The following is a 105,612-nucleotide window of genomic DNA, read 5'->3' on the forward strand; positions in this document are numbered from 1 at the left end:
CACAGAAATAGTCCAATGGAACTGCATAATTGTGTATATATCATGCTAAAAATGTAATGTAATATTCATAAGCGCCATACAACATGGCGTATGATATTTCTCTTCTGTAACCCAGATAAAATAGCACACAACAGCTGACTAGTGTCGGGAAGAAGGACGATGGTCTGTCTTGTCTTCTCATCTTAGACAGAGAGTTAACCTGCAGATGGGACTTCAGGGACCATTGGAGATGCGTTGGTTGACAGTTCAACAGTGCTTAACAAATGTCATGCACTCACCATTATCCAACTTTTTTTGCAGCTATTGTAACCTGTGCCGTTTACCTCGTGCCGGTACTGCATTGTAACATCGGAAATATGCCGCTCAAAATTTCAGCTTGAATTTGGGTATGACCTGTGACTGCAAGATTAGGATACTAGTAATGAATACACACACACACTCGCACGCACGCACATACAAAAAATAAAAAATAAAATAAAAAAAGGAGAGCAATGATGATGACATGTCAAATCTGTAAAATTACCGAATGAACAATACTGAGCTCTCCAGAAAAAGAAAAAAAAAAAAAGATTAGGATAGTAGGACATTTCCTACTATTCTACTTTCCAAAAGCAGGAATTAGTTTCTGAATAACTTTCCGAAAGCAGGAAGTACCGGCAGTTCTAGTTCCAGTGTGACAAAAACACACTTGCTAGCGCTAAGATGCAAATGAAAATGAAAACACAAATGTGAAAATAAATAGGAATTTACCAGTTAAATTCCCCTTTAATGGGTTTATTGTATGAATTGCTATGTCGACTGTGTGACTGACATACACACGGCATAAAAACGAGACACCAGGAAAGGACCTGCATAATATCGGCACAAAACAATAGGTTGACGAAATCCATCGGGGCTCAGGACCCAAGGCTCAAAAATGGGAGTGACCCGCTCTGCCATTTCACTGCTGCCCATCAACTGCCTTTATGGTTAGTGATTTATTTGGCTCAAAATGCAGGTGAGAAGAGAATGTAATTATTGTACGTCATCAGTTTTGTTCCTTTTCATGATTTGTTTGACTTTAAATGCTTATACTTATAAATGAGTTTTTCACAAATAATAATAATACTGTGGTCCAGTATAATCAGTAGAACCTTAAGAATTGTGTTGGATGAAGCAAAGTGTGATGACTTGAAAGAAAGTCTAGATAGGACACCAGGAAAAACAAGCCACTCGCACATCGCCACACAATTAGTCAGACTTGTGACACCATTAGGAAGTAAACCTCGACAGATTGGCCAAATATGACAAGTGTTATGACACCATTCGATGTCAGCGCACGCAGCTCTGAGCAATTAGAGAAAAGGGGTTGTCCCAGACGGCCAGGTTTGTGTTTGGAAGTCCATGTTTTGTCCATTGTGCTTCAATCTTTCATCAGGAGATGTTGAGGATTTCTAGCTCTGCTTTTGAGAAGAAATTCTTTGTCACAAGAACTGCTCAGGCTTCTATTTCTGTTGGACTCAAGGGGATCTGGATTTTTTATTTTATTTCAGAACTTAACCAAATTTCTGCCTGGAGTCGCTGCTAGCCTAAACTCTGCAGTTTCCCTAGAATAAATTGCATATCAAAATCTGCATCTGGCTCTCATTAACATGCAAGGCCAGACAGGGAAGCAAAGGTATAAATCAAAATCGGCGCTTCAACCAGTCAGGATACATTTCCACAAAAATGACCGAGTAGAAAAAAGAAAAAAATGTTTTTTTTGACACATAAACATGATGGTGTTGTTAAACAATTATATTTATAAAGAAGCGCGATAGGAATCAACGTCAAAGCCACCATGTTTGCTAATTAAATGGTGATCATCCAAATGTCTTTGTCTGGAGATGAGGAAGTTGTTGCAATGTCACTCAGGTGTTCATTACGGACAGCTTAATTGAAATACAATCAATTTCCTTAACTAACAATGAAAAAGGTCTGTTGTTACAGAAGTACACGCAGCTTTATTGGCAATAAAATGTTATGTTTGCGATTCATTCCGCTGTGTCAAATTAGATCAAATTGCTAATAATGTTCTAGGCAGAGGTGAAGTTCATAAAGACAGGCGGTTTTGTAATTTCCATTGTGTGCCTAATGAAAAGCAACTAGCATTCCTATGAGTCAGTGACTGCCAATATTTTATCTTTATGACCATTTGGGGGTTTATCTTCATCCATCTATCCTCTAATGTTCCCGTAGCGAGAATGTACAGCAGCTGGCGGTTGGGAGGGAGGCACGGTCCGCTCTGAACATACTGACAACGGCGCTCGCGTTTTTATTCATCTTGCTCGAGTCAGCAGTAATCGCAAGACTCATTGTTTAGATGTCTGAATAATAGTTTCGCCCCAGAATAAACTCAACTTTGAACAAAACCCAGGACGCATGATTTGGATGGCTCATTTCTCGTTGCTATGTATTTACTTTCACACTCACAATCTCACATTGAGTTTATTAAATGTATTTTCTTCAAAGTAATTCCCTGAGCCAACAGTTTTTGCTTCAGCAGCGTAATTGCAGCATTTTTGGGTTGAATAGCCAAAGCGCAGCAATCTTGGAACCTAATCAAAGAACTGAATACTTTAACAGCACAACTGACTGAGAGGTGATATTAAACAAAATTATGCTTACAGATTTAATGATGTGAAATTGTCTAAAAAAAGAGTTTCAAGTTTTGTTTTTTAGACCACTTCATAGGAGTACATCACTGTACCTTGTTTGTTTCTCTGATGCAAACTGAAATGGCCACTGCTGCAATATAATTTCATAGACTAGTATTAGTTTTTATTGGGTTTCCCTTGGCAAGCGTAAGGAAATAAAAATGTTCTTCAATTTGAAACTATTATTTTTGTTTGAGTCTTTTTAATTCACAACATAAAAAACATCAAAATGTGTTTTCTGCAATGATCTATTCCCTCTTACTACTTTTTACAGACTTGATTCAAGCAGTCGAGGCAGAGGGTATAAAAACACCGACGGCCACATAGTGAGCAAAATCAGGCGGAGTCGTCATTCCACACACTCAAGCACAGAATGTATGTGAAAGTTAAAAACAGAGTATGCATCAGTAGTAGAAAGTGTGTTGTGATTGTGAGAAACGATTACGCAATTCATGGAGTTCATTTCACTGACGCTCAACTCGAGGAGCCATGTCGGCTTTACTCATGTTGTACAGCTTGAGGCTTCACAAAAGCAAAAAAAAAATATTAGCTTCAGAATCACGATTCTACTTGACATCTTTTTTTTCACAATGAGCTGGTTTTATCCATGATTTCGTCAGAAACAGGGGTTTTTAGCGTTCTACTATTAATCACTACTGGTTAAAGAAGCAATTCTTTCTTTATACAATATCATGTGGGTCTTGAAAGAGTGCTCTATAATGGCTAGAAACAAAAGGTGGCATTCTGTCAATATTGATGAACAATTGTCCGTTGGCTGTGCGAGGCAATATTCCCGGCAGTTCCGACTGTGCATATATTATATGTAGTGACATTAGTGAGGAAAAGAATACTAACATAAACAATGTCAAGTGGTAACAAAATGTAATTTTGCATGACAGAAGTGTGGTTAAATAATATTGACCGATTGACGGATTTGACGAATCGACTATGACAGAAGGGTGTCCCGGCGCTCAAAATGTTTTGCCACTCGCACGTCTGGCTGGCAATACGGGCAACTCTGCTTTCAGTGGATGGCAGTGGATGGGTTAATTTTCCAAATCAGTGCAGAACACGGATATGTAGGGGCCCTATGACTGCGTTTGCCTTGGGCTCCCTGCTTGTCATCTATAACAGCCACTTATAACAATATCAAAATCGGCCTCTAACTTTAATTGGTTCGCACTGTAAAATCCCCAACTACTTTGATGACTGAGCTTCTCTCTTTCCACAAGCTTAGCCTGCCTATTGAAAGCTTCATGAAAAGCTGTGCATTACGTGGTACGCTCACTGACATATGATAAAGAGCCTTTCTGGGGCTGCAGTGCGCATGTGAAAGGAAGAAGAAAGGTTTAAACATTCCCTGCTCTCAGATGAATCACCTGAGCGTTGCTTCATAATTAATGAGCCCATAAAGAGTCTGAACAAAAGAAAAGGCAGCGGCAAGAACTTATGAATCCACCAAGGTAATTACCATCCCGACTTCAACCTGTAAGATCACAGCTTTCTCCAAATAATTGCCTCTCACCCCCCGGAGGAGCCTGGTGATCCTGTGTTTGTCTGTTTATACACAGAAAGGTAAGTTGGAGTAAGCTATATTTAGACAAGGGCTTGATTTCAAAGACTCAAGTCTATGTAAGCATGTTGCGAAGAAAGGTGAACTAGTTCTTGGCAAAAAAGAAAAGAAAAGAAACAACACTCATCTAACAACGTCTTTGGCCTGTCAGTCTAATGATTAGACGCATCATTATAAGTGAGAACTCCCGGTTTTTATCATCTATGTTAGTTTATTCTTATGTGAACAAAAAAAGTTTGGTGTGTGAACGAACAAAGGATTTATTTTTCATTAGAGCGGATGGAACTATCAAGCTGCTTGAAACTTGCATTTGTCAGCAGTCCAGGCAGAAGTGTCAAAATGAAATAGTTGAATGCAAAATAGATGCATCCCTCATGGTTTGTTTAAAATAGCAGCACACATTACCACCTAGGATTGAGCCAAGCCAAGCAAGAATCAAGGGACTTGCAGCCTCCATTTCAAGTCACGTGGGCCGAGGCCACCAAAACATTTCAGATCTAAAAATATGAGCTCTGAGGGCAAATTGGATGTGGACATATTAAACATTGATCGCTCATTGAAAAATCCGTGCCAGTTATATTTAAAAAACGAATTCAAGTTTAATGGCACAGGGTGAGATTTCTTTTTTCCCCGTGAGAAACGTTACACAAAAAACAATAAAAGAAAGTGACAAAGTATAACTTTATTTTTATGCCTCATGAATATTAATAATGCAAAAAATCCCCGCGTAGAAGTGTCTGCACTTGAAAATACTTTGAAGTGAAAAAACAGTAAGTACTCTCAAAGAAAGGAAATCATGATTTTTAGACAGATACTTGTGGAAGCAAGTAGCATAATGTGTGTAGTTGCAAAAGTTACGATATCCTCATCCTGTTTAGCATGTAAAAAGAGGAGAACTATACCTCTCTCAGAAAGGGTTCGCATGTTAGCATTCAGACTGGAAACTGTTCCTCTAAAGCCTACTTGGGCGCTAATGGGACGAGACTTATGCAGGACTTAGCGTACACCGCATCATGGATTTGAACTGTACTTTTGTCATTAGCTCCTGGTGAAAGCTCCATCAGTCTTTGTGTGGCATTTTTCTCTTTATTAACCCCAAAAAGCTTAAATTGTGTTCTTAAAAATGTGCCAGGAGCTAATAATGTCTTGTTGCTAACAACTTGTCAGTTCGGTTTTCTTTCTTCCAGAGTCTTCGATTGTTGTTTGTATAGCGGCAGTTGCTGACTGATGTGCTGTACAATTTATCTGTAAAACTAAACATCCATCCATCTATCAAATCATCATAGTGGGAAGCTAGAGTGTATTCCCAGCTGACTTTGGGCGAGAGGTGGGGTTACAAGCTAGACCACAGGTCTCAAACTCACTACTGCATTTACAGGTTTCTCTCCTCATAAACATGAATCAAATGATCATTTCTGCAGAGCTTGATGATGATTTGATTATTTGAATCAGGTGTCTTTTCACTTGAAAAAAATATATATATTCAAGTGCAGAGGTTAGCCAGGAGTAACCTAGAGGGTTTCAAGGTTGTATTATGTCACCTTTCCTAAGCATTTTTTTTTTCCAAACAACTTTTCCTCCAATTGCTCCCAGGTCATCTGGCTCAGATAAAAAAAATAAAAAAAAGAATCCGAAGAGGGCCCTGGTGTTTGTGTTCATGATGCTGATGCTAATTTCCATGCCATTAGTCCAATAAAGTTGGAGGTCTTCAGAAAATCTGTATACTCACGTTACCTGACACACAGGACTAATTTCATGACCTGTATTCAAGAATGTATCCAAACATGGTTGGCAGTATGGCCATCAAAGACAAAAAAGGTCATTAAAAAAAAAGTTTTACTAAAACAACAAGCTTCAAGTAGGCCTGAGCTTCCTCACAATTATTCCATTCCAGTTCCATACATTCAACAGTGATAATCCTCGTTTGGTCTCTTGCGATCGCTTGCCACACTCGAGAGAGAAAAATGAAGGTCAACAGCCAGTAACCTCAGTCAGCTCAACCTGAAAGTGACCTCAAGGCAGCTTGTTTCACTTGAGGGACCCCGCCGTGGTGAGGGCAATTTTTCATGTTTGCAATGTGCTCGCCAATTACCCGGCTTCCATAAAGCATCATGTCTTATTGACTTTTCAGCAAAATCTCTATAGACCTCAAAAAATCCCAACTGATCCAAAGTGGCCAAATATACAACCAGTTACAAAAACAAAACAAAAAAAGCTGTAATTTCTCTGAGTGGAAACTCGCTATGTTCAGTTATATATTCGGACACTGATTGGCACACTTCAAAAGTCAAGCTTGGCCCCAAAAGTCCAGTTTTCTTTTTTTTTATAGTGTGACTTAAACTAAACGATTCACAAAACATTTGCCAGGAACAACATGACTGGAAACGGCACTTTGTCACAAGCAGACGCTCAAGTATGAGCACAAACCAACAGGCATAATCAAATAATCAAAGGCTTGAGGCCTGCCGCTAGTAATGAATGAGGAATGCCACCTTGCATACGTCAAGTAATCACAACAAGTCACCTGCAGTTACGAGTTTTGAGTAGAGGCAGAAATAATGTTGTTTTCTTCATCCAAATGCTGGGAGGCAGCAGCTATAGCCTCAATGACCCTCAGCAAAAACCTGCTCAAAAGGTCTGGAGCGATGTCATTAGATTTACTTTTGTAGGGTCGACGCTCTGGTGCAGCTCCTTTTTCTGAACTGGAAAAGACATTTTGCCTTTGGCTCCATTTTCATTTCCATCATGTGTGGGACACACAGACTTCAAAGTTTAGCTAAATTTTGATTTTTTTCATTTATTTTGGCATCTCTTCTTCTGAGTGGCCGATTTACAGGACTTACGAAAAAGAAACTTTGCCAAATGATAACGCTCCGTGAAGCAATGCATTATTTGGCCATTGAGGCGACAGTTAGAGACAGTGTAGCCCTGGAACCCTCGGGTGGTTACTTTCATTAACGCAGTTTAATTTTAATTGAGCATGTTTGGGCTACTGCAGCGGTTATCAACGCCATAAATCAGACATACAAGCAAATATTTTTCCAAAATCGACTTACTTTTTGCCCAATTCAGCGGAACACAGCAATGTGAACTACAGAGACCATGATATTTTGCACCGCTGAGGAAAAGGAGTACATAACAATGACATGATCAAGCCTATTTCTTTGTCACTGATTATGACATGACATTTTGTACTGACATTATCTACAAAAACTCATTATTGTACTTTTTTCAAAATGAGCTTTTTTTCCTTACACTATTGAGTATTTATACAGTATCGCTAACCTCCCCACAATATTGTGATATTATTGTATCGTGACGTATGGATATCGTTAAATCCATAAAAAAAATATATTGATGATGTCATCAACTCAATGTTGATCAAAATTGGTAGTCATGCAACCCCTAGTGTCATATTATATTCTTTCTTCCACAGCCTATCCATGCAAAAGAGTTCAAACTTCCAGAGTAAGACTTTCAAGACTTTAGTGGGTGCAATCAAACCACAGAAGCGTGAAGCAGAGGTGTGAACCACTATCTTGCGACCGTCACCTGAAAAAAAGGGGGGAAACAGGAGGGGACTTTGCACACCTGATTACACAAGGGATCATTTAACAAGGAAAAACTTTTCTCTTACTAAACCCAAGTTATTGAATATATTTCCTACCGATTTAGGGTTTTGCAACAGAAAACCAGGAAGTAACCTAATAATATCAAACTTCATTCTTCCAGTCCCTCAAATGCCACGTGTAGAGGCAATGAAGCATTCTTACTTGGTGCACATCAAATTGATGCAATACCGTCGCAATCGTCCCTCATTGTCATTCCGGCAGGTTTCCGTCTTAATCTCATTGGCTCTGACACTTGGAGCTGATTTCTGTGACAGATGAAATCATGCGACACTGATGATTCAATACCCTAACTAGAGGATTTCTGCACACGGACGCAATACGAATACATTAGTAAATATGAACTTCTCTCTTCCCATTTAGTCGCACTGTAAACACATTAATGGGTAAAACATTCTCTTTATGGACTTTTATAGCCACCAAATGTCATATCAGGAATTAAATGAGATCATTTCAATGATTTACTTTGTCATCTGTGCTGCCCATAGCAGAGAGAAAGGTTGTGTATGAGCATTGCTGACAAAACCACGCTTTCGCTAAACATCAAAAGACATGTTTGGTATTTAAAACAACGTTATCCTAAGAACGGCCTAATACAAACATATTAGGGCTGGGCGATATGGCCAAAAAAATGACATCTACATTTTTTCACTCATTCAGGACAATTACGATTTTAATCGATTTGAATTTAATAAACCCAACAAACGTTTATTTAAAGGTTTCATTTATTCAAAAATTATTCCTGTGCAATATGTTCTGACAACAGTAATGTATACTGATTCTAAATCAGAATGGAGAGGAAATAGCCCCGCACAGCACGGAAAAAGTGTCCACTTGTGCTTGTGGTGTCAGGAAACAAAAATTCTGGAAAATGTATTGACTTATAGCAACAACGCGTTGCGCCTAGGGCTTCTTCAGGCTCATGTGTCATGTATTACAAATGCAATTACGCCATCCAGCGACAGAAAATTGACCTCAACACAAATCAATATCACACTTGTTTTTACAGTACAGTACATCTTTTTAATTTTAACTCAATGTTATGAATTATTCTGAAATTACTGTATCAATTAATTCGGTTTATAGCCCCGCTCTAAAACATATGATACTTTCTGGTGTTTAGCTGTCAAAACTCTGGCCAATTCTTATTATTTTGAAAAGATGTAATATCGTACAATATAATCAGAGTAAGCGGTCGGCCCTTAATACAAGGTCCGGACAGTTATACAAATGGTGCATTTAAAAAAAGAACAGGAACCTAATTATGTCTGTCTGAGGGAGACTACAACAGACATCACAAAAGAAAGTACACTTCACTTGTCCAGTTTGATTAGAGGCGAGCCTGCAGGGGAGGCTTGCTGTCACTACGCCTCGCTGTGATGGAACCGCAGGGGGAGAGTAACCCTAAGGCTACAACGCCGCACTCAAGTCACCAAACACCAAATGTGCATCTGCAATGCGCAGACAATGTTGCGCTCTCTTGAAAAAGAAATGATACAAGTATGAGCATGCGGCAGACGTTGCACTGCTTCCAGCTCACACTGATTTCCTCTGAGGATACGCCATTCTTCCTCAACAAAAAGGTTGAGGAACATATTTAAACTCACTTTTGGAGATGTGGACAAACAGACCAAAACAACATTGGACTTCTTTGAAAAGCTGCACTTCTTATAATGAAGATACCCAAGAATAAGTAGGCACTTATAAGCAATTACAATCAATTTTATGAAGGAATCATGCTGTTAATTGTGGGGTTTTTTAACAAGGGAAAAAAATGTAAGTGGCCCAAAGTATTTAATCTAAGTGATGAACGCATAATGTAATCAACCTCTGGCCGATGAATGAAGTTCAATCAATGATGAGAATGAGGGATGGAGTGTTTATTAGGTTTACAAATTAAATGTGTATTTGTGCTCGGTTAAAGTCATCCAAAAATAATATAAAAATTGACTTTTGTGTTTTGGTTGAAATGTTCCTACCCCGTTTAAAATTAGGTAACAATTAACCCTATAAAGCATGAACCATGAAACATATGAAAGAAAATTCAGATTTATTGTTTTTATCAACTTCCACATATGACTTTTGATTTGAGTCATATTTGATACATCCAGTCACACTCCTTGAAAATTAAGTGGTGCAAAAGCAATGAATCAAAGGCAAAACTTCAAGCAAAAAAATCTCTTTACAATATGTTCTGTGCACCCCCCACCCTACCTGTCTGTATTCATCTTAGGGGCAGCCATTTTGCCGCTTACTGTCAATTCAAAATGTCACAGTTGTTTGGGCTCAGGTAACGACCAATCACGAATCAGCTTATGAACATCACATGACCTAACTTCGAAAACAGGCTAGCCATGATTGAACCTGAAACTGAGCGCATGTGATGTCATTTTGAGTGGACGGCAAGTGGCAAAATGGCTGCCCTCTGAGATTGAGCAAAACGGGTGGATTTTTGCTGTAATTCATATTCCACAAATGCAATATTAATCTGAATACAGTGTTTACACAAGACCCTCTAGATCCATTAGATGGCACGTCGTAGAAAAAATTGCCAATTACATGCAAATGCTCATTACTGCCACCTACCCGACTGGAGAGGATCGTTATTCCCCAGCATGTCACAATATTTTTTTTATCAAAAAAAGTAAAACAGACATGGTCAACCTTGCCTCTTTTTTTAAAATAAGCATAAACATTATTTTTAGTTGTCATCTAAAAACAAGGCGCGACATAACAGACCAACGCCAACCTGACTCCATTATTGACCGCCATTACTGACTGTCCAAACAGCATCAAACAGAATCAAGCAGCGTGAGTGTGGCTACAGACAGTCCGAGCAATCTCCCTCCACAGAATCCCTGCGGCGCCGTTCAATTCAGCCGCACTGCGGGCTATCCCGGAGTCCCAGTGATCTGACAAGCATGAAAGGTTGGCAAGGCAGGCATGAGGTATCTCTTTCAAGTCTGCCACATGAAGACAAACAGATTGATTGCTACGGCCACAACGGTGATTTACTGTCAAAGCGTTGAACCCATGTCTCCTGATAGGCCGCCATCTTACGCAAACAGCACCAGGTGTGTTTTGGGTCACTTGGGAGATTTAATGGGTGTAGGACAGCAGGACAATTTTACGAGATGGGGTTGGTGATATATGAAATGGTGAGATGAAGACATGAATGATATGAATTGTTTTTTTTTCTTGCGGATGACATCTCCCTTGTGCCCTGTTGCCAGTTTTTAATAATGTTGCTTTCTGGATGTGACCAAAATGAAATACAGTGGTACAGTGGAACGCTTCAGCTCACGAACTTTTCGCCTCACGAACATTAAATTCGCGAGCATTTTGTCACGGCTGACGAACTAGTTTTCGGCGGATGAACCAAATCTCCCGACACGAGAAATCACGAGAAGCTGACGCACGCTCACGGCGTCCCATTTCGTCGCCCCCTTTGTTTGAGTGCGGACGTGGTTTGTGTTCGGTAGACATTTTGGATCATTTTGGAGTACTTTTGGAGTGTACTTTTGCTACCATGGGACCGAAAAAGACCCCACAAAAGGCTAGTGTTAAGCCTAAGAAGACATCGAAGAAAATTACGGTCGAGCAGAAGAAGGAGATCATCGACAAACACGAACGAGGTGCGCGTTTGTCAGCATCAAGTGAGAGCATCAAGACCATGTTAGCAAAGTGGAGTGATGTGCAGGATTTTGTCGAACAGTACCATTCAGAAAAGACTGTGGCTATGAGAATCATCAACATGATGAATGATAATGTGATGCCTCAGTTTCGTAAGACCTTACAACTCAGAAAGCAACAGGTGTCAATTAAGAGGTTTTTAGTCAGCAACAAGGATAAAGAGTCTCCTAAGAAGCAAAGAAGAGAAGCCACACCGGAGGACTCTCCTTCCAAACAGTAACTCCCTCCCTCCCTCCTCCCACTCCATTCCATCAAGCCTTCAACTACTGTACCATCACAAAGGCAAGTTGCAAGTTTTGCAAATAAAAACACTTTATTATACAGTACAGTGTATTTCTTTAATTACAATACAATAGCACATTTATTATACATAAAATAAGGTATATTTTGTGTAGTCTTAAGGCTTTTTTAGTAGAAAATTGTGTTTTATGGGGACCTGGGAACGGATTATTCTCATTTCAATGGTTTCCTATGGGAAATACTTGTTTGGAAGACGAACTTTTCGGCTCCCATACTCTCTGTGGGAACCAATTAAGTTCGTGAGCCAAGGTACCACTGTATTTGTTAATAGTGCTGTCACTATTGAATGTTTTTAGAATTGATTAATCGATTAATCGACTAATCAGATTCATTTTAATTTTGCATTTATGTGTATTACAAAAAACTTCCCTTACAATTCGATTCGATTCCGATTTTTGGGTCTGCGATTCGATTCAGAATCGATTTTTGATTCAAAATGATTTCGATTGATAATGATTGAAGGACTCAAGAAATCTTCAATTACTGTTGATATGCTAAAATCAAATTTTTGGGACATCTTTAAATGAAAAAATGGCTCCAAACGTTTACTCAATTATTGAAACAGTTGCCGATTAATTTGATAAACAATTAATTAATTAATTTTGACAGCTCTACTCGTTAACAATAGACATTTCTTCATGAAACCACTTTGCATACGCTCAAAAAGTATATTTAAGACGTCCCTGCAAATGTTAGTGCTTTTGTATTTACATTTCTGTAGAGTTCATGAGATATTGTTTTCATGTTTGGGCACTCACGATGCAAGCATGAGGCGCATCTGTGGAGAATTTCTTGAACCGCGAGCTGATCTTCAAATCAGCACACTGCAGTTGATATTATTCTCCTATACAATTGTGCTCGGTCCTCGCCTGGTGTCTCTCTGCCCCTTTGAGTTGCTCATCTCCATCGTAATGACCTCCTCGGGGAGTCAGAAATGCCTTCTGCAGTGGCCCGGCAGTTTGGAGAAGGACTTTACCACTTCATGCGAAATAGCAGAGAAGGCGTAGGCGAGTGCGGTGCCGCCCGCTGCTCTATTGATAAGAACTATGGAAGAAGAAGAAAAGTGGCTAAAAAGCCTACACGCCAAGATGAAATGGCCGAGACCTCTCTCTGGGCAACGGCCAGATGCAGTCGGGGAGAAAAGTCCCTTTGATTGTGTTTCTCTTTGACAGTTAGTCCCGAAAATAAATTTCCTCTCAAAAGAAACATTGAGTATCAGAAGAAAGAAGACGACTGCAGGGGAAAGCTCCTTCAGTATTCCAAATGTCAACGGTTTTGAATCTCACGAGCCCGTTGCTGATTCTTGTGGCAACAGAAGAGCAATTAATTTCTAAAATGTTGGCTACATATCCAGAAAAAAAGAGAGTAATAATTTATGCGAGCAGTAAGATCCCGCTGTTTGGCAAACGACAAATATCATCTAATATGATCTTAGAAATGCTTTGTGAATATTAACAGCAAGCTTTTCAGATTTTGCCTTTCATTTTAAAATGATTTATGCACTGCAAAGTTTGCCATCAGAGAAGAATGCTAAAAAAAAGAACTTGTCATGAAGGAATTCATAAGAGCGCTTGAATGTAGAAAAATATATGAAAAGTTACTTCAAGCTCGATGCTACAGTTTTAGCTTTGCATCCAAGTCAACACCTTCAACTTTGCAAATGCGGCAGCTCTTGGAAAAACCAAACACATTTGTTACAGTTTCCTGATGCACTTGTCAGAAGAGAATCATTGAAATCAATTAGAATCACATTGAGGCTGTCGTCAAGTTGACATGTGGCAACACCCTCTGGATTCAGCTCCGCATCGACCAGTCTCTATTATGCTAATAAAAGTGTCTATTTTGGGAAAAAGGTTTTGACACCGGCTCCATTTGCAACCCTGGCATCAGGCTGTTAGATTAGCATTAATCAGTTTGGAAAACAGCAGTGGCTATGATAACGTTCACGGAGTATTGCTGTTGATAGATCTGGCCTGGCCTGTGAATCTTCTTGTGTTCGTCTTTAACATCTACAACAAATGTTACAACATGTGATAATTTCATCAATCCATATTTATATCAGGACGGAAACCATCAATCAGTACTGTATGTGCAAACAGGTTGTGGCCAATTTCATATTTTTTCATCAATATGTGTGTTCTGTCCAGATATCATCTGTTATTTGTAAACATTATAAACTAATTTAAAGTTTAAATATTTTTCAGAAAAAATTCATGAACTCTCTTCAATGCTTGGACTGTCTGAGAACTCTTGCCTTGCTCTGTAGGCGTCGAGCAGCCTTAAGATTGAAGGTATGGATGTGTTTTAAAGGATAACGTTAAGTTGTATACCGATTCATTTTCGCCTATTATACTGCTCAGTCTCCTCATCGCTTTATCTATTACATTGCTCATGGTTATAAGACCTTTGGAAAAGAGTTTGGGAAGATGAAGTAACTACAGTCGATTTTCTTTGTATGAAAGACTTGCCGTCTGATTGGACCTTGATGTGGACGGCAGTTCAATCAATGACAGTGACATTTTTTTTGTGTATTTAATTATTGACTAAACATTATTTTTGCGTGGTGTTGTGTTGATGTCCATGTGCAACGGCTTATGATTGCAAGCCTGAAAAGTCTTTGTTTTAAACCTGGAAGGATTCCGCCTAACAGCAACGATAAGTGACAGTGATTATCCTCATTTTGATGAACTGTATTAATCTTTTTCAATGTCGCTTATTGTATTTTGTCTCAAGGACAAGTTGGAATCCATCCCAGCTGACTCAAGATGAGAGGTGACGCACAGCGAGAGGCAACCATTTATACTCACGTTCACGCATGAGAAAATTTGACGGCATCCAAACACCGCACACAGAGCTGGGCTGCCACAGAGAACTTTTGTATTTATTTATTTATTTATTTTTAATACAAATGTGTGCACCACAAATCTGCCAGCCCTATATTGTGTTCTGAGGCACCAAACACAATTTGCTGTACTGTCTAATTTTTTTTATTGAACCATTTTAAATGTCCAACTTGGGGATAGACCGATTATCGGCTGGACCGATTATCGGCGCCAATATTCAGATATTTTGATGAATCATTTTTAAATAAATAAATAAATTTTAGATTTTTAAAACAAAGATGTCTATTGAGTAAGTTTTTTTTTTAACTCCAATATTTTACGAACCCTAAAAGTTAATCAATAAACATCTGCATTTTTTTTTATCAGAGCTGGAGTTTATATATTTTTTCAAATTTTGATGTCAATATTTTCCCTTTTAGTGAAAATAAATATTGGCTCCAAATATCGGTTATCGGCGTCCTTGACTACTAATAATCGATATCGGTATCAGCCCTGACAAAACCATAACGGTCTATCCCTAGTCCAACTTTTAATTTAATGTGTTTGCTGTTTTGAGTTTGCCCAACTTTTTTGTTTTTTACAGCGTAGATAAGAGATTAAGATTTTCATCATTGATGTGTTGCAGTTATTATTCTGCATTCCTTTCAAGATAAATTAAGATAATAAACCCGTACTTGCTTTCTAGCAGATTGTGTTCATTTCCAAAGACAATACAGCATTATTACTCGGCCAGGCGTGGAAAATACAACAGTCTTTGCCGACTTTGTAACAAATGCTAACGCTGTATTTACAAGAACAACGACAATTGTGTAAACAGATTATCAATTCAGAGCTTGCCAGGGGTGTGCAAACAGACACAAACTACACATGGATTTTCATAACTGTTCGGCGCCACACGCAGAGTGTGTTTGCACAAAGGCTGTGTTTGTGCCCCGGTGCAGACAGTGGCAGCTGGCTGTGCTGCAAAAGGCCCCCTTTTAATGCTCACTCAAAGCGGATGATGAGGAGTCGACGCAGTAAAATGACAATAACAAGCGGCACGGCCAAGATGAAATACGATCAGGGTGACAGCGAGTCCAAGTGAATGACAAATAATCATTTGGGAACACATACTGTGCATAAATAAGGTCGTAAAAATGAAATGTTTTCTTTGAGACTGTATATGACGCCGCTCGTGGCGGTCCGGGCACGGTTGCTCAGAATGGAACAAAGGTACGAGTGATGCAGGCGGAACGCTTTCCCCTCGTTGAACAAAAAACTGGGACAAGAAAACACTCTTTGCTTCTGGTTATTTGTTAAGTGTACAAAATGCTAATTAGCAGCACACAGTGATACCTATTAACAGAAACTGCTTTTCCTCCTATTTGCCTTTTTGAGGCTTCAACTCAAGGAAGAGCAGCGTCATACATTTTGTATGCCATGTGACAACTTTCAACGACGAGATGCCCGAAATAAAGTTGTATGAGATTCGATTAGCGCCTTAGGTTGTCTTTTTCTCCTGACAGACTACAACAGGCGAGGCAGAGGTAGAAAACATGTGGCATCAAATATTTAGCATCCACATCGCCCGTGGTGTGAAGAAAATCTCTGGGTGCTATTTTATTTGTATTTTTTGGACGTCATTTGATTTAATTGCAGTGGAGGGTCTTGCCTCACACCAGTTTTTTTTTAAAGGCAATTCGTCCAGTGGAAACCGAGACAACAATCTCAAGCTGACTTGATATGCAATATTCTTTGAAAATAACAAACAAAAAAACTTTAAAATATACTGTAGTTTTTATTTTAGATGGCATAAATACATCTTTACACCCAATTTAGATCTATCTTTTGGAATAATGACATTGTTGAGTTCCAAACAAATACACAACATTTCGGAATAACCAAAAAGCGGTGTCAAGTATATTTATAGTTAGCGCATACTTTTCATATTTATGTCAGGCAGGGTTATTATAGTTTTGGAATTTTCGTTTTAGTTCGTTTTGATCTCGTTTTGAGTTTAGTTTTTTTAAATGTAGTTAGTTTTAATTAGTTTTTAGGGTGGTTTTGTTAGTCTGTATATACAGACGCTCCCCACCTTATGAACGAGTTACGTTCCGGACGATCGTTCGTAAGGTGAATTTGTTCGTAAGTTGCTTCAGTGCTATATTTTGTATTATAATTTATGTTTAAAGCCTATATAAGTATATTGAAGGTTTATATAAGTATGTTTAAGGCTTGTACAAGTAACCTGCATTGGTTTGTACTGAAAAAAAAATAATAAAATGGAGAGAATACATACAGTACTGTACTGGACTACGTATGTTAGAGAGAGAGAGCGAGACACACACACAGTATGTACATGTACGTAATAAGATAAATAAAATGAAGTTTAACTTACTTTTGGAAGATGTACTCGGTGCTTAAGGAGATTAATGGAGGAGGAGGAAGAGGAGGATTTTATATCATGAGAGATTCTTCGTCGTCGCTGGAATCGGCTTCAAAAGTTATTTCCTGCTTCATGGGGACCAGCGTTTCTTCCTCTTCCTCCTCGCCACGTTGCTCAGCCTCCAATGAGCTCTCACAGCGCCAATCGTCGGTATTAGCGGCGGAAAGAAGCACTACGCGCAATACAAAATCTAACTTACAGCATTTCTTTCCGAACATTTTTCGACATACTGTACGCGCAGAAATGTTCGTATGTACCGTTGTTCGTAACTCGAATGTTCGTAAGTAGGGGAGCGTCTGTAGTTTTAATTAATGCTTAATATTAGTTTTTGGTTAGTTTAACGTGTATTACTTGTGCACAATATTTAAAAAACACCATGGTAAAATGAAAAAAGTAACAAATTTCTTACCTAGCGTTGCATTTCAGCTGAATTAAATGAAAAAGCAGACGAGCCGAGCCAAAAGTCAAGCAGGCAAACTTATCGACGAGGAGCGACATCATCTGAAGGTGTTTTTCTATTGGCTGCTGCTGGACGACATCACTTCTGTGTGACACACTTTGTCTTCATTCCGGTTATTATCAAAATAAATATACGTAAAAATCACATTTAAAATCATTACCAAAGGCTCACGTAATACATTAATTACCAAAGACTAAAATGAAGGACATTTTCACTATAATCATAGTTATAGTTAGTTTTGTAAACATATAGTCTCAGTAAGTTTTTTAAAAAGCATTTTTGTTTTTATTTTATTTCGTTAAAACGGTTGAACGTGATGTAATAGAATAGGAGGGTGGAAAGTACAAATAAAGGATACAATGGAAATATAACGTGCTGCCAATTTACAGAACCACAAGCGCTGATGTTCTCCAGCAAAAAAAATGAGCCATGGCCAAAACTCAGTCATTAGTGTAAAACTGTTAAGCATGACATGATGACGTGATAATGAGTTAGGTTTCCTCCACATTATTTGATTTCAATATACGAAAATGAAACTTTGTGTAAAACAGCAACGGTGCCACCAAAATTCATTTGCAAGTTTATCATTAGATTATTCATCCTATCACTCGATTATCTTCCCCCGCGCTTTGCCTCCTTTTCTTTCCACAGCAACCGAGGATGGGATTTCAAATTATTCCCACTGCTAATTATCAAACTGCAGGTTTATCTTGAGGTGGATTTCTTTTAGAAGTCAAATTATAAATTCTCACTCACGGTAGACATGCTTCTATGCAGGTTTGCCACTTAATTAGGGCAAAATAATTACTTTGAGAAGTTATTTAGTTTTGATGCCCATCTTATTTATTTACTGTTCTTGCACTTCATTATAAGTTGTGAGCAAACAATGAAACAGAACAACAGTCAACACTATGATTCACTCGTTCTTTGAAAACTTGTTATGTATGGAGTAGATAACTCAACAACAGACAACCTCACTTGTTATTACAAAATTGATGTCATACAGTTCAGATGGTCATTGAACCTGCCTAGTCTAAACTCTCCTATGATAGAGAATATGAAACAGAACATTTATATCGTGTTGGGTGTTTAGATCAGGGATGGGAAAATTAAATGATGTAGGGTGCAGATTTGATCTTTCTAGCTATAAATTTGATCTTTCTAGCTATAAAATACAGAAATGTACGCAACACATTTGCAGACTCATGTAAGGTAAAACTGGGCATGCGCATGTCATCTGGCAGACAGGCGGGCTTTTTGGGTTAACCTTAAAATAAAACATTTTCTAAAATCTGTCGTTGTCTGAGGAGCACATGAAAATGCTAAATCGGATGATTCGTCAAATAACATAGTCTGCACATTATGGAGCTAAAAAGCCTCCTCGGGCACATGCAGCCAAACAACGCACAGCACTTATTGATATGTTGGCTGCAGGACACATGCAGGAAAAAGGCTGGCAAGGAAACGGCGAGAAATAACACACACTGTCCACATTAGGCCATGTTGTACTTCATTCTACTCGTACTTATGGGACTAGACAAGGACCTATTTGCGGATTGAAGAAGGAATGCGTTGGATTTTTTTCCCCTGGTTTCTATTGAATTTAACAAAATTGGATTTAGGGTTGTTACCACATAGCAAAATATTGCATATTGCAAGACATCATCTATCTGTGGCAACTCATTTCATTCCGGAAATATAACCTCAGTTTTTGCACGTTTGGTTCAAGGTCAAGGTTTATTTATAGGGGAAATTTAAATACAGTGACACCCAGCCCAAAGTGCTTAAAAAAACTAAGATAAAAACTATATGGACAAAATGGAATCATCACTTTTTAAAAACTAGGAATTGAAATAGCAGTACAGACAAATCCAAATATCTGCCATGAAAAGGGCAGCCTATCCATTAATCTTGGCCAATTTGTCTTAAAAAACAGAAACAGGAAATCCTGTCAGGGTTGGCAAAGAAAAATAAAAAAGAGCAAAGGTGTCACTTTTTTGTTTAAACACGCTCCCTTCGTCCATGGAGGACATGCGTGCAAACACAAATTAGCTGTAAATTTTGTTCTGGCGCTCCCGCTTCCACGAGCTGTGACTTCTCATCATATCGCTTCATTTTCTGTGCAGAACAGACCACAGATCGTGTCACCTTTCCCTTGCACCCGAGTGCCAGTTTCGGTCTTGGATCAGACTTAAAAAAAGAAAAAATTAATAAAGAAAAAAACTTTCCTGACTTATCTTGACTTGAAGCACAGAAAAGAAAGGTTTGATGTTTGAAATGTCTTTTCCTGTGTCATCATTTTATATATATATTTTTTTTTAGATTTAGCACGGTGCATAATTATACACAGAATTTATGTAGAATTCCTTTTATGGGACCTGAGTCTGTATCTGTACTACTTCAAATAATTGTTATACATGCACAGGACAGATAAGCATGTTCACTTGAATGCATGAGAGACAGAGAGGACCACAATTGACTTTTGCAACCTTTAAACTGTAAATTGTTATGATTCTACAAATATTTACTATTTTTGATCTGGCTTAGTGCAATTAAAAATAAGATATTTCTCTTGCTCATTGCTACACTATTCTAATTCTCAACTAAATAAATACTTTGTTTGGGTACACACAAATGTAAGAATGTAATAAGAGATTCTTGCATGTTTACACATTTGCAGTATTTCTTAAAAAAAAAAGTCTTCAACACGGTGGTCTGCAACTCAGATTCTTACATGTGTTTTTTCCCAACAACAATTCATCTCCGATGGGAATTTTAAACCTTTGAGAATGGCTTCTTCTATAAATCCCGGACAAACATCTACCCCCAGTCAAGTTCCTGTCCACTGGCAATCAGACTCTTAGAATAACAAGTGGCGTGAAGATAAACAGGTAGCCAACGAGAGACCGTGACCTGGAAAAGCCCAGATGCTCTTATTCAGTTCTATTCCTATCACTTCATTAAACTTCAAATCTTCAACTGGAAATTGTGAAAATTGGCACACTGACCAGATCTGTTATTGGAGTGAAAAAAATGTGACATGTTTTGTTGTAATCATCATCATCATCATCATCATCATCATCATCATCAAAGTTGTATGGCTATGTGCCTGTTTTTTGTTTGTTTGTTTTTGCTAAAGTAAAACAGAGACGCTGCCGAACAAAAGTAATGATAATAATGCCTACCTCAAATTGATCAAAACCCAAAACTGCCGTATTCACTATATTCAGAAGATGTTATTTGCTCTTAGAGATGCACATTAGTCAAGCTCCAACATATATATATATATATATATACTTTATATATATATATATATATATGTTGCTGGCAGGGTGGACAATGACATCATGGGCATAAATGGCTAATTTTAGCATTTAATGAGCACATGACGAACCGTCACTTACAAACACAGGGTGGACAGATAATTCAGGGATAAATGCAAAATGTGAATAAGAAAATCAAATACAGTGATACCTCAGCTCACAAACTTAATTGGTTCCCAGGAAGTGTGTGTGAGGCGAAAAGTTTGTCTTCCAAACATTTATTTCCCATAGGAAACCATTAAAATGAGAATAATCCGTTCCCAGGTCCCCATAAAACATAATTTTCTACTAAATAAGCCTTAAAACTACACAAAATATACCTTATTTTATGTATAATAAATGTGCTATTGTATTGTAATTAAAGAAATACACTGTACTGTATAATAAAGTCGTTTTATTTGCCTTTGTGATGGTACAGTAGTTGATGGCTTGATGGAATGGAGTGGGAGGAGGAGGGAGGGAGTGAGGTAGGGAGGGAGGGAGTTACTGTTTGGAAGGAGAGTCACCTTCCATAAGGACTGTAGGTAACTCAACCTCCGGTGTGGCTTCTCTTCTTTGCTTCTTAGGAGAGTAGAAAACTATGTAAAAATGTTGATTTTTAGTTAAAGCAAAAAATATAAACATGCATTGGTATAAACATAAACACATTTTTAAGAGACTTATAGTGCTATATGTCCAAATGTTCTAAAGAGTTAATGGAAAAATAAACGTTTTAGTGTAGAATACTTCTGATTTACTTTTAAAGCTAAGTGGCGACATTCAACAGTGTAATTGTGTTTTGGGAGTTTACGGGCTCACAAAATGAGTACAAACATTGCGCTGTTTGCATATTTTCCAATGTATGCAAATCCTATAACATTTCCATTCAATCCATACGTGTCTGCTAATGCGCAGTATGTATCCAGTGCTGCCATGTGTTGTTTTATGCAAATTGGTCTTATCAGATATTTGTTGTCCCCATTATTCAACAACAGAGTATAAGCAGTGAATTGAAATGAGGAATAGCTCAAAATGCAACAGTGCACTGTTGCAAACATTGATTTAAATCAATGATCAAATTGACAGGTTTTGACATATTTTGATCTATTGATCAAATGATCAATAGATTGATTTGGAACACATGGATGTTGGCGGCAGAATAAATTGGACATTGTCACACATAATATAATATTTAACACACATAAGCATTAATAGCAAACAAAATGTTATTTCCGTTCAAAACAACAACAAAAATATGAAAGAAAAATTAAGTTATTGCCTTTTTGACTCATGAAAATAAATAGTTGAATAAAACAAAATATTGTTGTGACCTCTGTCGCGAATTCAGCTGTAGCTGCACACCACATTTTGCAGTCATCATTTTTGGGTAATATTGGTTTGTATTCAAAGAAAAAAAAATAGTGGCAGAGCACTTTCAAACCTCCATAGAGTATTAGTATGCTAATATAACCCCCCCCCCCCCACCCCCCACCCACCCCCGGTACAGAGGTGGTACATAAATATGAAATGATTTTAGTCTCCCTAGATGGCTGAATATGATCTCTGAAATCCCATTTATTTTTTATTTCATCCTCCTGAATTATCTACAAACTGAACTACATTCGGTGCCGTAATGGTGCACTAACCTTGATGCCTTTGAGTTAAAGCTTCAGTGGCTGCAAACTCGTTGTGGCTTAAATGTCACGGACTTGCTCATTCTTGTGCTGCTGTTGTTTTTTTATGATGCTAAATTTGAGCCGGCGTGTGCTAGACCTTCTTATCCCCAGATGATACTCAAAATGTTGGGACTTTACAATGTGAAGTGTGTGAATGAATGGACAGTGACTTAATAAGGATTCGGTTACCAGTTTGGGCTGTAACATAATAATAATATGCAAATATGCCAAAAATGCCGATTATTGTTGTTCAAACTAAAAAGCAGTAGTCAGTCTGTTTCCATGGAGGGCAACAGAAATGCTAGAATATTTACTGATGAGAAGCTGAAGTCCAAGGATCCGGACAATTTAAAATTTGTAATAAATGATAAATCTACAGAAGAGGATTAGGGCCAGTAAAGAGAGGAAAAAAGTTTGCCAGGATTCTCACTTAAGTCTCAGAATTCTCACTTTAAAATCTGAATTCTGACTTTAAAGTGAGAATTCAGATTTTAATCTTAGAATTCTGAGAATAAAGTCAGAATCCGGCCAACCTTTTTTTTCTCTTCACCTGCCCTTATCCATATTAATCGATTATCAAAATACATATTGATTAATTTAATAGTCATTTATCTATCGATTAATTATTGCATGTTTATTTTGTTTTATTTAGTTTGACAGTAAACTTCAACCGGGAAATTTTCTATCTCCCAAACTGCTGATTGTTGTATCGTATCTTGAATTTTTGCTCACAAGTGAATACAAAACAATAATCTGAACAACGGCTCTTATCTTGAAAAACCCTTAATTCGGTTCACTCGTATCTCAAGGCACGCTTGCGGTTAGCATGTGCCTTAAACGTGAAATATAAAGGCACAACTGCCAACCACTAATCCAACGTAAAGCCGTATTATAATCAATATATTTCATACTTATTCTCTCTTTTTCATCCTAATGCAGGTTAGCATCTTGCCTGAGTACTTCATTTCTCCCTTTTCCCTTGTTATGGAGTGAGTCATACATTTATAGTTGTGAACACACAACCGAGCTTGACTTCAAATCATCGTGTTAAGTGCAAATTCTAATGACTTCCTCTAACAATGACAACACGCTGCTGATTTGCAACAAATGCGGGAAGCCGAGCGCTCACGGAGAGCACACAAATGCAGTGTAAATGTAAAGCTAGTGATGAATAGGACTTAAAAAGTCAGCGTTGAGGAATTAGCAACACAAAGAAAAACGCTGTATTTTGCTTGCGGGGCCCTTTGCCGCCCGCACCTTTCCCACCAACCACTCATCCTTACACAACTTCAAACCGGACGCCGTCCGTCTTTGAGCAACACAGCAACCATGACAGAACTTGTGTCCCGCAGGGTTGCTGTCATTTTGGGCTTGCAAAACTCTCACATGAAAGTGCAGTCGGTGTCCCTGCTTGACCAAACCCTGCAGCCGAGCACTGCATGAGCGGCACTCAAAGAGCTGCAGGCTGGAAAGGTTTTCTGACAACACAGTTGAAAAGTGTGTGATAACGCTGTCAACAGCCCCTGATGGACTTGGCCCACTGTGAAAATATACAGTGTTTAACATGGAAACATGAGGTCGGTTAAACCAAATGGCTTCAAATTTGATCTATCCGGATTTAATAGGGTTTTGAGACCTATTTGGGAACAGTAGCAGAAGAATACAGTTCAGTTACTGATGTACTTTTTGTTTGATTCTTTTGAATGTATTTGAAGTGTTTTTTCCGATATTTACTGTTTACTAGAGCTGGGTTATAAATCAAATGAATTTCATTAATCGTCATTTTAAAAATCAATCGTTGAAAATTTGCTAAATCATGAAATCTAGTTTTTTCTTCTGGATTATTAAAAGCTGTTCTTATGTTCTGTTACATTAAAAGGTTATTGAGAGTTGCAATTTTGCAAAAGTGGCAGAATGCTGGATGGGTGGCTTACAAGACATGTTTATTGTGAAATTTAAGCACAAACTATGAATGTGAAGTTCATGTTAAAATTGATTTAGAATCAGTAATCATTATTATTGTCTATTTTTGAACAAATTAAACCTTTAAATCAGGGGTGTTAGGTGATTCAAAATTTTGATCGTAATTATTCGCAATAGTTAACTCACAGTTAATCTCAACTTTTATATATTTTCTAAATGTACAGTATAAAAAAAAAATGTTGCTAAATTTTGACGTGACTTCATTAATTGTGTAAAATGAACTTTAAATTAACTCAAAATTAACGCACTATTTTTGACACCCCTACTTTAAATGTTTGTTGGGTTATTAGATTAAATTCAATTTAAATCGTCTTGAATGACTGGAGAAAAAAAAAAAGATTTTATTTGTTGGCCATATCGCCCTATTATACTGTTTACAAATATTTACTGTAACCATTACTTTCCTATAGTTATGCGTTCAATTTGTGGGAGTTAATTTTCACTCAATAAGTGTCATTTTAACATTTGTGAGTGTTAAATGGAGTCATCCGGGTCATGAATGATCTACTATCTGATAGGTTTCAATATGATGGCTGTGTGCGCTCCCCGTGCCGTGGACCCTCAAGAATTGTTGCCACGACTGTACTTATTCCTCATCAAATCTAATCACCTGACTCTGCAGGTTGCTTCATCTCCACTCCTCAAAATTAATGAGTACGCTGCATGTATAATGACGGGCGGCTCTATCTCGCCGAATATGACCTCTGAAATCCCAATTATCTTTTATACATATCATAAGTGCTGGTATTACCTGAATGCCACTTTCTATATGAATATGCAGTCGTTTTCGGTTTCCATGTAGAAATCATTCGGCAGATTATGGCCAAGTTATTAGCTAATGAAGTAAAGGAGAAAAACGATTTTGCCTTACAGCCGAGAGGCGCCCGCAGCAAGTCCACTTGTGTTGAATTCAAATTCTCCTAATCATGGATTAAGAAGAAGGATGACTGAGTACCTCCACAGGCACAAAACACTTGTATTAATACAATAGGTCCCACCTGGCTTTTATAACGGTTTACCTCTTCATGAAAAGGCCCACACTGTATCATTGTTGCTTAAATGGAGCTTTCAGACACGTGTACAATTAAACTCACACTTCTATTCAGCTGTCAGGTTTATTTTCTACAAATGGGCTTGAAGCTATTTGAATGTAACGTTATGGGCAGATAATATTAGATGTTAGGAGACTCATTTGAGCCACCCACTAGTTTAATGAGGCATGCAGTACAAGTAAGTGTACTTAGAAATATAAAATGATACTGTGGTGCCTGTTTCATGACGCGTAGTAACAACACAAATTGAATGTCAAGATTTCCCCAAATTTTTCCACTTATTCATTTTTAATTCAATGTGTACTGTTGTATTTGTTCAGGTGTGTGTGAGCCTTGAAAAGTGGGCATCTGATTTTTTTTTTCTGGGGGGGGGGGTTAAATGATGCTCCTGTTGGAATCATTTGACGGACTAAAACCCGTGCACGAGAAAAAGAAGGGCAATATTGGAGCACAGAGCTAAGGAGTGCGCTGCATGCTAATGCTAGAGAATACAGAGCACAGTGACTCAGTGTTCCAGGTAGTTTGTTCTCCTCCTCGCTGGTTCATTTGCATTCAGCTTGAAGTGCATTCCTCGTGCTGCTCGCACACCGAGGCCAAGGTCAGGTGATGTCTTGCTCATGTGTTAAGACTTCCCGGGTCCACACCTCTCACAGATGGGACTGTTTCATAAGCTCAATGTAAACTCACTGGTCACATATTGCACATTTTGGCCATCATTCCAAAAGGTATGGGATTTGCATTTGATTTTTTTCTCTCCAAATGAGTTTCACAAGTTGTCAGTCATATTCGGAGCTGAACTGGCACCCAAAAAAATTGGCCCTGGCGTTTTGACTTGGACCCGCCAGCCCGGCTCGTTCTCTTGCCTCACATTTACAGTTCTGCCACTCATGTTTATTGTTGATGTTTCACTTTGCTATCTATATTCCTTGGCTTTTAATTCAGCATAAATTGTGTGGTCCTCTTATTTATGTATTTATTTTTAATGCATTGATTTTGTTTAGATTTTTTATTTTATTTACTTGTTTTATTTTTTTGTTGTTGGTTTTACTTTATTTTATGTGTATGATAGTGTGCTGATCTCAATGTGAAGCACTTTAGAAACATTTGTTTATAAAATGTACTATAGAAATAAAGTGGATTAGACAAATTGTGGGCCAATCTCTTGGGGTAAAATTGAGGAAACCAATCATAAAAAAACACTGCATAGGCCCCAAAAGAGACCGGCCCACCGGGCATCTGCCTAGTATGCCAGATGGCCAGTCCAGCCTTGGTCAGATTATTGCTGGAAACCTGGTGAAAAGATTTACCTTTGTCTCCTTTGAGCAGGGGTGCGTTCACTTTTTATATATACTTTACTCAGGGCAATAAATGAGCATGCCTAACTATACCGAGGACCACCTGCAATTATACATCCAGCGCTAATATCCTGGAACCAACAGCCCAGTAAAAATTAAGCCATCAGTCAGAATTTTAACCTGTCAGCCTCCTCCCCCCAAAAAAATGACAGCATGCTAACTAAGGACCCTAACCCAAAAAGTTTGCAACTGCTGTAGAAACTTCCCAATGACCTTTGCACAAAGCATTACAAGCTACACACTGTCAGGTAAGCTTCTTGTGGCATATAAATGGCACGATAAAGAGTGAATTAGCGTCTTGAGCTGTTTTTAATGTCACATTTGCTTCTCTGTGACCTTGCATGAAGCATTCGGCTCACATCTCGCTCTGATGATAGACGGCTGCATTTTTGCTTTATGAGACTTTCATGCTCATCCCCTCCCTCATATGTCATAGCAGGTGGCGAGCTGACAACTCGACGATTCTATCAACACTACAGCTTTTCAGCCAATACTCCTTTGTCTGCTATGAAACGGAAATATTTGGCTTGCTTTGGCGCAACAATCATTTCGAGCACTGTATGAAGGTACATTTGGATATATTGCATGGCTGTGTGTTTTGCATTTACAACTTTTGCGTAAGCATGTGCCATCTATTTGGAATTAAATGAGCAAGTGAGCCAGATGATGACACTACAAACAGAGTGACAAAGGCTGGGATGCATATCATTTTGGATGCAATGCGCCTCGCACACGCCTGTCATGCCATCTGGATTTGTTTGGAGGAATGCTGCAAGGCACATATTTTCCAAGCACAAAGTGAAAATGTGTTTGTGCCGCATCTTTTGCACTTGTTCTCCACATTCCTCATAATGGCCCACAGCATCCTACTTGCGTTGGCTTTGGGGTTTTTACTACACATTGCAAGGATTTCCTATGCTGCATGATCGATGTTAATACAGTAGTCCCTTGAGATGCAAGTGGCCCTATTTGCAAGTTTTTCAATATATGAGCTGCTTTTTTTCTCTCTGAGTTACGAGCAAAAACTTGAGATACGATGTTATATTATGTTGTTAATTTATTCACTCCCAGTCATTTTCACAGAAGTAACCCCCTTCGCTCCCGGCAGTTTTACTGGATTTTGACTGATTTTGCAAGGCCCACAGAATATTGTGTTCTATTGCTATAAAAACATGAAACCTACCAAAAGAAAGATTAGAGTCACTTCTTTCATCAGGATTTTGTTTTCTATCCGTTTATGTTTTGCAGCAAATAGGTTTCATCATTATTCACAAACCTGTTGAAAACACTTGGAAAAAAAGAACTCGTTGCAACATGGCCCTGGTTGATCTCTTATACTACTGCCATCTGCTGGCCGTTTTTTGACATAACTACCATTGCTTCGAGCAACTTCTTCATGTCAGAAGCTGCATCAAAGCCTTCTGTATGCTTTAGCATAAATAAATAAAAAACATGAAAAAAAATGTATAGTACGTTTTTGGGAGTGCAAAACAAAGTATTAAAAAATTGACTTATACGTTTTGGGGTTTGAATTAGTTAATTTTGTCCATGCATGTTTCTTGCTTTTGCACATTCCATAACTCAGAAAAAAAGAGCAGCCAGTTTCATTCAAGATAATATAGAAAGTTATTTCCTGATGTATGTATGCTCCCAAATATGGACTCCAGGAGCCCAACACCTTTTGATTAATTCATAACTGAACAACAGCTTGTATCTTGAAAAAATCCGAAGTTAGGTCACTCGTATCTCAAGGCACCACTAAATGTAATTTTCATCAAGATTTTTGAAACACTAAGTGAAAATACAGCGTAAAAACTGAAGGCACAGAACAAAGATCTACCTTTTATGAAATACTGCAAGCACTGCCATGCAGATGTCTTTCTTCTCGATCGAGAGACGCTAAATGAAACTGAACAATTGATAACAAGCATCTCAGCGGATCAAAGTGGAGTTGTGCTCGAGGAAGTTTCCTGTGAATTTCCCTGCTGTATCTCACTCGGAGTGCCGCTGTCTCACCAAGCAGTCAGAAGAGGAATTCGGGACTAATTAACATGTCAGAGCTGGCTGCTGCCTTTTGAGCTGCTACAGCACTGATTGGCACCTGGTCTCCAAACTCATGCATTAGAAATGCACTCTAGCATATCTTCAGGTGAAAGCACTGTTTATATGAGTAAAGGAACACATTTATATTCATCAGGTGGAATACAACTGTTTACTGCCATTGACATATATCACGTCAAATTCATGAAATTCGTTTTAGGAAAAGCTTGTTTTCTCAGCATTTTGGTCAAAAACGAATGGTTTTGGTGAAACCAACCCATGCTCTACTGAGGATTACAACTGAATCGGAAATTTTAAATTTAGTTACTTCTGCTGAAAGTAGAGCGTCTACTTTTTGCTTATATATGGTCACTGAACAGATCAGTCAAAATGATATAAAATGGCTAAAAACATCGGGAACTGCTTTCTGAAAATGGCAGGCAGGGGTTGAGTTAATGTGTCCTTTTTTTAAAACATGGATGGAATGACCTTGTACAAGAGATCCATTGAATTAAGGCAAAATTCCCAGCTAATGTCAACAACACTGAAGGACAATATATCAATACTAAGTTCAGTCCATAAAAAATATGCATTAGTACTGCATTGCTTTCGACATCCTTGGCATGAAAATATCCAATGTACTAATAATCAACACCAAACAAATCAAGCCCATCTGCTCTCATAAAAGTAATTAGCAATCAATACCAAGCATATGTCTGCCCATAAATCCAGCAACATTATGGAGCAATTTAGCAAGAGCAGTTTTAGGCAAGGGCTACGGCGATAAAACCTGCATGATTCATGCGTATAATGAATTGAATCTTAGGCAGTTCAGCGGCAAAGGCAGCAGAGACATTAGCCCCCCCCCCCCCCCCCCCCCAAAAAAAAGACTCCATGTACTGTTACTCTACAAGCAAAATCAGATTGATGGAAGACATCATTAACACTGTAAGCGCACGAGCAGCAGATTTACTTAAGAGTACATTGAGATCCTCAGCATGTGATTTTCCCTCTGTGTGCATTGTATAAAACACACCACAAAAATATACGATTCCCAATTTTCATTCCATAACAACCCAATGACATATCCTCAAATTGACCGATTTGTTCCCTTAACCTTCGCTAGTAAGCACATAACTTTCCACTTTTGCCAGCAGCGATTGTGAAGGTCACGTGGAGCATCTGCACACTTACTAATGGAACACAAGCAGGGCTAATGGAGCTTAAGTAATACATATTGACACTCTCGAATCATTACAGTGAAACCCAGGTCGCGGGGTGGCGCAGGACTTGGCTAAGTTCATTTTTCCTCATCTGTTTCCTCTCATCGTCTCCACTTTCATACTCCATTACTGCAATATGAGATCGATGTGGATACAGTTCTCGCTCATCCACTATTCCCTTAACCTTCGCACCCTGCTAATTAATCAACAATGGATACAAGATATCTACAGTATCAATAGGACGTTTGCCAGAATAATGGCGACCTTTTTTTGTTGTAAGATACTTCACATAATTGAGCACTGAACATTTTTTGTGGTATTTAAGGAGCAGATCATGAATGTTTTTTTTCCAATCATGACAAATGAGTCTACAAGCCCAAAAATGTTCCAAGTCCATGTTGGTGGATAAAATAGCCTGACGAGAGTATGTATTCTTGATTGAGAATTAGAATCACCTTTACTGTTATTGTATACAATAGAACGGAATTTGAGAAAAGGAGGGTACCAATTATAGAGCCTAGTGGGACACCACATTTAAAGGTCGCTTAAGTGGATTTTGTGGTATTGATTGAATGATTCTGTTTGTTTGTTTTGGTTTCTCTGTTGTATGAGTAATGAGTAGAATATTCAATTCTGCACAGCTATATGCTAAGCTTGACACTTTAACAATGGAAGAATAGCATTTGTTGCCGTTAAATATAATAATTCAAATCCTTTAGAAATTATATATAAATACCTATATGATGTATTTCTCAGTTCAATCTCAGCACAGTCCTGTTAACTATTTTTTTTCCACATCATTTGTTTATTTTCAAATACTGTTTTATGTTGTTGAATCACTGTACCATGCTTAGTGTCAATGTGCAATCAACATAAATGCTATGTCGCTACATTTCATTAATATAATAATTCTACGCTTAAAAACTCACTCGTGTTACTTTCTACCATATTACTTACATGTTTGGGCCAATACGCATTATAGTTATGCGTAATATCACATTTAGCGTTAAAATAAATAAATAAATAAATAAGTTTATTCTGAGAGCGTTACGACAAGCAAATGGCAACAATTTGGAGGAATGGCCCTGGTACAGTAAATAACCAGTTACATTTACAGTATGTATGCACATGCTTTCTAAAGAAGAACATTTAAAAATATATATATAAATACGGCACTTTGATTAACAGTCTAAAAGCATCAGTAGTCTCAATGTGGCTGACCTATATACTACCCTAACATTTATAGCTCACGTCGGAGTAGGGACTTCTTTGATTGAGCATGGATAATGGGCAGGACAGAAATGCATTGTAAAGCACTATCATGCTGCCTCGTAATTGCCTAATGACTTTAATTAAACTTCAGTCTCTTGTTCCTGACAAATCACACTGCCCCACAGGTCCCAGCTCTCCTATAAATGGTCGCCCATGTGACTTTCCGCCACAGTCAGCAGCCTATTCTAAGGAGTCAAATTGTGTCTCTTATTGGGATCCAAACACTGTACACAGAAGCACTGTCAACCAAGATAATTTGTCACTGCCTTGGGTAAATTGTCGGCAAGTTATCACAACAAATAAATCAGTACTTTCCCAAATAGCCTCCAAAGGCATACCATCACCCAAATTAATTATCAGTTTATTGCACATTGTCACTTCATAATTGCCTCCTGGTAACAGTTTTCTGCAGAGGTTGTGTTTCTTTCATTGTTACTCCAACAATGGCCCACTGTAGGCAGTGTACATTTTACAACAGCTATAAATAATAATTATGTGTATCATGTGTATAGTTTTTCATAACTAATTCAGATTAAACATGTTCTTTGCAATGGCCAAATACGGCACAGAGGCAAAGCCATTAAATAAATATTTGATGCACAGTAGTTTAATATGCTGAGCAGTGGCAACAGTGGCCTCTGCTGCTTAATTTTATACTTACAAGGAAGATATCTGAATAATACATGATAAATGCATTTTCATTATTAAATTACAAAAATATATATAACTGTTGATCTATTGTCAGTGATTGTTCAAGTAACCCATATACGTCATTTTCAAGTTTTGTGAAACTGTGGTTTTATCCTCCCCAAATTCCCAATGTGATGTTTTTTTGTTTTTGCATTCAAATAGTCCCTCTTTGACATTTTGCTGGTAGTGAGTATTGCGTAAGCATGCATTATTTAAAAACAAATGCTTAATTATGTGGTGGAAATGTCATCAAAGTTCATTTCCACTAATTAATTTGTGGATATCAAGCCGAAAGGGATCATCGCAACATTATGTTTTAATTTCAGATATATGAAAGGGATCCATGTATGCAGTCTGTAAATGCAAGAAAATCCCTCCATTGGGAATACAGACACTACAGATTAAAAAAAAAAAGTGTGAGAAAAGAGATAATAGGCTGTCTCAGTTGGGAATACAAAGTAGATTTGCGGTGATTACAGAGGTGCTGGTTTGTGCAGTGCGGTTAGATATACCATCTAGAGATCAATATCCACCAGCTGTTTGATTTCAAGACCGGAGGATTGCTCCATGATAACGTATCAGTGTTTGGACAAGATACCGCCTGACATGTTGAGACGACTTGAGCGAGAACGTGGAAAATATTTGAATCCTTAAATCCCCCATAGGAGATGCAACAACCGTATGGTAATAACTGAAGCTCAGCAACGGATCAGCAGTGAAATTATTAAATTTTTGTAATCTCTACAGAAGTACGACGGGACACTGGAAGAAAAAGATTGCTTCCTGTTGATTTTGTGGCAGGAGTGTTTGAGATAGTGAGCGCAGAGCGTCATGGTGGCTTATCTCGGCGAGAGGTGGAAAATGCAATACAAGATTTATTTGAGTGCAAGTTCCTCATCCCCGTGTTTACATTGTGCTAGCAATGTGGCAGATGTCTTCATTTAACTGCACAGACTGGATTGCATATGAAAACTTGTAAAGCGCTACTAGACTTGTTTGGCTTCTTAGAGACCATGCAGTAGCCTTTTCACTCTTTAAGCACAAAGCAAAAACGATTTGGCACCATAGCGCAAGGTATCACAGACTCACAAGCAGAGTGTGTTCAAAGGTATTTGTGAGCACGTTCGAACATATTTGTGAGTATGCTCAAACATATTTGCTAGCATGTTCGAACATATTTGCGAGTACGTTCGAACGTGATCACCATTCAAAAATGTTTACTTGACAATGACAGTTCCACACTTTCGTACCATAGCCTATAGCATTGCGTTCTGTGACAATATAAGCACCCCACCCTCCTGCACTTTTCCAAAAAGATCAGTCGAGACGAGTACTGATCTGATATTCTTCATATTTATTCATATGATGATAAGAAGTTGTTCAAACAACAAATGACTTCAATTCATGTGTTACTGACCAGACCATCCACCACCCCCTGTAATGACTGTAACCTTAAAAACGTCAACATAAACACAGGTACTCTAATGTCAACTGTAAGTAACACCAGCAAATCTAATTTAGTCTTTCTGAGACTAATATTTTTGGAAAGAGGTTTTAATTCCACCTTCACGTTGGCCTTATTTAACATTAATTGATTAAACTTTGGTTGTAACTTATGCCAAATTGATTTTTTTCATGCTGTGCTTTAAAATAGTTGCAGAAACTGTGCTTTTGGCTGTTAAATCTATTTAAAAGAACATTTAAAATGATAATGTTCTTTAACTGTTCAACTTAGTCTTTTTTTTTTAAATGTATTTTTTTTGTCTTGTCTGCCTTGGCTTTTGCTGGACTTGGTATTGACTCGGTATGGACTCCCAAAAGTAGTCCGCTGTATCATGGCAAAAAGTAAAAAATATTAAGACTCTAGTTTGAAAATAAACCACAATCTTTCATCTCAGATGTGCTGAAGGATCTTTTCGATGAGAGCCTGGAAGCTCGCGATCAAATGGATATTGAAGGTTTAAATGAGCATTTTACATTGAGCTTGGATTGCGATTCATGGGAAGCTAGTCATGGCTGACGCCTTAAAAAGAACGGACATTCATTATTTCTGCCACTGCACATCTGGCAGAAAAGTGACAGATATGTGTGCAACAGCTTTGCGCTCAACACTTTGGAAGACCGGGCACACGTTTGATGTGTGAAGTCATCCATCATCTTTAATCTGACAGAGGGTTCCGCTTATTGATTTTAAGAAGGACCAACGAAGCTCCCGCTGCTCAACATTTGTAGGATCACTAAGTGAACCTTCCCACGGTTCATCTCTGTTCAGATTCGTATTCCGCTGCTCTAAAAAGTATATGAAGGTCTCATGGAAGAATAAAAAATGTTTTGAGTGTTTGAGTGAACCGATGAACTTTACTGGCAATAATAATAAATAAACAAACAAACAAAATGCTATTCATTGCATATTATTTTTCTCTTCACTTAAAAAAACACCCACAACACTGTTTCCTACTCATTTTGAACCTGTGGCCTATATATATTGGAAACTACAAACTTCAACTCACCAGCAAAGGCAATTACTGCCAGAAAATGCATTTTGGAGTACCTTCCTCTCACCAGAGAGCAGACATGCATTCATTAAGATACTATTGCATTCCACGGCTCATACCAAAAACATCCCAGAAATTAAACATTTATCAGCTTTGCTCTGCCCGTGTGAGGTGGCGTGGAATGACGATTGGGGGGGGGGGGGGGGGTTGTTGTCCAGGGATGTGATGGGAAGGACATTGGCTGGAAGTACCAAGGTTGGCAAGTTGATGGAGGATATTCTCGTGTACAACCGATAGTGCTATAGCCTCGTCACATTTTTAGGAACCCATACATAGTCCTATTGGCCAGATATATTATCTTTTTTTTCACAGTGGATAAAGAGTATAAGCCTGAGTATCGTGTACGGTTACATAATTTGATTTAGGGCTGATGGGCGATATAGCCCAAAAATACAATCTTGATTTTTTTCCAGTCATTCTGGAAAGTTACGGTTTTTAATGGAAGTAATAAACCCAATAAACATTTATTTAAAGGTTTCATTAGTTCAAAAATAAATATTGTGCAAAATTATCAGAAACAAGACTGAATACCATTTTAAAAATAAGTTTCAACATAAACCTAACATTCGTAGTTTGTACAATGTTTTTATATTTATTAATGTATATATATTTTTTCATTATTATAGTTATTTAACATAGTTCAGATTTATATTTAATTTATAATAAATCTATACAGTATGCACCTCGAGTTAGCTCAGTTCGAGTTTTAAAAAGACAATTAATCAAATTAATTATATTGATTGCTCCGCGCTAATTTGAGTTCAAATATCCATTGCATAAGAGTGCTGTTCATGAGCCCATCAATGGTATTGCCTCGTTTGTTAACATCCAGCTAAATTGACTTTTTGGGGGGGCAAAGCCATGTGTTTGTTTTAAAAACACAATGTGTTTTATGCCTACTTTGACAGTCAACTTCAAATGGGAGAGGCAATGAACAGCCTGAAGCCTTTTTTTTTTTAGAATTGTTCACTACCTGCCAAACTACTGACCAGAAAACGCAACATTATATATCTAATTGTTACATTAGATTTAGGCTAACCTTAGCAGGAAAAGTGACATAAAGGAGACATCTCCTATTGAGGCCAACCTGAAAAACAGGCGACAGAGATGGTTGACCTGATGTCTGCTCCATTGCTGCATAGACGGCCATTATTTTTTTGTCATCACTGTTCCTATGATGTCGTCTTGGACTACTGCATGTGCATTCCATTTGCAGGGCCTTGTCATCTTTGCTGTTCTTGTTTTTGTCCTTGCTTTCCCCATTGACGTGCGCCTCATACTTCAATTTTGACCCCCATTTTAGTACTTAAGTCATCCTTGGCCCTCTTTTTAATGCTGGAACTCTGACACCGAGGGCGATTGAGTGCTGCCACTTGACAGAGTAGGAAACTGTCAGCAAACGGGAGAGATTACTGCTTGAGGACAAAAGCCGGTCATGAATTTTGTAGTCCTTGCTTTAATGGCTCAAAAAACGACAGCCAGAAGTTCAAATGGACAAATAATGATTTATGTGGTAAGAATATATTACAAAATGAGTGACCAGAAGGGAGACAACAGCTATAATATCATGTAACAATATAGTATATATTGTAAAACATGACAAGTAGCTTAAATATCCATTATGACTTGGGAAAATCCTAAAATGATTCTTGGGTTTTGTATTGTATTAATGTATTATTTGCCTTTAAAGGGAAGGGAAAGAAAAACAACATAAGGGAAAGAAAAAGAATCAGCGATACAATAGCCAATGCTTGCTGAAACCCAGACGTGGGCATTCCGTCAATATTGACGGAAGGTCCGTCAATGACGGACACCCGTTTGTGTTGACGAGTGACAAATGACGGGAAACTTCGAAAAATTGACAGACTCAGCACCGCTGGAGGTTTTTGTCCGTCAATGTAATCAACAACCTAATCGTCAATCTGTCAAAGACGGAATGCCGATTTTTCTGACGAATGACAGAACCGTTAACGCCACCCATTTCGCTGAAGGAATGACGGATGACGGACTTTCCGATTGCAATGCGGTTCGGCTTGAAATACTGACGGATTGATGATGACCGAAGGGTACCTTGACTGTTGACGAATGACGGACGCTCAAAATGTATTGACGCGCCCACCTCTACCGAAAACATATTACCTGCATTGAGATGGTATGAATTACTCCATAAGGTTAGTCAAAAGGCGATTGGCTGGCAACCAGTTCAGGGTGTACCCCGCCTACTGCCCGAAGCCAGCTGGGGATAGGCTCCAGCACCCCCGCAACCCTTGTGAGGAAAAGCGGTCAAGAAAATGGATGGATGGTTAGTCAAAAGTTCTTTTACAAAGGACATGCCGAGAGAAGCACTACACTGATTAAATAAATGGTTTGGTATTAAATGTAGTCTTCTATTCTTTTACCCAGACTAAAATGTAGTATGTAAACATACAATATGGGGAGAGATGCTCGGATTTCAGAAAAAATATGTCTCTGGGCTCAAGATGTCAGACTGTCTTTTAGTAAAAATTATTTTCATCCAAGTTAGATGAAAAATGTATGACTGTTTGCAATTGTATCGGTTTTCCAACTACAGTATTTTTAAGCCCCTGGAAATGAAGTTTTTGTTGCAACTCTAACTTTTGGAATAACCTTCTGCAGCAGCAAAATAGCCCCAGATTGGTGCAGCCAGTGACTTGCCTCGCCTTCTCTGGAACCAACGATACTAACCACTCCACTCAGCATGGTCTTTGCGTGCTCACTTTTAGCAAAATTGGCTTCGCCACATTCCCATTACCACCTCCTCACCAGATTTCTCAGTGGGTCTGCTTCCGTGGGTGGAATATCCAACCAATGACTCCTTTGAACGCAGCATCCCCAGTGTGCGTTTCCCCATTGCAACACAACAGCAAGTCTAGGCAATTTTAATTATCCATTAGTGTAATTACTTGTAATTAGTGTGTGGTTTTGCCCTTGTGTGCAGTACATTCTGCAGTTGGGGGTCTGCTGCCCATTGTGTTGTCTAACAACTTGAACAGCTTTACATCACAAGATCTGTTCAGCTTTCAATGTCATAATACACCCGGTGTGGCTGTTGAGAGTGTAGCTTTCTACATATTTTTGGATTAAACTAAAAGCTATTTTCAGCTGACTTGAGGTGAAAAGTGGGGTGCTCCTTGACGAGGACTGATCACAACTCAATCACAGGTCTCCAACAAAGCAACTACTTACACTATTTATCGTCTGCAATTAACCCAGCATCTTATATTTTTCCATCGGGGGATGAAACTGGAGAAAACCACGCAAACAGTGAGTCAACACGCAAACACGATGAGAATTTTTTATTTGGGGCGACAGTGCTGAATTCTGGAACACTTTGCTGCTCGAGAAACAAATAATGATATGGAGGGAGTCCACAGTTTAGAATAAAGTTCTGTTCCTTGGGCAGCGACAAAACCCAAACTTGTACACATCGGAACACTCTCCAGGCTATCACTAACTTATGATAATGGAAGAATTAAAGCTCTAATTACATTAAATATCTAGGCCACAAAATTTTCACAGAGCGTGTGCCTTGTGACGACTTATTCTTACATAACTGTGTTACGTTTGTAATGTTGAAACTGGGGCCTAACCGATTAATCGGCAGGCAGATTTAATCAGCTGATATTTTACAGATTTTTGCAAATGTTTATATATATATATATATATATATATATATATATATATAAATAATTTATTTGTATATATATATAATTTATTTGTATATATATATATATATATATATATATATATATATATATATATATATATATATATATATATATATATAATTTATTTGTATTTTTTTTTCTTAATTGGTCGAATACTTGGTTATTGGAATTTTATTCCAAATCTGCATTGGCCACCAAAAATTTAAAAAAATAAATCCATATAAGCCAGATCCCCCTGAAGTCTACAACAGCCGTTACAGTAAAAGCAATTATTTCTCATTACTAATAAATTGTAGATTTGAGATACAGATGATTTTGTATGGTGGCAGGGAACTCAAAGCAACCCACTTTACAATGAGCAAGACACTCCACACACTTAAATTTGCCTTAAAGTCTGCTAGCATAATGCTATCACAAAACAGGAAACCATAGACGGGCATAAAGCATATAATCAATAGTTGTTTCAAAAATGTAACATCACACTATAAAATAAGAGTCAGCGAGGTGAGAACGAGCAAAGTCCGTCTTAAAGTAATTTGAGCATCTTTCACAGCTAGGTAAGCAATTCCTTAAGACTAGACATGTCGACAGAACAAACATGCTGGGCTTGCTACTTTTTTCCATGTGCACGCAAGTCGGTGCCTGAACGAAACAAGGGAGGACTTCCCTGTGTGTGTGTGAAGCAGCAATGGAAACAGGAAGATAACAATCTCATATCAAGAACAATACTTGACAACTTCCAGCAACACCAATATATGCACACTCTCCTAATAGCAGTTCCCACCATGCTTACAAGCCACGCTCTCAAATTGTTTCATATTTTTTAGAGTGACCTCACAAACCCTAAAGGCGAGCAAATCCTCTGGGGTTGTGTGGCCAAGAAAATATGAGCATCAAATGCTTTGGAGCGCTCTGCCTGTGTTTCATACTTTCCAGTCTGGGTTTTTGAAAATGGTCTCTTTTTTTTTTTCTTTTAATTGCATTTGAAATAGAGGAAGAAAGTGTCTCTATACTGCCATCTGCTGGAACTGAGGGTGAGTGATTTCAAATCATTTTCAACATGATATTGAAAATAATCTATTATACTTTATATTACTCTAAATTCAGTATGTTAAACCTGCACCAACTGATTTGCAACTCAACTAATAAAGCAGAACCAATACAAAAGCAATAAAAAGGTAACTTGGTTTTTACTGACACTCTCAGAGTTTTTTTTTTTTTATGTAAATATACATTTATAATTTTAGCTGCATTGAGCTGCACTGCATTATATTGACAGCATTTCAAACACTTTGCTCCCTTACTGAGTCAAAACAAGAATGAATATAGTGTATTGTTTTTGAAAAGCATAGCAAATCTTTGTTAAGGCACAGACTTCACTTGACTTTACTTTCCTGAGTTCTTGTGAGTGCAACTGTTTAAGTACAACATTTTATTTGTATAAACTCATTTTTGCATGTTTGATTGATCCAGAATTTCTATTTAAAATAAGATATCATTGTTTGCAACAAAAGTACAGACAGCCTTTCACAATCTATTGATTAGGTAAGGCTGGGTGAAAACAATGACTAGATATTTTTAAAATACAGGTACGGACATTTATATGAGACAAGAGATCAACATTCAGCATTCTTTTTTTGTTTTGGGTCTTTTTTGTTGCATGATAAAGCATATTTCCAACCACTTTGGTTGTATCTTAAAACTGAGTGCTTTTGCTACTGCCACCATGAGTTACATGAACAGCAAAAATGAATGAGCCTGTCTGTCCCAGAAGAAGCATTTGAAGCCCCAATCATGACATCACCAGTTTTACAGCTTGTTTGTTTGGAATCAGGATCAGATCATCATCTCGCTACTTTTTGGTCAATTTCAGCCTTTGCTAATTCTTCTAACAAACTTGCAAGAGAGAATTTAAGCAGAAATCGTATGCAAACACTGCAGCTGTATATTGTATTTAGCTTTCTACCGTAACGGGATTTTTAGTATGAAGACAAAAACACATTTTTAAATAAGCACAACTAATAAAAACCCTGAGTGAATAAAATGAGGCACTAAAGAAAATGGAGCATAAAAGATGACATGTCTTCTGCATTATGAGTTAAGCATAAAAGCAGAGTGTTCATTTGCAAGTGAAACAGAAGGCAGACAGTAATGGTATCTTAAAATTTAAATTAAAAATAACTTTGTTTCATCCATCTGTTGTTCATCAAGAATGAGCTAAAAGGGAAAATTGAATGATTTCTGGAAATCGAAACATTTTGATTGACTGACGACCAAAAAGAGAAGACTGAGGAGTAAGGATTCATCTGAGTTTCTAAGCCATTCAACAAATGTTCTCATCGCCCACGGAAAACACTCCCCTTGGCAAAGGGAACTTCTTATATGTGTACATCAAAAGTGCTCCCTCATCTAAAACATCCACAAGAAAAATACACACAAAGAAGGAAAAAAAAAAACGATTTCTTCAACTTGCCGCCAACCGAACAGATGTGTCCTCAGGTGCTTGAAAAACAAATGTCGCTGGGCAGGTTGACGACATCAATCAAAACAAAGTTTTGGCTGTAATCTCTCGCCATCTGGCAAGTCATCACTTCCCAGTATGAAATAAACTTTTCTCCCCAAATGTGAGGATGGAAAAAAGTCCCCTCGTGGGCATAAATAACTTACCTTTTCAAAGTAGAACCAATTTTTGTTGGAAGGCCATCATAAAGTGGATGTTTTTGGAGCAGCGCTCTTGGATCTTTAGAAGCAGACAGAGTTCAGACAAGCTCTGGGATGCAAAAGCCTTCGCAGCAAGCTGTGTTGCTGAAAATGTTCAACAGGGGAAATTAGAATTGGAGTTGTGTAAGTTTAAAGAAAATAAAGTTCTTTGTAGTGATTGGCTGGCAATGGAATGATTTGACCTTCTTTCTTGTTCTTGAATCAATTTCCAAATATTTACTGTAGGTTAGCAATCAATCAAATAGTGTTTGCTTTAATGAAACATACCATGAGTGCTGCTTGGATGGGCCAGGCTGGCGCTTTTATATCAACCGGGCTCCGCTGATTCACGTCATGGGAGCAAAACATTTACGTTGGGAGCGCAGTGACACACAGATGCAGTTCGTGAAGTTACAGTAACCTCCTCAATAAAACTACAGCAGTGGTGTATCCATACTCGGATTGATCACCACTCAACTGATACTAACTAGAGGCCATGGTTATTTTCGTTAACAAAAACTAAAATTGATTTTAAGTATATTGATGTCGACGTTTGAAAGTGTGTTACACAGAAATGACGTCATCTAGCAGCAGCCAATAGAAAAGCACTTCCATGACGTCGCTCCTAGACCTTAATGTTGACTTTTGCCTCCAATGGCTCGGCTCGCCTGCTTTTTCATTTAACTCAGCCGAAATGCAACGCTAGGTAGGAAATGTGATTTTTTTTCCCCCTTCATTTTACTACGGTGTTTATTAAATATTGCGCACAACTAATACTGAAACTAACTCAAACAAGGCATTTTATAAATAACTAAAACTAAGAAAAACTAACAAAACCACCCTTAAAACTGATTAAAACCAACTAAAATGAAAATTCCCAAACTATAATAACCCTGCTAGAGGCTGAGTAGATTTCAACAGTTGGATTCATAGAGCTGCACACAAGATGGGCAAAAGGCCTAAAGATACTTAGCGAGTGATCTCAAGTGCTCATCTCAACAAGGACACAACAAAACTAACAAGGCTTACTTATTTGATGGTGTCGCCAAACGACATCTGCCCCTGAAGCTTCCCGAAGCTCCTTGCGGGCACTCGTGACTTTGAGCTGAGCTGAGTCTGACTCATCTTTCAAATTGTGTGTCCATGAAACACTTTGAAAAGTGCTCACAAATCCTCTTGCTGGCGAAACAGCTCCTGCCAAGCAGAAAGTGAAATAATGAGGCAGATCCTGTTTGCCTGCTCCATTAATTGAACAGTAAACACAACAGTTGCGTCAGCTGACAATGCAGACATCTATTTCCTACACCGCTTATCCTTCGCAGGATCACGAGGGGAGACATAAGGCGACGGGCGTGGGCTGAAGCGTGGATTTGGACTGTGGAACCAAACGCCGAGGCATAAATACAAAAATATAGAAATACAAGAGTGCACATTGATGGCAGGCTAATCGATAGTTCCTGCAAAAGTTGGCTGCTAAGCAAGAGTATAACGAGCTACTGTAGATATACGATGGCCAATCAACTAGCACGAGACATAATTCAACAAGTTATGCTTTGTGATCATGTCAAAGTAACCTTGAACAAGACACCAGTTGCGCCTGTCATCACTACATGAATGAGATAAGAGTATCAAATAAATGTTACTTCAAGGTGAAAAATGCATTAAGATGTGAATACTTGAGAAAGTAACATACAAAGGGGGTTTAGCAATCGGATTGTTCAGATTCAACCGATAACACGATCATTGTTAAAAGAAATGAATAATAGGAAATGGCGTTCACTTACGGTATCTTTTCTACACCAACCGCATCCGTTAACCAATGGGCGGCTGCTGCTATGCCAGATCAACTGGGAGCAAATTAGGATTCGGTGTCTTGCTCAAAGACACTTCGACCGCAGACATTTGGAAAAGACGTGCCATTCAAAACAGCCACATTGAGCAGAATTATACTTCTTGTTATCATTGACAGCGTTGAAAATGAAACACGGAATTATTGCATTTTTAATTTATTTATAAGTGAAAGCGTTAACTAATTAATTAATCACAAAAAATGATTGCATTAATTATGTATTAACACAGATTAGTCACACTATTAATTTTGACTGCAGATGATCTTTAGCTGACGGCGGATGATTACGTTAAAGATAGCACAGGTTGTGTTTGAGCACTAAACCCAACTACATGCATTCAAGTAAAACATTTAATAAATGTTAGCATGTGACATTCATAATATTTGTTCATTTCAAACTATCGGGGTCATTTTTATTTTCCATTTTAAATTATGCAAATAATTAACTGATTGGAAAAAGAGGAGGATGAGTGTGTGCAATGGATCAAAAAAAGTTGAAGACTTCCTCAGAACATTAAATGGCAAAAGACTTTAAATTTGGCAGGCAAAAATTTTTGATAAAAACCCTTTTTTAATTAAGCGATTCATCATGATTAATCAAAATTCTAAGATGTGATTAATCTGATTAAAAAAGTTAATCATTTGACAGCTCTAATTTATAGCCATAGATTTTTGTGGATTTTTATTTCAGCACCTTGACAGACGTCCAAGCAAGCATTAGAGTATTAGACTATATGCTGCTATATAGTATTTCAGAGTGAAAAACCAAGACGAGGTAGCTCAACATGTAGACAGTGACGTCATAAAAACATGTCCCGGAGCACTCGAGATTTCGAAAGGGCAGCACTTTGGCCAAGTAGCTCTGGGACAGCTCTGTGAATGCCCAAGGGTCGAGAGCCGGGGCCCCGACTTGAAAGTGCATCACTGGAGACACTCAGAAATGGCAGCCTACCTATACACTCCCTAATTTAATTTGACCTTGAATTTTCCACAACCTGCAAAGAAATGTCAAGATTTTTTTTCCCCAAAGGTGCGCTTTTCTTCTAAGGACACTTCAGCAAAGACAGGATTAAGTTTTTGAGCTGTATGCTTCATGATAGCGTTGTCATTCATTCATTCATTCATTCATTCATTCATGCGTTGAACAACAATGAAACTGAACATGAGAATGACAAGTCATGCCGTGTCTCTGACAGCTAAATCAAAATGTGAAGATGCTATGCTTGAAATTACTGATGAGCATTAAAAAATTAATTAATCGATAAATTGGCCGGTAAAATGCTCATAAGCTCATATTTCTATTTTAAGGGCAATTATGCGGTGCTCCAAAAGCAAAAGGCCACCTCTCCAGCAAAGAACCCGAGTTTCCATACTTTGGTCCCTTGTACTTAAGTTGGCCACGGTTGGTTTCCAGGTTCTCGTGATTTATGTTTCAGGTTGTTAAAGTTTTTGCAGCAGAATGCCGTTCTTACTATGAGTCGTTTGTCCATGCCAACCTTTCGGGGGGTTGGCAGAAAAAAAACTCTTTTTTTTTCCATAGAGCTTGGATTTATGGAGCTTTAGAGCACAGTGTGTTGAATAAAAGCATAATGTAAGCGAGCTGCTGATAACTGGGAAACAATGTATTATTCCAAAACAGGTCTATGAAGAATGTCTTCAAGGGACCATGTTGCTTCAAATGCAAACTTTAACAAAAGAAGTATGAATTTCATACCACTGCCAACTTTTAAAAAAAGAAATGCATACTGTACAAAATAATGAACATTATTATTTAAAAAAAAAAAAAAAGGAATTTCTATTGCACATTTGATTTGCTTTTTTGGGGGGCAGGCTGAAGTGCAATAACGGTGTTTCAATTAATTTCAATGGGAAAAAAATAGCTTATTTCAGATATAATTTTTTTAGTTACCGTATAAGCTTGTTAATGGAACCGCATTAAACTGGTGTCTCAAGGCCACCACAGCAATATCTGTGTCATCCAGAGGCAGAAAGCTATGCAGTACAGTATGCAATTACTGTAATGTATAACCCAAATGCACCTTTGTGGGAAGTGAACCTACAACCAATAACACCCACTAAACAATATTTTCCACAGCAAGGAGACCATCGCTGAGGATATTTCCATCTCTCCAATCGTTTTGGATGGCATTCTCACGGTGAGAAAAGAAGCAAAGTTGGGTGAAGCAGACGCGCTACAGGCATAGCTACAGGCTACAGAGCGAGCGCCATTCCCATGATCATCAAAAACCACAGCTTGTGATGTCTTGCTCAATCACTCAGGCTGAGTGATATCATCAGACTGAGGCAAGATATATTGATTTCTGATTCTCAGCAAAGATAACAGTACCCCAACATTACTCACATTCTGACAGTTCAGACAGAGCATCGAAGCTAGAAGTGTGCTTGTTGGAAAATAAGGTACAACAGTTAGGTTTCACTAAGAAATCTAACAGTACATGTATGAGTTAGTTAATTGAGGACGCCATATTTCACTCTCTTGAAAATCATTTTTTTTGTTTTGGTTTGTTTTTCTCTTAATAGGAAATGTATGGTTAAATAGAAAAGAGTTTTGATAATGCACAATATTATGCGGACAAGGTGTTTTGTACAAGAAAATTAATTTTAAATAAAAAGTTTGATTCATGCTTTAAGAAACACAAAGATTTGTGAGAAAATGGTATATGGTATAAAAATAAAAATAAATGAATTTAAAAAAGTCAGACCGGGTCTCTTCTTTTCTTTTCTTTTCTTTTTTACATTTCTGGAACAGTCTACTGCCAGTCCATGCCGCCATTAACCAGAAAGTAATCAAAAACAACAACAGACAGAAGTACAAACAAACTTAAAATAAATAAATAAATAAAATAAATAAATGATGCTCCACAAGAGTTCAGCCTTGGCAGAGATTTGTTTGCCCTGTATTGTGTGTTTTGCACTTCTATTTCATTTGACTATTCTTGAGGCCAAACTATTTCTAAATAGCTTTTTTTAAGGATTTGTGCGTAATTAATTTGGAATCAAATATGTTGCATCTCTTTCTATGACATCTGATTCATACTGAACAGATAAAGTTAAAATCCTTGTCATTTTTAACTCTATGTGATGTGCCTACAACTATATCTCCGAAAAAGAAGCGTGTGTACCTTCTTTGTCAAGGTTCTCATTAAAGAAGCTGCTGAGAGTGAAGGCAGACATTGCGCTACTTCGCCAGCAGAATTCCAGGCAGCGTGGGCAGCTTGTTAGGTGTCTTCTCTGTGAAGCTCTTAAGAAGCCCCAGCAGCTGCCAAACTGCAAAACGCACAAAACACAACTGAGTGAGATATTAATGACTGGAAAAAGTTTTGAATTGTCAATTTAGGAGGTGTAAAATAAGACAAAATATGCTACTCTAGATGTGTTTGTACTTGCTGTGTTCCCTTGAAGGCAGAAGTGACCCCCAAAAATCCAAATCTTAATTGGATAAAGACAATATGACACTTGTTTGCATTTAGTTTGTGTACAACTGAAATACTGTTCAAATTATACTCATTAATGAAACATGTTAGCGGCAGAAGGACAAACTGTCCCTGATGTTTGACCCAGTAGGCCTATTCCACCCACCACCAGGATAAATACAATTTATTACACTATAGTGCCAGCTAGTCAAACTTGTGGTAGTTATCATTGAACTTTACATTACCTTCCTTCCAAATTAGTCCAATTTGCACACAAAAAAAACAACCTTTGTACACTAGCATCCTCCTGGCGTCCTTAAGGATCAGAGTGTTTCTTTTTGTGGATAAGGCATAAGTCGCTGGAGTTTGTAACTGCAGCATTTCAGGCAATCTTGCAGCACAACACGGTATTGAATAGAAAAGATCCACCACTATGACTGAACTAATGGACAATTTTAACCAATATTTAGTGAGAAGAAAAGAGGATGGAAAAATATCTAAACGTTACTTACTAGCTTAATGATTCAAGAGTGCGTAACGCGCATGCGCATTCTCACCTGTGTAAAAAGTACGTTTCTTGTTCTTTAATATAAAATAAATGACTTGATGGTGGGGAGAGTATAATAATTTATCTCGTTTTCTCGCTGTGTAGATTGGACAAAAGTAACCGTCAACAAACGTGTGTGTGCTATCTAGAAATAAAACACACGAGGGGGATGTTGTGCAATGATGACTACACCGAAGGGGACGATGGATCATTAGAACGGTGCGTTAAGGTTCACCTCGGAAATATTGCAACTCATCGCGTCAACTTTCTTTCTAGATAGTTTTCTCTTCTTCTGTTTTCAAGTAAAAGTTATCTTAAAGTGAGTGGCTTTGGAATAGTCGACTCTATTGGCGACATCAAAAGTTATTCCCTCTATTTGACAGATTGTCGTGTCCATGGCATTACCAATAACTCATGAACGCATCACTACCCCCACTTCCCTCCACGATGGAGGTGATTAGGGGACGCTGAACTATCCCGGCGACGCCGCTTTGGACACTCCCCGTGGCCGGAGGACGCCGAGCTCTCAAGTCCATCCGGAGCTCCATTCCATAGTGCCGAGAGCCAAGCTCCAAGACCCGAGTTTCCACTTCCAGGCAACCCGGAGATACTCCGGATTTGGGCAATCATCTCCGCGGTCCTACTTTTTTTTTTTCAGTTGAAAAATTGGATACTGGAAGAGAGGAAGTCACTTTTGGAGGGTTAACCGGTGAGTTCGGCATCTAGCTGTGATTTTGGTTCGGCGCTACCAACTATTTTGCTTTGTTCAGTTGCGGAACATTTTGGACAGTTTTCCACTGCTTCCCGACTCATTCATTCTTCTCCACTTCGGCGTGGACGTACTTGGGGTTGCTTTCATGTTTCTTTGAATGTTACACCGTATTAATAAAATCCAAAGTAATGAAGGATGAAATTGGGTGCAGTATTTTGCAGTTTAGTAGCAGTTGTGCTCCTTGGCTTTTGCGTCTCGATTTAATTGACTTCATCTGGCGTCTTTGTGTGTGGTAAGATGATGTCCCACTGAGGAAATGCATATCAAACTTAAATCTTTCCAACTTGGGCCTATTTGTTGCTCTTTCCACTATTTCTGGCATCGTGGAACTTTTAAACGAAACTTTTTGTGAACGATGAAAAGTTGGAAAAAAGAAAAACTCCTATCACCTTTAAACAAATCCCTCTGATCTGTGGATAAGTAAGGCTCAGTGGCACACATAAAAGGATCAATGATATCTTAAGGTGGTTAAACTGACTGAGGGCAGGCTCATTGACCCAAGTTTTAAGACGTCCTTTTTTATTTTTGTATTTTATTTATTTTGTACGTATCAACCAAGTAGCCAGAGTGCACAAAATTGGCACAGACTGACATCTATCTGCATTCTGTATAGCAGGGTGCCAGAGAAATGTCAATACTCTTGCAGTGTATGTCGATCCGCATTGTATGTTGATCACTAATGGAAAGCATGCAAAAGCATTTTGATTGTATTAAGACAGATCACAAACCCTTCTGTCATCAATAGATAATTTCCCCTCACTAGAATGCACAAATCATCTGTCGTAAAACAAAACAGCATTACTTATTTTAAGTTCCAACTGCTCCATATCAAATGCTCAAGTTTTTCGTGTGAAGTCAACTTGAATCTTGATAGAATCTTACGAGGTTTTTTTGTCTACAGTATAAGAACACCGATATGAACTTTTTACTTGTCCACTGTTAAAGATTTGTGCAGTTATTTATCGCTGCTTCGACAAATCATTTATGCCTATTCTCATCCCATCATCTAAAGTGTTTGTATTGTAAATTGAGAGTTGACTTCAATAAATGTGCCTGAAGAACTTTTGGCGAACACAAGCCATCGAGCGGTCGTGGTCTGCAGTGGTGTATTTAAAGGACCAAAGTCCCTCAGCCGAGCTATTGTGGAGAATATTGTTTGCACTTGCCTTGCCAACCAACCCTTGCATGTTAGTGTTGTGAGGCGTGTCTGTCATGTTAGCAGTGCTGCATCAACAAAGGTACATGTGCAGCCCCAAAAAGGATTTGAAAAAATAATAATCTGTGCTGTCTTTATCAAAGGCTTAATTTTCAGCCACAGGTCTACATCCGATTTAGACTTTTTACGTTGTATGTTTCAAGCAACACACAGACATATGTCGGATCAAAGAACTGATCAAACAAGATGCTCAAACTGCACGATAAAAACTACACAAGCGTCAACACGAGGCAATGACAACAGAGAAGTCAACACTAATACAGCGCTACCTTGACGTGTTAGTTTAACTCTTTGACTGCCAAAAACATTAAATAACGTTTAGTAAAATCCTATGGAGGAGTGCCAAAGACGTTAAAAGACGTTTTTTTTTTTTTCAAAACATAGGTGAAACTAACCATTTTCTATTGTTGATTACTGAAAAACGGAATAAGGTAGAAACAAACTTTTTTTTCTGATGAAAGATAAGAGTCCAATCTTTCATTTGGTAGTATGTGTGTTTCCATAGTCCAAACACATAATTTTCTGTGGACCTTGAAAGATCAGTCAAAATGCTTAAAATCGGCTGGCACCCACGGCATCCCTTTTCTGAAAACGTCTGGCAGTCAAAGAGTTAATTTGTTTTGAACTTGAAACACAATTTGCTCAGAATGGCTCTAAACAGCAATACAGTAGTAGGAAAAGCAGCTACTGTATGATGACGACATAATTTTATCGCAACATTTTCCAACTATTGAACTCTTCCCTCCCCACTATTTACTTTCTTGAACTGTCTTGCTGTCCATTTAATTAGGAACGCTGCTGCCTCAATTCAATGAAGAAACCAACCGAGTGCTCTAATGCTGAAGCATTTTGAGGAACATTTGAGATACAGTTGGAGACTGCAAACCTCGCGCGGTGTTCTTCTGTGGTTTTTAGCGTTCAAGGTTCAACCGCCGTTGATTTTGAATTTGGGACGCTGGGAATCCCACGGCTTTTTAGAGTGGAACCCAGAAGTCTGCTTTCGATTTGTTTGTTGTATTTTATTTTTTTGCCTACATCATCTCGTCATGACGCTTACCATCTCTGCCAAAATCGCATCGCCTCCATCCTCAGTTGAACAGTTCATGCAATTCCATCCTTGAGTGAAATTATTGATAGCTTTAATATATTTAGTTTAGTTTTTGTGTTTCCGGTGGGGCTAAGCCATTATTTTAGGGAGGTGCCTGAAGGGTTTAGATTCAATAAACCTGATCTCATGAGTGTGTGTTTGTGGTGTAATCATATTTAATAATGGTGCACTGAACAAAAACAATTCCAGCTTAGGCTGTTTTCCCATTGACATTTTCACAGGACGACAGGGAGGACAAAGAATGGTAAATAAGGGACTCTGACAATGGCTGTGTTCCTTTTAGCTTCTTTTATGTCATGGAACAAACCAAACAATAGTTCCCATCAGTCACCTGCCCTCTCTTTTTATTTATTATTATTATTAAGCCCACTCATTACACTGTGGGAGCTTTTGTTATCTACATTGTTTGTGAAATCTGATATGTGAAAAATTAGAAATGATGATGCATGAGTAATACTGTATGTGCACGCCCTAAACACTCCATTTGATCATGTCTACAAATTCCTCACAAAATTCTGCTTTCATAAATGGTATTTTTCCTAAACCAAGGGACGCCAGACGTTTAAAATGGTTTGACCGCCAAGTGTGCTCATGCACAAACTTGTACTCCATCACGTAGAACTACAACCAACTGGTGTTGATGACCCGGGATTACAGGTCATTTTCCAGGCAGCAACTTGCTGAGTGCCAGTTTAAACTTCTGTCCTCTTGTGTTCTGACCCGCTCTCTGGCACGCACGTGACGTGCTGCTGCTCCATTAAGGCAAATTGAAATCTGCCATTGCTGCCAAGCTGTGAAACTTTGACTCGAGTGGCATGGCAAGACTAACTCCATCTGCAGGACATTCTAGACTAGATTTTATCATCTTTACTTGGACATGGATGCCACTGTGTTCTCAAACAACTGCTCCAGGGGTAAACAATGGCAATCTGTCTGAATAACTTAGACAGTACTTCTTGCAAAGCAACTAATTATAGATCCAAAGCTTCCATTGACTATTTTGATTACAAAACTCTTCTTGGTGTAGCTACACCCGAGGGTTAACTCTTTGACTGCCAAAAACGTTAAATAACGTTTCGTAAAATCCTATGGAGGAGTGCCAAAGACGTTAAAAGACGTTTTTTTCAAAACAGGTGAAACTAACCATTTTCTATTGTTGATTACTCAAAAACGAAATAAGGTAGAAACAAACTTTTTTTTTCTGATGGAAGATGAGAGTCCAATCTTGTTTTGGCAGTATGTGTGTTTCCATAGTCCAAACACATAATTTTCTATGGACCTTGAAAGATCAGTCAAAATGCTTAAAATCGGCTGGCACCCACGGCATCCCTTTTCTGAAAACGTCTGGCAGTCAAAGAGTTAAAATATTAGAAACGGCTCTTGGGATGAGCCGGTCTAGGACGAGCACGTACAAATATCCTAAACAATAGTAGGATGGTATACAGCGGGGTGACCATCTATGACCACAATTCTAGGGTAAAAAAAAAAGGTGGGTCCTGTTTCTGTAAATAATAAATGCACATTTAATGGCCTGCCGCCACGTTGTTCTTGCAGATTTGATCTGGCAGTGCTATCTGGGTCACAAAGCATGTCTCAAATAATAATGATAGTGAAATCTCAGGCCCAGCTCATCCATCAGTATCAGATTTGCACTGATTAAAATCTAGATTGTGTTATTGTAGTTTGAAATTTGACCATGTGGTCTGTACAATGTGTATGCAAGATACAATTCAAAAGGCAGGCGTGCCATGAACTGTTATTTGAGACATTTGCAAGTTGGGCAAAGGGAATAGCACTTTATCAGGAAGTGCTAGAAAAGTGGAATTGGGCGACGTCGCAATACAAGTAGTACTATGGCTGTGTATGTTCCAAATGCAATGGTACCTCGACTCACAAGTGACTCGAGTTTTTTTTTGGGCATGCGAGCTTTGGCGGGGCAGATGTGTGTTTTTTTTGTTTTGCTTTTTATTCCAGGTAGAAATTTGAGATACAATTGCAAAATGGTGGCACTGAACTCCAGTCATTTCACAGAAAGCCACAGTGTAGCAGATTAAGAATAATCCACCCCCCTTCAAACTGCTTATTGCCACTCCCAGTTGACATTTATCAAACAAAACATAAAGATTAAAGCAACCTTATAACTTTGCCCTATATGAAAGTCCGCTAGTTTAACAGATAATGCAAAGCGCCAAAATCGGGGCTAAAGAAACTAGCATCAATGTCACGCTGTTTATGTTTTTAAGCAACAGACATTTGAATGCATTTTAGCAACACATGTATACAATATATTAGTACTCACATGCATATTTTCTGTATCTTTTCTGAAAACCAAATAATCTTAGCTGTTGTAGCAGTCATATCCATATGTATACAGATAGAAAAGATGATTTGAGAGGTGTGTTTTGAGTTATGATTGTGGCCATGGAAGAAATTAAAATCAAGTATAATCACCACTTCATGTTAAAGTAAATGTTTTGACAATAATGGCTGTTTCCTTTTTATGATCAAATTCATTTGAGAAGCATTGAACTCTGTATTTCAGTCAATAAGTTAACATTTTGAATTTACCATTGTTTGGTTCTGCGCTTGGCCCTCGACCACTCAGCAGTGAGGATAATCCCCTGAGTTTAATCAAGGCTGTCAGGTCTTCTCTTCTCCCTCTTTGGAGGCAATCCAGCAGCCTGCAACTCTTATTAATGGGATTGTGCCACTGGCTGCCTCTAAGCCACTTCTTAGATCTGGAGTGTGCGTGGTTACTAGCAAAGGAGCTGAAACCTTTAGGCTGCCAACAGAGGCAACACTTTGCAGTCAGAATGGTCATGCGTTGTCACTGATGACGAAAGGGCCATGTCCTGTAAATCTAATTTGGATGCTCCAATGTGTGCCTTCCGCGCTTTCCATGGTGTGCAGGTCTATGGAATGTTTTACAGGTGATAAAACTCAGACAGTTTGAAATGGAAAAAGAACTTCAAGTGTAAAATTGCTCTGTCACCCACTATCCTTTTCACTGCTAAAAAAAAGGAAAAAAAAAGTAATAAACAAAATAAATTTTAAAAATTGCCTCCGCCAAGGAATTTACAAGTTTGGTCATCCGGCAGTCAAATTCATTGTTAGATCGCACTAGCGGCCTTAAATTTTGATTTGACATTAATAAATCCTGGAGAACCCACTGGGTCAAATTTGTCCCCTATAAATTCTGCTACTCAAATAACAAATACCTTTTTTTTTCCAGCAGTGATTTTGTCCCTGTGTTCTTGTTTCCATTGGCCAAAGTGTGTTTGTACATTCAAAATCCAGTTCTAAAATGCAACAAAAAAATTATATTATTCAATTTAGCTGTGTATTTGATTGATTATTTTCTTAAATTCTAAATAGTTTACCGACAGTTTTTGTTATTCAGATATTTCGAAATGATACCCCTAAATCCCAAAAGGGTCAAATTTCGCCCTAATCCTAAATTAGGGAATAAAGGGTTAAAATTGAAAAAAAAACATATTTTGGTGTTCAGTAAATTTATAGCAGTCATTTAATGTATAATTCATAATTTTCCAAAGAAGAAAAGGGTTCTTGGGTTCTCCAGGGTTAAGGCATATGTTTACCAGACTTCCAACATGTTGACATTTCTCTCCCTCAACATGAAAAGCCAAGATTGACCTCCGAAGTATTGTTTTCTACCAAAAAGCATAACTGATCTCAAATCCACAGCGTCGCCATCTACAAAGATTTGTTGGTCATTGCAGTGGTTTGCAAAGCTAAATTTCACAGACAAGCTGGGTGATAGATACGCTCTTCCACACCTACCTTTTAAAAATGTATTTGAATGTAGAGGTCAGTGGCAGTAAATGCTTGGATAGCAGTTGACGATAGATGGACATGTTTATGAATGAGTTAATTGGAAGTTTTTCGATCTACAAAAACAATGGCAAAAACTGAAGCAGTTGCTTATACTTTTTTCATATAAATTATGCAGTTTTGTTTCTATGCACCGAGCTTTCATAGCTCACTACAGCCTTGCAGCTTCTTTCTGGCCTAATAAAATTAGGCCCTGGAGGGGAACAGAAGCCAGGGAAAAAGTGAAGAGGAAGTCTACACTGAGCCAGTTTTTTTTGTCCTTTCCAAGAACTGGGGCTGTTTCTAAGTTACTGCTTGTTTGACAGCCCGAACAGAGTTATGTGTTGTAAACTATTGATGTTTTTTTTTTTTGTTCAAAGCCTCATGTAATCTAGTCTGAGTCATTTCATTACCTGTATTGTATGCCTGTGTATTCTGAGTTTCCATTCATCCCCTCCAAAGCGTCACTTTGATTTTAAGGCCTGTCTTGGGTTTTCCACTTAAATTACTGTACAACTACTACTGCTACTGGCACTTCTACTGAGAGGCATACTGAAAACATTAAGATGTGTTGACTTGCTATGCTTATATTCACCGTCTTTTGTATTATGTGAGTGATGAACAGTGGATGACTGCATGGCCTCAACTGTTGGCCTAGTATGAGAAGTCTGTCACAGCAGCGAGCATTGGGTTTGTGGTTGAGCAAAGCCCCGTATCAAGGCCATGAATGTATGCTAGGCCCCTCTTTTCTCCTATCCTATAGCGATGGGATTAGTGGCCCAAAGGCATTTGAGGGCAACACAGGACTGAAAACTGCCAGCTCCAGCATTGTCTTTGTCCAGGAGCTCGCCGGCCCAGATCTTTTACTGGCTGTGTGTTGTAGCAGGCAGACGGGCGATAAAATTGGGAATCCCGTGCTATTTCTTTGATTTATAAAACACACTGAAATGGGAGCATTTCCAGCTGAGTAACCAGCCAGAGGTCAAGCATAAAGCAATTCTCGCATGTCAGTCGAAAGCAAGACTGACGACAACCAAAAACCTTTAATTCCTCCCTATGGAGTTAAACTATTGTTAGCCAAACATGCTCAACCCAGCATTTATTTTCCTGGCTAATGTGTAACTGTTTATTTACTTGTTATTCAATTCTAATAATGAAGTTTTGCAGGATACTTCCCAACAAAAGCAATTACTACTCACCTGATATTCTCACCTGACAAATATTGTTGTTTTTTCTTTCAGGGGGAAAACCAACAGCCAAAATGGAGGTGAAAACTTCACTTCTAGACAACATGATTGGGGTGGGGGACATGGTCCTCCTGGAACCCTTGTCTGAACACTCCTTCCTTGAGAACTTGAGGAAGCGCTTTGACCACAATGAGATATATGTAAGTATATATTTTAGTGTATATGTTTTGTAAATGTATGAAGTTTAGTTTTTATCATTTTCAGGCACTCCTATTAAGGGAAAGTCACCTTCTAAATTTGCCACACCACTGAGAAGAGTGCTAACAATCCTGCCAATTTAAAATGTAATAATTTAATTAAGTATAGAAAAAAATATATGAACGGTCGCAAGGTTTTTCCATGCCGCAACAACAAGGCACTCTAAAGCCACTACGCCAGAATAAAGCCCCGATTCATATCACTGGCTGTCAAGTCGGACTTTTTACCCCAAAAATAATCAAATAAATAAATCCCTCCTCCTTCTCTTTCGTCATTCTCCCTATGACGTTCGTGCTCTTGTAGCAGACGACGAGGCACTCCAATGCAGTTATGCCAGCAGACAATCTGAAAGATGGGACTCATTTTTGGGGGCGCATGTATAGCTAGTTAGCTAAATGAATGTCACAATTGTTCTAGATAACCACTAATGCAAACAAAGGTGCTCAAGTTGTTATGTAGTAGGGGGGAAAATAAGGAAAACTGAAATGGTGAAAAATAGTTAAGCTGTATCTCTACAGTGGTTCAAACATTTATCATGTATCTAGAAACAAATTCATTCAGTATTTGTTTAGCATTTTTCAGGTACTTGGAGATTTGTTGATCAGAAGCACTTTGTTGAAATCTAAACTTTATTTTAGGCACTTTCAAACCCCGTCGCTGTCATCCATTTGTCTTTTACGGTATGTGAGAGCGGCTATAAGCAAAGCATTTCCTAAACTATTTTTATGTCTCAGACTGTCTGGCTGTTCTAGACATCAGCTGTGGTGATTACACCTCCACTCTGGTTGCCGTTGGCTCACGTTGCCCAAGGGATAATGTCAACTCATGCAGCAATGATAGCCATAGCAGCGCTCTAGATATATCCTGAAGACGCAGCTCACGTCCCACAGGGGCATTGGGATGGTGTTTTTATCTTCTTTAAGTACATAGCTCTCTAACTATAATCTCAGAGCTTCTAATTTTCTAAATGAATGCTTCAATAGTATGGCATAACTGTGTTTATATTTGAAATTGTGTAGCAATAAAGATGTACAATTTTGAAAGCAATTGATTTGCCCTTTCAAAAGTACAGGTAATGACTTGGGAAATCACAGCTAGCATTTAGTCAATAAATATGCATGACATTAAACGCTTGTATGTTTTTTTTGCTTATGAATGAAGTGCCTATTGAAAAAACATTCCCAATGTTGCTTTGACTGCAGTGCAAAATAAACAAACAAGTGGCTTTTTTTAAAAAATGTCATTATTGGAACATCTAAAGGAGTTCGCGTTGACATTTCTACTTGAAATGATTCATATCACCAAGAGACTTCATTTTGAAATAATGGAGAGGACTGCAGATGTTTACGTAACAATTTAATTGTTTTATATTGTACAGTTGTTTAAAGGGTATCATGATTCCCTGTAACGTGTTTCTTCCCTCCCCCATCTTTTCAGTCAAGACCGCATTTTGAGTTCCTTTTTCTCAGCATAAAATAAATGCAAGCATGTTTTTGTGCTGTGTCCTTTTTAGTCATCAAAAACCCTCAGCAGCACATGATGATGTTTAGATTGCAGTCAATTATACACTTTAGTAGCAGCCCTCTACACTTGAAAAGGCCTGAAGCTTCCTCCTGTGTGCTATTGAATGAGAGGCTGTGGGAGGTTGTTGCCACAGGCAAGGCCATGCTCCACTCCTTTCGGAGTGGATTACGCAACAACCATTACCATGGACAGCAGAGAGAATGTTTCTGGTTGATGTGTGAAAGTGCTATCCAGGCTGTGTTGCGAATGCGAGCGTAGGAGTAGATGGCTGGTTATGCTCTCGGTTTGCTGAAGTGTTAGATTTTGCTCGGGTTTGGTGTCAAAGTTTTTGCGCAATGGAAAACAGGGAAAAACAGTACTTTTCACACTGTTATGATTTGTGTAGGGGGACATTGTTCAAACATTTTACTTTGGATTTTAAGTGGCAACTTTTAACCATTCAGCCGTTTTAGAACATGTTGATGGATTTCGCAAGACCTACAGAATGTTGTTCTGTGACGATATAAGCAACAATTCTACAGGAAGAAAGCACCAGAATAAAAAAAAAAGAAGCTTGGTTTTGACCAAAAAGTGGAGAAAACTATCTTTTTGTGCAAAACACGTCAAATTTTGAACAGTGATTTTTGATACTATTTTTTTTTGCTTTTGAGTTTTGACTATAACACAACAAAAAGAAGATTGATAAGGAGCTTTTTATAGCAAAATAATTTTCAGATATGCAACTATAAATGTGCCGTGAGTGACGCAGACTTGCAGCAAGGAGTAGCCAAAACTCATCCAACTTCCACCGTGTTGTCAATTTCACGCCCTTTTATTGGAGAAGCCGTGATTCACCCCGTAATCGTTTCATACGCCAAAGACCCTCTTCCAAGCCTCCAAACTTGACAAATATATTTATTCGTCTGAGGTAGTATATATCCAGTTGACAAATATAAACGTACACTGCAGTAAATTTGTTTCAGTAAATTCGTTTTTTAACAATACATAAGTCATGTTATTTTTAGTGTCAAGACTAGTTCAGACTGTCGGGGTGGAAATGCAACAAAATCTTTATATTTGGCATCACGCTTACCGGAGTTTCTGTTTTTGGGCCGAAAAGGGCTAATGTAAATGCAGATAGCAACGTAAAGGACCCGTAAACTGCTAACGAAAAGCTCTTGTGGAAAAGGGGGTCTTGTATGGGGAAAAATGACATAACAAGTAAATGATTTTTCAAATTTAATTAATGGTGTTCACCGGGTATCTGAATTGGTTTGGTAGGCCCTGTAGCACCAGACTCCATTGCATTCCGATGTTTTGCCCCGCCCACAAAGCCCTGTTTATCTTCAGTTTCACTTCAGGCATTGCAAGCCCCAACAATGTATTAACAATCCCCAGCTGAGAAAAGCTGAGGGAAGCAGAATTCCTCTCATTGTTGTTCAACAGTCAGGGTTCAAATGGACTTTGTTTTAAGCTCGGTCTGCTGTCTGTCTAGTAAAAAAAATTAAAATATATATATATATAAAAATAAAAAAATACAAGTTAATTCACCAACTTGTTCACAAATTTCTTCCCCGCAGACTTACATTGGCAGTGTGGTCATCTCCATGAACCCGTACAGGTCGCTGCCCATCTACAGCCCAGAGAAAGTGGAAGAGTATCGCAACAGAAACTTCTATGAACTCAGCCCACACATGTGAGTGCACTTCCCAATCTACCCTGTTTTTCATTTGTCTTTGTCATGGGTATAAAGACCAAATACTTAGTAAGTGTGACTGTTTGTTGCCTAGTATACAGCGTATGTGTCCCACGATTGACTGGCGATCAGTCCGTGGCCCAAGTCAGCTGGCCTCCAGTGCATCCACTGACCCTGAAAAAGGATAAGCGGATGGTGGTGTTCAGCTGCATCAATTGGCAAAAGCCAGCGCGTTGCACATCTCTGTAAAGATTATCAAAGTGCACTCTGTGACGAATGGGGAGGGGTGAGAGGGGGGGATCAGAAGGGCACTTGCTCTTGTAGTCTTGAGTCAGACTGGAGCTCCCATGGCCATTCAGCTCTTTGGCTGACCATCTGTCCGATAGCAACGTTACGTCAGCGTTGCTGTGAGGCTGCCAAGGCGAAACAAAAGCCCGACACTCGTCAATTAGCCTGCTGTGTCTCTGGTCTGTAGCCCTCAAGAAACAGATTAGAAGAAAGGGAATACCAATGTCCCAGAGTTGACACGTGCTAAGTACACAAAAGCAGGATTTTGTGAAAAAAAAAAAAATACTTACCTTCATTGTTATTTCTTTGGTTGCTAGATGATTTAGCTTATCATTTCCTCTTATGTAGCAAATGAGTGATGATGTTTTAGTGTTTGGGCTTCTGTGTCAGCTCTTTAGCTACACTAATGTCTGACACAGTAATACAAGCGTCATTTTTCCATTCCAACTTTTTTTTTTTTAGTACTATCGATATTCTTAAGACATTACTCGCCATTAGTAAAATGTTATCATTTTTATTCAATTCATTCTCATGTCATGCTTGTTTGCATACCATATTGACAAAACCAGTTCCCGTGTAAAGCAAGTAAATGACATGCAAATATGATGGTGGGTTGCTCCACAGTGCAGTCCTGGCACACGGTAGTCCAGATAATGGGTCACATCTCTTCGTCTGCTCAATTTGGTTACCAATTTGTTTTTAAAGCCATTGCGACTCATCCAGTGGAGCAGTTTCGGAATGATCTTGGGCTTCTAGATATGGTTCTTTGTGCATACTTGGAGCCCTCAGCCCTGTGTACACTAGTAGTTGTTGATGTATTTGTTACAGTGGCAAAATGGCGTTTACTGTATGGACTGCAAATGGTAACTCTTTGGACATTGTAAGCATCAGTGTGCAATTGTCTTGTGTAAACAACAGTCAAATGAAGATGGTTTCAACATCCATCCATCCATCCATTTTCTTGGCCGCTTTTCCTCACTAGGGTCGCGGGGGTGCTGGAGCCTATCCCAGCTGGCTTCGGGCAGTAGGCGGGGTACACCCTGAACTGGTTGCCAGCCAATCGCAGGGCACACAGAGACGAACAACCACACTCACATTCACACCTAGGGACAATTTGGAGTGTTCAATTAACCTGCCATGCATGTTTTTGGAATGTGGGAGGAAACCGGAGTACCCGGTGAAAACCCACGCAAGCACGGGGAGAACATGCAAACTCCACCCAGGAAGGCCGAAGCCCGGACTCGATCTCACATCCTCTGCACTGGGAGGCGGACGTGCTAACCAGTCAGCCACCGTGCTGCTGGTTTCAACATGCTACATAAATTTATCCTAATCCGCTATAGTCAGAACATATGGTTAAGCTTCATGGCTTTGCATTGAACTTCTCGACTCAACCTAATGTTAAAAACTTAGGATATGCATTTGACTTTTTTCCATGACAGCCTTTTGATCTGTAGTTCGACAATATTGACCTTATGATCTAAAAAAAAGTTTCTCAATCTTCTCGAAAAATCAACTTAACAAAATTGTATTGTTGTGCCATTTTGAATAGTAAGGAGGAATTTTAAACTAAAGTGGGGGGTTTTTTACCGAAATATTTCGATTCCTCGTAAATGTGACGTTAAATCTGCTTCCAATTTGAGGGACTAAATGTCAAAGCGTTGAATGAGCATACACGATTTTAGCATGGCCTCCTTATACCCGTTGGCATTTAACACCTTGGTGACAGGCAGACATAATTTAAAGAACAAATAACTAGTAACAGATAACTGATGTACCTTTTTCACTTTCAAATAATACACCCGCACTCTAAAAGTAAATAACGCTTGTGTGTCAACCCGCACAGTCTTTTGGGGTAAATGTTCCCATCACAGCTGTTTGACAATAAGTTCCAATCAATTGAAATGTCATTACAAAGCCTAAATATTTAAAACCATCAAAGTCTATTGATATTTCCAGACAGATGCCAACCCGTAAACAAACATTCAAGCTACCATTTCTTGTGCTCATCAAACTAGATGAGTTCCATTTGTCAGATGCGGCACCCAAAAGTTAACGAGTACTCCCTACAGTTGCAGACTTTTCTCTTCTACACACGCAATGTATTAGGTTCGATAATTATTGCTCTATGCACACAATCATTACATCTGGCCTGGAGTCCATTGTTGCCAAGGATTGACAGATGGAAAAGTACAGATTTGTAGTCTCTGGGGTGGGATCCTGTTTTCCAAATGTTCAATGACGTATATGAAATCCCCAATGTCCCATCCTGATTGCATCATCTTTGACTCATGGGCAATGGGCCAAAGTTTGTGCTTGTGTATATGTTGGGGGCTTTCAACTGTTAGGCACACTGCTATTCATTTGACATCTTTGCAGATTAGTACCCTCCCAAAATAAATCAAAACAATCTGAACATAAAACACACTTGGATTTCTTGTTGGAAAAGGCCTACGAAAGTGTAATTGGACCCAACTGCAATAATGGCAGCGCACCTTTGTTTGCCTTCCATTGCTAGTCATAGCTAAAGGTTGTAAATGATATACAGTATGGCCTTTGTTTCTGCATTATTTCTCATAACTCCTGGACTTTGTACCAAGCGTTTCCTGCTCAAATTCAGTAGGAAGTTGTTGCGTAGATGAATAAGTTCCCACATTCATTTGAAATGTGTATTATAGGCAAAAACGCCCCAACCACAACCTCTCTGTAATTGACGGGCGATCAGTCCAGGGTGTGGTCCGCCTCTTGTCAGCCCAGATAGGCTGCAGCTTCCCCCTCAACTCAGAACAGAATAGTCGGTACAGAAAATGGATGGACAGATGCTAACACGTAAATATTCAAATTCCTGCATAATTTTCATACCGTGGGCTGTGTTGTGATCACAGGCTTATATAATCACTGCTGTAGCAGCAAACCTGTTTGTCGGTAGCTTGGAAGTGGGCCCTTTCTGAAATGGCATTTTGACTCTGGTAGGTAGATTGTGTTGGCGTGATGGTGAGATCAGCAAAACCCACAGAGGAATGATTGAGAAAGAATAAGCTTCTACCTTTCTGCTCACAGAAGAAATTCAATGTATTGCGGGTGAGGTGGGATGGGGGTAGAAAAAGTGGTAGTTTACAGGGATGTGATTTTTCCGCTAATTCGCGGAATTCCGCTTTTTTTTATCTCCCCCCCAAAAAAAAAATTCCAATTTTTTTTTTTACATTTTTTAATTAATTTATTTATTTATTTATTTTTTAAGTAGTTCATTGTGTATGCACATGACTCCGACAGATAACATCTTCTGCTATAACAAAGACATTTGTGGTATGCTCTAATATGAGTTACTTTTCATTTGGTCATGATACAATTATTTGTTCATGAAATTTGAACTCTTCAACATTATTTATGTGTTAACTTAGTAATCACATTAGTTAGATATGATGATATTCTCAGTGATAGTTTTTAAAAGCAAAGGCAGTCCAATGTTTTTGAATGTGACTGATTTTGAGTTAACTAAAACTGCCATTTTATATGGGATAGTTCAATATACATTGAAAATTTATGCTGTTGTTTTGTCTATTTCTTTGTCATGTGAGTGCATTGAAAGTACTTAAAAACATGGAAAACCCATGAGTTCCGGGGACCTAGCTGGGTGCCAGCGGCCCCCAGACCCCCGGCTAAATTTTCAGATAATTTCACTTTGGTCAAATCACATCCCTGAGTTTAACAGGCCAAAATCCAGATGTCAGGGGGTGCGGCAGGGCGAGAGATTAGTTGCCTTCTAGGGGGTTAGGTAACATGATCAAGACTGTAACATTTTGTTCGAACTGCAAGCAATGTGAGATAACTAACCATTAATAGAAAGATATTGCTTTCTTGCTTCTTTTCATAAGTAATTGATTTACTTGCTGTAGTCCAGAATTTTCATAGATTTAAAAAAAAAAAAAGGTTTTTTTTTTTTTTTTTTTACTTTACACATTGTCTGTGACCAAAACCGGTCGAGAGCCTCACCCATAAGAGCCAAAGACTATTGCCGGTCTATATACTGACGTTGGAAATCAATCAGGAACCTTTGGACTAAAATGTAGACGTCCCATGTACACTGGCCGATAAAGAAACAGATGGACTGGACTGCTGCTGTTGTGCTGCTGTCAGAACAGCTCGTCCAGAGTCATGGTTGGCTAGCATGCGATTGGTCAAATTAACTCTAACAAGCTGTTAAACGGATTTGGTAGTGATTATTGTCAATAGGAGTCAATAGCCTGTGGAAATTTGGCCATGCGTAGAAGCAGCTATTTTGTCCAAACTTACAACGAGGCCACATTTAGAGGAATAAGAAAACAAGGCTAGGACTAAACTGCCCTTACTAGTGGCTATTGTGTTGCTGTCCAGCTTGCGTCAGCTAATGCACTGCCCGTGTTTGGCAATCTACAATGTTATCTCGACAAAATGTATCTTGATTTCTTACAGTGTGAAATAGTACCTCTTGTTTCGTGCTGTTGCATCATGAAGTCTGCGTTACAGCACTGCAGGAAGTCTAGAGTCACTTGATAAAGGCACGTCCGGGTAGAGGAGAGTGGGGAAAATTTAAAGAAAATGTTATTTAGTAGGCTACAAACATTAAACATAAGCCTGTAAATTTGTTCTATTTTTTTGTACTAGTTGTAATTACAAGACTGTGTAGCTGAAAAATGTCGGTGCTGCGTTTGTACTGCCCCTATTGTAATTTGGTTTAGCTTTTCGGTAGGTTCTTTTACCTGACAGATGGCAAAGAAAATTCAAATCGTCTTAGGATTCACCTTTTTTTTCCCTCATTTGATTCCAACATGTGGTAGTCAGGTCATCAGCATATCACATTGTTGCCTACAGGCTACTGCTTCTTTCACATTATGCCAAATATCCGCTAGCTAAATTAGGTGTTGTTCATTTGTATCAAGCTATCAAACTTTAGAATTGATTTATTTTAGCAATTATCCTATAGATTTATTCGAGTGATCGGCTACAAATTGAGTTGACCTCACCTAAAAAAAATAATAATAAATAGCAAATCCAAAAATGCGTTATATGTATTGTAGCCCCCTCGCATGTTATCTAATCTTAAATAAACAGTGTTGTTTCATAGTTCATCGTTGGTAGGTAATAAACGTGTTTCTAGTCTAAACATCAACTCACACGCTGTAAATCTACTCAAAGTAAGAGTGTGAAAGGCCTCAATATATGTCATTGTGTCATTACTAGTCGCCAAAGACATTTCTTTAACGGCAGAAGAAGACATTGAGAGTAGCATCAATGGGAGAATTTCCCCAATCTGACAAGCCTGCTGCTTTTGCGATCGTAAAATGAAGTCCTGATCCTCCGTTTCCATTTCCCGGCCTGTGGCTTTGCTCATGTGGCTATACACCCTACCCCCAAGTATATTGCGTAGCCAGGACATTAGGTTTCATCCATGTACCGCACCATTTATTACTCGATGAAATCTCATGACTCAGGCATTCGGTCACATTCAGTATACCGGGTAGTCATTTTTAAACTCTCTACTTTTTTGGTTTGTGTGCAAAATTGTTCTGCCTCAAGTAAATTCTCTGTTCCCCCCCACCCGCAAGTTTTAATGTATAGACCAGGACGTATTACCACACATGTAGAACAAAGTAACGCAGCCCCACTTCACTTAACTTTTAATTTAAAATAAAGTAGAAATATTCTGGATGTGTGTCTTTATGCCATCCTATAGCCTCTTCTCCTTACCACCTGTTTAACAACACAATGTCATAACCATTCACATCTGGGCCACATCTGCTCGAAACCCAAATCTTCTGGCCACCCACACTGGCTGCTTTGCCCACGGTCTCTTAACGGATGTCTATTGCGTGTGCATGCGCGCGTGGGTGTGTGTTTTAGGCTCGGTCAGATCAGCCTCTTCATCCACCTGGTGCCGTTTGCTTGGCTGTCGCAGCAGAGCCAGGCGGATTTCCTGCCTCGCAGGGAAGCCCGATCACTCGCAGATCACAGGCTACTCTCCTGACACAGACTCAAAATAGAAATTGCTGAATATAGCAAAGTTCTGTGCAATGCTTGTCAATTTTGGGGATAGCGAAAGGGGGTTTTCACTCTAAATGAAATAGCGTTATAATTGATGTTCATGTCTCTGCGCTAGTCTGGCTGCCCTCCATTAGAAGGGATGTACTTTAACCTTAATGTGAGCAAAGTGTGCAAAATGAGTCCTCCCTGGACATTTAGCAGACCCCTCGTATCCCGGTAACAGGAGTTTAGTTGAGAACTGACTGAACTATTTTCTATCGCTGATGTCATGCTGTTGCGGTTTTTGTTCACCGCTGCCACGTGTAAATCCAAATTATAGCCCGTCGTCTGACGTGGAGGGGAAGTGCCAAGCACAACTTATGGTCTTGGGCCTGGATCTTGTCTCAAGACCACATTCCCAACTTCACACACTTTTTCAGATGGCTAAGTGAGATTTTGGTGCCTTTTTCGCTTCTGTTTGATAGTGACCATGCTGCTTTGTAATGCTTAAAAATACACATTTACATTTTTGATGGTAGCAAATTTCTGTCATTGATGAATGAATATTGTTCCCATTTACCTTTTTGCTGGGACAAAACGATTAGTTCAGTTTAATTTAAGGCTGGGCATTAAATCAAATTAATTCTATTAATCGTTGTTTTAAAAATCAAATCGTTGAAAATTTGCTAAATCGTGAAATCGAAATGCGTCTTCTGGATTATTAAACGATGTTGTTATTGTGATTTGTTACATTCAAATGTTGTAAGTATCCACAAGTGGCTGAATGGTAAATGGTGGTTTACAAGACATTTACAATAGCTACCAACAACTTAATTGTGGCATTTAAGCACAAACTATGAATGTTAAGTTTGTTAAAATTGATTTAGAATCAACATTATTGTTGTCTAAATATTTTGAACAGGATTTTTTAAAATAAATGAAACGTTAAAAAAAAAAAAAAAATTGTGGGGTTTATTAGATTAATTAATTAGCAATAATTAATTAGATTATTAGATTAACCATATCACCCATCCCCTAATTTAATTTATTATTCAAGCTATAATAATATATAATATAATTGTAGTTTACCAAAACTATGCATATAATCCTGGTTGGCTGTGACTCACTTGGAAAGTCCCTGCAGTGGACCTCCCACCATTTTTTTCGTCTGGTACCCTCACCCATTTGGCCCACAGTTCTCCCCTTGGGCAGAGTAATTGTATGATGGTTTGCTCATTGTCGAGATCAAGTCAGGCGACAGAAGGCTTTTCACAAAGAAGACATCTGCCACACTGTGCTGCCCTTTTCAGTTGTGGACTAATGTCCTGTGGCAAGTCTTAGAAAAGTGCAAACTGATGAGCTGAGAAAGATTTGAGATTGTATAGCCTAAATGTCACTTGGTAGTCTCAGTAAATTAGTTTTGAATTGTGAGTTTACTTTGTACTGTAGTAGAAAAAACTGGATTTCCAATTGGGAGAATCCAAAACTAGAAAATGTACTTTGGGTGTTAGAACTTTTTTTTCACCCAACATTCTCGACACTGGGTTCATGTAAACCAAAAACATGCTACGGTACTTTAAGTGATGCCTCCAAATGTCTTGTCTGTTTATATCTAGCCTGTGGTTCCTGGTCTGACCAGGATGGAGATGACCTCTATCCCCAATGCCAGCAAATTGGCATATCAAATTCTTCCAAATTTTAGTTCCACTCACTTAACATATTGGGTTAGAGTCTAGGCGTTGTGCAGATCAGCACGTATCCTTGGAGAGAAGTTGAGTTGTCACCTGTCGAATTGATGAAAATATGGTTTGCCACAGTAGAGCCCTACTGGGTGGAATGTCTATCTTGATTTAAGAAAAAAAGGCCAATTGAAACGCAAATCCACACCGCTGTGTGTGGTAAAGGGTGGCGATGGGGAAAGTAGATTGCGTCAGGAGGGAGTTGATTCATTTTCCATGTGCGGGTGGGTTTGTGGATTCTGCTCAGCTCTCCAAAAATGCTTAAATGAAGCTATCATCAGCACTTTCATTTAGAAGTTTTAAAACCAATTGTAGCATAGCTACTAAATCAAGAACTCAACCTATAATGTTATTCCCATGTATGACGATGTTGATGCATAGTATTTTTTTCCCCCTCAATTCCCTAACTTCTGTTGTTTGAACGCGACAATGTATGATTAAACTCCACGTTTGATGATTTCAGTCATTTCTAACTTTTATGACAAATCGGCCAATGGCTTCAATAAAGTCACAATTGTGTCTAACATTCATGTGTTAAATGTGTTTCTCATCAGGATTCAAACTAGTTGGGACTTAATAGATCAATATCGCAATGGTTTAGTTAGCACCAAATCTTAAATCTCAACATGTAGCTAAATAAAGTAACAAGTGACCCCAGTCTGTCTTACAGATGCGACCTAATTCTGCAATATACTCACATGCTACTGATTAGTTTATATGCCATTGAGCCTGACAGCACTGCGACATTTCTCTGAACCTCTTTTTTTCTTCTTTCTCTGAACCTCTTTCAATCGTCACCTTGGCAGGAAATCGAGATTTTAAGATTTTACTCAATGATGAACTAATGAACCAAATCTAGTCCAGAATAATGACCATTCCTGCTCAGAAATGGTGGATTTCATATCAAATCAGTTGAATATTTTTCTAAATGTATTTGCATCAATTTGGTGATTATAAACATGGCAATTTGTCTTTAATGAGTTTGTACTTTTTGTTACCACCAGTTATGCTTTGGCAGATGAGGCCTACAGGTCACTCAGAGACCAGGACAAGGACCAATGTATTCTCATTACAGGAGAGAGCGGGACGGGGAAAACCGGTAAGAAGCAATTTGCATTTGATTTTTTTTTTCATTTGCTTGATGTTACATTAACGTTCCTGGGGAATATTTGACTTTGTTTCTTAATTTGTACTCTTTACTTAACAAATAGGGTATGATAAGGCATTCACTGAGTAGTTTGGATCTGATTATTGCAGTCATTTGTCATAAGGTTCTATTTTTCTTATGACGCCAACAGTCTTGAGACCAGGCCTGTCGTTTGTCGGCACATGCCTTCTGGGTAAAAATGTACCTTATCAGCTCAGCTTGTCTTGTTTGGGATGCTCAACAAAGATCTGTCCAAGACTTAGTCATAACCTCCTCAAAGGCAACTGTATCATGGTTCCTATGCAAGGAGGCTTCTTTGTCGAGTTAGATCTAATCTACTTTGAAGGTGACCATTTTTTTTTTAAGAATTACATGTTTGTTCATGAATTACGAAAACACCTCTGTGAAAAGGTATATAATATGTGGATGTCATAAAATCAAAAAGGCAGACAATACAGTTTTATTTCCTTTTGTTAAAGTAAAAACTACACCATGGACAAAATGGATGTTTTTTTGCATAATGTGCTTTTAGTTAAATGCTCTTTTGGAAGCCCCCACCCAAGATGCTGGCCAACAAAATCAAAGCGATAAATGTGGATTTCAGTAATCTCATCGTCCCTGAAGCTTCGTAGTGGAACAAGGCCATCAAAAACAGGCCTGCCCTATAAATATGGGTCATCGGCGCTCATGTCTCGCTCGGGGGATTCTTATGCTTCTTGAGCATGTAAATATTATCAGACAATTACAACATGTAAAAGAAATCTGTTGCTTGAAAGCAATGCCTGGGAAAAAGTTGACGTTGCTACCCTGAAACACAATGCAAGTAATCATTGCAGCATGTACTGCATTACTTTGAAAGCTGATGATGATGACGATCATTATCATTTCTGTTTGGCTGCTCCATGTTTACCCACAATCCTCCCTGACCCCCGACTCAGCGTTTGATGACCTGCCAGGCTCATTAGCGATCTGTACCATCAACTGATGTCAAGCTCCTTCCTATCCCTTACTGGCACATCCCACACATCATCACTTTCTGGGTCACTGTCCTCTCTCTGGGCAGGAAGGATGATCTCAATGCCAACTCTTACACGCTCGTCCCCTTGTTTGGAGCAACACAATCGTTTTTAAGCACACATCTGGTGTCTCATTGGAGCCAGTTTTTGACATGATGCAATAATAGTCCTATAAGTAGAAAGTGTTTATTTATTTATTTTTGAGGGCTTGCTACTGTTGCTATACATTGTGTCTGATGGATCCACACCCCGTCCCTGATAGGTGCCAGAGCGGATGAGGGAAAGGGGATTTTTTATTTTTTTTTTTTAAGGCGTGGAGATTGGAAGATAAATCACGTCTGGCGACAGAGTAGACTTGATATTTATCTGCGTGTGTTGTTGCAGAGGCCAGTAAGCTGGTGATGTCATATGTGGCAGCGGTGTGTGGGAAGGGCCAGGAGGTGAATAAGGTCAAGGAGCAACTACTGCAGTCCAATCCTGTGCTGGAAGGTGAGTCGAGTGGCCGTCAAGCCTCTGTCATGGACTGTCTGTCTAAAATCAAGGGGAGCTCAAAAAACGGTGCTCTTTGCCCAACTTTAAAGATACACTCTTGAGAGATTTTTGTTGTTGTTGTATTTAATCACTAATACGTGTAATGGATTGTATATTGTATGGGAAGATTATTTTAAGCAACCCCCTTTTGTTGACTGCATACATACCGTAAAACCAAAACAGACCATTATTGATCAACAATACTTTTTTTTTGTTTGACTTGCCAATTCTTAGTACCATACTCGATAATGCCGTTATGTCTTTTTTGATGAAATTATATTAATCAGTTATTCTTCAAAAAACACTTACTATTACTCAATAAAGATTAACATAATGAACATCATATATCACTGTCCTGATGCTTTTACTTTGCACGAGAACATGAGACGATAACTCGTGTAGATTTGATGAAAACTGAAGACACCAAGAAAAATGTTGCAGCAAAGCTACAATAATATTGCTCATTTTTTTTTACAGAGTAGAAAGAAGATTCCTAGGAGTATGTTCTGTATATGTTGCCGCGTGTAAACTGTTGAGTCTTTATTTGAATTCGGTTTGAGTAACCTTAAGATTTCATCTATGTCCAGATGCTTCAAAGCAATAGAACACAATCATGAGAACGTCTCAGATTGGAATCCAAGCAGATGAAACAATGGAGACAGCTGGCATTAAAAAAATAAAAATAAAAAAAGTATCAATGTGCAGATGTGGTTTGTCTGCATAGCGCCAGACACACATTAATGTATACTGTACATATTAACCTGTAAATGCATCAGTGTGACGGCAAATCTGAAATCACCTTCCAAAAGTGAAAATGTGCTTGAATTGTGCGCCTGTATATTAAACGTGTCTCATTCCTACAAGTAGAGTTGGAATGTGGACAGAGGTATTTTCCGTGGGGGGCAGTGGACAGGAAATGCCCATGAAGGATGAGGCTGTATGCCCGTGTTTTTGTCGCTGCACATCTGCAAGAGTTTAGCTTGGGGGGTTGGGGGGGTAGTACAGTTATCCGGCTTCACACAATGCATCTGTGTGCTCGACGACTCTTGCGCTTTCTGAATATTCTTTATTTTTGACTTCATGTTAATTTTTCTTCTGTAATGTACTGTAATGTCTTTATTTGTGCTCACTGTTTTTCTGCGGCTTTCTGTCTTTCTTTGGCACATTCAATTTGTTGCATGCTTTTCCAATGCAATATACAGTTTACTATATTTTTGGGTATACAGTAGTTATGGAGATGTTGTGCTACCTTGTTAAAATGTCACTATTGTGATTGAAACAAAAAAAAATATCGTTAAAATTTTTATTTCACTTAAATTCACATATTAAAGTATTTAGATCTGAATGTGGCGTGACAACAAGGTTCAGGTCGATCAACGCCTGCAAAATCCAAGTGCTTTACTTAATCCATACAGAATTATGGGACCTCATCTGTACAAATGACTGAGTGTGACATAAACGGTAATCCTTTTTTGTGTTTTGACATGCAATATTGTTATTTTATTACTCTTAACTGTTTTCCTACTTTTCAGCCTTCGGAAATGCCAAGACGGTGAGGAATGACAACTCGTCCAGATTTGTAAGTGTCCTTACAAGTAGCACATTTCGTCAATAGCTTCTCAATAATGGCTTTTCTTTCAACTCTCATTCATGTTTGTTGATGAACATTCTTAATGTGTACCTGTCTTTGAAATAAGTGATCTTATGGGGACCACATTTTTAAGGAAGCATGTTTGTAATAATATACTTGGATTGCTTATTGTATTTATTAAGATGTTACTTCCTGTAAGTTTTCGAGTGTCCGACTACTCCCCCACCAGATATGTCTTGATCAGGCTTGAAATGGGTTTAATTCGTACTGTGTACTGTGTGTATACCCATCTCATGAGTGTCTTTCACAGCAAAAGGCAACAGATGCTTTATGTAAGAAGCAAGCGGTCTCCATGGTTAAAAGTATTTGTGTTCGTTTTTCATACAATGTTTTGGGAAAAACACACTCCCCTATGCTTCTCCTTAGCAGCAGACCTGGAACATGTTTGATATTCTCAAGTGACACACATGAAATGGCTTTTGTAAAAGTCTTTAAGGACACCGTCCCGACAAGTCTTTCACTGGTCATGAACTGATCTTTGGGGCTAAATACTAACAATAAGCAATATTCTTGCCCATGCTCAAACAATGCTGTTGTAGTATGTCTATATATTAACTCTTTGACTGCCAGACGTTTTCAGAAAAGGGATGCCGTGGGTGCCAGCCGATTTAAGCATTTTTGACTGATCTTTCAAGGTCCACAGAAAATTATGTGTTTGGACTATGGAAACACACATACTACCAAATGAAAGATTGGACTCTCATCTTTCATCAGAAAAAAAAAGTTTGTTTCTACCTTATTCCGTTTTTCAGTAATCAACAATAGAAAATGGTTAGTTTCACCTCTGTTTTGAAAAAAAAACGTATTTTAACGTCTTTGGCACTCATCCATAGGATTTTACTAAACGTTATTTAACGTTTTTGGCAGTCAAAGAGTTAAAGATATTTTATTTTGGGGGTGATTATGTTAGCACTTTTTACTGCTATGAATGGAAAAAGTCATGAAGTCGTTTTCCTACCCAGTTCCCATCTCGTCTCACATTGAATAAATGGCAAATGGCTTATTGCGCAGCTTCTCGGACGTTAGACAACTATTTAATTAGGTTTCGTACGCACTTTCCTATAAAATTCAAAAGTTCTCACACCTCATTGAGGTCTTTTGGATGTAGCCGTTGTTTTACCCCTATCCCGTTAAACCGCACTGCTTTAGCACATTAATCACTTGAACAGCAACACTGGCTGTACTTTACATTCCTCCTGAAGTAGACAAAATACCCTTAAGCAAGTATTCAGTGAAGAAATGTACATTTCTGTCCCTTTTTTTCAATTATCATGCAATATTAAATAACTAATCTTCATAGCACGTCTATGAAATCATGCCAGTGCTTAGACTTAGACCAGAGTTGTACCCATGCAGGAGTATTATAAAGGATTACGGCCCTGATCTGTTTATATTTAGGTAACCTTGGCATAAACCTTCAGACAAGGTCGTGATGACATCCCACCGGATACCAGATCATCACACACCCATGCATGATCATGAAACCATCTTTTTTTGCATTTGACTGAACATATTCGCCTTATTGGGGTTGTTGGGAGCGCACTCACCAGCTAAACTTGGACAGTTCTGACCGCAAGCTGTTTGTGTAACTTCTGTGACAAAAAGGTGACCTGGAATGGCATTTTTATTTCTATTTATGGCCGAGCAATTGACTGAATTTGGAGGTCTTCAGTTCATACACAGTAAATGAAAAGTCAACATGGTGCCGTTTTTGCCTCTAACAGAGTCACATGCTTAGTTCCGATTCTGGCAATTTTGTAACTGGTGATCTGTGACCTACAGGGAAAGTACATGGACATTGAGTTTGACTTCAAAGGTGATCCTCTTGGTGGAGTCATCAGCAACTGTAAGTAACCCGTCGTCCTCATTCCGAAGTATTGCAAAGAAGCCACTCGTAATGCGCACGCCATATGAAGAATAAAGATGTCAGCAGTTCATTGAAACAACCGTGCATTCTGTCATGAAACTGTCCAGACTTTGCGTTGTATAGCCACAGATGCTCCACACCAAAGCCAATCTTATACTGAACAAAACCAACCCCCCCCCCCCCCAATGTGACGCCCCCCCTATTCAGTTCTTGTCTCGGTTTTGCTTTTATCTTGCCTCTATTCACATTGTTTTGTCTGCGCCGGATTCCCCGCCAGAGGTCACGGAAAACAACGAGAGGAGCTTATGTTGGAGGCACAAGTGGCTCTCTGTTTGTTGGCCTAAGTTAATTCCGGCACAAGAGAGTGAGTGTGAGGACAAGCCAGTGACATGTGACTTCTTCAGACAGCGCAGGCTGACCTTTTGGCCGGACAGGTCAATGTGGGTTTGCTCTTAAAGAAGCAATCTATCAGGTCCCTCTTGTTTTGTTTTGTGTCCTTACAATAGTCATCTACTGTATTTTCTTAGCATTAGTCAGAATGGTTTGTATGGACACAGTGGAAGGATATTTTAGCTCACATGGAGTGTTTCACACTTGTGTATCGCTCCTATCAGCCACTCACTAGTTCTGTTATTGATGTGCTTGAGTTGTGATTCACGGGCCGAGGGTGCCACAGATGCACAATCAACCTGATCCCCAGGTCAGTAAATGGCTCTCTACTTGGGTGCTCAGCTTTCATTGCATCTATTCTCCCTGTGCCCACCTACTGGATGAGTCAGTTTACCATTTTGAATTCTAAATAATATATAAATATAAAATATATATCAATCAATATAAAGAACAGAATTGGGTTGGTTCAGGTAAACGATTGGGAACATTGATATTATGATTAATAGTTATGAATAAGAGTTATGAAGCAAAATTCAGCCATTTTTATCCATCACAGGGGGCGGCCATTTTGCCACTTGCTGTCGACTGAAGATGACATCACAGTTGCTCAGGGCTCAGGCAACGACCAATGGCAGCTCACCGGTTTTCTGAAGCTGAGCTGTAATTGGTTGTTACCTGAGACCTGAGCAACATTGATGTCATCTTCAGTCAACAGCAAGTGGCAAAATGGCCGCCCCCTAAGATAGATCAAAACAGCTGTATTTTGCTGCTTAACTCATATTCCACTAACACAATATTTAGACCAGTGGGGCTGCATAGAAAATATTATTGTTTAAAAAAAAAAAAAATGCGGGTGTTGACTTCCCCTTTAAGTGACTTATAGAGCTAGCCGTCGGTTGACTTCCTACTTGCGCTGTACAACTCAAATCCGCCATCTTGGAGCCTGCCCGGGAGTGTCCGCTATGTCGTCAAGCAAGACACCACATCTGCTTGTGAACCACCTGAGTCACAAAGCAGCGTCTTAGTATTCTCAAAGAAACATATCCCTCGTTTTAATTGAACAGCGTCCAAGCAAAACATCCCGTCAGGGTAAGGAAAGTGGCTAAAAATGACTTGAACCTCATATACATTTTGGATCATGTCTAACCAGAGAAAGGGAATGAATGCCGTCATCCTGCGGGGCAGCTGCCCGTCTCTGTAGCTGGTCTTTAATTAAATCAGGCTCACTCTAATGCGGTGAGCAGATGACCGGTTCCCGTTTAATCATGGACTGTTCACACGTACTGTAACTAGGATCTCTACTTAGAATGCTGATGTGCTTTCTTATACGTATGCTGAAAAGTGTGCACATAAACAGGAACATGATTACAAACATTGCCTTGGTCGCCATAACAACCGGACTACATGGTTTGTAATTGAGAAGCTCTACATTACGGTCCCTCCAAACCCTTCCAAGCAAGTTGGACATAAAAAACAAAATCTCAATTGTTTTGGTGTACAGCAAAAATAAAGACTGTGCGATTACTTTTGGAGGGCAGATTAGATGGTGAACTTAAGGCTGGTCAACCATGCATTAATTGTTTATCACCTAGTAAAGTAACTGAAGAAAAGTGTTAGTCATTGTTCACTTTATTTTTTGACCACCATTGTTTGTTTTTCCGTCACTTATTTAGATCTGCTGGAGAAGTCCCGTGTGGTGAAACAGCCTCGAGGAGAGAGGAACTTCCACATCTTTTATCAGCTCTTGTCCGGAGCTTCTGATGACACACTCAGTAGGTTTTCAGCGTACTTCACATTAAATTGGACTGTGCTTGAAGTCGTGCGTTATGTGTTATACAGTCTTTTTTTCCCAAAAACATATAAATACGTTCTATTTTAAATATTACCATTCTCCCAGAGACATATTTTTTATTATGTTTTTTTATGCTAGCGCATACAAAAGGCTTTGATGCAGCTCTTTTCCCTACTGTTTTAAACAAATTTAGGAATAATGATGAATAGAACAATAATTGCTGCAAAACAGAGACAGATAGAAATATACTTTTTTCCTGATGAAAAAAGAGACTCTAATCTTTCTTTTGGTAGGCTCCATGTTTTTATAGCAATAGAACACAATCTTGTGTGGGCCTTGCAAAATCTGTCAAAATCCAGTAAAACAGCCGGGAGCGAAGGGGATTGCTTCTGTGAAAATGGCTGAGTTAAGGACTCCACATAAATGGCAGAAATATGCACAACAATACACAAGGAATGTTATTTTCAGAGACAACTCAAGTCTGTAATTTCAACTTTCTCTTTTCATTAGTTCGATTTGCATGTCAGACGGCAATGATGTGTGTCCTCATTACTTAGGCTTTGAATTCTTTTTTTTCTTTTTTTTAATGGACATAAAAGTAACGCAGATTGACCAAGATGTGGCGTGAGCATTGGCAGCCATAGTGCAGCTGGACAAACACTCGAGCGACGCATTAATGGCACCATCTTCCTGCTTAACAAACACCGCAGAGAACAAAGGGAGGCTGTGAAAACCTGTTACTTGTATTTGCTTTTCCACGGATAGCGGGCATTGTTTTTGTGTCCTGCACAGGATAAGAACATAATGGCCATTGACTCTAGAGCGCACACACATCGGAGAAGGCTTGATTCAGTTAGTTAACACAGCCGCTGATGAAATCTAGCGTGAGTTTCTACTAGAAAAATCAATTTTTTTGGGAGTCCATAGTGGGAGTCTTAATACTGCCATTTGTCTCTTGGAGTGCGAGTTCACCCATATTATATCTTGAGATGGTCAAGTCATTTCTTGAAGGAATAGAGCTGAGGATTTTATTCAAGTGGCCGTCGGCTATTTTTGACACTCAACCTAGAGTTTCTGAATAATAATAATTCACAACACTAATTGACAAATTGCTCCGGTACATATTCACTTCACTGTCTGCCAGGTTAATTAGACGTCAGGTTTTTTTTTTTTTTTTAGTTACTTGTCAATTTTAGGTTTGCATGGTGAGCTAAATGCATGTTTGGCATATTAAGAGATTTTTTGGCAAATATTTTACACTGACAATTTCTCCTCTATAATCTTCTGTTGTTCAAGCTGATTTTTTTTTTTAATTGGACATCATGCTAATATTGCAAGTCAAGTCACTAAAATATGAATGTGTATAGCCCAATGTCAGTTGTAATTTTACACCTGATTTGTGTGTAACAGAAAAACTGAAGCTGGACCGGGACTTCAGCAAGTACAACTACTTAAGTCTTGATTCTGCTGTGGTAAACGGGATCGACGATGCCACAAGCTTTAGGACGGTCAAAGTGAGTACAACTTGCAATGTTTCAAGTGGCATTAAATTTGGGCTGAAATATTTCTCTATGCTTTCAAGTATCAGAACTGGCAAAGAGGTACTCACGGTTGAGACGATTGGATTTCTTCTTATCATCTCGAAATAACAGACTCACAGTAAAGATGGCGAAAAGCCCGTAGTGGGCTTCCTCCCGTAGGCTGTAAAACTTCTGAACATTAAACCGAACCTCATCCTGAAAGTCAGCTAATGCTTGCCTTAAACGGAGTACGTTGATATGAAATGCACTCTGAGGGCATACTCCCACTCGGTCTTTTGAGCCGTGCCGGACTTGGGCACGGTTCAGTATTGAAGAACATGAAGACTGAATTTGGTCAAATGAATTATTGCTCATTGGTTATCATTATAAAAATTCATCTTTTTTCGGCAACTTAAAACAATCTAAATCAGATGTAATTCTCATACTGTATGTTGTGGCGGTGGTAAAAAAACATCATCACGGAATTATAGCCTGCCTTCTGTTCTGTTTCGCCGTGCTTAAAGCCTTCGTAATCAGACTAATTTTATTTCCCATCCCCAGAATGCGATGCAGATTGTGGGCTTTATGGAGGACGAGGTACAGTCGGTGCTGGAGCTGGTGGCAGCTGTCCTGAAGCTTGGCAACATCGAGTTCAAGCCAGAGTCTCGATGTAACGGCACAGACGAGAGCCGCGTCAAAGATAAAAACGGTACGGGTTAATGGACGTTTAACAGCATGGACGGATTGGCACAATGTCCGCTGCTATTTCTGCTCTTTGATCATTTGCAATCATTTGCCTGCTGTTAAGCCACTGCCCCCTATTGGCTCAATATAAATGTCATATGATTGGTGGTCACAAAATACATCACCGAATGCATTTGCTGTGCGTTATCACCATCACAGCTGGTTTCCTGTAATATTGCGTTTACATGTTTCTGCCTTTTGGAAAAGATAATAAATTTTGCGTTTCTGGTCATAAAAAAAAAATTAAAATATAGGTTTATCTTGGAATATTATATTTATTTATTAGGGCTTGGTCTCAATTCTAATTTAATCAATCGATTCAATTTCGATTCACAAGAGTTCGATTCGATTTAAAAATATATATATTCTATTTGATTCACTTCAATACGATATTGATAAATTTTTTAATTAATTTAAAAAAAATTCTTAGCAGCAACGATTTGCATCTGCAAGGATGAAATGAAAATATTTTCCTAATTCTAATTCAATAATTGTAAATATATTATAATATATTATAATATATTAAAAATATTATTCTATGTTGTCTTAAAGTACAATAAGTCAGGTCTTTCATAAAAGAGAATAATTTTAAATTCATATGAACAGTAAATGTTAAAACAGTAAATTCAATTTTTTTTTTTTTTTTTTGTAAAAACCCGGCCTTTAAAATTGTATTTTCTTACAAATTTACTGTATGGAGAAAAGAGATTAAAATAATCAATTCAGAGTTTTATGAATCGAGGTCTGGCTCGAAATGGAAAATATATTCTATTGATTATTCTTTTTTTTGCCCAGCTCTATTCTTTATACATATAAATGAATAGACTAAGTTTATTTTCACTGGTGCATTGCAGAAGTTCCAACAATAGGGACGCATCAGAGTGACCAACCACGGAGATGTTTTGAATGGAAAATACAAATGATCTATATCTGCAAAAATGCCTGAGCACAACCATATCAGAGGGTGCAATCAGTAGCTGATAAACAAGCTGACATTCTTTACCAAACCAGCTTCTTGCCCAGGAGCAAACTGGAAGAAAAAAACAAACAACTTTGACATGAAAGTCACTGTTTGCCTATTTCTTCCTAATGCTTGCCGTGACTGTTTGTCATTTTGTCTGATGTGCAGATTTAAAAGAGATGTGTGAACTGCTGGGGATCGAACAGGCGGTGCTGGAAAGGGCATTCAGCTACCGCACGGTTGAAGCAAAAGTGGAGAAGGTGTCGACTACCTTGAACGTGGCCCAGGTGAGAGGGAAAGGTTATACAGTACATCGAATAGCAATAGTGAAAGCAAGACGTGTCCCATTTGTGTTAACGCACACACACGAACTCGCTCACTCTTCCATGTTTCACGAGCTGCCACCTCTCATCCATGTCAATGTAACATGGAAAGCTTTCAATTATAGATGAGGAGTATTCCTCTTGGAAATTCATTTGTGGGTCGCATTTTAGAGGTTAGTGGGTCCATGACAGTTACTTGTGCACATAATCTGGATTTTATAAAGCTGCTGTATTCAAATAAAATGTACTATGTTGCTAAAACCGCCGCTTACAGTTAGCCTGGGATGATATCCAGTTATTTGTATTCAGCAAGTTTGTTTTCAATTTCTGTAACATATTGACTTTTTTTTTTTTTTTTGCAGGCCTACTATGCTCGAGATGCCCTTGCCAAAAATCTCTACAGCCGTTTGTTTAGCTGGCTCGTTACGAGGATCAATGAAAGCATAAAAGTAAGAAATGCCCATAATATGATGTTATTCTTATATCGTCGCTGTCTGGTGGAAACCTTGATTAATTGTAATGTATGAATATAATATGTATAATGTCAGAAGTGTTGTGAAACTCCGCCTCTTTCATCACTCTGCAAGAACCACGTGGCATTGTTGCCTCAAGATTCAAATTCTGAAGGTTTTACATTGGATGTCTTTGAGTAACTCTTTTTCTTTTTTTTATTGTAATGCTTCAGTGCTTCATTTTAAGCAGTTGTTAGCTTCTTTATTTTTCATGTACAATTAATACCTTTAAAAAAAACATTTTGCCACTTGCTGTCGACTGAAATTGACATCACAGGTGCTCAGGTAATGACCAATCATGGCACAGTTTGCAAACGTCACCTAACCAAACTCAGAAGGTGAGCCGTGATTGGTTGTTACCCATTTCCTGACAGCAAGTGGCAAAATGTGTTTTTAAAGGTTAATTGCACATTAAAAATAATGACGTTATCATATTAAATGACAAATGATCTCCTTGCTGCTGAAAATGGCTAAATTTTACAAAACATTTGGGAAAATTTTGTAACTACGGTTGTTAGTGTTTGTGGAGTATTACAAGGTTTTTCTTTCTCTCATTAAACTAGTGATTGAATGTCATCATCGGGTGGTGTTGTATATTTATACACATGTGTATATGATAGAAATATAAGCTATAATCGCAACTTGAATCATGCGATGTTTGGTAACTCAAGAGAAAAAGGCATTTTTGAGATTCTGCCCAACAGCGACGATATATTCAATACTGCATGAGGGCTGGTTCTGCACCACTTGCCCTCTAAAATTCAAATATTGACAAAATTGTCCGCCTGCAGGCACAAACCAAAACCCGCCACAAGGTTATGGGTGTGTTGGACATCTACGGCTTTGAGATATTTGAGGTAGGAAAACTAAACCTTTCTGTTTTCCTGTCTGTCTGTCTGTCTTCGTGTCTGTGTCTCATGAGGACAGAATCTGACGACGCATCCATTTTATCAGCTTTAAAAGGTTTTTGCCCCAGGCTGTTTGTGTGACTGTGTGTGAGTGGTGACATACCTGTGTGAGGAGCTTATCGCCACAACTGTGGGCTGATAAAAGCATATTCATATTGGATTAGTTCAGCTTTACTGCACTCGGGAGTAAAATCCTCTTCCGCCGCACGTTGATTTCAACACTAATATCGGCACAGCGCAGTAAAACAAACTGACCTTGAAGAAGCTGATCAATACATACTTTCTCATGTACAAGTAAAATTACAGATATGGAGGTCGTCTACATGTGACCTTTCAAGATTACGATAAATGTACATTGTAAGGATAAGCATAAGAAGGCTGTTATAATTGCCGTTCTTATCGGAATTTCCTTTGAGCGTTTGATTTTGGACATTTGTTTTTTTTTTCTTATAAATATTTACTGTCACTTGACAGTACAAGGTTAAAAATAAGAGCATGCAGAGAAATATTACTATTCTTAGACTTTACTAAATGTCTTACCTACCGTTTGAGTGATGGACTATCACACATTCTGACGGAATTTGGTTACATCGACGCTGTGAACATAAATTGAGGCCCCCTTGTATAGAATCGGAAAAGTGAAAAATTATTTCCTAGGTGGAATTACAATTATAATACGTACTTAGACATATTTACTGTAATAGCGTTCTGTATTTATTCACAAAGAAAGCAAATCAGTCTTTTTAATTTGTATACAATTGGCAGGCTCCCTCTAGTGGTATACAAAATCATTAATTAATTAAATTAAACTTTTATTCAATTAGCATTAGAATATAGCCAAGTTTCATCATTATTCACAAATCTGTTTAAAACACTAGGGAAAAGAGCATTTTTGCAACATGGCCCTGGTTGATCTCTTGTACTCCTGCTACCACCTGCTGGCCGTCTTTGTAATAACTACCATTGCTTTAAGCGTTCTCTTCAGTTCAGAGGCTGCTGCCTCAAAGCTTCTGTATGCTCTAGCATAAAAAAATCGTATAAAATTAATTTTGGGGGCCATTGCAATATTTAAAATAGAACCTTATTATACATTTTTGGGGAGCAAATGAGTTAATAATCCAGTAATTGTTTAGCGCCAGTGTTTAACTACTGATTTCATCAGTAAATATTATCAGATTTCTTAGTCCTTATAGTATTATTATTAGTATTATTAAAATATATTTGCAAAAACTTGCTTTTGCTTAATCAGGTTGGTGAGTATAAGAATCCTTATGTGATAAAGATTAATAGTGTGTTTTTTTTTCTGTCACTAAACAATACCAAATAAGCAGCGACAATTGGTTAATAAAGATTAATCAGGAAAAAAGGGGTTTGCAATGAATTTAAATGCAAATTATTTTTATCAGATTATTTGATTAATCATTTGTAAAAATAGTATTGTGACAGCCCTTGTTCTAGTACATACATTTGTGTGGTTTTCAAAATTTATTTAGCAAATGAACGTGTGTGAGAGGTGCTGAATGGTCTTTATGAATAAATGTTGTAACCAATATTCTTCACCTTGTTGCACGCACGAACACCCCCAAATTCCTCATTCATGACGTTCATGTGTTTGTCATGCCACTGCTCATTCCACTTAACTCACTCTCAAGCCGTTCCTCTCCTCTTGATTGTTGTCTTCCGTCTTGGTCACCAGAAAGCAGTAAGTAACACCAGCCTGCTGTTTGCTGTGCTTTAACGCATGCTCCGATCCTCCTAATTCTGCCGCTCACTAAAAAAAAAAAACAACAAAAAAAAAACAATTCAGGGGCTCCCGGTGTGCAGCGCAGCCACGTGGCTGTCCAGATGCAAAGGCAAGCTTTGCATCAGCTGAGACTTGATATCCACTCTGTTGCTAACAGAGTGTTTTTTTTTTTTGGTTTTTGCTGTATTGCTCTTTTATTGGGTAACAAAAGTGACTCCTCATCCCGTTAAGGGGGTTATGTTATGGGAACTGGTTGAACAAATCATGTGGAGGACAACTTGAGTTTCAGCTGAATGAGTATCTTGGAACGTAGGTGAAACCTTTGAAGCTAAAACGGGCAACTTGTTCAAAATAACTTTTAATACTCTTAAAAATGAGATTATGACAGAAATTTACGTGTGTGTGTGTTACATCTCCCATTTTAGCCTTGTCTGCTGCCACTTGCCTTGCTTTGCTATTGAATGTGCGAGTGAGTTTTTAGCGGTGAAGGTGACTGCGATTTCTCGTTTAAAGGGAAATGGCTCTTTAAATGAGAAGCAGATTACCTTTTTTTTTTTTTGCTTTGTGTTCCCACTTCCTTGTCATTGAGAAACCTTGCAATGTCCTTCACTAAACACGCTTCTAACCACCTTTATTGCTGTAGCAAGTAATGCCTAACCCAACACGCAGCCCAATTAGGCCATCTGCCAGGAAGTATGACGCTCCCCGCAATGGGTCATAATTGACAACAGTTCTAATTGCCTTTAAATGTTTAACATGCATAATAGGAATAGATACTTACAGTATGTGGATTTATCGTAATGGCCCATCTGCTTATACCAGGATGTTTAATAGTAGTTGTAATTCATTGTTTCTATTGCGTTGAATGATGATGATGTAGAATCTGCTAATAAGAGAAGAAAAATAGCTTGTAGTTTATGACTTGTATGTAAACTAACAGATGTAACTCTGTCCTCAATTAAAAGCTTTTCTAATTGGGCTATTGCACAGAGTCAGCTCATGTCTCGGCCGTTTGTATATTTATGGCCGCCTTTTAGTTGAGCAAAAAAATACAAATTCAAAAAACTTCAAAAATGATAGCCACCAAATTAACTTTGGGACATATCAATGAGTAAAATGACTTTTCTGTGCCTGCTCCTATAGGACAACAGCTTTGAGCAGTTCATAATCAACTATTGCAACGAGAAGCTGCAGCAGATCTTCATCGAGCTCACCCTGCGTGAGGAGCAGGAGGAATACATCAGAGAGGCGAGTTTGTGCATTGACACACAATCTACATATTCACAAAACGGTTTGGGGCCGAGGGGGGCTCAATAGTCACTATCACTTTATCACATTCATGTTAGCGGGCTTCGTTCAACCCGCCCATGTTAAGGTAGTGCAGTATTTTGTTATGATCCCATCAAGATGTGCTTGTTTCCAAAGCTGAATGTGCGCGAGCGGTGACCCTTAAACTTTAAACTCCTTCCCTACAAACACACGGGCTGATATTCTGGCCACTTTCCAGTGTGCAGCATGGGAAAATACCACAAGGCCTGTCGACACGAGAGAGTCGCACCAATCAGAAAAGGTGCTGATGGTCCATCAGTATAAGCCCCGCCTTCTTTGCACCCAACCCCCCCCCCCTCCAAATGTCTGTCACATTGCTTACATCAACTCTTCCCAGCCCTTTTGTTGCTGTGATGTGTAGGGCTCCACATTTTTGGGAAAGTTTCTTTTTAAAGCTAGCTTTGCAAGTTGAGTGGAAATACACCCCCCCCCCCCCACCACCCCAGAAAAAGAGACATTTGTTTACAGATGTAACGGAAAACGGAGTGCAGAGAGGGTGTTCTGAGGAATGTTCTTTTTGTGACTGTCATCAAACCATCACTTTTGTTCTTTATTGTCAAACTATTTGACCTTAATTTCCTTTTGTTGCAGGGCATTGAGTGGACCAACATTGAATATTTCAACAATGCCATTATCTGTGACCTCATTGAGAATGTAAGTCAGATTCCCACTGGTGGAGGGAGAAAAAAAAAAACATCTCGTCTAGTACTGCAATGAAAAATAGCTGTTTAAGTCTGTGTAAGTCTTTTAAAGATTGAATCATGCCATACGCCTCGTTTCATGTCTTTACACCGGCAGAACCAAAATGGCATCATGGCGATGTTGGACGAGGAGTGCCTGCGTCCCGGGACGGTGACGGACGAGACCTTCCTTGACAAACTCAACACGGTCTGCGCCGAGCACCAGCACTTTGAGAGCCGTCTTAGCAAGAATTCAAAGTTCCTCAACGACCACAGCTTGCCTCACAGTTGCTTCCGCATCCAGCACTATGCCGGAAAGGTACCGGATGGGAATCTTTTCCATGTGTTGTTGCTTTTTCAAGTGAATAAAAAAGCAAGCCTATTTAATTAGTATAGTGTAAACTACTAAGCATGTCAGAATCATTTACATCACTTGGAAGTTACAGGTTCCCCTCAGAGAGGCAGTTATGACTCATCAATATATAGTAAAAGAAAAGTAAGACTTCTCACAAGATTCTTTTTTCCGTTGGAGTAAAATCCAAATTTACCTGCGAAAAATCTAACTTTTTTGTCAAAGAAATATGCCCTTTTCTTTTTCGATAAAAGAAAATATATATATACAGCATAACTTGACATTCAACCATCAGCAAAAACATTCAAAAGTAGATTAATATCATTTGATTAATTGAAACTTAAAAAAAAAAACTCTAGAAAAAAATATAAATTGACTTTCGACTGTTGATTTATTTTCAAGCTATGAAAAAGGTCAACTTGATTCTGGGGAAAAGAACAATTGAAAAGGGAAAAAAATGCATTTTTTATATAAAAAAATATATTTATATATTTTTTATATATAAATCTGTGCAGTTAGGGCTTTAGTAAAATATTTTAAAATTTTTGGCTGTCATGCAAGTCTAAATTTTGGTAAATGGTACTTCATATATTTAAAAATGTTAAAACCAAAACAAAAATTCAGTCTAAAATAAGGTGTAATGGAAATAGTGAGAGTCACAATTGAATTGAATTTTACAATTTAAGTTCAGTAGAAAAAAATGAAAAGAACAAAATCCATTTAGAAAGAAACATTTGTGCTTTAGCGGTCCACAAAATGTACTAAGCAATTAAAAGGCATCAACGTTTTGCGCGCAAATATTTTCTGTAACGGGTAAATGATTCCCCCTCCCCCTTGTGTTAAGGTGCTGTATTGCGTTGAAGGCTTCATGGACAAGAACAACGACCTACTCTATCGGGACTTGTCCCAAGCCATGTACAAGGCCAACCACAGTCTGATTAAACAGCTGTTCCCCGAAGGCAACCCAGCCAAAGTCAACCTCAAGAGGCCGCCGACTGCCGGCTTCCAGTTCAAAGCATCCGTGGGCACTTTAATGAAGAACCTGCAGACCAAGAACCCCAACTACATCCGGTACCTCCTCAATCTCCATTTTATTTGCTGTACTTTCGTCTCTAGACATTCCTTGCCTCTCATTCGGCTACGGTACGCATTAAACTCATCCTGCCATGTTTTTGTCAGGTGCATCAAGCCCAATGACAAGAAGGCGCCGCACATTTTCACAGAGTCGCTTGTTTGCCATCAAGTGCGCTACTTGGGCCTGATGGAGAACGTCCGCGTGAGGAGAGCCGGCTACGCCTTCCGGCAAGCGTACGAGCCCTGCCTGGAGCGCTACAAAATGCTCTGCAAACGCACCTGGCCGCATTGGAGAGGGCCTGCCAGGTAATGGCCATGTTTATTCACTGGCAGCGGGTGAGGGGGGTGGGGGGCAATTACCGGGACCTTTGCCAGAACCCCTCTGAGGCTTTGAGTGAAAATGTGCAGCAGTGGACTTTAAATAGTCGGTGAGCTTACAGTTACTCCCAGTGGAGAGACTGCGTGACCCGTGCTAATAGTCTGCTGTTGGAGTGGTCAGCTCCCAGGTGGGATTTGTGCAGCTGTGAGACTGTGAATCTGGTTATGCTCTTATAATGGTGCATAATGTTTCCTGCAAATAAATCGTTTTAGAATGACATGCACATTATTTACTAGCTGATTTTGCAGCATTTCATTCGAGATTTTTTTTATCTTGTTCTGTATATCGGTGATGCTCAAAGTATGGTGGGACACCCGCTCCCTCTGGTGGTACATGAGAGTAGTGCCCAATGTTTAATTGGCAGGTCGATTTAAATGACCAAAATCGGACAAGTTTTTCTTTGTTTTGTTGTTTCATGATTTTTTTTTTAACATAACACAGTACAACATAAGGCCAGAATAATGACATTCAAACATTACCAAAAAAAACTGAGGAAAAACCAGCCACTTTTTGCTAATTTTTCTCTCTTTTGTCAAGTGAAACCAATTGTAAAGGACACATTATTGTATAAGAGACAAATGTTCTGCTTCTAATTCATTTATTACTCACTGTGGCAACGGACAGGGACTAAGCTGAAAGTCGAACAACAACATTGTTGAAAGTTAGGCGACCCATAAAAGAGTGATTTTATTCATTATATTTTTTTAATTAAATTTGTGTTTTTTTTTCCGGTATACCTTAAGTATGAGAACTACTGTCCTTCATAATAAATGTTCATTCTCTCTTTACAAAGGTAACAACACTCAATTTGAACACATTTTGTTAAATTAAAACCTCCAAAACTCAACATTATTATATGTATAAAAGCAGAACATGTAATAAAGCTTTTGTGTTAGTTATCGCAATGGTGACATATTTATAATATTGTGGCTATAGAGAATGTTGTCGCTTTATCGCACATTTTCTCAGTACAGTTAAAGTAATGTGCATATTTCACTTGGCGCCCTCACATAAGAACATACATTATGCCGCATACTTCACTGATGCAACGTTCCCCCTTCTTCTCCGCCACAGCATGTGGAGGCATTTTAAGCTTATCAGTCTTTTCCTTTGTCGGTAAATCAAATTCCTATCTTGGTACACACTCACCATTTCCGCACGCAGCCTTGTTTGCTTCTGTTCAACTGTAATATATTCATTCATCGTTTATGAGCAGTGAGCTTTTTAAACATTCTTTTTTTTTTCCCCCCCAATAGGGAGGGAGTCGAAGTCCTAATGTCAGATCTTCAGGTTCCCACTGAAGAATTCTCCTACGGCCGCTCTAAAATCTTCATCAGGAATCCACGAACGGTAAAAGCTGCAGCACAAGCAGAAAGCACCGCTGCAAACCCTCGTGGGATTTTGTGTGTGTACGTTTTGCCGTGCGTGCTTGAATGTCAAAAGGTTGTTTTCACACAATGTTTGTGAAGGTGGCGGTGGTGGCGTTCCGGCCCCCTACTTAACGTTTTGCCTTCAACCAAACACATGCTTCCATTTAGCCGTCGCGATCTTACATGGGAAACGAGCTGCTTGAATCGGCACTTGGAGGCTCTTTAACTGCTCAAGCATGTGCCATTTAGTGACGTTTTGCTCTCCAGCAAAATACTTGGAAAAAGTGCCATTTACTACGTGTGTGTGTGTATTTTATTTTTTAAATCGGGAGTATTATGAAATAGAATAAAATAAAATAAAAAGATTATTCTTTGTCCAAGCCTGCACCGATGGCTTCTGTATATTGCTGTTAATGTTTAAAAACAAACAAGGATGTATTCATAATCTTCTTGCCACAAAAATGCTGTGCTCCCTTCAAAAGGTGGCGCTTGGACTTTGTTCTTGATATCACTGAATCAATATTTGCTCAGAGATAATAAACATTGCTTTCCACATCAGGAAAATGGTAAAAAGACATTGCACTTTGCAACCTGAATGTCAACACCTTCAAGTCGCTGTGTAGTGAAAACAAAATGAAAAGCAGCATCTAACAGCGTTACCGCCACACATCAGGTTGACATCGTTGTCAGTCTTTGCACACGCCCTCCAACAATCTTCAAACGCGTAATGTAATTTACAGGGTTTCTGCTGCTCATTAAAAAGCATTAAAAGTGGATTTTGCTGAAATTAAGGCTTTTAAATGGCATTTTAAACCCAAAAAAAAACTAAATATGATGTCTGAAGGCATACATTTTTTTAATACGGTTGATGTAAAAACATTATTGTTCATCCTTTACTTTGCATAAAGCTACTGTAACACAATTTAGCAATAATATGTGATCAAAAAAAATGTGTATTTGTGGGCACTGGTGACTAGTGTTGTCATTTACAATGAACAAAATGGCCTGGAGTCCACAAGTTGCTTCATCTTGCAAATACCAATTGCTCTGAATTTGAAAAGAAAAATGTTCTGTTGCCGTCACCAACATAAAACACTAATGCCATCTAGTGGCAGAAAAATTACCCCAACACAAATCTGACTCAATGTCTCACTCCTTTTAGCTGTTTAGTATATCTTTTTTAACTTCAAATAACTTGATAAATTACTTGCTAAGAAATGACTGTATCAATGAACCAAAAGTATGGTATTGTATTTGGTATTCATATTCATCCACTTTTATTGTATGAAAAACTTGAAAAAATATTTTATTGTACATTCAGAAGAGATATAATGTGCGGTTAATTTGTGCTTAATTGTGAATTAACTATGGAAATCATGTGATTAATTCTAATTTAAAAAAATCATAATCGACCTAAAATATAAAGAGTATTGTGTGCATATGTGAATATGCAGTATGACGTGGGCATTAAATTAGCTTTAAGTTCCATTAAAAAGCATTACATTAGATTTGCAAAAACCTTTTATTAAGAAACAAATCTTGGCATGTACTTTATGAGGTCTGCATTGACTCTCCCCTCCTCTCGCCTTCCAGCTGTTCTTCTTAGAGGAAAGGCGGCGGCAGTGCCTGCAGGACCTCGCCACGCTCATTCAGAAAATCTACCGGGGCTGGAAGTGCCGCACTCATTTCTTGTTGTTGAAAAAGAGTCAGATTGTGGTGGCGGCGTGGTACCGGCGCTACGCGGTGAGGAACAAACTGGCACAAAAACATTTCGCTGCTATGTGGAAAACTCTTATGTCCATTTTTTTTTTTTTTTTTTTTTAATTACATTTTTATGTTTCTGGGATGTGTGCATTCAGTTTCATCCCAGAAATGAAAAAAAAAAAAAAAAAAAAAAAGACCAAAATGGATGTTTTTCACATAAAAAACAATAGAAGTCAAGCTTTGCTAATTTGACATTTTCACCTGACAGCAACAAAAGAAATACCAGCGGATCAAGAGCGCCACCACCGTGGTGCAGTCGTACACTCGGGGATGGCAGGTGTGCTTCCAAGTCTATTTGTTTGACTTTTCCATTTTATTGTGACGTTTGACCTTTTTTTCTTGTAATCTTGTGTATTTATTTCATTTCAATGTATCCATAAAACTCATTCGTAGAAAGAAGAGAAATGATGCAATGTGAGAACATCTTCTGTATTTTCATTAGGCTCGCAAGCTTTTGAGAGAACTGAAACATCAGAAGAGGTGCGAGGAGGCGGCGACCACCATTGCAGCTTACTGGCACGGCACTCAGGTACCGATGAGTTTTTAATGCCGCCGGATTGTATGCGCACAAGCTGAAGGCCTTCACTTATGCAACTTCATCAAACTGTTATTTCTGCTGTATGCATTGGAAGCTGCTTCTTCCCTTTTGCTTTTTCTTGACTTGTCTTTTCTTGATTCTCCGATTTTTCTCACACTCTCCTCTTTCTTACCTAACGGCCCCCACGTTCCCTCCAGGCTCGAACGGAGCTGCGACGTCTAAAACAAGAAGTGCGGAATAAACATGCCGTGACAGTAATTTGGGCATACTGGCAGGGAACGAAGGTATTTGCACCCGGACGTAGTGTGTAGCTGTCTTGTCTTGTTGGCCTCATCCCATGACTTCAAGTAACAGGCCTGTAGCGGCGACTTATTAACACTCGCTCGTGTCATTCTGTTTTTCGCTGGCCTTTAGTTTGTCATGTTTTCTGCGGTGAAATTGCTCCAAATGTGTTTGTGCAGGGAAATCAATGTTCCAATAGGCTGCCAGCCGTGTATGGCATCAAGTTTTTTATGGTGGTGTGTAAGCCTTAATGTCATCGTCTTTATCAGCATTTACATTTAGCACTTCTCATATCCATCATGGTTGCTTTTATAATCAATATCATATTTCAACCAGCTAATAAGATCGACTCTGTGCCGTTTAAAGATATTTTTGCTCTATGGACAGACAGTTTCATCATCCCCGTCTTTTTTTTTTTTTTATGTGCTTCCAAAAGTCATGAAGTTGATTGAGGAATTGAATGACCTTTCACTGAAATGCGCTTCCTCCACGACTACCACCATTTTCTATCAGGCTCGGAGGGAGTTGCGTCAGCTGAAGCAAGAGGCGAGGAATAAGCGCGCCGTGTCGGTCATTTGGGCCGGCTGGCAGGGCACCAAGGTATTTGGGAAGCCTGTTGGAGTGACTTTGTGACTGGACGCCTCCATCCTCATACCCCCCCCCCCCCAAAAAAAGCATCTTCATATCCATCAGACTTTTTAAGCCTGCTCTATATACTGTACTTTTTTTTTTTTTTTTTAATCCAACCAAGGAAGCTCATCTGATGTCACATACAGTGGATATGAAAAGTCTACACACCCCTGTTTGAACGACAGTTTTTTTTTGTGTTTAAAAAGATAAACCAAAACACATCATTTAAAAAAAAATAACAAAAATCATCATTAACATGAAGGCGGGAGATTGTTGTCACGTGCACTTAAACAGCCGTTACTTGCTAAAAACTCCTTCCGCTTCACAAGTTTTGCTGTTTGCAGGCCTCCCTAACAAATTTTGTTGACGCGGCATCCAGTTTTTGATCATGTCACCACTGTGCCATTTATTCTCCACATCATGACGACGACCGTTTTTTATTTATTTTTTATTTAATGCCTTGGAGAAAAAAATTATGCCATGGAAATATGTGATTGATTCCGATAATGTCAAGAAAAGCCTATTTTAACTTTATTTGGGGTTTATCAGAGGAAATTTAAATGGCTTCAGGAGTTTGAATGATTGGTTAATTTTTAACACAGTCACATCTCCAGCTGTTAGAGGGTGTGCACACATATGCAAACACATCATCTCGCTCACTTAGTTTGACTTCTGCTCTTTGGGGGGATATTTTCAATTGATTTATACAACAAAATAAAATGTGGAAGTTTTGATTGATTTTGGTCTCATCGCAATAACCTGGCATTTGAAGAGGGGTGTGTAGACTTTTGATATCCACCGTTTAGTGTATTCAGCACAAATCCCCTCCAGTCGACTTAAGTTCTGCATGCCACGTGCTGCCTCATTTGCATGGTAACTTTTTTTTGGCATGCCGTTTCTCTCTGCATTGCTGTGCCGTCGTCGTTTGTCTCCACAGGAGCAGTTTGGGGGCCTTCAGGTGACATTTTCTCATCCATTTCCTTTGCAGAACCTCCTGAAAAAATAATTGTTTGACTGCCTAGCGACATAAAAATATTTGTTTGTGAAGGGCGGCGCGGCCGAGCGGGGTTTGCGTGTATGCGTGCGTGTGCTGTGTTTGATGTCCGCTCGGGCAACGCGGCGTCGGTCGGCCCTTCCTCTTCCTCTGCTCACCTCCTCTGGCTTGGTTTTGTTTTCCCCCTCTTGTCCTGTGTCCTGGCCCGTCCCTTGAACAGGCTCGCAGGGAGCTGAGGAGACTGAAGGAAGAGGCCAGGCGTAAGCATGCCGTCGCTGTGATTTGGGCCTGCTGGCAGGGACTGAAGGTACCTCGAGGCCCTAAGGCGAAGCCATCACCCAGCAACCCCACCAACTACTAACCAACCCCCCTCCGCCCCTCCCCCTCGCCATGTCTCCTCACGTCTCCTTCAACTGTCCGCGTCCTCATTCTGGAAGCCAGTCTCTGCCTAGTGCGGACATCACGCTTGATTCTGATTGCCGTTGTTTCAGACTGTTTGCTACCGGGGTTATTTTAGTTTTGGGATTTTCATTTGAGTTCGTTTTTATTTCTTTATTTCTTCGTTTTAGTTAGTTTTAGTTTTCGTTGTTTAAAAAAAAAAAAAGTGTTTTATTTGTGTGCAATATTTATTAAAAAGTGTAGTAAAATGAAAAAAAGTAACGCATTCCGGCTGAGTTAAATGGAAAAAGCAGGCGAGCTGAGCCAAAAATCAAGCATGCAAAATTGTTGCAGAGGAGGCGACGTCATCTGAAGGTGCTTTTGTCACTTATTTTGGTTAATATTGAAATAAATAAACTAGGCCTGCGCAATATATCGGGAAAAAAATATTGATTGCGATGTTGGCCCATGCAATATGCAAATAAGTTTCATATGGGCTTGTATACTTTTATCTGAATTTGACCAGTCAGAGGAAAATGTGTGCATCACCATCCAGTAGTTAAAAATTATTTTGGATAATTACAATTAATTCATTAAGAATACATTGAGATTTCTTATTTTGCCACATGAAAAAAAAAAAAATTATTTCATCAGGTAATAAAAATGTTATTTCTTTATGTACATACAAATCGCAATAATATCTATATCGCATGTTTTTTCCAATATCGTGCAGTCCTAAAGATATTTATTATTATTATTATTATTATTATTTATTTATTTCCCAAAGACTAAAACGAAGAATATTTTCACTATAATTGTTCATTTTAGTTAGTTTTGTAAACATAAAATGTAATTTAAGTTAGTTTACTTTTATGTAAAAAGTTTACTGTTGAAATATGTAAATATGAAATTAACTAAACACTAGAGCTAGAATTCACATCCAAAATCTGCGTCCGCTATTCGGTTCCCGTTTAAGCAGCGAGTCCCGGATCAACTCGAACGGTTTACTAATTGCACTTTTGTTGAAAACGACGTCATAATCCCAAAAATGAATTAGTGTTTGTACCTCACATCAGCTCCCTCTGATGTTTTTTGCTCCCTGTAATTTTCTCCTCAATATTTGAATCTTAACTCCACATTCCTATGCAGTCGTTGGGGCCTTTTGGGACAAGTTGTCCTTCGACATTCGCCCGTGCAGCCCCCCCATGAAATGACGCAATAACTGCTTTGTCCTCTCACCCCAATCCAAAGAAAAACATTTCCACGTTACCCTGGTGGCTTGTTGCTATGCCGATAGCTTTTGCAAAGTTGTTGCCACTGCGTTTTTCAGCATTTTTAAAAGATGAAAGGAGTTTTGTTTTTTTTGGGGGTTTTTTTGGACTCACAGGGCTGAGGCTGTCTTCTCTTGCTGTCTTTCATCCATTCAACTAACCCCATGTCAAGCGACATCATTTTACATTTAACCTGTCATTTCTCTTCCTCGAGGTGTGCACTCGGTGTGTGTGTGTGTGTGCGTGTGTCTGACATTGCAGTGATTGCCTCAAACTGTCCGTGTGGACATTGTTGCGGTGTTAATCTTTCATCATCCTAATTGTTCACCCCGCCCCTTCACGATCCACTTTGCACCTGTTCACCACACACTTTCCACTATTAAGGTCGGCATGAAGGTCGTTTGCCGTGAACGCCATTAACCGTCCCATTTGTTGGGGGATTTGATTTGATGTCATTGCAGCAGCTTGACGTTAATTCCGTCATTGACTTCCGTCCGTTTCGTGTTTAACAAAAGAAGCAGCAGATGACTCTGTTTTTGTTTGCGTTTCCCTTCGTTAGGTCCGCCGGGAATACAGAAAGTTCTTCAGGGCAAACGCGGGGAAGAAGATCTACAACTTCACCATCCAGAGAATCGTAAGTAGGGCTTGAATGTTTCATTGAGCAAAAAAACAGAGATACTATTACTGTATGCTAATGTAGAGTTTGTAATGAATACAAATAAATGCGCCCAGCGGTGAAAGAATTTCATAAACGGTCTGTCTTTTCCTCTCGTAGATGCAGAAATACTTCCTGGGTCTGAAGAAGACCTTGCCTTCCATATCCCCCATCGACAAAAACTGGCCGGCTCGGCCTTACCACTTCCTGGATGCCGCTCACACGCAACTGCGGACGATCTTCCATTTTTGGAGGGTCGGTCACAAATTCCACATCAGACACATTTCCTTGAAATTCTAACATTTCACTTTCAGCGAGTCACTATGTATGTAACTGTATTTATAATTTAATACTACACTCTAAAAAGAGAATTGTTGAACCAACTAAAAGAAATCACTTCAATCGGCAATAAGATTTGAATTAAATTTGTCCAAAGTGAATATATTAAGTTTAATCAATTATGAGTTCATGAAACGTAATACTTTGGATTGGAGTCACTTTAGATTAACTTAATTTAGGTAACTATATTAAGTTTAATGAACTTGTAATTAATTAAACGTAATAGTCACTTTGGACAAGCTTAATTCAATCGTTTGTTACCGATTGAAGCAATTTTAAGTTGGTCAACAATTCAATTTGTAATCTTAAATTGGTTCAACAATTCTCTTTTTAGAGTGTACATGAAAAAATAAAGTTTTGTAAAAAAATAATAATAATAATATATATTTTTAAAGTTTTTGTATTAGTTTCAGGCTTTTTATATCTATGGAGTATTTTTCAGATACAAGATTTATAATCCAAAAATATATATATATAATAATAAATTCACTGTTGCGTAATTGATTAAACTAAACTTCAAAGAACTGTTTGACTTTCCTTCTTCTAGACACAAATACAGCAATAGCACCTAAGTCATTCACTGCCATTGACGGATATACACGTCATTGGCAGTGAATGAGTTAAAAATGAACCCCAAAGGCTCAAATAGGATATGTAGATGCAAACAAAGGAAATTTTTGCTACAATTATCGCTGGTTTTAGTTGTCGTTTTATTTAGTTTTCCTTTTTTGTAAAAGCATTTTTTTGTTTTTATTTCATTTCCAAATGTGGGTTGGCCCATACAGAGGATCTAGAAAAAAAAACGATAATTCTGAAGAAATTAGAGAAGAAAAAAACTCAGCCAGTACCAGAACTCGACAGTTTGCGAGGTTCCCGGCAATTTAAGAGCAAATGTACACTCACACGCAAAGAAATCATCTGTGAATGAATTAAAGATGCGAATTCTTACTGTCAACTTGCCTTTTTTTTCTGCGCTCAGTGCAAGAAATACAGGAGCCAGTTCACCGAGGAGAAGAAGGCTGTGTATGAAGAGAAACTGGAGGCAAGTGAGCTTTTCAAGGATAAGAAGTCCCTCTACCCGAGCAGGTAGGCAAAATGTCCTCTTCGTGTCGGTGCGCAACGAGTCGTCATTCTGCAGCGTGACGCTCAAGCCCCGCCTCCGTTTTGTCTCAGCGTGAGCCAGCCCTTCAAGGGAGACTACCTGGAGATCAGCAAGAACCCCAAATATCACAAGCTCAATAGTTGCGTTGAGGAAAAGGTTCTGCTGGCCGACGTGGTCAACAAGATTAACAGGGCCAACGGCAAAGTAAGAAATATTCCATAACAGCTGCATGACATTCACGTGGAATTTGTGATGCGGAAAGTGGAAAATGGATGCTGGAGGCCCCTTTGCGATGTTTTGCTACATCTTAGCAACAACGTTCCTGACAACATTTGTTCTGTTGGCTTAAGCACGCCGTTGTGACGTGGTCTCGTTGTCTCCAGGGTGCAAGTCGCATCCTCCTGCTGACCAAGAAGAACGTGGTGCTGGCCGACCAGAAGACGGGCCAAGTGAAGGCCAGCGTGGCTCTGCCGGACGTCACCAGCGTTTCGGTCAGCACGCAGAACGACGGCTTCTTTGCTCTCAAACTCAAAGAGGTCAGACACAATATTCTTCCTTTTTTTTTTTTTTTTTTACCTTATTAAAGGAGACTTATTACATTTTTCTTTCCCCCCCACAGTTCTTTTTCAGTTCATTGGTGAATGAATTTTACGTGTGGCTATTATGTAAATGAGCCAAATTGTGTCATCACAACTTGCAAAATTCAGGCACATTTTAAAAAATTATTTACAAAACACTTCCTGTTTGGTGATACCGTGGCAACCCTAGATTATCATCAGCATCCCAAAATAGTTTGTCAAGCACAGACGTGCCCTTAACTTTACCTACTAGTTCGTTTTTGTGCTGTTTCTATAATACTCTAAAAGGCCAAAAGTTGACCCAGAAACTCTGGTTAAAAGGAAAGTAGTAATTGGTGTCAAGAACGTTGAAGTAAATCTCAAGTGAGAGACTAAAATCTCAGAGAGGAGCTAAATTTAGTTCGCAATGTTTAAAATGTACATTAATAAAGCTGGTTAAATTTTTACAATTTTTTTTTTACCACATTGCAAGTTTGAGATGATTGTTTTTTTTGGCTCTGATTTAGAAACTGCCCTCATTTTTTTCCTAGCACACAAGATTTTCATAACCATAATGTATTACTATATTTAGTCATATTAATGAGTTAAAGGTTACGTTCAGCAACAGAGTTTTTTCCTGAAACGTCAAAGCTATAAATTCAAACATAAAAATGAAAATATCTCAAAACTGATGAGCTTGAAAATTTAATTTTTTATTTTTTTTTTTAAATCAAATTCCAAATTACCCTAAGGGACACAAATTCATCTATTTAAAATCTGCAGTTGGCCAGTGTAATTACTCAATTTGTATAGGACATAAAAGATAAATAATAATAATAAATAAATGAAAATGTTTGAAAACAAACTGTTCATAAAGATTTTGTGCAAATGTGTTGTAAGACGCAACTGATTAAAAAAAAATAATAATAATTTAAGTACTGAGCCATTTTCAGCAGTAAAAAGTTATAACTTCCTTATTTTGCTTGTACATCGAATAACTTTAAAACCAAGTTTTTCCATTTGCTGTCGACTGAAGATGACATCACCTGTGCTGAGGAAGTAACGACCAATCATGGCTCAGTTGTTTTGTGGGTTTGGTCAGCAAACTGAGCCATCGTTACTTCCTCAGCTTCAGGTGATGTCATCTTCAGTCGACAGCAAATGGAAAAATTCGTTTTTAAAAGTATTCCTTGTACATGACAAAAAAATGAAGTTATCAAATTCTTTCTGGACGAAACATTAACTTTTACTGCTGAAAGTAGCTCAATGAGTCGAGTATCCTTTTAAAAAAAATAAAAATAAAAAAAATTTAAACTGTCGGGTTAAAAGTAGCAACGTGACCCGATTTTGTTTGTTGTTGTGTGACGGTGATTTTTGCCGCAGGGCTCGGCCTCGGCCGTCAAAGGCGACTTCTTGCTCAGCAGCGAGCACTTGATCGAGACCATCACCAAACTGCACCACTTCGGCTCCACTGCCTCCGACGACGGCGAGCAGCTCAACATCGACATCTCGGATGAGTACGTCAAGTCCGTTTGCTTCTTTATAGACAAGCACGGGCGAAATCCCTCCGTGTCCAAAATGGCTACTTTTGGCCTTTTCCCTCATGGACGCACGTCCTCTCTTGTGTCCTGGCAGGTTTCTGGTTCAGTTCAAGCAGGACAAGGTGTGTGTCAAGTTCATCCAGGGAACCCCCAAGAACGGCAACGGCGCATCCTGCAAGCGCAAAAACAACCGTTTGCTGGAGGTGTCGGTCCCCGCCTCAGCATAGCCCAAAAATCCCTCCTGAGATCCCTGACGCGAGCACCGTCACCTCGCCGACTCACGCTGCACTTATTCGGCTCTTTTTCTTCCCCGTAGTGAAAGTTACGGAAAACACTTGTGCCATTTTGTGTCACAAAGAAAGCCCGTAATTGGGTTGCGTGCCACAGAAATTTGGTTGGGTTGTTGTAAGAAGACGGGAATTTTTTTTTTTTTTGTGCGAGTGACGGTGCTCGCTCTGCCTGGACGTCCACTCGAGTCCCCCCCCCCCCCCCCCCCGGAGACGGCGGTAAGATAAACGAGGCGCGACTGGCCTCGACTCGTCCGCTTTTTAAGAAGCTTTAAAGGCGCGATGACGTGTGGGAGCTGTTGGGCCCGGAACTTGAAGTACTGCACTTGATTTTATACGTTGGTAGAACCAAAAAAAAAAAAAGAGAGGATGAGTAGTTTGTCAAAAAGAAGAAAAAGCACAGTGGGCTGTTGAATTGTGAGATTATTGTAAAACTGTTCCTTTTTTCTTTTTCTTTTTTTAAATCCATAATTCCGATGTGCCAATGACTTGTCATGTGTTGGCGTGCACGCATACAAATGCAGACGGGCCCCTCTTAATTATGATTATCATTGCCAAAAAAAAAGTTTGGAAACGGGGATCGCATCTGCATGTGGACGCCGTACACGTGATCAATTCCCGTTACGTTTTTTTTTTTTTTTACTATAGCCAGTGTGATCCATGCCAAGCTTTATTTAACCTGCAACAACACAAACGTGATCATAAACGACCGAAAAACGCGAGATGGTACCTCAACACTTCCGAGCTTTTCTGTTTCTCCTGTGCAATAATTTTTCTTTTCTTTTCTTCTTTTTTTTTTTGCAGCTAAGCAGTAGTGCGCGGCCTTCCGCTGTGTGGCCTTTGCATGGACTCTTCCTAAGTATCCTCGTGGAAAATGTTTGTGAAGCTTTTTCAGCTATAGCTTGAGCAGATTATTTTTTTTCTTATTTGCTGAGAATAACCAAACGCTAAGCACACACACACACACACACACACGTGAATGTGTTTGATGAATTGCAGGAAGTTTGATCAGGTTTCTTTTTTCCAGCCGTTCGGGGAATATGATATTCAACAAAGAGTTGTTGACGTGATTATGAATATTTACTGGTGATGAATTTTGTTGGAAGGGGAATGTGGAGTCATGTTTCAAGTACCTTGGTTTGTAGTGTGTACTTTTTAATGTCACCCTATGACGCTGAGACGACTGCTCGGGGTCACGTGTTCCTTTTTTTTGGGGCGTGCACCTTTTTGCTTAACTCACATTTTCTTCCCTGGTGTCTTGTGGCTACAGCTGCTTTTGTGCCTAACAGGAAAAAAAAAAAATTATAAACTATTTGTTTCCTGAGACAGAACACAGAAATGTTCCAATGTAACATATACAAGCAATCTTTTTTTTTTTTTTTTTAAATATGAAATAAAGATCAGTAATAAATAAAGGTTAGCATGTGGACGTTGTTTTCCTTCTGTGCTGTTATTTATGGCAGCGCCATTTGTGTCATTTTCTCACTGCACATGAGGGACCATAAATATAAATGGATGATGGATTGCCTTTACGGATTATTTGGCAGCATTTGCTCCTGGCACAACCGTTTAAAACACATTCTCACAGGATTAATTAAAAAGCTAGTTTTTCTAAAATAGTTTTCTTTGAGAAGTCTTTTTTTTTTCTGTAAATTGTATTTTTTTCAAACTTGTACATTTCAATTGATGATTTTTATGTTTATTCTATTTGATCCATACTAGTCCTTCAGCACAGGCGATGTCATCTTCAGTCGCCAACGAGTGGAAAATTTTGTTTTTAATAGTATTGCGGTATAATGAAGTTGTCAAATTAATTCTGAACAAAATATTAACTTTTTACTGCTGAAAATGGCTCGGTGAGTCAAGTAGCCCTTTAAATGATCAGGGGTTTTTTTTACAATGAAATTTTATTTTTAAGCAATGTTTTTTTTCCCTAGAAGTTGTCATCTTTTCTATGAGTCTTAAAAAAGGCCAAAATAAAACAGATGGGGTATTTTTTTTAACTACAATAAAGTTGCTGTTTCCTGTAGTTTTTTTGGAAGTCAATATTTTTTAAAAGTAGAATTTACAATATTTTCAAGAACGTCTGATTCTCTTCCCCTCCCTAATTTTTCAGTCGTCGATATAGTCAAAATCCTTAAAAGGCTATTTTCTGTAGGATAAAGTATGATTGTTTTTTTAACAATGAAGTTGGCTCTTTTTTTCTTTTTTTTTGCCCCACCCTAGTGAATTTCAAATGGGAAAAGTCCGAATGTTGTGAGAAGTCCTGCTTTTTCTTTTATTGTCCGTTTATGAGACACTTCTGCAACGGATCAGCAACGTACTTAACTGTACAATTGTGACTTGTGACATTCCTGAGAGATGCCTTTTAAGTTTGGATTTCTCAGCCGTGTCAACAAGAGCTTCTAACATCCGGGTCCGAAAACTCTTTCTCCTGGTTAGCAAGACGAGGGGCCTGACAACCCCCGGGCCTTGTAGTCCGGCGTCCGTCCAGATGTTTTCCATCACATCTGGGACAACTTGTCCCGGGTTACATTCCGTGGCTGGCCGAGCCCTGACGGCAACGGGTCTCCGGGGAGCAGCCCTTTAGATGGAGCTCAAAATAGCAGAGCGACCATTTCGGGCTGCCCGAAGAACCGGTTCCCACCGTCGAGGAGGCTGGGAAAGGAAGGAGGAGACCCGGCCTCCCACCACCCCACGCCTGGATGGACCATAGTGAGTACGAGCTCACGGGACGGCCCCGCTACGAATACGAAGAACTGTTTCCGAAGCGGGTTCGACAGAACCCAGAAGAGGTCATTGTTCAACTGGAACATGCAGCGTGGATGGAGGAGGCAAATTTACCTCTCATGATTTTGTGGTCTTTGGCGGCACCTTGTGGGGATGGACTGAAATTACCGTTAAAAAAAAAGCAAACAAATGAATATGGCTCCTCTGTTAACGACGCATTTCTCAACATACGGTGGCGGTGTAACGCGGATTTGAACAAACCTGCCGCAGCAAAGTCGTGATCACAGTAAAATAATTTAATGCAAAGCACATTTATGTCGAATAATTAAACGACTACGTATTCTTGCATAACCGCGCCAGCTAAGTTCATTGCGAGTCGTTCGTAATTTGGAATCGTCGTTTGTTCGTCTTGATGTAAGGATGCCGTCTGTGTAACGCTACACCATAGCCGCTAGAGGGCAACCTAATTCCTTTTTTAAACCAAGGTCTTGTTTTTTGTTTTTGTTTTTTTTACGTGGATTGACTCCTGGTATTCTGTCCTGAGTGCCAGCAGAGGGCGACAAAGCAACACGACCAAGGCAACACCAACAGGTCATGAATTGTTTATTTTATTAAGAAATCTTCAGATCCTTTTAAAAGCACCTATATAGATCATCTATTAAAATATGTAGATATATTTTTCTACAAAATAGAACCAATAAAATAAGAGACTGCAATTTAGAATTAAATCATCATTAAAGTCAAATCACAGTGGAACAACAATGCATTTATTTATGTAAAGAACAACTAACATTGAGCACTTTTTTTTAGCAATTGTGACCGTTTCCTTGTTTTTTCTTTCTACGTGCATAATTCTTTGCTTTTTGTTTAGTTGGACCGTAAACTCAATGTCAAGGCAGAAAAGTGGTCATGGCATTGTGTCTGGAGGGGAACATGGGAGGTTTTGGGGGAATGAGGCTGGAAGGACTTTGATTAATGACGGCAAGTGGGTGGCGGAGAGTTTGTGTCCCCGCTCGCCCTCATGTCGCTGGACACACTCAATGGCTTCATCAATTTGTCGCCATTATCACATCAATATAGGCCAGAATAGAGGAAGGAGGGGAGTTCGGGGTTAAGGGGGGTTCAAAAAAGAAAAATGAATCAAGACCCCTAGCTGCACCATCTGTGGATCGCTGAACATGCTTCAACCACTTCGCTTCAATTTGTTTGCTTTGTGGAGTAAAGCGGAGTCATTGGACCATTTTTCATCCCAAAATCGGCAAGAGCGGTGTGCAGCAGAAACCTTTTTGCCGATTCTTTCCTCATGTTGCATTTTAAAAATCATTTCAGATTTTTTTTAAAAAATCTTTCTTGCTGGAATGCTGCTGTTATCTCCATAGTAATATTAACGCCGGCCTTTCCTGTTGTTATTTCTTGTATTTAATTTCCCTGTTTTAATTGGTCAACAGCATTCTCACATTTGCAAATTATTCACTTTCCTGCATTATGCACTAAGATTCTACAAGGCTGTGCCAAAACATTCAGACTTATCCTAAAAAGCAAAAAATAATAATAATAATAATAATCTGTAAAATCCTATTAGAACACCTGGTGGGATTTCTTTCTTTAGCTGTAATGTATTTTTGACAAGGTGGAGGGAATTATAAACAGTTCGAAATAGCAGCGTTAGCATAAAACCTTTGGACTTGGGCTACAAAATGTCAGGAAAAGCCTACTAGAAAATCTGACCTTTTAAACCGGTCACTTTAATCGGTGTGTGCGATCCCCCATCTGACATGACTTCCCCATTATAAGAGAAATAAGATCTTTTTTTTTTTTTACACAGCACAATAACCTGGTATTTGAACACGGGGGTGTGTAGACTTTTAAAACCCGCCGTACCTCCCAACCTGTTGCGTCCATTATTACTGAGCTTGTACATCCGGCAGTCCAAAGCCGGTCTGCGCACCTGCATGGGAACAAATGCGTGTGCGTGCGTGTGAGATCCCAAGCAGCTGTGAAGCCAACCGGGTTTAGCAAATAGCTTCTCACATCATCATTAGCAGCTTATCTGCCAACATTAGGCCTTGCAAAGCCGCCGTATGCGAACACGCCGCGAGATAAGAGCTGACTCGGAATGAGACGGAAGCTTCCGGGCTAATCATTTGTCATCAGTGAGTTGAACTTGCCAAATCGGCTCCCGGTATTCCTGCGACGGACATTCGGGCAAAACAGAAGGCCGGGAGAAAGCAGACTAAGCCAAGGTGTCATTTAAGGGAAGCGGGGCTCAATTAGGGGGATTGAAATCTGCCCCCCCCAATCACATATATCAGACGGGGACAGCCCCCCCCCCTAAACCTGTCTCCTCGCCCTCTGTCGCGAGGAGTCCAGATGATTCACCGCAATTGAACCCCAACAAGGGAGCCCTGCAACACGCACGCTTCTCCAAGTGTGTGCGTGTTGCACATTTAATTTATTTCATCCTGGCATTAAGCCGCGAGAAACGACTTTTGACGGGTTTTGTGTTCACAAAACAACATGATCATGCTTTCATTTTGATACAGTTTGACACAAAACTACAGCTGGGTTTTTTTTTCTGGGGCTGGAAGACTTTCAAGGTGGAAATAATTATGAACAGTTTGAAAGCTAGAAAGCAAAAAAAAAAAAAAAAAAGTCAGGAAAAGTCTACTAGAGTAGATATACTTTATTTGGAGCTGTTTTCCTTCCTTTGACAAGGAATTAGGAACAGTTCAAAATAGTCAATTTAGCACAAAATATTTAGGCAAAAATAAATGTCATGAAAAACATACTAGTGATGGAACGATATGATTTTTTCAAGCCGATTCTGATTATTAGTAGTCAAGGAGACCGATAACCGATATTTCAAGGTGATAATCATTTGCAGTAAAAGAAAAAAAATATTGGCGTCAAAATAAAAATTAAAAAAAAAACTTTTTCTTTTAATTTTAAACATATAAAGAATTGACAGCTTTGTTTAAAAATGATAACAAAAATTGCATGTGAAATGTTCAATTTTAAGCAAATAAATGGTTTTCTAAAATGTCAACATAATTCCTTAGTTGTTTTTTATTTTTTTTATTTTTTTTTAATAAAAAGTGTAGGGAGTTCCCAGTGTATACGAATGCAGCAAATGAGTTTCTTTTTTTGTCAGGGTTTGTAAAATGTTTCAAAAGATCTTCGCAGACAGTAAAAAAAAAAAAGTCTTAGAAATCCTGATGGAAACCCTCAATTCGTGATACGTTCACAATCTACCAGCTTTAGTCGATATTTGTCAAAATGCCAAATATGAACCTGGCCGATAATCGGTCTATTTCTCGGTCCCGAAAAAACTGGACTTTCCCCTTTAGAATACCAAATGTCAAATATTGCAATTGGCAAACCTACTCTGCATGATTGTCTCCCGTCTAAATTGAAATGCTGTAAATCACAATGACTGTGACCTAAACCTACACACGTCTCTCATGTGACCTTTCACCCTCCTCCTCACTTGAAGAATACACGTCGCTCTGCCTGGACCATAAAGAGGAGCGCAAATACAATATTGAGATGAGGTGCTATGTCCACATCATTTCAGGCGCTGATAACGACTTATGGCCCGGCACATGCACACGCACGTGCGCGCCGCGTTTGATTAAAGTCAACACGCATGAATTGGTGGGCGTGTCCGTGCGCCGTCAGGCTAATTGGACTGACAGGGAGGAGAGAATGATGAGGACCAGATGCAAATACGGGGCTGTTAATGAGTTTGAGCGAGAGGCTCGCTATACCCTGGATTGGTCGCCAGCCACCGGGCACATATATACAAAAACAAATATTCACATTTTAGAGTTTTATGGGGTTCCACAGGGTTCAGTTTTAGGGCCTCTGCTTTTTTCCCCCCTCTCTCTCTCTCTCCAATTTTACACCAAAAGAAAAAGAACGCGCACATCCCTTTTTCAAATGATAAATGGGCTTTGAAATGAGAGTGTTTTCACCACATAAAGAAGGATTCAATTTCATGATTATCCCAAAAACTAATGAGGACAAATCAATCTTATCAAATGTCGTGCTGAGATGTTAGCAAAGATTTGGACCTCTTCGCTCCCCTTGCTTGTGTCTCCTGAATTTTATTTCAGAAAATGTTAACATTGTTTTCTTGAAAAAGCTGAAAACCTATATATAAAAAAAGCTAATTCATTCATTCAAATAAATAAATACATAATAATATTAAATATTATATAATATATCTAATAATAAATATTTTTTAATTGTAATTAATTGCATGACTTCAATAGTTAACTCACGATTAATCACAATTTTTATATCTGTTTTAAATGTAAAATATTTTGTTTTCATACTCTGAACATAAAAGTGGTAGAAAAAATGTTAAACTAATGGAAATATGGCTGCATCTTTTAGTCATTTATACAGTAATTTTGTAATAAATCAAAAAATTTAGTTAAAATAAAAAGATGTACTGCACTGAAAAAAAAGAAAACAAGTGTGATATTGATTTATGTTGAGGTCATTTTTCTGCCACTAGATGGCATAATTGCATTTGTAATACATTGGTGACAGGTCCGTGCATTTTTATTTTCCTATTAAGATCTATCTAATCTTTAATATGAAGTAACTTGTGACATTCAACTTGACCACACCAGTCCTCACAAATATATGCATTATTATTAAATTAATTACTGCAAAATTTTGACATGGACGTGTCTGCTGCGTTTCTGAAATTTCTCCATTACAGGTTTTCCAAGTAAGGGGCAGTCATTAATCGCGCGTTTAAAAAAAATGAGTGGCGTTAAAGGAAATTTAAATTAACTCAAAATTAACTCGATCACTTTGACACCCCTAAAATAAATAAATAAATAAATAAAGGGGATTATGAAATTGCGGTGAAATATTATACACACAGGCTGCAATGAATTATTTGTTGTTCCCACCTGGATGCGAGCCAATGGCAGCGCACGTATAGACAAACACAGCTAAAGAAGAACAGGGGTGTGTAGACTTAAAAAAAAAAAAAAAAAAAAGTTCTCATGTAGAACAAACGTGAAGTAATTACGTGATATCGAGAGAGCAACAGATGTTGAACAACTCTCCACTGGCCTATTTTTTGTGTGATAAATAGCCCTTACGTGTGTCCGAGCCCTCCCCTCATTCACACGACCCCGTTTAGAACTAATTAGCTACATAACCCCCCCCCCCCCCAACCCCAACCCTTCCTCCCCGCAGGTCTTATCTCATTGTACCGCGGTCTCATTGTTTAGCGTGCTAAGTAATAATCATCTTTGCTGAGCTCCTCGGCCTCCGCTCCTCCTCCGCCCCGCCTCCGCCCCGCCTCCGCCCCTCCCTCCTTGTTCTCCTCATTATGTCGCGGCCTCCGCCGTGACAAATGTCATTAATCAAGTCACTCGGAACCACCGTGAACCTTGCGAACCCCCCGCTTTGCTTGTACAGGAAGTGTTCTATTCCCCGGCGGTCCATTAAGGCAATCGGAGCGGGACAAAAGATGTAACAATGGCAAAGTAAAAGAAGATATTACGATTTGAACAATGAGGACAGCAGGCTGGATGCTTCTCATGCCTGGGGAGGTTTGCTTGACGATTTGAGCGGAATTTGTGTACGGAAGATCGTCGCAATGAAGCGCTCTCAAAACACTTGAGTCGAAAATGGACTCAACTACTACTTGGGTCAATTTGGGGG

General features: G+C 38.8%; 1 protein-coding gene across 5 annotated transcripts; it reads left to right on the forward strand.

Moving 5' to 3' along the window:
• The first annotated feature begins 47,426 nt into the window (after window positions 1-47,426).
• Window positions 47,427-98,606, forward strand: myo1b (myosin IB). 5 transcript variants are annotated; one of them, XM_077579842.1, is made up of 32 exons: window positions 47,427-47,674; window positions 55,134-55,279; window positions 58,421-58,536; window positions 67,568-67,662; window positions 69,111-69,215; window positions 70,790-70,836; window positions 72,691-72,754; window positions 74,839-74,937; window positions 76,368-76,471; window positions 77,039-77,186; window positions 78,351-78,469; window positions 78,868-78,954; window positions 79,809-79,874; window positions 82,813-82,917; window positions 83,590-83,652; window positions 83,797-83,997; window positions 84,875-85,101; window positions 85,210-85,410; window positions 86,740-86,833; window positions 88,447-88,596; window positions 88,826-88,894; window positions 89,060-89,146; window positions 89,353-89,439; window positions 89,951-90,037; window positions 91,282-91,368; window positions 93,270-93,344; window positions 93,486-93,620; window positions 94,684-94,790; window positions 94,878-95,010; window positions 95,190-95,342; window positions 96,747-96,880; window positions 96,999-98,606. In XM_077579842.1, the coding sequence occupies exons 2-32, from the start codon at window positions 55,154-55,156 to the stop codon at window positions 97,129-97,131; spliced, it is 3,504 nt and encodes a 1,167-aa protein (XP_077435968.1). In that variant the 5' UTR covers window positions 47,427-47,674; window positions 55,134-55,153; the 3' UTR covers window positions 97,132-98,606. The 5 variants fall into 5 exon arrangements, with proteins under 5 accessions (XP_077435968.1, XP_077435969.1, XP_077435971.1 ...); XM_077579843.1 differs by lacking the exon at window positions 89,951-90,037; XM_077579845.1 differs by lacking the exons at window positions 89,951-90,037; window positions 91,282-91,368.
• Window positions 98,607-105,612: the final 7,006 nt, after the last annotated feature.

This window comes from Vanacampus margaritifer, chromosome 11, assembly GCF_051991255.1.
Source record: "Vanacampus margaritifer isolate UIUO_Vmar chromosome 11, RoL_Vmar_1.0, whole genome shotgun sequence".
NCBI classification, from domain to species: Eukaryota; Metazoa; Chordata; class Actinopteri; order Syngnathiformes; family Syngnathidae; genus Vanacampus; species Vanacampus margaritifer.

Coding starts and splice junctions, on each gene's coding strand:
- myo1b (XM_077579842.1), top strand. CDS start 55,154: ATGGAGGTGAAAACTTCACTTCTAGACAACATGATTGGGGTGGGGGAC. Junction 58,537..67,567: donor TATGAACTCAGCCCACACAT/GTGAGTGCACTT, acceptor TGTTACCACCAG/TTATGCTTTGGCAGATGAGG. Junction 88,895..89,059: donor CGTACACTCGGGGATGGCAG/GTGTGCTTCCAA, acceptor TATTTTCATTAG/GCTCGCAAGCTTTTGAGAGA.